Source organism: Bufo bufo, chromosome 1, assembly GCF_905171765.1.
Source record: "Bufo bufo chromosome 1, aBufBuf1.1, whole genome shotgun sequence".
NCBI lineage: Eukaryota > Metazoa > Chordata > Amphibia > Anura > Bufonidae > Bufo > Bufo bufo.
In genome coordinates this window covers 835,187,107-835,331,285 of record NC_053389.1, presented here as the reverse complement: position 1 = coordinate 835,331,285, position 144,179 = coordinate 835,187,107, and the positions used below count along the sequence as shown (strand labels likewise).

At 52.3% G+C, this 144,179-nt stretch overlaps 4 protein-coding genes across 4 annotated transcripts; 2 read left to right on the top strand and 2 right to left on the bottom strand.

The window, feature by feature from the left end:
* The first annotated feature begins 53,631 nt into the window (after positions 1-53,631).
* LOC120986649 (profilin-1-like) lies at positions 53,632-59,768 on the top strand. The gene is made up of 3 exons (XM_040415313.1): positions 53,632-53,862; positions 57,251-57,434; positions 59,480-59,768. The coding sequence occupies exons 1-3, from the start codon at positions 53,740-53,742 to the stop codon at positions 59,575-59,577; spliced, it is 405 nt and encodes a 134-aa protein (XP_040271247.1). The 5' UTR covers positions 53,632-53,739; the 3' UTR covers positions 59,578-59,768.
* A 2,542-nt stretch (positions 59,769-62,310) lies between these two features.
* LOC120990550 (calphotin-like) lies at positions 62,311-78,102 on the top strand. Its single transcript, XM_040419434.1, has 17 exons — positions 62,311-62,425; positions 69,177-69,302; positions 69,601-69,816; positions 69,931-70,026; positions 70,170-70,385; positions 70,440-70,595; positions 71,249-71,434; positions 71,489-71,614; positions 72,419-72,634; positions 72,689-72,814; positions 74,127-74,342; positions 74,457-74,552; positions 74,726-74,941; positions 74,996-75,121; positions 76,285-76,410; positions 77,483-77,784; positions 77,902-78,102. Exons 1-17 carry the CDS (start codon positions 62,311-62,313, stop codon positions 78,100-78,102), a joined length of 2,862 nt encoding a protein of 953 aa, XP_040275368.1.
* Positions 78,103-78,134: 32 nt separating this feature from the next.
* RNF167 (ring finger protein 167) lies at positions 78,135-114,478 on the bottom strand. Its single transcript, XM_040415312.1, has 10 exons — positions 114,248-114,478; positions 111,795-111,890; positions 88,504-88,590; positions 88,260-88,382; positions 84,180-84,267; positions 81,915-82,005; positions 81,733-81,838; positions 81,504-81,597; positions 81,173-81,253; positions 78,135-78,674 (listed from the first exon to the last, which is right to left on the bottom strand). The coding sequence occupies exons 2-10, from the start codon at positions 111,879-111,881 to the stop codon at positions 78,418-78,420; spliced, it is 1,014 nt and encodes a 337-aa protein (XP_040271246.1). The 5' UTR covers positions 111,882-111,890; positions 114,248-114,478; the 3' UTR covers positions 78,135-78,417.
* A 6,271-nt stretch (positions 114,479-120,749) lies between these two features.
* Positions 120,750-141,584, bottom strand: NFAM1 (NFAT activating protein with ITAM motif 1). Its single transcript, XM_040415863.1, has 8 exons — positions 141,509-141,584; positions 140,772-141,062; positions 126,829-126,959; positions 124,792-124,890; positions 123,210-123,287; positions 122,137-122,193; positions 122,032-122,058; positions 120,750-121,139 (listed from the first exon to the last, which is right to left on the bottom strand). Exons 1-8 carry the CDS (start codon positions 141,561-141,563, stop codon positions 121,086-121,088), a joined length of 792 nt encoding a protein of 263 aa, XP_040271797.1. The 5' UTR covers positions 141,564-141,584; the 3' UTR covers positions 120,750-121,085.
* Between the last annotated feature and the right edge of the window lie 2,595 nt (positions 141,585-144,179).

The window sequence follows — 144,179 nt, the reverse complement described above, 5'->3', positions numbered from 1 at the left end:
CACTGAGGGGTATATACAGTATACAGAGATTACTACACCGAGGGGTATATACAGTATACAGAGAGGACTACACCGAGGGGTATATACAGTATACAGAGAGGACTACACCGAGGGTATATACAGTATACAGAGAGGACTACACCGAGGGGTATATACAGTATACAGAGAGGACTACACCGAGGGGTATATACAGTATACAGAGAGGACTACACTGAGGGGTATATACAGTATACAGAGAGGAGTACACCGAGGGGAATATACAGTATACAGAGAGGACTACACCGAGGGGTATATACAGTATACAGAGAGGACTACACTGAGGGGTATATACAGTATACAGAGAGGACTACACCGAGGGTTATATACAGTATACAGAGAGGACTACACCGAGGGTTATATACAGTATACACAGAGGACTACACCGAGGGGTATATACAGTATACAGAGAGGACTACACCGAGGGTTATATACAGTATACAGAGAGGACTACACCGAGGGTTATATACAGTATACAGAGAGGACTACACCGAGGGGTATATACAGTATACAGAGAGGTGTACACCGAGGGGTATATACAGTATACAGAGAGGACTACACCGAGGGGTATATACAGTATACAGAGAGGACTACACCGAGGGGTATATACAGTATACAGAGAGGACTACACCGAGGGGTATATACAGTATACAGAGAGGACTACACCGAGGGGTATATAGAGTATACAGAGAGGACTACACCGAGGGGTATATACAGTATACAGAGAGGACTACACCGAGGGGTATATACAGTATACAGAGAGGACTACACCGAGGGGTATATACAGTATACAGAGAGGACTACACCGAGGGGTATATACAGTATACAGAGAGGATTACACCGAGGGGTATATACAGTATACAGAGATTACTACACCGAGGGGTATATACAGTATACAGAGATTACTACACCGAGGGGTATATACAGTATACAGAGAGGACTACACCGAGGGGTATATACAGTATACAGAGAGGACTACATCGAGGGGTATATACAGTATACAGAGAGGACTACACCGAGGGGTATATACAGTATACAGAGATTACTACACCGAGGGGTATATACAGTATACAGAGAGGACTACACCGAGGTGTTATATACAGTATACAGAGAGGACTACACCGAGGGGTATATACAGTATACAGAGAGGACTACACCGAGGGGTATATACAGTATACAGAGAGGACTACACCGAGGGGTATATACAGTATACAGAGAGGACTACACCGAGGGGTATATACAGTATACAGAGATTACTACACCGAGGGGTATATACAGTATACAAAGAGGACTACACCGAGGGGTATATACAGTATACAGAGAGGACTACACAGAGGGGTATATACAGTATACAGAGAGGACTACACCGAGGGGTATATACAGTATACAAAGAGGACTACATCGAGGGTTATATACAGTATACACAGAGGACTACACCGAGGGTATATACAGTATACAGAGAGGACTACACCGAGGGTTATATACAGTATACACAGAGGACTACACCGAGGGTATATACAGTATACAGAGAGGTGTACACCGAGGGGTATATACAGTATACAGAGATTACTACACCGAGGGGTATATACAGTATACAGAGAGGACTACACAGAGGGGTATATACAGTATATAAAGAGGACTACACCGAGGGGTATATACAGTATACAGAGAGGACTACACCGAGGGTTATATACAGTATACACAGAGGACTACACCGAGGGGTATATACAGTATACAGAGAGGACTACACCGAGGGGTATATACAGTATACAGAGAGGACTACACCGAGGGTATATACAGTATACAGAGAGGACTACACCGAGGGGTATATACAGTATACAGAGAGGACTACACCGAGGGGTATATACAGTATACAGAGAGGACTACACCGAGGGGTATATACAGTATACAGAGAGGACTACACCGAGGGTTATATACAGTATACAGAGAGGACTACACCGAGGGGTATATACAGTATACAGAGAGGACTACACCGAGGGGTATATACAGTATACAGAGAGGACTACACCGAGGGGTATATACAGTATACAGAGAGGACTACACCGAGGGGTATATACAGTATACAGAGAGGACTACACCGAGGGTTATATACAGTATACAGAGAGGACTACACCGAGGGGTATATACAGTATACAGAGAGGACTACACCGAGGGGTATATACAGTATACAGAGAGGACTACACCGAGGGGTATATACAGTATACAGAGAGGACTACACCGAGGAGTATATACAGTATACAGAGAGGACTACCCCGAGGGTATATACAGTATACAGAGAGGACTACACCGAGGGGTATATACAGTATACAGAGAGGACTACACCGAGGGGTATATACAGTATACAGAGAGGACTACACAAAGGGGTATATACAGTATACAGAGAGGACTACACCGAGGGGTATATACAGTATACAGAGAGGACTACACCGAGGGGTATATACAGTATACAGAGAGGACTACACCGAGGGGTATATACAGTATACAGAGAGGACTACACCGAGGGGTATATACAGTATACAGAGAGGACTACACCGAGGGGTATATACAGTATACAGAGAGGACTACACCGAGGGGTATATACAGTATACAGAGAGGACTACACCGAGGGTTATATACAGTATACAGAGAGGACTACACCGAGGGTTATATACAGTATACAGAGAGGACTACACCGAGGGGTATATACAGTATACAGAGAGGACTACACCGAGGGGTATATACAGTATACAGAGATGACTACACCGAGGGTATATACAGTATACAGAGAGGACTACACCGAGGGATATATACAGTATACAGAGAGGTGTACACCGAGGGGTATATACAGTATACAGAGAGGACTACACCGAGGGGTATATACAGTATACAGAGAGGACTACACCGAGGGGTATATACAGTATACAGAGAGGAGTACACCGAGGGGTATATACAGTATACAGAGAGGACTACACCGAGGGGTATATACAGTATACAGAGAGGACTACACCGAGGGGTATATAGAGTATACAGAGAGGACTACACCGAGGGGTATATACAGTATACAGAGAGGACTACACCGAGGGGTATATACAGTATACAGAGAGGACTACACCGAGGGGTATATACAGTATACAGAGAGGACTACACCGAGGGGTATATACAGTATACAGAGATTACTACACCGAGGGGTATATACAGTATACAGAGAGGACTACACCGAGGGGTATATACAGTATACAGAGAGGTGTACACCGAGGTGTTATATACAGTATACAGAGAGGACTACACCGAGGGGTATATACAGTATACAGAGAGGACTACACCGAGGGGTATATACAGTATACAGAGAGGGCTACACAAAGGGGTATATACAGTATACAGAGATTACTACACCGAGGGGTATATACAGTATACAGAGAGGACTACACCGAGGGGTATATACAGTATACAGAGAGGACTACACCGAGGGGTATATACAGTATACAGAGAGGACTACACCGAGGGGTATATACAGTATACAGAGATTACTACACCGAGGGGTATATACAGTATACAGAGAGGACTACACCGAGGGTTATATACAGTATACAGAGAGGACTACACCGAGGGGTATATACAGTATACAGAGAGGACTACACCGAGGGGTATATACAGTATACAGAGAGGACTACACCGAGGGGTATATACAGTATACAGAGAGGACTACACCGAGGGGTATATACAGTATACAGAGAGGACTACACCGAGGGGTATATACAGTATACAGAGAGGACTACACCGAGGGTTATATACAGTATACAGAGAGGACTACACCGAGGGGTATATACAGTATACAGAGAGGACTACACCGAGGGGTATATACAGTATACAGAGAGGACTACACCGAGGGTTACATACAGTATACAGAGAGGACTACACCGAGGGTTATATACAGTATACACAGAGGACTACACCGAGGGTATATACAGTATACAGAGAGGACTACACCGAGGGGTATATACAGTATACAGAGAGGACTACACCGAGGGGTATATACAGTATACAGAGATGACTACACCGAGGGGTATATACAGTATACAGAGAGGACTACACCGAGGGGTATATACAGTATACAGAGAGGACTACACCGAGGGGTATATACAGTATACAGAGAGGACTACACCGAGGGGTATATACAGTATACAGAGAGGTGTACACCGAGGGGTATATACAGTATACAGAGAGGACTACACCGAGGGGTATATACAGTATACAGAGAGGACTACACCGAAGGTTATATACAGTATACAGAGAGGACTACACCGAGGGGTATATACAGTATACAGAGAGGACTACACCGAGGGGTATATACAGTATACAGAGAGGACTACACCGAGGGGTATATACAGTATACAGAGAGGACTACACCGAGGGGTATATACAGTATACAGAGAGGACTACACCGAGGGTTAAATACAGTATACAGAGAGGACTACACCGAGGGGTATATACAGTATACAGAGAGGACTACACCGAGGGTTATATACAGTATACAGAGAGGACTACACCGAGGGGTATATACAGTATACAGAGAGGACTACACCGAGGGGTATATACAGTATACAGAGAGGACTACACCGAGGGGTATATACAGTATACAGAGAGGACTACACCGAGGGTTATATACAGTATACAGAGAGGACTACACCGAGGGTTATATACAGTATACAGAGAGGACTACACCGAGGGGTATATACAGTATACAGAGAGGACTACACCGAGGGGTATATACAGTATACAGAGAGGACTACACCGAGGGGTATATACAGTATACAGAGAGGACTACACCGAGGGGTATATACAGTATACAGAGAGGACTACACCGAGGGGTATATACAGTATACAGAGAGGACTACACCGAGGGGTATATACAGTATACAGAGAGGATTACACCGAGGGTTATATACAGTATACAGAGAGGACTACACCGAGGGGTATATACAGTATACAGAGAGGACTACACCGAGGGGTATATACAGTATACAGAGAGGACTACACCGAGGGGTATATACAGTATACAGAGAGGACTACACCGAGGGTTATATACAGTATACAGAGAGGACTACACCGAGGGGTATATACAGTATACAGAGAGGAGTACACCGAGGGGTATATACAGTATACAGAGAGGATTACACCGAGGGTTATATACAGTATACAGAGAGGACTACACCGAGGGGTATATACAGTATACAGAGAGGACTACACCGAGGGGTATATACAGTATACAGAGAGGACTACACCGAGGGGTATATACAGTATACAGAGAGGACTACACCGAGGGGTATATACAGTATACAGAGAGGACTACACCGAGGGATATATACAGTATACAGAGAGGACTACACCGAGGGTATATACAGTATACAGAGAGGTGTACACCGAGGGGTATATACAGTATACAGAGAGGACTACACCGAGGGTTATATACAGTATACAGAGAGGACTACACCGAGGGTTATATACAGTATACAGAGAGGACTACACCGAGGGGTATATACAGTATACAGAGAGGACTACACCGAGGGGTATATACAGTATACAGAGAGGACTACACCGAGGGTTATATACAGTATACAGAGAGGACTACACCGAGGGGTATATACAGTATACAGAGAGGACTACACCGAGGGGTATATACAGTATACAGAGATTACTACACCGAGGGGTATATACAGTATACAGAGAGGACTACACCGAGGGGTATATACAGTATACAGAGAGGACTACACCGAGGGGTATATACAGTATACAGAGAGGACTACATCGAGGGGTATATACAGTATACAGAGAGGACTACACCGAGGGGTATATACAGTATACAGAGATTACTACACCGAGGGGTATATACAGTATACAGAGAGGACTACACCGAGGTGTTATATACAGTATACAGAGAGGACTACACCGAGGGGTATATACAGTATACAGAGAGGACTACACCGAGGGGTATATACAGTATACAGAGAGGACTACACCGAGGGGTATATACAGTATACAGAGAGGACTACACCGAGGGGTATATACAGTATACAGAGATTACTACACCGAGGGGTATATACAGTATACAAAGAGGACTACACCGAGGGGTATATACAGTATACAGAGAGGACTACACAGAGGGGTATATACAGTATACAGAGAGGACTACACCGAGGGGTATATACAGTATACAAAGAGGACTACATCGAGGGGTATATACAGTATACAGAGAGGACTACACCGAGGGTTATATACAGTATACACAGAGGACTACACCGAGGGTATATACAGTATACAGAGAGGTGTACACCGAGGGGTATATACAGTATACAGAGATTACTACACCGAGGGGTATATACAGTATACAGAGAGGACTACACAGAGGGGTATATACAGTATATAAAGAGGACTACACCGAGGGGTATATACAGTATACAGAGAGGACTACACCGAGGGTTATATACAGTATACACAGAGGACTACACCGAGGGGTATATACAGTATACAGAGAGGACTACACCGAGGGGTATATACAGTATACAGAGAGGACTACACCGAGGGTATATACAGTATACAGAGAGGACTACACCGAGGGGTATATACAGTATACAGAGAGGACTACACCGAGGGGTATATACAGTATACAGAGAGGACTACACCGAGGGGTATATACAGTATACAGAGAGGACTACACCGAGGGTTATATACAGTATACAGAGAGGACTACACCGAGGGGTATATACAGTATACAGAGAGGACTACACCGAGGGGTATATACAGTATACAGAGAGGACTACACCGAGGGGTATATACAGTATACAGAGAGGACTACACCGAGGGGTATATACAGTATACAGAGAGGACTACACCGAGGGTTATATACAGTATACAGAGAGGACTACACCGAGGGGTATATACAGTATACAGAGAGGACTACACCGAGGGGTATATACAGTATACAGAGAGGACTACACCGAGGGGTATATACAGTATACAGAGAGGACTACACCGAGGAGTATATACAGTATACAGAGAGGACTACCCCGAGGGTATATACAGTATACAGAGAGGACTACACCGAGGGGTATATACAGTATACAGAGAGGACTACACCGAGGGGTATATACAGTATACAGAGAGGACTACACAAAGGGGTATATACAGTATACAGAGAGGACTACACCGAGGGGTATATACAGTATACAGAGAGGACTACACCGAGGGGTATATACAGTATACAGAGAGGACTACACCGAGGGGTATATACAGTATACAGAGAGGACTACACCGAGGGGTATATACAGTATACAGAGAGGACTACACCGAGGGGTATATACAGTATACAGAGAGGACTACACCGAGGGGTATATACAGTATACAGAGAGGACTACACCGAGGGTTATATACAGTATACAGAGAGGACTACACCGAGGGTTATATACAGTATACAGAGAGGACTACACCGAGGGGTATATACAGTATACAGAGAGGACTACACCGAGGGGTATATACAGTATACAGAGATGACTACACCGAGGGTATATACAGTATACAGAGAGGACTACACCGAGGGATATATACAGTATACAGAGAGGTGTACACCGAGGGGTATATACAGTATACAGAGAGGACTACACCGAGGGGTATATACAGTATACAGAGAGGACTACACCGAGGGGTATATACAGTATACAGAGAGGAGTACACCGAGGGGTATATACAGTATACAGAGAGGACTACACCGAGGGGTATATACAGTATACAGAGAGGACTACACCGAGGGGTATATAGAGTATACAGAGAGGACTACACCGAGGGGTATATACAGTATACAGAGAGGACTACACCGAGGGGTATATACAGTATACAGAGAGGACTACACCGAGGGGTATATACAGTATACAGAGAGGACTACACCGAGGGGTATATACAGTATACAGAGATTACTACACCGAGGGGTATATACAGTATACAGAGAGGACTACACCGAGGGGTATATACAGTATACAGAGAGGTGTACACCGAGGTGTTATATACAGTATACAGAGAGGACTACACCGAGGGGTATATACAGTATACAGAGAGGACTACACCGAGGGGTATATACAGTATACAGAGAGGGCTACACAAAGGGGTATATACAGTATACAGAGATTACTACACCGAGGGGTATATACAGTATACAGAGAGGACTACACCGAGGGGTATATACAGTATACAGAGAGGACTACACCGAGGGGTATATACAGTATACAGAGAGGACTACACCGAGGGGTATATACAGTATACAGAGATTACTACACCGAGGGGTATATACAGTATACAGAGAGGACTACACCGAGGGTTATATACAGTATACAGAGAGGACTACACCGAGGGGTATATACAGTATACAGAGAGGACTACACCGAGGGGTATATACAGTATACAGAGAGGACTACACCGAGGGGTATATACAGTATACAGAGAGGACTACACCGAGGGGTATATACAGTATACAGAGAGGACTACACCGAGGGGTATATACAGTATACAGAGAGGACTACACCGAGGGTTATATACAGTATACAGAGAGGACTACACCGAGGGGTATATACAGTATACAGAGAGGACTACACCGAGGGGTATATACAGTATACAGAGAGGACTACACCGAGGGTTACATACAGTATACAGAGAGGACTACACCGAGGGTTATATACAGTATACACAGAGGACTACACCGAGGGTATATACAGTATACAGAGAGGACTACACCGAGGGGTATATACAGTATACAGAGAGGACTACACCGAGGGGTATATACAGTATACAGAGATGACTACACCGAGGGGTATATACAGTATACAGAGAGGACTACACCGAGGGGTATATACAGTATACAGAGAGGACTACACCGAGGGGTATATACAGTATACAGAGAGGACTACACCGAGGGGTATATACAGTATACAGAGAGGTGTACACCGAGGGGTATATACAGTATACAGAGAGGACTACACCGAGGGGTATATACAGTATACAGAGAGGACTACACCGAAGGTTATATACAGTATACAGAGAGGACTACACCGAGGGGTATATACAGTATACAGAGAGGACTACACCGAGGGGTATATACAGTATACAGAGAGGACTACACCGAGGGGTATATACAGTATACAGAGAGGACTACACCGAGGGGTATATACAGTATACAGAGAGGACTACACCGAGGGTTAAATACAGTATACAGAGAGGACTACACCGAGGGGTATATACAGTATACAGAGAGGACTACACCGAGGGTTATATACAGTATACAGAGAGGACTACACCGAGGGGTATATACAGTATACAGAGAGGACTACACCGAGGGGTATATACAGTATACAGAGAGGACTACACCGAGGGGTATATACAGTATACAGAGAGGACTACACCGAGGGTTATATACAGTATACAGAGAGGACTACACCGAGGGTTATATACAGTATACAGAGAGGACTACACCGAGGGGTATATACAGTATACAGAGAGGACTACACCGAGGGGTATATACAGTATACAGAGAGGACTACACCGAGGGGTATATACAGTATACAGAGAGGACTACACCGAGGGGTATATACAGTATACAGAGAGGACTACACCGAGGGGTATATACAGTATACAGAGAGGACTACACCGAGGGGTATATACAGTATACAGAGAGGATTACACCGAGGGTTATATACAGTATACAGAGAGGACTACACCGAGGGGTATATACAGTATACAGAGAGGACTACACCGAGGGGTATATACAGTATACAGAGAGGACTACACCGAGGGGTATATACAGTATACAGAGAGGACTACACCGAGGGTTATATACAGTATACAGAGAGGACTACACCGAGGGGTATATACAGTATACAGAGAGGAGTACACCGAGGGGTATATACAGTATACAGAGAGGATTACACCGAGGGTTATATACAGTATACAGAGAGGACTACACCGAGGGGTATATACAGTATACAGAGAGGACTACACCGAGGGGTATATACAGTATACAGAGAGGACTACACCGAGGGGTATATACAGTATACAGAGAGGACTACACCGAGGGGTATATACAGTATACAGAGAGGACTACACCGAGGGATATATACAGTATACAGAGAGGACTACACCGAGGGTATATACAGTATACAGAGAGGTGTACACCGAGGGGTATATACAGTATACAGAGAGGACTACACCGAGGGTTATATACAGTATACAGAGAGGACTACACCGAGGGTTATATACAGTATACAGAGAGGACTACACCGAGGGGTATATACAGTATACAGAGAGGACTACACCGAGGGGTATATACAGTATACAGAGAGGACTACACCGAGGGTTATATACAGTATACAGAGAGGACTACACCGAGGGGTATATACAGTATACAGAGAGGACTACACCGAGGGGTATATACAGTATACAGAGAGGACTACACCGAGGGGTATATACAGTATACAGAGAGGACTACACCGAGGGGTATATACAGTATACAGAGATTACTACACCGAGGGGTATATACAGTATACAGAGAGGACTACACCGAGGGGTATATACAGTATACAGAGAGGACTACACCGAGGGGTATATACAGTATACAGAGAGGACTACACCGAGGGGTATATACAGTATACAGAGAGGACTACACCGAGGGGTATATAGAGTATACAGAGAGGACTACACCGAGGGGTATATACAGTATACAGAGAGGACTACACCGAGGGGTATATACAGTATACAGAGAGGACTACACCGAGGGGTATATACAGTATACAGAGAGGACTACACCGAGGGGTATATACAGTATACAGAGATTACTACACCGAGGGGTATATACAGTATACAGAGAGGACTACACCGAGGGTTATATACAGTATACACAGAGGACTACACCGAGGGTTATATACAGTATACAGAGAGGACTACACCGAGGGGTATATACAGTATACAGAGAGGTGTACACCGAGGTGTTATATACAGTATACAGAGAGGACTACACCGAGGGGTATATACAGTATACAGAGAGGACTACACCGAGGGGTATATACAGTATACAGAGAGGGCTACACAAAGGGGTATATACACTATACAGAGATTACTACACCGAGGGGTATATACAGTATACAGAGAGGACTACACCGAGGGGTATATACAGTATACAGAGAGGACTACACCGAGGGGTATATACAGTATACAGAGAGGACTACACCGAGGGGTATATACAGTATACAGAGATTACTACACCGAGGGGTATATACAGTATACAGAGAGGACTACACCGAGGGTTATATACAGTATACAGAGAGGACTACACCGAGGGGTATATACAGTATACAGAGAGGACTACACCGAGGGGTATATACAGTATACAGAGAGGACTACACCGAGGGGTATATACAGTATACAGAGAGGACTACACCGAGGGTTACATACAGTATACAGAGAGGACTACACCGAGGGTTATATACAGTATACACAGAGAACTACACCGAGGGTATATACAGTATACAGAGAGGACTACACCGAGGGGTATATACAGTATACAGAGAGGACTACACCGAGGGGTATATACAGTATACAGAGAGGACTACACCGAGGGGTATATACAGTATACAGAGAGGACTACACCGAGCGGTATATACAGTATACAGAGAGGACTACACCGAGGGGTATATACAGTATACAGAGAGGACTACACTGAGGGGTATATACAGTATACAGAGAGGTGTACACCGAGGGGTATATACAGTATACAGAGAGGACTACACCGAGGGGTATATACAGTATACAGAGAGGACTACACCGAAGGTTATATACAGTATACAGAGAGGACTACACCGAGGGGTATATACAGTATACAGAGAGGACTACACCGAGGGGTATATACAGTATACAGAGAGGACTACACCGAGGGTTAAATACAGTATACAGAGAGGACTACACCGAGGGGTATATACAGTATACAGAGAGGACTACACCGAGGGTTATATACAGTATACAGAGAGGACTACACCGAGGGGTATATACAGTATACAGAGAGGACTACACCGAGGGGTATATACAGTATACAGAGAGGACTACACTGAGGGGTATATACAGTATACAGAGAGGTGTACACCGAGGGGTATATACAGTATACAGAGAGGACTACACCGAGGGGTATATACAGTATACAGAGAGGACTACACCGAAGGTTATATACAGTATACAGAGAGGACTACACCGAGGGGTATATACAGTATACAGAGAGGACTACACCGAGGGGTATATACAGTATACAGAGAGGACTACACCGAGGGTTAAATACAGTATACAGAGAGGACTACACCGAGGGGTATATACAGTATACAGAGAGGACTACACCGAGGGTTATATACAGTATACAGAGAGGACTACACCGAGGGTTATATACAGTATACAGAGAGGACTACACCGAGGGGTATATACAGTATACAGAGAGGACTACACCGAGGGGTATATACAGTATACAGAGAGGACTACACCGAGGGGTATATACAGTATACAGAGAGGACTACACCGAGGGGTATATACAGTATACAGAGAGGACTACACCGAGGGGTATATACAGTATACAGAGAGGACTACACCGAGGGGTATATACAGTATACAGAGAGGACTACACCGAGGGGTATATACAGTATACAGAGAGGACTACACCGAGGGGTATATACAGTATACAGAGAGGATTACACCGAGGGTTATATACAGTATACAGAGAGGACTACACCGAGGGTTATATACAGTATACAGAGAGGACTACACCGAGGGGTATATACAGTATACAGAGAGGACTACACCGAGGGGTATATACAGTATACAGAGATGACTACACCGAGGGTATATACAGTATACAGAGAGGACTACACCGAGGGATATATACAGTATACAGAGAGGTGTACACCGAGGGGTATATACAGTATACAGAGAGGACTACACCGAGGGGTATATACAGTATACAGAGAGGACTACACCGAGGGGTATATACAGTATACAGAGAGGAGTACACCGAGGGGTATATACAGTATACAGAGAGGACTACACCGAGGGGTATATACAGTATACAGAGAGGACTACACCGAGGGGTATATAGAGTATACAGAGAGGACTACACCGAGGGGTATATACAGTATACAGAGAGGACTACACCGAGGGGTATATACAGTATACAGAGAGGACTACACCGAGGGGTATATACAGTATACAGAGAGGACTACACCGAGGGGTATATACAGTATACAGAGATTACTACACCGAGGGGTATATACAGTATACAGAGAGGACTACACCGAGGGGTATATACAGTATACAGAGAGGTGTACACCGAGGTGTTATATACAGTATACAGAGAGGACTACACCGAGGGGTATATACAGTATACAGAGAGGACTACACCGAGGGGTATATACAGTATACAGAGAGGGCTACACAAAGGGGTATATACAGTATACAGAGATTACTACACCGAGGGGTATATACAGTATACAGAGAGGACTACACCGAGGGGTATATACAGTATACAGAGAGGACTACACCGAGGGGTATATACAGTATACAGAGAGGACTACACCGAGGGGTATATACAGTATACAGAGATTACTACACCGAGGGGTATATACAGTATACAGAGAGGACTACACCGAGGGTTATATACAGTATACAGAGAGGACTACACCGAGGGGTATATACAGTATACAGAGAGGACTACACCGAGGGGTATATACAGTATACAGAGAGGACTACACCGAGGGGTATATACAGGATACAGAGAGGACTACACCGAGGGGTATATACAGTATACAGAGAGGACTACACCGAGGGGTATATACAGTATACAGAGAGGACTACACCGAGGGTTATATACAGTATACAGAGAGGACTACACCGAGGGGTATATACAGTATACAGAGAGGACTACACCGAGGGGTATATACAGTATACAGAGAGGACTACACCGAGGGTTACATACAGTATACAGAGAGGACTACACCGAGGGTTATATACAGTATACACAGAGGACTACACCGAGGGTATATACAGTATACAGAGAGGACTACACCGAGGGGTATATACAGTATACAGAGAGGACTACACCGAGGGGTATATACAGTATACAGAGATGACTACACCGAGGGGTATATACAGTATACAGAGAGGACTACACCGAGGGGTATATACAGTATACAGAGAGGACTACACCGAGGGGTATATACAGTATACAGAGAGGACTACACCGAGGGGTATATACAGTATACAGAGAGGTGTACACCGAGGGGTATATACAGTATACAGAGAGGACTACACCGAGGGGTATATACAGTATACAGAGAGGACTACACCGAAGGTTATATACAGTATACAGAGAGGACTACACCGAGGGGTATATACAGTATACAGAGAGGACTACACCGAGGGGTATATACAGTATACAGAGAGGACTACACCGAGGGGTATATACAGTATACAGAGAGGACTACACCGAGGGGTATATACAGTATACAGAGAGGACTACACCGAGGGTTAAATACAGTATACAGAGAGGACTACACCGAGGGGTATATACAGTATACAGAGAGGACTACACCGAGGGTTATATACAGTATACAGAGAGGACTACACCGAGGGGTATATACAGTATACAGAGAGGACTACACCGAGGGGTATATACAGTATACAGAGAGGACTACACCGAGGGGTATATACAGTATACAGAGAGGACTACACCGAGGGTTATATACAGTATACAGAGAGGACTACACCGAGGGTTATATACAGTATACAGAGAGGACTACACCGAGGGGTATATACAGTATACAGAGAGGACTACACCGAGGGGTATATACAGTATACAGAGAGGACTACACCGAGGGGTATATACAGTATACAGAGAGGACTACACCGAGGGGTATATACAGTATACAGAGAGGACTACACCGAGGGGTATATACAGTATACAGAGAGGACTACACCGAGGGGTATATACAGTATACAGAGAGGATTACACCGAGGGTTATATACAGTATACAGAGAGGACTACACCGAGGGGTATATACAGTATACAGAGAGGACTACACCGAGGGGTATATACAGTATACAGAGAGGACTACACCGAGGGGTATATACAGTATACAGAGAGGACTACACCGAGGGTTATATACAGTATACAGAGAGGACTACACCGAGGGGTATATACAGTATACAGAGAGGAGTACACCGAGGGGTATATACAGTATACAGAGAGGATTACACCGAGGGTTATATACAGTATACAGAGAGGACTACACCGAGGGGTATATACAGTATACAGAGAGGACTACACCGAGGGGTATATACAGTATACAGAGAGGACTACACCGAGGGGTATATACAGTATACAGAGAGGACTACACCGAGGGGTATATACAGTATACAGAGAGGACTACACCGAGGGATATATACAGTATACAGAGAGGACTACACCGAGGGTATATACAGTATACAGAGAGGTGTACACCGAGGGGTATATACAGTATACAGAGAGGACTACACCGAGGGTTATATACAGTATACAGAGAGGACTACACCGAGGGTTATATACAGTATACAGAGAGGACTACACCGAGGGGTATATACAGTATACAGAGAGGACTACACCGAGGGGTATATACAGTATACAGAGAGGACTACACCGAGGGTTATATACAGTATACAGAGAGGACTACACCGAGGGGTATATACAGTATACAGAGAGGACTACACCGAGGGGTATATACAGTATACAGAGAGGACTACACCGAGGGGTATATACAGTATACAGAGAGGACTACACCGAGGGGTATATACAGTATACAGAGATTACTACACCGAGGGGTATATACAGTATACAGAGAGGACTACACCGAGGGGTATATACAGTATACAGAGAGGACTACACCGAGGGGTATATACAGTATACAGAGAGGACTACACCGAGGGGTATATACAGTATACAGAGAGGACTACACCGAGGGGTATATAGAGTATACAGAGAGGACTACACCGAGGGGTATATACAGTATACAGAGAGGACTACACCGAGGGGTATATACAGTATACAGAGAGGACTACACCGAGGGGTATATACAGTATACAGAGAGGACTACACCGAGGGGTATATACAGTATACAGAGATTACTACACCGAGGGGTATATACAGTATACAGAGAGGACTACACCGAGGGTTATATACAGTATACACAGAGGACTACACCGAGGGTTATATACAGTATACAGAGAGGACTACACCGAGGGGTATATACAGTATACAGAGAGGTGTACACCGAGGTGTTATATACAGTATACAGAGAGGACTACACCGAGGGGTATATACAGTATACAGAGAGGACTACACCGAGGGGTATATACAGTATACAGAGAGGGCTACACAAAGGGGTATATACACTATACAGAGATTACTACACCGAGGGGTATATACAGTATACAGAGAGGACTACACCGAGGGGTATATACAGTATACAGAGAGGACTACACCGAGGGGTATATACAGTATACAGAGAGGACTACACCGAGGGGTATATACAGTATACAGAGATTACTACACCGAGGGGTATATACAGTATACAGAGAGGACTACACCGAGGGTTATATACAGTATACAGAGAGGACTACACCGAGGGGTATATACAGTATACAGAGAGGACTACACCGAGGGGTATATACAGTATACAGAGAGGACTACACCGAGGGGTATATACAGTATACAGAGAGGACTACACCGAGGGTTACATACAGTATACAGAGAGGACTACACCGAGGGGTATATACAGTATACAGAGAGGACTACACCGAGGGTATATACAGTATACAGAGAGGTGTACACCGAGGGGTATATACAGTATACAAAGAGGACTACACCGAGGGGTATATACAGTATACAGAGAGGACTACACCGAGGGGTATATACAGTATACAGAGAGGACTACACCGAGGGGTATATACAGTATACAGAGAGGACTACACCGAGGGGTATATACAGTATACAGAGAGGACTACACCGAGGGTTATATACAGTATACACAGAGGACTACACCGAGGGTATATACAGTATACAGAGAGGACTACACCGAGGGGTATATACAGTATACAGAGAGGACTACACCGAGGGGTATATACAGTATACAGAGAGGACTACACCGAGGGGTATATACAGTATACAGAGAGGACTACACCGAGCGGTATATACAGTATACAGAGAGGACTACACCGAGGGGTATATACAGTATACAGAGAGGACTACACTGAGGGGTATATACAGTATACAGAGAGGTGTACACCGAGGGGTATATACAGTATACAGAGAGGACTACACCGAGGGGTATATACAGTATACAGAGAGGACTACACCGAAGGTTATATACAGTATACAGAGAGGACTACACCGAGGGGTATATACAGTATACAGAGAGGACTACACCGAGGGGTATATACAGTATACAGAGAGGACTACACCGAGGGTTAAATACAGTATACAGAGAGGACTACACCGAGGGGTATATACAGTATACAGAGAGGACTACACCGAGGGTTATATACAGTATACAGAGAGGACTACACCGAGGGGTATATACAGTATACAGAGAGGACTACACCGAGGGGTATATACAGTATACAGAGAGGACTACACTGAGGGGTATATACAGTATACAGAGAGGTGTACACCGAGGGGTATATACAGTATACAGAGAGGACTACACCGAGGGGTATATACAGTATACAGAGAGGACTACACCGAAGGTTATATACAGTATACAGAGAGGACTACACCGAGGGGTATATACAGTATACAGAGAGGACTACACCGAGGGGTATATACAGTATACAGAGAGGACTACACCGAGGGTTAAATACAGTATACAGAGAGGACTACACCGAGGGGTATATACAGTATACAGAGAGGACTACACCGAGGGTTATATACAGTATACAGAGAGGACTACACCGAGGGTTATATACAGTATACAGAGAGGACTACACCGAGGGGTATATACAGTATACAGAGAGGACTACACCGAGGGGTATATACAGTATACAGAGAGGACTACACCGAGGGGTATATACAGTATACAGAGAGGACTACACCGAGGGGTATATACAGTATACAGAGAGGACTACACCGAGGGGTATATACAGTATACAGAGAGGACTACACCGAGGGGTATATACAGTATACAGAGAGGACTACACCGAGGGGTATATACAGTATACAGAGAGGACTACACCGAGGGGTATATACAGTATACAGAGAGGATTACACCGAGGGTTATATACAGTATACAGAGAGGACTACACCGAGGGGTATATACAGTATACAGAGAGGACTACACCGAGGGGTATATACAGTATACAGAGAGGACTACACCGAGAAGTATATACAGTATACAGAGAGGACTACACAGAGGGTTATATACAGTATACAGAGAGGACTACACCGAGGGGTATATACAGTATACAGAGAGGAGTACACCGAGGGGTATATACAGTATACAGAGAGGACTACACCGAGGGGTATATACAGTATACAGAGAGGACTACACCGAGGGTTAAATACAGTATACAGAGAGGACTACACCGAGGGGTATATACAGTATACAGAGAGGACTACACCGAGGGTTATATACAGTATACAGAGAGGACTACACCGAGGGTTATATACAGTATACAGAGAGGACTACACCGAGGGTTATATACAGTATACAGAGAGGACTACACCGAGGGGTATATACAGTATACAGAGAGGACTACACCGAGGGGTATATACAGTATACAGAGAGGACTACACCGAGGGGTATATACAGTATACAGAGAGGATTACACCGAGGGTTATATACAGTATACAGAGAGGACTACACCGAGGGGTATATACAGTATACAGAGAGGACTACACCGAGGGGTATATACAGTATACAGAGAGGACTACACCGAGAAGTATATACAGTATACAGAGAGGACTACACAGAGGGTTATATACAGTATACAGAGAGGACTACACCGAGGGGTATATACAGTATACAGAGAGGAGTACACCGAGGGGTGTAGCGGAGGGGTAGCACGATCCACAAGGTCTCCGCTGGTAGACAGGAAAAGCAGGCAATGATCCAAATAGGCCGGTACAGCATACAATCCTTCCCTCCCAAGAACTGTAACGGAACGCCTAGCACCCCGACCGGGTACCTCCGTCGATAGTTGCTCCAAGTGCTTCCAGAGGACTCCAAGCACTCCACTTGACCCCGTCAGCACTGCAGACCCCACGAACCGCCGAAGCTTGGTGGAGGTCTCGCCGTCTCCTACCCACCCTTTACAATACACATAGACATTTAACACATTCCCAGACAGCTCAAGTCTGAGTGCATATCATTAGGTGGATGCCGCTCAGAATACACAAATACAATACAATTGCATGAATGCTGGCGGTTTTCATGCAGCCAGCATAGGAACGTTACAGCCCACCTGAACCATATTACACAAAACATATATACGCTTGGTTCTTTAAAGTGGCATACACATATGCAATAACATTGTACATACAGGAATGACAATATACAGTGGCTGGGTTTGCCACAAGGGGTATATACAGTATACAGAGAGGACTACACCGAGGGGTATATACAGTATACAGAGAGGACTACACCGAGGGGTATATACAGTATACAGAGAGGACTACACCGAGGGGTATATACAGTATACAGAGAGGACTACACCGAGGGGTATATACAGTATACAGAGAGGACTACACCGAGGGATATATACAGTATACAGAGAGGACTACACCGAGGGTATATATAGTATACAGAGAGGTGTACACCGAGGGGTATATACAGTATACAGAGAGGACTACACCGAGGGTTATATACAGTATACAGAGAGGACTACACCGAGGGTTATATACAGTATACAGAGAGGACTACACCGAGGGGTATATACAGTATACAGAGAGGACTACACCGAGGGGTATATACAGTATACAGAGAGGACTACACCGAGGGTTATATACAGTATACAGAGAGGACTACACCGAGGGGTATATACAGTATACAGAGAGGACTACACCGAGGGGTATATACAGTATACAGAGAGGACTACACCGAGGGGTATATACAGTATACAGAGAGGACTACACCGAGGGGTATATACAGTATACAGAGATTACTACACCGAGGGGTATATACAGTATACAGAGAGGACTACACCGAGGGGTATATACAGTATACAGAGAGGACTACACCGAGGGGTATATACAGTATACAGAGAGGACTACACCGAGGGGTATATACAGTATACAGAGAGGACTACACCGAGGGGTATATACAGTATACAGAGAGGACTACACCGAGGGGTATATACAGTATACAGAGAGACTACACCGAGGGGTATATACAGTATACAGAGAGGGGTACACCGAGGGTTATATACAGTATACAGAGAGGACTACACCGAGGGGTATATACAGTATACAGAGAGGGCTACACCGAGGGGTATATACAGTATACACAGAGGACTACACCGAGGGGTATATACAGTATACAGAGATAACTACACCGAGGGGTATATACAGTATACAGAGAGGACTACACCGAGGGGTATATACAGTATACAGAGAGGACTACACCGAGGGGTATATACAGTATACAGAGAGGAGTACACCGAGGGGTATATACAGTATACAGAGAGGACTACACCGAGGGGTATATACAGTATACAGAGAGGACTACACCGAGGGGTATATACAGTATACAGAGAGGACTACACCGAGGGTATATACAGTATACAGAGAGGAGTACACCGAGGGGTATATACAGTATACAGAGAGGACTACACCGAGGGGTATATACAGTATACAGAGATTACTACACCGAGGGGTATATACAGTATACAGAGAGGACTACACCGAGGGGTATATACAGTATACAGAGAGGGCTACACCGAGGGGTATATACAGTATACAGAGAGGACTACACCGAGGGTTATATACAGTATACAGAGAGGTGTACACCGAGGGGTATATACAGTATACAGAGAGGACTACACCGAGGGGTATATACAGTATACAGAGAGGACTACACCGAGGGGTATATACAGTATACAGAGAGGGCTACACCGAGGGTTATATACAGTATACAGAGAGGACTACACCGAGGGGTATATACAGTATACAGAGAGGACTACACCGAGGGGTATATACAGTATACAGAGAGGACTACACCGAGGGGTATATACAGTATACAGAGATTACTACACCGAGGGGTATATACAGTATACAGAGAGGACTACACCGAGGGGTATATACAGTATACAGAGAGGACTACACCGAGGGGTATATACAGTATACAGAGAGGACTACACCGAGGGGTATATACAGTATACAGAGAGGACTACACCGAGGGGTATATACAGTATACAGAGAGGACTACACCGAGGGGTATATACAGTATACAGAGATGACTACACCGAGGGGTATATACAGTATACAGAGATTACTACACCGAGGGGTATATACAGTATACAGAGAGGTCTACACCGAGGGGTATATACAGTATACAGAGAGGACTACACCGAGGGGTATATACAGTATACAGAGAGGACTACACCGAGGGTTATATACAGTATACAGAGAGGTGTACACCGAGGTGTTATATACAGTATACAGAGAGGACTACACCGAGGGGTATATACAGTATACAGAGAGGACTACACCGAGGGGTATATACAGTATACAGAGAGGGCTACACAAAGGGGTATATACAGTATACAGAGAGGACTACACCGAGGGGTATATACAGTATACAGAGAGGACTACACCGAGGGGTATATACAGTATACAGAGAGGACTACACCGAGGGGTATATACAGTATACAGAGAGGACTACACCGAGGGGTATATACAGTATACAGAGAGGACTACACCGAGGGGTATATACAGTATACAGAGAGGTGTACACCGAGGGTTATATACAGTATACAGAGAGGACTACACCGAGGGTTATATACAGTATACAGAGAGGACTACACCGAGGGGTATATACAGTATACAGAGAGGACTACACCGAGGGTTATATACAGTATACAGAGAGGACTACACCGAGGGGTATATACAGTATACAGAGAGGACTACACCGAGGGTTATATACAGTATACAGAGAGGACTACACCGAGGGGTATATACAGTATACAGAGAGGACTACACCGAGGGGTATATACAGTATACAGAGAGGACTACACCGAGGGGTATATACAGTATACACAGAGGACTACACCGAGGGTATATACAGTATACAGAGAGGGCTACACCGAGGGTTATATACAGTATACAGAGAGGACTACACCGAGGGGTATATACAGTATACAGAGAGGACTACACCGAGGGGTATATACAGTATACAGAGAGGACTACACCGAGGGGTATATACAGTATACAGAGATTACTACACCGAGGGGTATATACAGTATACACAGAGGACTACACCGAGGGTTATATACAGTATACAGAGAGGACTACACCGAGGGGTATATACAGTATACAGAGAGGACTACACCGAGGGGTATATACAGTATACAGAGAGGTGTACACCGAGGGGTATATACAGAATACAGAGAGGACTACACCGAGGGGTATATACAGTATACAGAGAGGACTACACCGAGGGTTATATACAGTATACACAGAGGACTACACCGAGGGTTATATACAGTATACAGAGAGGACTACACCGAGGGGTATATACAGTATACAGAGAGGACTACACCGAGGGGTATATACAGTATACAGAGAGGACTACACCGAGGGGTATATACAGTATACAGAGAGGACTACACCGAGGGGTATATACAGTATACAGAGAGGACTACACCGAGGGGTATATACAGTATACAGAGAGGACTACACCGAGGGGTATATACAGTATACAGAGAGGACTACACCGAGGGGTATATACAGTATACAGAGAGGGCTACACCGAGGGGTATATACAGTATACAGAGAGGACTACACCGAGGGGTATATACAGTATACAGAGAGGACTACACCGAGGGGTATATACAGTATACAGAGAGGACTACACCGAGGGTTATATACAGTATACAGAGAGGACTACACCGAGGGTTATATACAGTATACACAGAGGACTACACCGAGGGTTATATACAGTATACAGAGAGGACTACACCGAGGGGTATATACAGTATACAGAGAGGACTACACCGAGGGGTATATACAGTATACAGAGAGGACTACACCGAGGGGTATATACAGTATACAGAGAGGACTACACAAAGGGGTATATACAGTATACAGAGAGGACTACACCGAGGGGTATATACAGTATACAGAGAGGACTACACCGAGGGGTATATACAGTATACAGAGAGGACTACACCGAGGGGTATATACAGTATACAGAGAGGACTACACCGAGGGGTATATACAGTATACAGAGAGGGCTACACCGAGGGGTATATACAGTATACAGAGAGGACTACACCGAGGGTTATATACAGTATACACAGAGGACTACACCGAGGGTTATATACAGTATACAGAGAGGACTACACCGAGGGGTATATACAGTATACAGAGAGGACTACACCGAGGGGTATATACAGTATACAGAGAGGACTACACCGAGGGGTATATACAGTATACAGAGAGGACTACACAAAGGGGTATATACAGTATACAGAGAGGACTACACCGAGGGGTATATACAGTATACAGAGAGGACTACACCGAGGGGTATATACAGTATACAGAGAGGACTACACCGAGGGTTATATACAGTATACACAGAGGACTACACCGAGGGTATATACAGTATACAGAGAGGTGTACACCGAGGGGTATATACAGTATACAGAGAGGACTACACCGAGGGGTATATACAGTATACAGAGAGGACTACACCGAGGGGTATATACAGTATACAGAGAGGACTACACCGAGGGGTATATACAGTATACAGAGAGGACTACACCGAGGGTTATATACAGTATACAGAGATTACTACACCGAGGGGTATATACAGTATACACAGAGGACTACACCGAGGGGTATATACAGTATACAGAGAGGACTACACCGAGGGGTATATACAGTATACAGAGAGGACTACACCGAGGGTTATATACAGTATACACAGAGGACTACACCGAGGGTATATACAGTATACACAGAGGACTACACCGAGGGTATATACAGTATACAGAGAGGGCTACACCGAGGGGTATATACAGTATACAGAGAGGACTACACCGAGGGTTATATACAGTATACAGAGAGGACTACACCGAGGGGTATATACAGTATACAGAGAGGACTACACCGAGGGGTATATACAGTATACAGAGAGGACTACACAAAGGGGTATATACAGTATACAGAGAGGACTACACCGAGAGGTATATACAGTATACAGAGAGGACTACACCGAGGGGTATATACAGTATACAGAGAGGACTACACCGAGGGTTATATACAGTATACACAGAGGACTACACCGAGGGGTATATACAGTATACAGAGAGGACTACACCGAGGGATATATACAGTATACAGAGAGGACTACACCGAGGGGTATATACAGTATACAGAGAGGTGTACACCGAGGGGTATATACAGTATACAGAGAGGACTACACCGAGGGGTATATACAGTATACAGAGATTACTACACCGAGGGGTATATACAGTATACAGAGAGGACTACACCGAGGGTTATATACAGTATACACAGAGGACTACACCGAGGGGTATATACAGTATACAGAGAGGAGTACACCGAGGGGTATATACAGTATACAGAGAGGACTACACCGAGGGTTATATACAGTATACAGAGAGGACTACACCGAGGGTTATATACAGTATACAGAGAGGACTACACCGAGGGGTATATACAGTATACAGAGAGGACTACACCGAGGGGTATATACAGTATACAGAGAGGACTACACCGAGGGGTATATACAGTATACAGAGATTACTACACCGAGGGGTATATACAGTATACAGAGAGGACTACACCGAGGGGTATATACAGTATACAGAGAGGACTACACCGAGGGGTATATACAGTATACAGAGAGGACTACACCGAGGGGTATATACAGTATACAGAGAGGGCTACACCGAGGGGTATATACAGTATACAGAGAGGACTACACCGAGGGTTATATACAGTATACACAGAGGACTACACCGAGGGTTATATACAGTATACAGAGAGGACTACACCGAGGGGTATATACAGTATACAGAGAGGACTACACCGAGCGGTATATACAGTATACAGAGAGGACTACACCGAGGGGTATATACAGTATACAGAGAGGACTACACCGAGGGTATATACAGTATACACAGAGGACTACACCGAGGGTATATACAGTATACAGAGAGGGCTACACCGAGGGGTATATACAGTATACAGAGAGGACTACACCGAGGGTTATATACAGTATACAGAGAGGACTACACCGAGGGGTATATACAGTATACAGAGAGGACTACACCGAGGGGTATATACAGTATACAGAGAGGACTACACAAAGGGGTATATACAGTATACAGAGAGGACTACACCGAGGGGTATATACAGTATACAGAGAGGACTACACCGAGGGGTATATACAGTATACAGAGAGGACTACACCGAGGGGTATATACAGTATACAGAGAGGACTACACCGAGGGTTATATACAGTATACAGAGAGGACTACACCGAGGGTTATATACAGTATACAGAGAGGACTACACCGAGGGGTATATACAGTATACAGAGAGGACTACACCGAGGGGTATATACAGTATACAGAGAGGACTACACCGAGGGGTATATACAGTATACAGAGAGGACTACACCGAGGGGTATATACAGTATACAGAGAGGACTACACCGAGGGGTATATACAGTATACAGAGAGGACTACACCGAGGGGTATATACAGTATACACAGAGGACTACACCGAGGGGTATATACAGTATACAGAGAGGACTACACCGAGGGGTATATACAGTATACAGAGAGGACTACACCGAGGGGTATATACAGTATACAGAGAGGACTACACCGAGGGGTATATACAGTATACAGAGAGGACTACACCGAGGGTTATATACAGTATACACAGAGGACTACACCGAGGGTATATACAGTATACAGAGAGGAGTACACCGAGGGGTATATACAGTATACAGAGAGGACTACACCGAGGGGTATATACAGTATACAGAGAGGACTACACCGAGGGGTATATACAGTATACAGAGAGGACTACACCGAGGGTTATATACAGTATACACAGAGGACTACACCGAGGGTATATACAGTATACAGAGAGGTGTACACCGAGGGGTATATACAGTATACAGAGAGGACTACACCGAGGGGTATATACAGTATACAGAGATTAATACACCGAGGGGTATATACAGTATACAGAGAGGACTACACCGAGGGTTATATACACTATACACAGAGGACTACACCGAGGGTATATACAGTATACAGAGAGGGCTACACCGAGGGGTATATACAGTATACAGAGAGGACTACACCGAGGGGTATATACAGTATACAGAGAGGACTACACCGAGGGGTATATACAGTATACAGAGAGGGCTACACCGAGGGGTATATACAGTATACAGAGAGGACTACACCGAGGGGTATATACAGTATACAGAGAGGACTACACCGAGGGGTATATACAGTATACAGAGAGGACTACACCGAGGGTTATATACAGTATACAGAGAGGACTACACCGAGGGTTAAATACAGTATACAGAGAGGACTACACCGAGGGGTATATACAGTATACAGAGAGGACTACACCGAGGGTTATATACAGTATACAGAGAGGACTACACCGAGGGGTATATACAGTATACAGAGAGGACTACACCGAGGGGTATATACAGTATACAGAGAGGACTACACCGAGGGTTATATACAGAATACAGAGAGGACTACACCGAGGGGTATATACAGTATACAGAGAGGACTACACCGAGGGTTATATACAGTATACAGAGAGGACTACACCGAGGGGTATATACAGTATACAGAGAGGACTACACCGAGGGTTATATACAGTATACACAGAGGACTACACCGAGGGTATATACAGTATACAGAGAGGACTACACCGAGGGTTATATACAGTATACAGAGAGGACTACACCGAGGGGTATATACAGTATACAGAGAGGACTACACCGAGGGGTATATACAGTATACACAGAGGACTACACCGAGGGTTATATACAGTATACACAGAGGACTACACCGAGGGTATATACAGTATACACAGAGGACTACACCGAGGGTATATACAGTATACAGAGAGGACTACACCGAGGGGTATATACAGTATACACAGAGGACTACACCGAGGGTTAAATACAGTATACAGAGAGGACTACACCGAGGGGTATATACAGTATACAGAGAGGACTACACCGAGGGGTATATACAGTATACAGAGAGGACTACACCGAGGGGTATATACAGTATACAGAGAGGACTACACCGAGGGGTATATACAGTATACAGAGAGGACTACACCGAGGGGTATATACAGTATACAGAGAGGACTACACCGAGGGGTATATACAGTATACAGAGAGGGGTACACCGAGGGGTATATACAGTATACAGAGAGGACTACACCGAGGGGTATATACAGTATACAGAGAGGGGTACACCGAGGGGTATATACAGTATACAGAGAGGACTACACCGAGGGTTATATACAGTATACAGAGAGGAGTACACCGAGGGGTATATACAGTATACACAGAGGACTACACCGAGGGGTATATACAGTATACAGAGAGGACTACACCGAGGGGTATATACAGTATACAGAGAGGACTACACCGAGGGGTATATACAGTATACAGAGAGGACTACACCGAGGGGTATATACAGTATACAGAGAGGGCTACACCGAGGGGTATATACAGTATACAGAGAGGACTACACCGAGGGGTATATACAGTATACAGAGATTACTACACCGAGGGGTATATACAGTATACAGAGAGGACTACACCGAGGGGTATATACAGTATACAGAGAGGACTACACCGAGGGGTATATACAGTATACAGAGAGGACTACACCGAGGGGTATATACAGTATACAGAGAGGACTACACCGAGGGGTATATACAGTATACAGAGAGGGCTACACCGAGGGGTATATACAGTATACAGAGAGGACTACACCGAGGGTTATATACAGTATACACAGAGGACTACACCGAGGGTTATATACAGTATACAGAGAGGACTACACCGAGGGGTATATACAGTATACAGAGAGGACTACACAAAGGGGTATATACAGTATACAGAGAGGACTACACCGAGGGGTATATACAGTATACAGAGAGGACTACATCGAGGGGTATATACAGTATATAGAGAGGACTACACCGAAGGGTATATACAGTATACAGAGAGGACTACACCGAGGGGTATATACAGTATACAGAGAGGACTACACCGAGGGGTATATACAGTATACAGAGAGGACTACACCGAGGGGTATATACAGTATACAGAGAGGACTACACCGAGGGGTATATACAGTATAGAGAGGACTACACCGAGGGTTATATACAGTATACAGAGAGGTGTACACCGAGGGGTATATACAGTATACAGAGAGGACTACACCGAGGGTTATATACAGAATACAGAGAGGACTACACCGAGGGATATATACAGTATACAGAGAGGAGTACACCGAGGGGTATATACAGTATACAGAGAGGACTACACCGAGGGGTATATACAGTATACACAGAGGACTACACCGAGGGGTATATACAGTATACAGAGATTACTACACCGAGGGGTATATACAGTATACAGAGAGGACTACACCGAGGGTTATATACAGTATACACAGAGGACTACACCGAGGGGTATATACAGTATACAGAGAGGACTACACCGAGGGGTATATACAGTATACAGAGATTACTACACCGAGGGGTATATACAGTATACAGAGAGGACTACACCGAGGGTTATATACAGTATACACAGAGGACTACACCGAGGGGTATATACAGTATACAGAGAGGACTACACCGAGGGGTATATACAGTATACAGAGAGGGCTACACCGAGGGTTATATACAGTATACAGAGAGGACTACACCGAGGGTATATACAGTATACAGAGAGGGCTACACCGAGGGGTATATACAGTATACACAGAGGACTACACCGAGGGTATATACAGTATACAGAGAGGACTACACCGAGGGTTATTGTAGCGGAGTGCAATATTAGAATCCACGATCTCCGCTGGTATAACAGGTAAATCCACAGTCCGCGCTGAACAGTAAGGCAATGTTCCCAATCCTCCCAATAACCGGACGACACACAGTCTGGGAGTCAACTGACTTTACTAGGCACAGCACACATGTTTCATACCCCTCAACAGCCTCATTTACATACAATAGGGTGAATAGATTACTATAATACAAGGAAAGGTGGGGGCAGACAATAGCAAGGGCTGATGGGAGGTTGAGGGGGGTGTATGGACAGCCGAACCTAAAATAATATAAAAGAGTCCATCTGTTACAGCCCAATATACATAGCAAAACAGATATAGCATACAGCACAACCTACAGACAACCTTTCTTACATTATAGTCCAGAAGTGGCTGGGTTTGCCACATACACCGAGGGTTATATACAGTATACAGAGAGGACTACACCGAGGGGTATATACAGTATACAGAGAGGACTACACCGAGGGGTATAAACAGTATACAGAGAGGACTACACCGAGGGGTATAGGAAAAATTCTTACCAGGATTTTACTTTCCTTGAGTCCGGAGGCAGCACAGAATGGGTTAACTTCGTCGTCATCTTTTTCCAGGACCGCCCACCTAGAACATATTAGTTTAACAATTAATCAATGAATTTACTCTCCTATAAGATGCCCTCTCCCACAATGCCTCCTTGTGTTTAAAAGAATAGACTCCGACAAATAGTGGATGCCAAAAAAAAAATAAAGGATTTATTAGGGAGGGTATACTTGTGCTGCCTCCGGACTCAAGGAAAGTAAAATCCCGGTAAGAATTTTTCCTTTCCTGTTTTGTCCTCCAGCACAGAATGGGATTTTTATAGATCTCAAAGGGGGGGAGTTTCAGAAAGAGCTGCCGACAATACTCCAGTGCCAAAGGCTGAGCTCCTAGCGTTGATGTCCAGACGGTAGTGTTTCACGAAGGTGAGAGATGAAGACCAAGATGCCGCATTGCAAATCTCTTCTATCGGAACCTGCGCCATCTCTGCCCAGGAAATGGCTGTGGCTCTGGTGGAGTGCGCTCTGATGGGGAAAGGAGGAGGTATGGCCTCAAGAGAATAAGCTTCCAGAATCGTGGACTTTATCCATCTTGCAAGGGTATCTTTGGAAGGAGAGAGTCCTTTCCTTGGGCCAGAGAAAAGAATAAACAGGTTTTCACTGCTTCTGAATTCTCCTGTTCTTTGGAGATAGATCTCGAACGCTCTCTTCACATCCAAGGTATGGCAGAGACTCTGTTGTTCATCAAGAGGCTCCGGACAGAATACAGGAAGGAACGCTTCCCTGTTTTTGTTTACTGAAGACGGGACCTTGGGCATGAAGAATGGCATGGTGCGGAGCAGAATTCCATCCGGAAGGAAACGCAAGTATGGAAACTTGGACGATAAGGCTTGGAGTTCCCCCAGTCTTTTTGCAGAAGTGATGGCTGTGAGAAAGAGTGCTTTGTAAGAGAGCCACTTGAGGTCAGCCTCTTCCAATGGTTCAAATGGAGAAAGAGTCAGTCTTTTCAGAACCAAGGAAAGATCCCAGACCGGAAACGGATCCCTATGCGTAGGATTAGGTCTTCTGACCGCTTCAAAAAATCTCACGATCAACGGATGATGGAGGTATTTATTTTCAGTCATGGAATTAATAGCGGTCATATGTGATCTTAGGGTATTGGGCTTTAGCCCTTTCTGGAACCTATCTTGGAGAAACTGAAGGATGGAGGAAACATTAATATTTTCATGGCCAGTCTCCGACATCCAGGACATAAATCTTCTCCATACTTTAGCATATTTTTTATTCGTAGAATCTTTTCTGGAAGAAAGCAGCTTATTAACAACTGATTGTGAGAGGCCTTTTCCCTCTAATCTACTTCTTTCAGCCTCTAAGCAGTAAGGTGTAGACGGTCCAGACTTTGGTGATGCAGTCCATTCTGAATCAGAAGATCCGGACGTAGGGGAAGTTTCCAGAAGTTGCCTTTGGACAGCTGGAATAGGAGCGGGAACCACGACCTCCTCGGCCAAAAAGGAGCTATTAATATGGCTTGAGGTTTCTCCTCTAATATTTTCCTCAGGACTCTCGGGATAAGGGGAACTAGAGGGAAGATGTAGACCGACAGGTGTCTCCAATTCATAGAGAATGCGTCTACTACAGTGGGGTTGTCGTGACTGTTTAGAGAACAGAATCTGTCCAGCTTCTTGTTTTTTGCTGACGCCATCAGATCCCAGGTTGGCGTCCCCCATCTGGCTATGATCTGTTGAAAGATGATTGGGTTGAGCTCCCAGTCGGCTTGATTGATCGTCTTCCTGCTCAGATGGTCCGCTCGAGTGTTGTAGCAAGCTCTGATATGCATTGCTATTAATTCCAGCAATTGTAATTCTGCCCACTTGAATATCCTCTTGCATAGCCTCAGAAGACGAGAGCTTCTTGTTCCACCTTGCTTGTTCAAATAAAATACGGTCGATAGGTTGTCTGACCGTATCAACACTGGTTTCCCTGATACATCGGTTTTGAACCGATGAAGGGCTAACAGGACTGCTTTCATCTCTTTGTAGTTGGAGGATTGTTTCTTTTCTTTGGAAGACCAGAGACCCTGCACCCATTTGTCCTGGAGGTGAGCCCCCCATCCTTGACCGGAAGCATCTGTGGTGATGATCACTGGGGTAAGAAACCGGAGATTTTTTTCCATAGTCAAATGGCTCGTGCATAGCCATCATCTGAGGCTCTGGATAGTAGAGGGTCTCATCCTCATTCTTGCGTCCAATTTGAATTTGTTCCGACGCCAGGCACGTAGCATATCTTGTTGCAGATCTCGGCTGTGAATATTCGCCCAGGGAACAGCATCTGAGACTGACGTGAGATGGCAGAGTGTCTTCATCACTCTGCGGATTGATGGGGAATGAAGAGACATCAATATTTTTATTTCTTTCTTCAGGGTCCCTACTTTCCCAGGGGGGAGATAGAGCTTCATAGCCCTTGTGACTATTGTGAATCCCAAGAAGGTCTTGGAGGTGGCTGGGACGATATCCGACTTCTCCCAGTTCACTAGGAATCCCACCGATTGTAGGAGTTCTATAGTCTTCTTTAGATGTAAATGTAGTAGGACTTCCGATTCTGCTGCAATTAGCCAGTCGTCCAGGTAGGGGAATATCTGAATCCCTTGGAGGCGCAGTGTTACTGCAATTACAACAGCTATCTTCGTAAAGACTCTTGGGGCTGAGCATAGACCAAATGGCAGGGCCTTGAACTGGTAGTGAAGTGTCACCCCATTCCTCTTGATGGCCACTCTTAAGAATTTTCTCGACTCTTGACTTATTGGGACATGGAGGTATGCGTCCTTTAGGTCTAGAGACGCCATAAACACCTTCCCCCTGAGAACGGCAGTGATGGATCTTATTGTCTCCATTTTGAAGTGAATTTTCTTCATATAACGGTTCAGGTAGCGGAGGTCTATAATCAACCGACTCTTTCCATCTCTTTTTGGAATACAGAAGATCCTGGAATATACGCCCGAATTTTTCTGAGACTTTGGAACTTTCTCCAGAACTCCTTTGCCTAGGAACTCTCCCTCGAGTACAAATCTGTTTCTTGGTATATGATCGAGTTCCAGTACATAACCTCTTCTTATAATCTCTAGGACCCAGATGTCTGAAGTGATGTGACACCAGTTCTCGTAGAAGGGAGACAACCGACCTCCTACTTTCTGTCTTCTGGCGTCAGAACTCAGATTTTGGGGGTCTGATGTCCTCTCCCTTTCTCTTGGACTTTTTCTGAGGAGGTCCAGGCTCTTCGATCAAGATCTTCCTCGTCCAGACCGTCCTCTGAAGCTTGATCTTCTTGAATCTTGTCCCCTATAGGGACGAAAAAACCTGGTCTTGTCCCTGCGTCTGGGTTGCGGAAAGTTCAAGGCCTTATCTTCCTTATTAGCCTCCAGCAGTTTATCTAACTGTGATCCAAACAGCTTCCCAGGTTCAAAGGGGAGGGCAAACAGGTTGTTTTTTGAAGAGGAGTCGCCCGACCAAATCTTCAGCCAGAGAGATCTACGGATCGAGTTGGCTAATGCCATGTTCTTGGCACATAATCGTATCGTATCAACCGGGAAATCACAGAGAAATTCTGCTGCTGATTTGAGTGTAGGTAATTGCTTGAGAAGTTCTTCTCTTGATACCCCATCTTCAATATCCCTACCCAGATGACTGAGCCACACTCTAAGTGCTCGAGCAACAGGAACGGTCGCCATCGCTGCTTTATTAAGAGAAGCGAGATATGTATGTTGTCTTTTGAGGAGACCATCGGCCTTTTTTCCATAGGATCCTTCAACAAGGATGAATCGTCAGAAGGAAAAAATTATCTTTTAGCCAATCTAGCTACAGCCGGGTCCACTTTAGCCGGGGTACCCCAGGAGGATGATTCCACTGGATCCGTCTTGTATACACTTCTGAATCTGGAACCTAGATTTATTCTTCCTACCGGATGTTCCCACTCTTTAGACATTACTGCATCCAAGACTGGGTGCCCAGGGAACACTGACACCTTCTTTTTAGGAAAATAAAAAAGATCCTCTTCATTATGTTTGCTGCATCTTTCTTTATTGGTTTCCATAATATTCTTGACCTCTTTAATCAGCTGATTTGTGTCTGCCTCATCAAATAAAAAATTATCCTCCATAACGGGAGAATCAGAAAATGAGGAGATCTCTCCTTCGGAGCGTGACGATTTCTCGGACGAGGATGGGGAACGCGGTCTCCTCCTGGTACCTTTCTTCTTTGCCTTGAATTTTTTAAGGAAGGATTTAAAGAGGGAAACCATCTTGCTTGTATCGTCATCAGAGGACTCATCAGCGTGAGAACATTGCTCACAGATATTGATGGCGTGGTTATCCGGTAGGGGCTGGAGACAAGAAATACAGATGGGAGAGCTGGCTCTCCGTTTTTTTCTTGGCGGAGAGGGTTCCTGGGTATCCCGATGGCACCTAATGCAGAGGTCCTGAGGGAAGTCATCTGGAAGTGGCTGCTCATATATTCAGCCGAGTAAAGAATTAGGTTACCATATTTAACAAAAGGTTTGCCTGACAATAGGACAGGCCTATACCTTTAAAAACGCTAGAGCTCGGCTGGCAGGCACACAGGCACCGGAGCTCTGCAAAACCGCACTTTTAAATTCAAATTTGGCGCCAGATCGGGAGGGAGGCCGCTTCAGATGACGTCAGACGCTCTGCGCCTGCGTCTGCGTTCCACATGCGTTCCATGAACCAGGAAGTGCGGCCATCGGAGCTCTCACTGCAGGTACTTGCGGCTCCTATTGTGAAACTTCAGACCCCGATCAAATCAGGCGCTAGCGGTCAGCTATGGAGCCAGGAACACATGGCTATCTCCATACTGAGGCTTCTGAACCTTGTCACAACAAGGTATAACGGCCGGACGATAGGTGGGCTTCATCCTCGGATGAGCACAAAAAAAAACACATGGAGGCATTGTGGGAGAGGGCATCTTATAGGAGATTTAATTCATTGATTAATTGTTAAACTAATATGTTCTAGGTGGGCGGTCCTGGAAAGAGATGACGACGAAGTTAACCCATTCTGTGCTGCCGGAGGACGAAACGGGAAACAGGGAGGTCCACGCTCTAGTATACAGGGAGGTCAGCGCTCTAGTATACAGGGAGGTCAGCACTCTAGTATACAGGGAGGACCACCCTCTAGTATACAAGGAGGCCAATGCTCTAGTATACAGGGAGGTCAGCACTCTAGTATACAGGGAGGACCACCCTCTAGTATACAAGGAGGCCAATGCTCTAGTATACAGGGAGGTCAGCACTCTAGTATACAGGCGGGACCACCCTCTAGTATACAAGGAGGCCAATGCTCTAGTATACAGGGAGGTCAGTACTCTAGTATACAGGGAGGTCCGCACTCTAGTATACAGGGAGGTCCACATTCTAGTATACAGGGAGGTCCACGCTCTAGAATACAAAGAGGTTCACGCTCTAATGTACAGGGAGGCCCACGCTCTAGAATACAGGGAGGTCGACGCTCTAGTATACAGGGAGGTCAGCGCTCTAGTATACAGGGAGGTCAGCGCTCTAGTATACAGGGAGGTATACTAGAGTGCTGACCTCCCTGTATACTAGAGCGTGGACCTCCCTGTATTCTAGACCGTGGGCCTCCCTGTACATTAGAGCATGAACCTCTTTGTATTCTAGAGCGCGGACCTCCCTGTATACTAGAATGTGGACCTCCCTGTATACTAGAGTGCGGACCTCTAGTATTCAGGGAGGTCAGCACTCTAGTATACAGGGAGGACCACCCTCTAGTATACAAGGAGGCCAATGCTCTAGTATACAGGGAGGTCAGCACTCTAGTATACAGGGAGGACCACCCTCTAGTATACAAGGAGGCCAATGCTCTAGTATACAGGGAGGTCAGCACTCTAGTATACAGGGAGGTCCGCACTCTAGTATACAGGGAGGTCCACATTCTAGTATACAGGGAGGTCCGCGCTCTAGAATACAAAGAGGTTCACGCTCTAATGTACAGGGAGGCCCACGCTCTAGAATACAGGGAGGTCCATGCTCTAGTATATAGGGAGGTCAACGCTCTAGTATACAGGGAGGTCAGCACTCTAGTATACAGAGAGGTCAGCATACTAGTATACAGAGAGGTCCATGCTCTATTAAACAGGGAAGTCAGCACGCTAGTAAATAAGGAGGTCCACGCTCTAGTATACACGGAGGTCAGCGCTCTAGTATACAGGGAAGACCACTCTCTAGTATACAGGGAGGTCAGCACTCTAGTATACAGGGAGGTCAGCACTCTAGTATACAGGGAGGTCAGCACTCTAGTATACAGGGAGGTCTACGTTCTATTATACAGTGAGGTCTATACTCTATTACACAGGGAGGTCCAAGTTCTAGTATACAGTGAGGTCTACACTCTATTACACAGGGAGGTCCAGGTTCTAGTATACAGGGAGGTAAATGCTGTAGTATACAGGGACTGGCTGCGCGTTAGTATACAGGGAGGTTCATGCTCTAGTATACAGGGAGGTCCACGCTCTAGTATACAGGGAGGTTTATGCTCTAGTATACAGAGAGGTCCGCGCTCTAGTATTCAGGGAGGTCCACGCTCTAGTATACAGAGAGGTCCGCGCTCTAGTATACAGAGAGGTCCGCGCACTACTATACAGGGAATGCTCTAATGCTCTAGTATACAGGGAGGTCAGCACTCTAGTATACAGGGAGGACCACCCTCTAGTATACAAGGAGGCCAATGCTATAGTATACAGGGAGGTCAGCACTCTAGTATACAGGGAGGACCACCCTCTAGTATACAAGGAGGCCAATGCTCTAGTATACAGGGAGGTCAGCACTCTAGTATACAGGGAGGTCCGCACTCTAGTATACAGGGAGGTCCACATTCTAGTATACAGGGAGGTCCGCGCTCTAGAATACAAAGAGGTTCATGCTCTAATGTACAGGGAGGCCCACGGTCTAGAATACAGGGAGGTCCACGCTCTAGTATACAGGGAGGTCAGCACTCTAGTATACAGGGAGGTCAGTGCTCTAGTATACAGGGAGGTCAGCACTCTAGTATACAGGGATGACCACCCTCTAGTATACAAGGAGGTCCACGCTCTAGTATTCAGGGAGGTCAGCACTCTAGTATACAGGGAGGACCACCCTCTAGTATACAAGGAGGCCAATGCTCTAGTATACAGGGAGGTCAGCACTCTAGTATACAGGGAGGACCACCCTCTAGTATACAAGGAGGTCCACGCTCTAGTATACAGGGAGGTCAGCACTCTAGTATACAGGGAGGACCACCCTCTAGCATACAAGGAGGCCAATGCTCTAATATACAGGGAGGTCAGCACTCTAGTATACAGGGAGGTCCGCACTCTAGTATACAGGGAGGTCCACATTCTAGTATACAGGGAGGTCCGCGCTCTAGAATACAAAGAGGTTCATGCTCTAATGTACAGGGAGGCCCACGGTCTAGAATACAGGGAGGTCCACGCTCTAGTATACAGGGAGGTCAGCACTCTAGTATACAGGGAGGTCAGCGCTCTAGTATACAGGGAGGTCAGCACTCTAGTATACAGGGAGGACCACCCTCTAGTATACAAGGAGGTCCACGCTCTAGTATTCAGGGAGGTCAGCACTCTAGTATACAGGGAGGACCACCCTCTAGTATACAAGGAGGCCAATGCTCTAGTATACAGGGAGGTCAGCACTCTAGTATACAGGGAGGACCACCCTCTAGTATACAAGGAGGCCAATGCTCTAGTATACAGGGAGGTCAGCACTCTAGTATACAGGGAGGTCTGCACTCTAGTATACAGGGAGGTCCACATTCTAGTATACAGGGAGGTCCGCGCTCTAGAATACAAAGAGGTTCACGCTCTAATGTACAGGGAGGCCCACGCTCTAGAATACAGGGAGGTCCACGCTCTAGTATACAGGGAGGTCAGCGCTCTAGTATACAGGGAGGTCAGCGCTCTAGTATACAGGGAGGTCAGCACTCTAGTATACAGGGAGGACCACCCTCTAGTATACAAGGAGGTCCACGCTCTAGTATTCAGGGAGGTCAGCACTCTAGTATACAGGGAGGACCACCCTCTAGTATACAAGGAGGCCAATGCTCTAGTATACAGGGAGGTCAGCACTCTAGTATACAGGGAGGACCACCCTCTAGTATACAAGGAGGCCAATGCTCTAGTATACAGGGAGGTCAGCACTCTAGTATACAGGGAGGTCCGCACTCTAGTATACAGGGAGGTCCACATTCTAGTATACAGGGAGGTCCACATTCTAGTATACAGGGAGGTCCACATTCTAGTATACAGGGAGGTCCGCGCTCTAGAATACAAAGAGGTTCACGCTCTAATGTACAGGGAGGCCCACGCTCTAGAATACAGGGAGGTCCATGCTCTAGTATATAGGGAGGTCAACGCTCTAGTATACAGGGAGGTCAGCACTCTAGTATACAGAGAGGTCAGCATACTAGTATACAGAGAGGTCCATGCTCTATTAAACAGGGAAGTCAGCACGCTAGTAAATAAGGAGGTCCACGCTCTAGTATACACGGAGGTCAGCGCTCTAGTATACAGGGAAGGCCACTCTCTAGTATACAGGGAGGTCAGCAATCTAGTATACAGGGAGGTCAGCACTCTAGTATACAGGGAGGTCAGCACTCTAGTATACAGGGAGGTCTACGTTCTATTATACAGTGAGGTCTATACTCTATTACACAGGGAGGTCCAAGTTCTAGTATACAGTGAGGTCTAAACTCTATTACACAGGGAGGTCCAGGTTCTAGTATACAGGGAGGTAAATGCTGTAGTATACAGGGACTGGCTGCGCGTTAGTATACAGGGAGGTTCATGCTCTAGTATACAGGGAGGTCCACGCTCTAGTATACAGGGAGGTTTATGCTCTAGTATACAGAGAGGTCCGCGCTCTAGTATTCAGGGAGGTCCACGCTCTAGTATACAGAGAGGTCCGCGCTCTAGTATACAGAGAGGCCCGCGCACTACTATACAGGGAAGTCTGTGCTCTAGTATACAGGGAGGTCCACGCTCTAGTATACAGGGACTGTCTACACTCTAGTATACAGGGAGGTCAGCGGTCTAGTATACACGGAGGTCCACGCTCTAGTATATACGGAGGTCCACGCTCTAGTATACAGGGAGGTCAGCGCTCTAGTATACAGGGAGGTCTGCGCTCAATTATACAGGGAGGTCTGCGCTCTAGTATACAGGGAGATCGGCGCTCTAGTATACAGGGAGGTCCACATTCTAGTATACAGGGAGGTCCACCCTCTAGTATACAGGGAGGTCCGTGCTCTAGTATACAGGGGGTCCATGCTCTAGTATACAGGGAGGTCCACACTTTAGTATACAGGGAGGTCCATGCTCTAATATACAGGGAGGTCCACGCTGTAGTATACACGGAGGTCCACGCTCTAGTATACAGGGAGGTCCACGCTCTAGTATACAGGGAGGTCCACGCTCTAATATACAGGGAGGTCCACGCTGTAGTATACAGGGAAGTCCGCGCTCTAGTATACAGGGAGGTCAACGCTCTAGTATAGACGGAGGTCCACGCTCTAGTATACAGGGAGGTCCACACTTTAGTATACAGGGAGGTCCACACTCTAGTACACAGGGAGGTCCATGCTCTAATATACAGGGAGGTCCACGCTGTAGTATACACGGAGGTCCACGCTCTAGTATACAGGGAAGTCCGCGCTCTAGAATACAGGGAGGTCAGCACTCTAGTATACAGGGAGGTCAGCACTCTAGTATACAGGGAGGTCAGCACTCTAGTATACAGGGAGGTCTACGTTCTATTATACAGTGAGGTCTATACTCTATTACACAGGGAGGTCCAAGTTCTAGTATACAGTGAGGTCTACACTCTATTACACAGGGAGGTCCAGGTTCTAGTATACAGGGAGGTAAATGCTGTAGTATACAGGGACTGGCTGCGCGTTAGTATACAGGGAGGTTCATGCTCTAGTATACAGGGAGGTCCACGCTCTAGTATACAGAGAGGTTTATGCTCTAGTATACAGAGAGGTCCGCGCTCTAGTATTCAGGGAGGTCCACGCTCTAGTATACAGAGAGGTCCGCGCTCTAGTATACAGAGAGGTCCGCGCACTACTATACAGGGAAGTCTGTGCTCTAGTATACAGGGAGGTCCACGCTCTAGTATACAGGGACTGTCTACACTCTAGTATACAGGGAGGTCAGCGGTCTAGTATACACGGAGGTCCACGCTCTAGTATATACGGAGGTCCACGCTCTAGTATACAGGGAGGTCAGCGCTCTAGTATACAGGGAGGTCTGCGCTCAATTATACAGGGAGGTCTGCGCTCTAGTATACAGGGAGATCGGCGCTCTAGTATACAGGGAGGTCCACATTCTAGTATACAGGGAGGTCCACCCTCTAGTATACAGGGAGGTCCGTGCTCTAGTATACAGGGAGGTCCACACTTTAGTATACAGGGAGGTCCATGCTCTAATATACAGGGAGGTCCACGCTGTAGTATACACGGAGGTCCACGCTCTAGTATACAGGGAGGTCCACGCTCTAGTATACAGGGAGGTCCACGCTCTAATATACAGGGAGGTCCACGCTGTAGTATACAGGGAAGTCCGCGCTCTAGTATACAGGGAGGTCAACGCTCTAGTATAGACGGAGGTCCACGCTCTAGTATACAGGGAGGTCCACACTTTAGTATACAGGGAGGTCCACACTCTAGTACACAGGGAGGTCCATGCTCTAATATACAGGGAGGTCCACGCTGTAGTATACACGGAGGTCCACGCTCTAGTATACAGGGAAGTCCGCGCTCTAGAATACAGGGAGGTCAACGCTCTAGTATAGACGGAGGTCCACGCTCTAGTATACAGGGGGGGTCCACCGTCTAGTATACAGGGAGGTCCACGCTTTAGAATACACGGTTGTCTTTGATCTAGTATACAGGGGGTCCACGCTGTAGTATATGGGGCAGTAAACACGGTATATGTGGTTCGCAGTGTGTTATATCACTCTAGTATACAGGGAGGTCCACGCTGTAGTATACAGGTAGGTCCACGCTGTAGTATACAGGGGGGTACAAGCTCTAGAATACAGGGAGGTCCATGCTCTAATATACAGGGAGGTCAACGCTCTAGTATAGACGGAGGTCCACGCTCTAGTATACAGGGAGGTCCACACTTTAGTATACAGGGAGGTCCACACTCTAGTATACAGGGAGTCCACGCTCTAATATACAGGGAGGTCCACGCTGTAGTATACACGGAGGTCCACGCTCTAGTATACAGGGAAGTCCGCGCTCTAGAATACAGGGAGGTCAGCACTCTAGTATACAGGGAGGTCAGCACTCTAGTATACAGGGAGGTCAGCACTCTAGTATACAGGGAGGTCTACGTTCTATTATACAGTGAGGTCTACACTCTATTACACAGGGAGGTCCAGGTTCTAGTATACAGGGAGGTAAATGCTGTAGTATACAGGGACTGGCTGCGCGTTAGTATACAGGGAGGTTCATGCTCTAGTATACAGGGAGGTCCACGCTCTAGTATACAGAGAGGTTTATGCTCTAGTATACAGAGAGGTCCGCGCTCTAGTATTCAGGGAGGTCCACGCTCTAGTATACAGAGAGGTCCGCGCTCTAGTATACAGAGAGGTCCGCGCACTACTATACAGGGAAGTCTGTGCTCTAGTATACAGGGAGGTCCACGCTCTAGTATACAGGGACTGTCTACACTCTAGTATACAGGGAGGTCAGCGGTCTAGTATACACGGAGGTCCACGCTCTAGTATATACGGAGGTCCACGCTCTAGTATACAGGGAGGTCAGCGCTCTAGTATACAGGGAGGTCTGCGCTCAATTATACAGGGAGGTCTGCGCTCTAGTATACAGGGAGATCGGCGCTCTAGTATACAGGGAGGTCCACATTCTAGTATACAGGGAGGTCCACCCTCTAGTATACAGGGAGGTCCGTGCTCTAGTATACAGGGGGTCCACGCTCTAGTATACAGGGAGGTCCACACTTTAGTATACAGGGAGGTCCATGCTCTAATATACAGGGAGGTCCACGCTGTAGTATACACGGAGGTCCACGCTCTAGTATACAGGGAGGTCCACGCTCTAGTATACAGGGAGGTCCACGCTCTAATATACAGGGAGGTCCACGCTGTAGTATACAGGGAAGTCCGCGCTCTAGTATACAGGGAGGTCAACGCTCTAGTATAGACGGAGGTCCACGCTCTAGTATACAGGGAGGTCCACACTTTAGTATACAGGGAGGTCCACACTCTAGTACACAGGGAGGTCCATGCTCTAATATACAGGGAGGTCAACGCTCTAGTATAGACGGAGGTCCACGCTCTAGTATACAGGGGGGGTCCACCGTCTAGTATACAGGGAGGTCCACGCTTTAGAATACACGGTTGTCTTTGATCTAGTATACAGGGGGTCCACGCTGTAGTATATGGGGCAGTAAACACGGTATATGTGGTTCGCAGTGTGTTATATCACTCTAGTATACAGGGAGGTCCACGCTGTAGTATACAGGTAGGTCCACGCTGTAGTATACAGGGGGGTACAAGCTCTAGAATACAGGGAGGTCCACGCTCTAGTATACAGGGAGGTCCACGCTGTAGTATACAGGGAGGTCCACGCTGTAGTATACACGAAGGTCCACGCTCTAGTATACACGAAGGTCCACGCTCTAGTATACAGGGAGTCCACGCTCTAGTATACAGGGAGGTCCACGCTCTAGTATACAGGGAGGTCCACGCTGTAGTATACATGCAGGTCCACGCTCAAGTATACAGGGAGGTCCACGCTCTAGTATACAGGGAGGTCTACGTTCTAGTATACAGGGAGGTCCATGCTGCAGTATATACGGAGGTCCACGATCTAGTATAAGCGGAGGTCAACGCTCTAGTATACAGGGGGGTCCAGGCTCTAGTATACAGGGGGGTCCATGCTCTAGTATACAGGGAGGTCCACGCTGCAGTATATATGGAGGTCCACGCTCTAGTATACAGGGAGGTCCACGCTCTAGTATACAGGGAGGTCCACGCTCTAGTATACAGGGAGGTCCACGCTCTAGTATACAGGGAGGTCCACGCTCTAGTATACAGGGATGTCCACGCTCTAGTATACAGCGGGGTCCAGGCTCTAGTATACAGGGAGGTCCACGCTCTAGTATATAGGGAGGTCCACGCTCTAGTATACAGGGAGGTCCACGCACTAGTATACAGGGAGGTCCACGCTCTAGTATACAGGGATGTCCACGCTCTAGTATACAGCGGGGTCCAGGCTCTAGTATACAGGAAGGTCCACGCTCTAGTATACAGGGAGGTCCACGCTGCAGTATATACGGAGGTCCACGCTCTAGTATACAGGGAGGTTAACGTTCTAGTATACAGGGGGGTCCACACTCTAGTATACAGGAAGGTCCACGCTCTAGTATACAGGGAGGTCCACGCTCTAGTATACAGGGAGGTCCACGCTCTAGTATACAGGGGGGTCCACGCTCTAGTATACAGGGGGGTCCATGCTCTAGTATACAGGGAGGTCCACGCTCTAGTATACAGGGAGGTCCACGCTCTAGTATACAGGGAGGTCCACGCTCTAGTATACAGGGGGTCCACGCTCTAGTATACAGGGGGGTCCACGCTCTAGTATACAGGGAGGTCCACGCTCTAGTATACAGGGAGGTCCACGCTCTAGTATACAGGGGGGTCCACGCTCTAGTATATGGGGCAGTATACACGGTATATGTGGTTCGCAGTGTGTTATATCACTCTAGTATACAGGGAGGTCCACGCTCTAGTATACAGGGGGGTCCATGCTCTAGTATACAGGGAGGTCCACACTCTAGTATACAGGGAGGTCCACGCTCTAGTATACAGGGAGGTCCACGCTCTAGTATACAGGGGGGTCCACGCTCTACTATACAGGGGGGTCCACGCTCTAGTATACAGGGAGGTCCACGCTCTAGTATACAGGGAGGTCCACGCTCTAGTATACAGGGGGGTCCACGCTCTAGTATACAGGGAGGTCCACGCTCTAGGATACAGGGAGGTCCACGCTCTAGTATACAGGGGGGTCCACGCTCTAGTATATGGGGCAGTATACACGGTATATGTGGTTCGCAGTGTGTTATATCACTCTAGTATGGACGGAGGTCCACGCTCTAGTATACAGGGGGGTCCATGCTCTAGTATACAGGGAGGTCCACGCTTTAGTATACAGGGAGGTCCACGCTCTAGTATACAGGGAGGTCCACGCTCTAGTATACAGGGGGGTCCACGCTCTAGTATACAGGGGGGTCCACGCTCTAGTATACAGGGAGGTCCACGCTCTAGTATACAGGGAGGTCCACGCTCTAGTATACAGGGAGGTCCACGCTCTAGTATACAGGGAGGTCCACGCTCTAGTATACAGGGAGGTCCACGCTCTAGTATACAGGGGGGTCCACGCTCTAGTATACAGGGAGGTCCACGCTCTAGTATACAGGGAGGTCCACGCTCTAGTATACAGGGAGGTTCACGCTCTAGTATACAGGGGGGTCCACGCTCTAGTATACAGGGGGGTCCATGCTCTAGTATACAGGGGGTTCCACGCTCTAGTATATGGGGCAGTATACACGGTGTATGTGGTTCGCAGTGTGTTATATCGCCGTCGGATTTTCAGGGTGAGGGGAAGCAGAAGCCGCGGTTTCCGGGGCCCGGGCTCCGCTCCTTTTATGGCTGATTCTATATGAAGCTGAGAACTCGGTCGGAGGGGAAGGAAGTGTCAAATACAGAAGTCTCTGCAGCCGGACTGTTCTCACCCTTCAACAGACGTTTCACACAGAACAGGCTTAGATACACCCTAAGAACAGGCTTAGATACACCCTAAGAACAGGCTTAGATACACCCTAAGAACAGGCTTAGATACACCCTAAGAACAGGCTTAGATACACCCTAAGAACAGGCTTAGATACACCCTAAGAACAGGCTTAGATACAGTCTAAGAACAGACTTAGATACACCCTAAGAACAGGCTTAGATACAACCGCTGCACACACCTCATCATTGGCAGATATCGGATGTATTCTCCTGCACCCCAAGTGTCAGGCAGGCAGTATTATAGTGATGTATTATATACTACAGGAGGGCAGGCAGTATTATAGTGATGTATTATATACTACAGGAGGGCAGGCAGTATTATAGTGATGTATTATATACTACAGGAGGGCAGGCAGTATTATAGTGATGTATTATATACTACAGGAGGGCAGGCAGTATTATAGTGATGTATTATATACTACAGGAGGGCAGGCAGTATTACAGTGATATATTATATACTACAGGAGGGCAGGCAGTATTATAGTGATGTATTATATACTACAGGAGGGCAGGCAGTATTACAGTGATGTATTATATACTACAGGAGGGCAGGCAGTATTATAGTGATGTATTATATACTACAGGAGGGCAGGCAGTATTATAGTGATGTATTATATACTACAGGAGGGCAGGCAGTATTACAGTGATGTATTATATACTACAGGAGGGCAGGCAGTATTACAGTGATATATTATATACTACAGGAGAGCAGGCAGTATTATAGTGATGTATTATATATACTACAGGAGAGCAGGCAGTATTATAGTGATGTATTATATACTACAGGAGGGCAGGCAGTATTATAGTGATGTATTATATACTACAGGAGGGCAGGCAGTATTATAGTGATGTATTATATACTACAGGAGGGCAGGCAGTATTACAGTGATGTATTATATACTACAGAGGGGCAGGCAGTATTACAGTGATATATTATATACTACAGGAGGGCAGGCAGTATTATAGTGATGTATTATATACTACAGGAGGGCAGGCAGTATTACAGTGATGTATTATATACTACAGGAGGGCAGGCAGTATTATAGTGATGTATTATATACTACAGGAGAGCAGGCAGTATTATAGTGATGTATTATATATACTACAGGAGAGCAGGCAGTATTATAGTGATGTATTATATACTACAGGAGAGCAGGCAGTATTATAGTGATGTATTATATACTACAGGAGGGCAGGCAGTATTACAGTGATGTATTATATACTACAGGAGAGCAGGCAGTATTATAGTGATGTATTATATATACTACAGGAGGTCAGGCAGTATTATAGTGATGTATTATATATACTACAGGAGGGCAGGCAGTATTACAGTGATGTATTATATATACTACAGGAGGGCAGGCAGTATTATAGTGATGTATTATATACTACAGGAGGGCAGGCAGTATTATAGTGATGTATTATATACTACAGGAGGGCAGGCAGTATTATAGTGATGTATTATATACTACAGGAGAGCAGGCAGTATTACAGTGATGTATTATATACTACAGGAGGGCAGGCAGTATTATAGTGATGTATTATATACTACAGGAGAGCAGGCAGTATTACAGTGATGTATTATATACTACAGGAGGGCAGGCAGTATTATAGTGATGTATTATATACTACAGGAGGGCAGGCAGTATTATAGTGATGTATTATATACTACAGGAGAGCAGGCAGTATTTTAGTGATGTATTATATACTACAGGAGGGCAGGCAGTATTATAGTGATGTATTATATACTACAGGAGGGCAGGCAGTATTATAGTGATGTATTATATACTACAGGAGGACAGGCGGTATTATAGTGATGTATTATATACTACAGGAGGACAGGCGGTATTATAGTGATGTATTATATACTACAGGAGGGCAGGCAGTATTACAGTGATGTATTATATACTACAGGAGGGCAGGCAGTATTACAGTGATATATTATATACTACAGGAGGGCAGGCAGTATTATAGTGATGTATTATATACTACAGGAGGGCAGGCAGTATTACAGTGATGTATTATATACTACAGGAGGGCAGGCAGTATTACAGTGATGTATTATATACTACAGGAGGGCAGGCAGTATTACAGTGATGTATTATATACTACAGGAGGGCAGGCAGTATTATAGTGATGTATTATATACTACAGGAGGGCAGGCAGTATTATACTGATGTATTATATACTACAGGAGGGCAGGCAGTATTATAGTGATGTATTATATACTACAGGAGGGCAGGCAGTATTACAGTGATGTATTATATACTACAGGAGGGCAGGCAGTATTATAGTGATGTATTATATACTACAGGAGGGCAGGCAGTATTACAGTGATGTATTATATACTACAGGAGGACAGGCAGTATTACAGTGATGTATTATATACTACAGGAGAGCAGGCAGTATTATAGTGATGTATTATACACTACAGGAGGGCAGGCAGTATTACAGTGATGTATTATATACTACAGGAGGGCAGGCAGTATTATAGTGATGTATTATATACTACAGGAGGGCAGGCAGTATTATAGTGATGTATTATACACTACAGGAGGGCAGGCAGTATTACAGTGATGTATTATATACTACAGGAGGGCAGGCAGTATTACAGTGATGTATTATATACTACAGGAGGGCAGGCAGTATTATAGTGGTGTATTATATACTACAGGAGGGCAGGCAGTATTATAGTGGTGTATTATATACTACAGGAGAGCAGGCAGTATTACAGTGATGTATTATATACTACAGGAGGGCAGGCAGTATTATAGTGATGTATTATATACTACAGGAGGGCAGGCAGTATTACAGTGATGTATTATATACTACAGGAGGGCAGGCAGTATTATAGTGATGTATTATATACTACAGGAGGGCAGGCAGTATTACAGTGATGTATTATATACTACAGGAGGGCAGGCAGTATTATACTGATGTATTATATACTACAGGAGGGCAGGCAGTATTATAGTGATGTATTATATACTACAGGAGGGCAGGCAGTATTATAGTGATGTATTATATACTACAGGAGGGCAGGCAGTATTATAGTGATGTATTATATACTACAGGAGGGCAGGCAGTATTATAGTGATGTATTATATACTACAGGAGGGCAGGCAGTATTACAGTGATGTATTATATACTACAGGAGGGCAGGCAGTATTATAGTGATGTATTATATACTACAGGAGGGCAGGCAGTATTATAGTGATGTATTATATACTACAGGAGGGCAGGCAGTATTATAGTGATGTATTATATACTACAGGAGAGCAGGCAGTATTACAGTGATGTATTATATACTACAGGAGGGCAGGCAGTATTACAGTGATGTATTATATACTACAGGAGGGCAGGCAGTATTATAGTGATGTATTATATACTACAGGAGGGCAGGCAGTATTATAGTGATGTATTATATACTACAGGAGGGCAGGCAGTATTACAGTGATGTATTATATACTACAGGAGAGCAGGCAGTATTATAGTGATGTATTATGTACTACAGGAGGGCAGGCAGTATTATAGTGATGTATTATATACTACAGGAGGGCAGGCAGTATTATAGTGATGTATTATATACTACAGGAGGGCAGGCAGTATTATAGTGATGTATTATATACTACAGGAGGGCAGGCAGTATTACAGTGATGTATTATATACTACAGGAGGGCTGGCAGTATTATAGTGATGTATTATATACTACAGGAGGGCAGGCAGTATTATAGTGATGTATTATATACTACAGGAGAGCAGGCAGTATTACAGTGATGTATTATATACTACAGGAGGGCAGGCAGTATTACAGTGATGTATTATATACTACAGGAGGACAGGCAGTATTATAGTGATGTATTATATACTACAGGAGAGCAGGCAGTATTATAGTGATGTATTATATACTACAGGAGGGCAGGCAGTATTACAGTGATGTATTATATACTACAGGAGGGCAGGCAGTATTATAGTGATGTATTATATACTACAGGAGGGCAGGCAGTATTACAGTGATGTATTATATACTACAGGAGGGCAGGCAGTATTATACTGATGTATTATATACTAGAGGAGGGCAGGCAGTATTATAGTGATGTATTATATACTACAGGAGGGCAGGCAGTATTACAGTGATGTATTATATACTACAGGAGAGCAGGCAGTATTACAGTGATGTATTATATACTACAGGAGGGCAGGCAGTATTACAGTGATGTATTATATACTACAGGAGGGCAGGCAGTATTATAGTGATGTATTATATACTACAGGAGGGCAGGCAGTATTATAGTGATGTATTATATACTACAGGAGAGCAGGCAGTATTACAGTGATGTATTATATATACTACAGGAGAGCAGGCAGTATTACAGTGATGTATTATATACTACAGGAGGGCAGGCAGTATTATAGTGATGTATTATATACTACAGGAGGGCAGGCAGTATTATAGTGATGTATTATATATACTACAGGAGAGCAGGCAGTATTACAGTGATGTATTATATACTACAGGAGGGCAGGCAGTATTATAGTGATGTATTATATACTACAGGAGGGCAGGCAGTATTACAGTGATGTATTATATACTACAGGAGGGCAGGCAGTATTACAGAGATGTATTATATATACTACAGGAGGGCAGGCAGTATTATAGTGATGTATTATATACTACAGGAGGGCAGGCAGTATTACAGTGATGTATTATATACTACAGGAGGGCAGGCAGTATTATAGTGATGTATTATATACTACAGGAGAGCAGGCAGTATTATAGTGATGTATTATATACTACAGGAGGGCAGGCAGTATTACAGAGATGTATTATATATACTACAGGAGGGCAGGCAGTATTATAGTGATGTATTATATACTACAGGAGGGCAGGCAGTATTATAGTGATGTATTATATACTACAGGAGAGCAGGCAGTATTACAGTGATGTATTATATACTACAGGAGAGCAGGCAGTATTACAGTGATGTATTATATACTACAGGAGAGCAGGCAGTATTACAGTGATGTATTATATACTACAGGAGGGCAGGCAGTATTACAGTGATGTATTATATACTACAGGAGGGCAGGCAGTATTACAGTGATGTATTATATACTACAGGAGAGCAGGCAGTATTATAGTGATGTATTATATACTACAGGAGGGCAGGCAGTATTATAGTGATGTATTATATACTACAGGAGGGCAGGCAGTATTACAGTGATGTATTATATACTACAGGAGGGCAGGCAGTATTATAGTGATGTATTATATACTACAGGAGGACAGGCAGTATTACAGTGATGTATTATATACTACAGGAGGGCAGGCAGTATTATAGTGATGTATTATATATACTACAGGAGAGCAGGCAGTATTACAGTGATGTATTATATACTACAGGAGGGCAGGCAGTATTATAGTGATGTATTATATACTACAGGAGGGCAGGCAGTATTACAGTGATGTATTATATACTACAGGAGGGCAGGCGGTATTACAGTGATGTATTATATATACTACAGGAGGGCAGGCAGTATTACAGTGATGTATTATATACTACAGGAGGGCAGGCAGTATTATAGTGATGTATTATATATACTACAGGAGAGCAGGCAGTATTATAGTGATGTATTATATACTACAGGAGGGCAGGCAGTATTATAGTGATGTATTATATACTACAGGAGAGCAGGCAGTATTATAGTGATGTATTATATACTACAGGAGGGCAGGCAGTATTATAGTGATGTATTATATACTACAGGAGGGCAGGCAGTATTATAGTGATGTATTATATACTACAGGAGGGCAGGCAGTATTATAGTGATGTATTATATACTACAGGAGAGCAGGCAGTATTATAGTGATGTATTATATACTACAGGAGGGCAGGCAGTATTATAGTGATGTATTATATACTACAGGAGAGCAGGCAGTATTACAGTGATGTATTATATACTACAGGAGAGCAGGCAGTATTATAGTGATGTATTATATACTACAGGAGGGCAGGCAGTATTATAGTGATGTATTATATACTACAGGAGAGCAGGCAGTATTATAGTGATGTATTATATACTACAGGAGGGCAGGCAGTATTATAGTGATGTATTATATACTACAGGAGAGCAGGCAGTATTATAGTGATGTATTATATACTACAGGAGAGCAGGCAGTATTATACTGATGTATTATATACTACAGGAGGGCAGGCAGTATTATAGTGATGTATTATATACTACAGGAGGGCAGGCAGTATTACAGTGATGTATTATATACTACAGGAGAGCAGGCAGTATTATAGTGATGTATTATATACTACAGGAGGGCAGGCAGTATTATACTGATGTATTATATACTACAGGAGGGCAGGCAGTATTATAGTGATGTATTATATACTACAGGAGAGCAGGCAGTATTATAGTGATGTATTATATACTACAGGAGAGCAGGCAGTATTATAGTGATGTATTATATACTACAGGAGGGCAGGCAGTATTATACTGATGTATTATATACTACAGGAGGGCAGGCAGTATTATAGTGATGTATTATATACTACAGGAGGGCAGGCAGTATTATAGTGATGTATTATATACTACAGGAGGGCAGGCAGTATTACAGTGATGTATTATATACTACAGGAGGGCAGGCAGTATTACAGTGATATATTATATACTACAGGAGGGCAGGCAGTATTATAGTGATGTATTATATACTACAGGAGAGCAGGCAGTATTACAGTGATGTATTATATACTACAGGAGAGCAGGCAGTATTATAGTGATGTATTATATACTACAGGAGGGCAGGCAGTATTATAGTGATGTATTATATACTACAGGAGGGCAGGCAGTATTATAGTGATGTATTATATACTACAGGAGAGCAGGCAGTATTACAGTGATGTATTATATACTACAGGAGGGCAGGCAGTATTATAGTGATGTATTATATACTACAGGAGAGCAGGCAGTATTATAGTGATGTATTATATACTACAGGAGGGCAGGCAGTATTACAGTGATGTATTATATACTACAGGAGAGCAGGCAGTATTATAGTGATGTATTATATACTACAGGAGGGCAGGCAGTATTATAGTGATGTATTATATACTACAGGAGGGCAGGCAGTATTACAGTGATGTATTATATACTACAGGAGAGCAGGCAGTATTACAGTGATGTATTATATACTACAGGAGGGCAGGCAGTATTATAGTGATGTATTATATACTACAGGAGGGCAGGCAGTATTACAGAGATGTATTATATACTACAGGAGGGCAGGCAGTATTATAGTGATGTATTATATACTACAGGAGGGCAGGCAGTATTATAGTGATGTATTATATACTACAGGAGGGCAGGCAGTATTATAGTGATGTATTATATACTACAGGAGAGCAGGCAGTATTACAGTGATGTATTATATACTACAGGAGAGCAGGCAGTATTATAGTGATGTATTATATACTACAGGAGAGCAGGCAGTATTATAGTGATGTATTATATACTACAGGAGGGCAGGCAGTATTATAGTGGTGTATTATATACTACAGGAGAGCAGGCAGTATTATAGTGATGTATTATATACTACAGGAGGGCAGGCAGTATTATAGTGGTGTATTATATACTACAGGAGGGCAGGCAGTATTACAGTGATGTATTATATACTATAGGAGGGCAGGCAGTATTACAGTGATGTATTATATACTACAGGAGGGCAGGCAGTATTATAGTGATGTATTATATATACTACAGGAGGGCAGGCAGTATTACAGTGATGTATTATATACTACAGGAGGGCAGGCAGTATTATACTGATGTATTATATATACTACAGGAGAGCAGGCAGTATCATAGTGATGTATTATATACTACAGGAGGGCAGGCAGTATTACAGAGATGTATTATATACTACAGGAGGGCAGGCAGTATTACAGTGATGTATTATATACTACAGGAGGACAGGCAGTATTACAGTGATGTATTATATACTACAGGAGAGCAGGCAGTATTATAGTGATGTATTATATATACTACAGGAGGGCAGGCAGTATTACAGTGATGTATTATATATACTACAGGAGAGCAGGCAGTATTATAGTGATGTATTATATATACTACAGGAGGACAGGCAGTATTATACTGATGTATTATATACTACAGGAGGGCAGGCAGTATTATAGTGATGTATTATATACTACAGGAGGGCAGGCAGTATTATAGTGATGTATTATATACTACAGGAGGGCAGGCAGTATTACAGTGATGTATTATATACTACAGGAGGGCAGGCAGTATTACAGTGATGTATTACGTACTAGAAGGCGGTATTATAGGCCATGTACAGCACAATGGCGGTATAGTCAGTGTAATATGCGGTCACACAGGACTCGCTGTCCGGTAGGGGGCAGTCTTCCGCGGACCGTGTTCTGGATTTCGGCCAGTCACGTGGCAGGTCCTTCTCAGAGGCCAACTCACCTCCTTAGCGCATGCGCGCTATGACGCCCTAAATTTTTTTTCTGTCATCCGCCCCCTCGTCTTTGCGCGTGCGCACTATACTTTTGCACATCCGCCCAACGTCATCGCTCTGCCAGCGCCTGCGCATTAGTCAGCCGGCCGCGCCCTGCCCCGCAGCCCGCGCATGAGGTCTCTGACCTCAGCCCCGCCTTCTGCCCCTATCTGCGATTGCGCGGTTCCCGCCTCCGTCGTGACGTCTTCCTAGCCCGGCATCGCGTCTTATATAAAGGGGCGGGGCTGGCGGGAGAGGACTCTGCGCGCGCACCAGGCGAAGCCGCACGAGGCAGATTGCAGCCGCCAACACCCGAGATCCCCGAAGCCGCCCGCCAGCTCACCCGCCGCCATGTCTTGGGACGATTACATCAAGAATCTGTTGTGCCCAGAAGTGCAGGACGCCTGCATCTGCGGCATCAGCCCGCCCTCCGTGTGGGCCGCGAAGCCCGGCGGCAACCTGGGCAAGATCACGGTGAGTGGCGGGCGAGGTCCAGCCCGGGGTGGGGCACACGGGGCGCCTGCTCCTTGGGTTGGGGGCTCGGTATTTCCCGGTGCAGTAGCTTTCAGGGCTGTGGGGGTCCCTGGGAGGCCTCTGGTACCTGGAGGGGCTTGGCCATCGCTGGGGAGTCGGTGGCGCCCAGTTGGTCCTTCTCTGGGGTTTGCGTTTAGGTCGTCTACAGGTTGGGCCCTTCCCTGTAGTTGTTGGGGTCCTAGTATCACCTTCTTGGGTCTCGCCCTGTCTAGTGTTTGGGGTCACGGTATCGCCCGGTTGGTATACTACTCTGCCCTATGGTGACATGGTATCGCCCTGTCTAGTGTTTGGGGTCACGGTATCGCCCAGTTGGGTCTCGCCCTGTCTAGTGTTTGGGGTCATGGTATTGCCTGGTTCTATACTTTACTATTTGGGGGGTCACGGTATCGCCCAGTTGGGTCTCGCCCTGTCTAGTGTTGGTGTCATGGTATTGCCTGGTTCTATACTTTACTATTTAGGGGGGTCCCGGTATCGCCCAGTTGGGTCTCGCCCTGTCTAGTGTTTGGGGTCATGGTATTGCCTGGTTCTATACTTTACTATTTAGGGGGTCCCGGTATCGCCCAGTTGGGTCTCGCCCTGTCTAGTGTTGGGGTCATGGTATTGCCTGGTTCTATACTTTACTATTTGGGGGGTCACGGTATCGCCCAGTTGGGTCTCGCCCTGTCTAGTGTTGGGGTCATGGTATTGCCTGGTTCTATACTTTACTATTTGGGGGGTCCCGGTATCGCCCAGTTGGGTCTCGCCCTGTCTAGTGTTGGGGTCATGGTATTGCCTGGTTCTATACTTTACTATTTGGGGGGGTCACGGTATCGCCCAGTTGGGTCTCGCCCTGTCTAGTGTTGGGGTCATGGTATTGCCTGGTTCTATACTTTACTATTTGGGGGGTCACGGTATCGCCCAGTTGGGTCTCGCCCTGTCTAGTGTTGGGGTCATGGTATTGCCTGGTTCTGTACTTTACTATTTGGGGGGTCACGGTATCGCCCAGTTGGGTCTCGCCCTGTCTAGTGTTGGGGTCATGGTATTGCCTGGTTCTATACTTTACTATTTGGGGGGTCACGGTATCGCCCAGTTGGGTGTCGTTCTCTGGTGTCCTGCTGTCGCCCTGGGGCAGGGCTCGGGGTGCTGGTAAACTTGTGGTTTGTGGTCTGGATGTAGCTGAGCTGTATTTGCGCAGGGTGCTGAGTCGGCCCCATGTGGTTGGAGGTGGTGGTATCTGCTGGGTTTTCTACTTCCTGTGGCTGAAGCTCTTTACCTTCCTGCAGCCTCAGCTGCTGCACTTCCTCTTTCCACTGGTGGTTGTAGTCTTGGTGGCAGTGGGCTTTGTGTTGGTTGGAGGGTCTTTCATGGTTTGGTTAGACCGCTCCCATCTGGTTCTGGTCCCTTGGCATGTACCTGAAGGGTTAACGGTGGGCACATGTGGCCCCTGGTGATGTTACTCTGGGGCTCTTGTTCATGGGGAGACTGACAGAGCTTTTAGGTGCTGAGGTCCTGATAAGGGTAGTAGTTAAAGAATACCTGCCTCATAGGGGTGGTTGTGGAGGGGCACACTCTGCGTGGGGCGCCAGGAGTGGAGGGACATGCCAAGGGTGGGTGCAGTAGTTCTGGGATGCTGGGGGTTTGTTTTGAAGGTGCTGTGAGATTGCAGCCAGGGGGTGGTGGCAGAGGGACATGCCTGCCAGGTGGTAGTGGAGTGGTGGCTGTAGGGTGCTGTGAGACTGTTGTGGTGGAGGGGCATGCCCTGGGTGGGTTGGCTATGGGTTGCTGTGAGGGTGGCAGTGGTGGAGGGGCATGCCCTCTGGTGCTGTCAGACTGATGTGCAGCTGGTGGGGCATGTCCTCTGTGGTGCTGTGAGACTGATGTGCCGGGGGCATGTCCTCTGTGGTGCTGTGGGATTGATGTGCCGGGGGCATGTCCTCTGTGGTGCTGTGAGACTGATGTGCCGGGGGCATGTCCTCTGTGGTGCTGTGAGACTGATGTGCCGGGGGCATGTCCTCTGTGGTGCTGTGAGACTGATGTGCCGGGGGCATGTCCTCTGTGGTGCTGTGAGACTGATGTGCCGGGGGCATGTCCTCTGTGGTGCTGTGAGACTGATGTGCCGGGGGCATGTCCTCTGTGGTGCTGTGAGACTGATGTGCCGGGGGCATGTCCTCTGTGGTGCTGTGGGATTGATGTGCCGGGGGCATGTCCTCTGTGGTGCTGTGAGACTGATGTGCCGGGGGCATGTCCTCTGTGGTGCTGTGAGACTGATGTGTCGGGGGCATGTCCTCTGTGGTGCTGTGAGACTGATGTGCCGGGGGCATGTCCTCTGTGGTGCTGTGAGACTGATGTGCCGGGGGCATGTCCTCTGAGGTGCTGTGAGACTGATGTGCCGGGCGCTGTGCGCAGCTGGAGTTGTCCTCGGTGCAGCAGCTGCTTTGCCTATAAAAGGATAAGAGTAATAGGAAGCCGTGAAGGGGAAGTGCGGGCGGCTCGCCTTACAGGAAGTGACGGGGGCCTCTTCCTCTGGTTTGGCCTCACCTAGTAGGCACACGATGGGTTAATGGCAGTATATTGGGGGTGCGCTGTCACATCTAGTGATGTCATCGACATTCCTGTGCAGGGCACTGGTGGATGGCTTCTTAAAGGGCCGGGAGACCTGCTGTCACCACTTCCATCGGCTGATACCAGTGAGCAGTGGTCCCTGGTGCACTGGTTGCGGGTGGTCCGGCTCTGGTGGCTTCATCCCGATGCCAGGGTGACCTTGATGTCATGTGGAAAGCTTGTGAGCGTCTCCTGGGCATTATGTGCCATGCTGAGCCTGGCATCCAACTGCTGCATAGTGGAGACTGAGTCAGTGTCTGTAAGAGCTGCGGTGACTCACCCCTCAGACAGGTGTGCCCGTCAGTCCTGGTGCCCGTCTGGGGGAGGGGCTGAGCCTCTGTAGGGGTGTCATATACTACTGGGGAGGAGCGGGGATATGTACTGGGGGTGTCCATATACTACGGGGAGGATCTGGGGATGTCCACATACCCTGCCCATATACTACGGGGGAGGACTCTGCTGGGAGCGCTGTGCTGGGGCCCCTCTGCTGGGAGCGCTGTGCTGGGGCCCCTCTGCTGGGAGCGCGGTGCTGGGGCCCCTCTGCTGGGAGCGCTGTGGCGGTTCAGCAGTTTTGGGGTCTGCAGATCTTAAAGCATCCTGGTAAATGGGGATGTGACACTGCTGCTCCTCACCACTTCTGGTGGACTACAACTCCCAGCATGCCCAGACATCCCGATGCAGGCTCTACAGTCTTGCTGGGAGATGTAAAGCCTTGTCCAGTCCTCATGTGTCCCCGCTCTCTCCTCAGGCAGCGGAGATCACCGCTTTGGCTGCTGACGATCGCTCTTGTTTCTTCCTAAACGGTCTGACGCTCGGGGGCATAAGGTGCAGCGTGATCCGAGACAACCTCCTCGACTCCCACACGTTGGATGTAAGGACGAAGGTGGCAGAAGGGCCGACACACACCATAACTGTTGCCAAAACGAGTAAAGGTAGGTGCTCCTCCCTCCTGTGGCCCGCTCTTCACCCCCCCCCCCCCCCCCCCCGGTGTAGCTGTGGCCTGCTCCTGGGCCCCCCCCAATGTAGCTGTGGCCTGCTCCTGGGCCCCCCCCAATGTAGCTGTGGCCTGCTCCTGGGCCCCCCTCCCATGTAGCTGTGGCCTGCTCCTGGCCCCCCCTCCCATGTAGCTGTGGCCTGCTCCTGGCCCCCCCTCCCATGTAGCTGTGGCCTGCTCCTGGCCCCCCCTCCCATGTAGCTGTGGCCTGCTCCTGGCCCCCCCTCCCATGTAGCTGTGGCCTGCTCCTGGCCCCCCCTCCCATGTAGCTGTGGCCTGCTCCTGGCCCCCCCTCCCATGTAGCTGTGGCCTGCTCCTGGCCCCCCCTCCCATGTAGCTGTGGCCTGCTCCTGGCCCCCCCTCCCATGTAGCTGTGGCCTGCTCCTGGCCCCCCCTCCCATGTAGCTGTGGCCTGCTCCTGGCCCCCCCTCCCATGTAGCTGTGGCCTGCTCCTGGCCCCCCCTCCCATGTAGCTGTGGCCTGCTCCTGGCCCCCCCTCCCATGTAGCTGTGGCCTGCTCCTGGCCCCCCCTCCCATGTAGCTGTGGCCTGCTCCTGGCCCCCCCTCCCATGTAGCTGTGGCCTGCTCCTGGCCCCCCCTCCCATGTAGCTGTGGCCTGCTCCTGGCCCCCCCTCCCATGTAGCTGTGGCCTGCTCCTGGCCCCCCCTCCCATGTAGCTGTGGCCTGCTCCTGGCCCCCCCCTCCCATGTAGCTGTGGCCTGCTCCTGGCCCCCCCTCCCATGTAGCTGTGGCCTGCTCCTCGCCCCCCCCCCCCCATGTAGTACTGTACACTGCCGCTGTATATGTGTGTGGTACTGTACACTGCCGCTGTATATGTGTGTGCGGTACTGTACACTGCCGCTGTATATGTGTGTGCGGTACTGTACACTGCCGCTGTATGTGTGTGCGGTACTGTACACTGCCGCTGTATATATGTGTGCGGTACTGTACACTGCCGCTGTATATATGTGTGCGGTACTGTACACTGCCGCTGTATATGTGTGTGCGGTACTGTACACTGCCGCTGTATATGTGTGTGCGGTACTGTACACTGCCGCTGTATATGTGTGTGCGGTACTGTACACTGCCGCTGTATATGTGTGTGCGGTACTGTACACTGCCGCTGTATATGTGTGTGCGGTACTGTACACTGCCGCTGTATATGTGTGCGGTACTGTACACTGCCACTGTATATGTGTGCGCGGTACTGTACACTGCCACTGTATATGTGTGTGCGGTACTGTACACTGCCACTGTATATGTGTGTGCGGTACTGTACACTGCCACTGTATATGTGTGTGCGGTACTGTACACTGCCACTGTATATGTGTGTGCGGTACTGTACACTGCCGCTGTATATGTGTGTGCGGTACTGTACACTGCCGCTGTATATGTGTGTGCGGTACTGTACACTGCCGCTGTATATGTGTGTGCGGTACTGTACACTGCCGCTGTATATGTGTGTGCGGTACTGTACACTGTACACCCTCCCATGTAGCTGTGGCCTGCTCCTGGCCCCCCCCTCCCATGTAGCTGTGGCCTGCTCCTGGCCCCCCCTCCCATGTAGCTGTGGCCTGCTCCTGGCCCCCCCCCCCCCCATGTAGCTGTGGCCTGCTCCTGGCCCCCCCCCCCCCCCCATGTAGCTGTGGCCTGCTCCTCGCCCCCCCCCATGTAGCTGTGGCCTGCTCCTCGCCCCCCCCCCCATGTAGCTGTGGCCTGCTCCTCGCCCCCCCCCCCCCCATGTAGCTGTGGCCTGCTCCTCGCCCCCCCCCCCCCCCATGTAGCTGTGGCCTGCTCTGGCCCCCCCCCCCATGTAGCTGTGGCCTGCTCTGGCCCCCCCTCCCATGTAGCTGTGGCCTGCTCCTCGCCCCCCCCCCCCCCCATGTAGCTGTGGCCTGCTCCTCGCCCCCCCCCGCCCCCCATGTAGCTGTGGCCCTGTGTGTGGCTGTGGCCCTGTGTGTGACCCACTTCTCTCTCCTGCAGCTTTTGTGATTGTGATGGGAGGAGACAACATCCACGGCGGGGTGGTCAATGCTAAAGCGCACACCATGGCGAAGTACCTGCGAGAACAGAACATGTGAAGCCTCCATTACTACTGATCAGCTGCCAACATCGGACCAACCAATGATGTCTCCGCCCCTTGTCCCGCCCCTTTTTGTTTTTTTAGCACTCGGTTTTGCCCTCAGTCATCACAATGAATTGTTTTTTGTTTTTTTTTCCAGGAAAGAAAGTAAAATTTATATCTGATTTAAGAATAAAAAAAAGAAAATGCCATAAATGTGGTGTGGGTGTATTGTCGGCAGGGGCCCCTCTAGTCAGGGGCCACGCTTAACCTGAATGCTACCTAAGCTCCGTGGTCCTCATGACAACACTTCCGGTCACTGTATCAGATGGGCCAAGGGCTTAGCGAGGACAGGCAGTGTTGTCACAGGGCGGTGCGACATCAGCACACGTGTTTGGTATGTGACGGGGCCCAATGCCCCCCATTACTGAGATGATGAGGCGCATTGCCCCCTGCTGGATGCCACCTGTCACTGCGGTCTCCTCCGTCCAGAGCTGGACTGGTGTGCGATGCCCTCTGGTGGTGGCCTGGCAGTTGCCGTCTATTGTGCAGTTATCGGCCATGTTTACTTTCTGGGCGGCTGCCCCATTATACACAGGACTCCGCTGGGAACACCAGTAATGTTAACACTTCGTTCCCTGGCACGCCCTGCCCGCTAAGTGATGGTAAACACACCCTGTTACCAGGCAGCGGCTTTGTGGTTTGAGAGGTTAGGACTGAATAAAGCTTTGAATTTCAGGATGTTAAATGTTGCCCATAGCAACCAGAGCTCTTACATAACAAAAGCTATGATTGGTTGGTATGAGGGACATGGCAGCGCCCCCTAGAGTACGGGCAGAGAAGATGGAGGGGATGTGGTCAAAGCTTGCAGAACTGCTGGCTTAGCTGTGAATGAAGTAGTCCAGGGCTCGACAAATCCCCAGGTCGCCATGGTGATCAGCAATTTTGTCCTGGTGCCTGGGTGTTTGCCCTCACATGGCTGCCCCCCAGTAATCCGGGGCACTCCGGCCCCTACGTGGACTTCTTGGACAGTCTGGCAGGGAAGGAGTTACTAGGATCAGCCCCGCCTACTCGGAGCAATGGGGAGGAGACAGCAGCTTCTCTAGTGGGCGTCTCCTTCTCCCTGGCTGTAGCGCTGTCCAATCACAGCCCAGGGAGAAGGAACGCCCACTAGAGAAGCTGCAGTCTCCTCCCCATTGCTCTGATAGTAATTAGCATATAGAGCAGGAGACGGTAATGGGGCACGGCGGGCGAAGTCTCTGGTCGCTGCTCTGTGCAGCCTGCGGCTTAAAGTCCGGACCCATAGAACACAATACAAGTGGCGGCAGCAGAATCGCATAGCCGGCAACCTGCCTCTGACGGGGAGCTGTGATCAGCGGCAGTTAACCCCTCAGGTGCAGCACCTGCCTCCTGTATTAAGGGTTAATTATCATTGGTGGCGCAGTGTGCCAGCCCCTCAACCCCCAGTATTAAAATCATTGGTGGCAGTGGCCACAGGGTCCCCTCCCCTTCTCATTGGTGGGGCAGTGTAATCCTGGGGCCTCTCTTGGTTACCATGGCAGCCAGGATGCTACTGAAGCCCCGGCTGCCATGGTAATCTCCCTGCTGCTGTGTGTACAGGGCAGCATGGAGTGTGAGGTCCTATTTACCCTGATAAAGCTCTATCAGGAGGAATAGGACAAGGTAATAAAAGATCCCAGGTTCTGGCCCCTAAGAGGGGAAATGGTTATTAAATAAGTGTGAAAAAACCCACCAATATTATAAATCACCCAATTTCACATAAAATATATAAACAAAAAATATCACATCGCCACATCAGAAAAGTCCAAACTATTTAAAATATAAAAAAATCTATGCGGTGAACGCTGGAACAGAAAAAAATAAAACTGCGCGATTCGCCTTTTTTTAAGAATTCGGAATGCACGCGGCTTTGTTTTTTGCGTGGTATCGAATGGTAGAGTATTGCAGTACTAATTTTTTATGGTATCTAAATTGAATCACAAATTTGGTATCGTAACAACTACTCTGTACGCAGCTGCCGTGTGGGTGGGGTACTGTACGCCGCCGCCGTGTGGTACTGTACACTGCCATCAGAGGTCGCACTACATTTTTTCCAAAAGAGTAAAAATACTCCTCTTAACTGTTTTTGAAGAGTATTTTCAGCTGAAGAGGAGTACGAGTACTATTTATGCAGGAAGCCGTCACCCGGCTCCTCTAGAATTGTCTTCTATACATAAATAGCAAATTTAGACCATTTAAAATTTCTGACTTTTGTGCAATTTAAAAACTCATGTTTTCTCCATCATATTTAAAATACGACAAAGGCGAATTCTCAGCGCTCTGCATCACCAGCATCACGTTGGCCCATCGGCGCCATGATTGGCCCCACCATGTCCTGCTGCGTGGATCCAGCGCCCACATAGAAGACGTCTGAGCAGCGCAGAAATCTATGTTGGGATGATGGGGCAAAAAAAATACAGGATACACAGAGCACTGCACCAGCAGGCCCTGCCTGAGCAACTGAGCCAGAGCTTGCACTCAGCCAGAACGTGCTGGTGCAGTGATCAGTTAATCCACAGGCTCTTGCTGAGCTGGAGCGATCAGTGAGTCCTCTGACTCAGATGCTCAGTCTCACTGATTACTGCACCAGCAGGCTCTGACTGAGCTCCGAACACAAGAGAGTTTAGCGTCGTACTCTACATTCCGGGTGTCAAGATCCCTAGAGGTATGATGACGTCTTCAGTCACCTCTGATGTCGGCAGCCGCGCTCTACGTGATCCCATTACCCCGGTGCAGCGCTCCAGACATCAGCCGGCCTCCTCACGGGTCTGTCCTCGGCCTGCACCGTCAGGGACTGGAGAAGCAGCGTGCCGACATTGGCCAATGAGCAGCCTCCCTCCTAATAACCAGCTCCTTACTTGCTGCCGTCCCTCCACCTGCCAGTAAGGAGCTCAGCCATTGGATGTTTAGGGTAACGGCTGCGCTGCCCATGAGATACACAGCCGGCAGTGCGCTGGTTAACTACAGGAAAAGCCGTAATGTGGATTCAGACTCGTCAGCCTTTTATCAAAGCGTAAAATTGCCTGAACAGGCGTACACTGCCACTGTATATGTGTGTGCGGTACTGTACACTGCCAATGTATATGTGTGTGCGGTACTGTACACTGCCACTGTATGTGTGTGCGGTACTGTACACTGCCAATGTATATGTGTGTGCGGTACTGTACACTGCCACTGTATATGTGTGTGCGGTACTGTACACTGCCACTGTATATGTGTGTGCGGTACTGTACACTGCCACTGTATATGTGTGTGCGGTACTGTACACTGCCGCTGTATATGTGTGTGCGGTACTGTACACTGCCACTGTATATGTGTGCGGTACTGTACACTGCCACTGTATATGTGTGTGCGGTACTGTACACTGCCACTGTATATGTGTGTGCGGTACTGTACACTGCCACTGTATATGTGTGTGCAGTACTGTACACTGCCACTGTATATGTGTGCGGTACTGTACACTGCCACTGTATATGTGTGTGCGGTACTGTACACTGCCGCTGTATATGTGTGTGCGGTACTGTACACTGCCGCTGTATATGTGTGTGCGCAATACTGTACACTGCCACTGTATATGTGTGTGCGGTACTGTACACTGCCGCTGTATATGTGTGTGCGGTACTGTACACTGCCACTGTATATGTGTGCGGTACTGTACACTGCCGCTGTATATGTGTGCGGTACTGTACACTGCCAATGTATATGTGTGTGCGGTACTGTACACTGCCACTGTATATGTGTGTGCGGTACTGTACACTGCCAATGTATATGTGTGTGCGGTACTGTACACTGCCGCTGTATATGTGTGTGCGGTACTGTACACTGCCGCTGTATATGTGTGTGCGGTACTGTACACTGCCGCTGTATATGTGTGCGGTACTGTACACTGCCACTGTATATGTGTGTGCGGTACTGTACACTGCCACTGTATATGTGTGTGCGGTACTGTACACTGCCACTGTATATGTGTGTGCGGTACTGTACACTGCCACTGTATATGTGTGCGGTACTGTACACTGCCGCTGTATATGTGTGCGGTACTGTACACTGCCGCTGTATGTGTGTGCGGTACTGTACACTGCCACTGTATATGTGTGTGCGGTACTGTACACTGCCACTGTATATGTGTGTGCGGTACTGTACACTGCCACTGTATATGTGTGTGCGGTACTGTACACTGCCACTGTATATGTGTGTGCGGTACTGTACACTGCCACTGTATATGTGTGTGCGGTACTGTACACTGCCACTGTATATGTGTGCGGTACTGTACACTGCCACTGTATATGTGTGTGCGGTACTGTACACTGCCGCTGTATATGTGTGTGCGGTACTGTACACTGCCACTGTATATGTGTGCGGTACTGTACACTGCCGCTGTATATGTGTGTGCGGTACTGTACACTGCCGCTGTATATGTGTGTGCGGTACTGTACACTGCCGCTGTATATGTGTGTGCGGTACTGTACACTGCCACTGTATATGTGTGCGGTACTGTACACTGCCGCTGTATATGTGTGCGGTACTGTACACTGCCGCTGTATATGTGTGTGCGGTACTGTACACTGCCGCTGTATATGTGTGTGCGGTACTGTACACTGCCGCTGTATATGTGTGTGCGGTACTGTACACTGCCACTGTATATGTGTGTGCGGTACTGTACACTGCCACTGTATATGTGTGTGCGGTACTGTACACTGCCGCTGTATATGTGTGTGCGGTACTGTACACTGCCACTGTATATGTGTGTGGTACTGTACACTGCCGCTGTATATGTGTGTGCGGTACTGTACACTGCCGCTGTATATGTGTGTGCGGTACTGTACACTGCCGCTGTATGTGTGTGCGGTACTGTACACTGCCACTGTATATATGTGTGCGGTACTGTACACTGCCGCTGTATATGTGTGTGCGGTTCTGTACACTGCCACTGTATATGTGTGTGCGGTACTGTACACTGCCAATGTATATGTGTGTGCGGTACTGTACACTGCCACTGTATATGTGTGTGCGGTACTGTACACTGCCACTGTATATGTGTGCGGTACTGTACACTGCCGCTGTATATGTGTGCGGTACTGTACACTGCCACTGTATATGTGTGTGCAGTACTGTACACTGCCACTGTATATGTGTGCGGTACTGTACACTGCCACTGTATATGTGTGTGCGGTACTGTACACTGCCGCTGTATATGTGTGTGCGGTTCTGTACACTGCCACTGTATATGTGTGTGGTACTGTACACTGCCGCTGTATATGTGTGTGCGGTACTGTACACTGCCGCTGTATATGTGTGTGCGGTACTGTACACTGCCACTGTATATGTGTGTGGTACTGTACACTGCCGCTGTATATGTGTGTGCGGTACTGTACACTGCCGCTGTATATGTGTGTGGTACTGTACACTGCCGCTGTATATGTGTGTGCGGTACTGTACACTGCCGCTGTATATGTGTGTGCGGTACTGTACACTGCCACTGTATATGTGTGCGGTACTGTACACTGCCGCTGTATATGTGTGCGGTACTGTACACTGCCGCTGTATATGTGTGTGCGGTACTGTACACTGCCACTGTATATGTGTGTGCGGTACTGTACACTGCCACTGTATATGTGTGTGCGGTACTGTACACTGCCACTGTATATGTGTGTGCGGTACTGTACACTGCCACTGTATATGTGTGTGCGGTACTGTACACTGCCGCTGTATATGTGTGTGGTACTGTACACTGCCGCTGTATATGTGTGTGCGGTACTGTACACTGCCGCTGTATATGTGTGTGCGGTACTGTACACTGCCGCTGTATGTGTGTGCGGTACTGTACACTGCCACTGTATATATGTGTGCGGTACTGTACACTGCCGCTGTATATGTGTGTGCGGTTCTGTACACTGCCGCTGTATATGTGTGTGCGGTTCTGTACACTGCCGCTGTATATGTGTGTGCGGTACTGTACACTGCCACTGTATATGTCTGTGCGGTACTGTACACTGCCACTGTATATGTGTGTGCGGTACTGTACACTGCCACTGTATATGTGTGTGCGGTACTGTACACTGCCGCTGTATATGTGTGTGCGGTACTGTACACTGCCACTGTATATGTGTGTGCGGTACTGTACACTGCCGCTGTATATGTGTGCGGTACTGTACACTGCCACTGTATATGTGTGCGCGGTACTGTACACTGCCACTGTATATGTGTGTGCGGTACTGTACACTGCCGCTGTATATGTGTGCGGTACTGTACACTGCCACTGTATATGTGTGCGCGGTACTGTACACTGCCACTGTATATGTGTGTGCGGTACTGTACACTGCCACTGTATATGTGTGTGCGGTACTGTACACTGCCACTGTATATGTGTGTGCGGTACTGTACACTGCCACTGTATATGTGTGTGCGGTACTGTACACTGCCACTGTATATGTGTGTGTGGTACTGTACACTGCCGCTGTATATGTGTGTGCGGTACTGTACACTGCCACTGTATATGTGTGTGCGGTACTGTACACTGCCACTGTATATGTGTGTGCGGTACTGTACACTGCCGCTGTATATGTGTGTGCGGTACTGTACACTGCCACTGTATGTGTGTGCGGTACTGTACACTGCCGCTGTATATGTGTGTGCAGTACTGTACACTGCCACTGTATGTGTGTGCGGTACTGTACACTGCCGCTGTATATGTGTGTGGTACTGTACACTGCCGCTGTATATGTGTGTGGTACTGTACACTGCCACTGTATATGTGTGTGCGGTACTGTACACTGCCGCTGTATATGTGTGTGGTACTGTACACTGCCGCTGTATATGTGTGTGGTACTGTACACTGCCACTGTATATGTGTGTGGTACTGTACACTGCCGCTGTATATGTGTGTGTGGTACTGTACACTGCCGCTGTATATGTGTGTGCGGTACTGTACACTGCCGCTGTATATGTGTGTGCGGTACTGTACACTGCCACTGTATGTGTGTGCGGTACTGTACACTGCCACTGTATATGTGTGCGGTACTGTACACTGCCACTGTATATGTGTGTGCGGTACTGTACACTGCCGCTGTATGTGTGTGCAGTACTGTACACTGCCACTGTATATGTGTGCGGTACTGTACACTGCCACTGTATATGTGTGCGGTACTGTACACTGCCACTGTATATGTGTGTGTGGTACTGTACACTGCCACTGTATATGTGTGTGTGGTACTGTACACTGCCACTGTATATGTGTGTGTGGTACTGTACACTGCCACTGTATATGTGTGTGCGGTACTGTACACTGCCACTGTATATGTGTGCGGTACTGTACACTGCCACTGTATATGTGTGTGCGGTACTGTACACTGCCACTGTATATGTGTGTGCGGTACTGTACACTGCCACTGTATATGTGTGCGGTACTGTACACTGCCACTGTATATGTGTGCGGTACTGTACACTGCCACTGTATATGTGTGTGCGGTACTGTACACTGCCACTGTATATGTGTGCGGTACTGTACACTGCCACTGTATATGTGTGTGCGGTACTGTACACTGCCGCTGTATATGTGTGTGCGGTACTGTACACTGCCGCTGTATATGTGTGTGCGGTACTGTACACTGCCGCTGTATATGTGTGTGCGGTACTGTACACTGCCGCTGTATATGTGTGCGGTACTGTACACTGCCGCTGTATATGTGTGCGGTACTGTACACTGCCGCTGTATATGTGTGCGGTACTGTACACTGCCGCTGTATATGTGTGCGGTACTGTACACTGCCGCTGTATGTGTGTGCGGTACTGTACACTGCCGCTGTATATGTGTGTGCGGTACTGTACACTGCCGCTGTATATGTGTGTGCGGTACTGTACACTGCCACTGTATATGTGTGCGGTACTGTACACTGCCGCTGTATATGTGTGCGGTACTGTACACTGCCGCTGTATATGTGTGCGGTACTGTACACTGCCGCTGTATATGTGTGCGGTACTGTACACTGCCGCTGTATGTGTGTGCGGTACTGTACACTGCCACTGTATATGTGTGTGGTACTGTACACTGCCGCTGTATATGTGTGTGCGGTACTGTACACTGCCACTGTATATGTGTGCGGTACTGTACACTGCCGCTGTATGTGTGTGCGGTACTGTACACTGCCGCTGTATGTGTGTGCAGTACTGTACACTGCCACTGTATATGTGTGTGGTACTGTACACTGCCACTGTATATGTGTGTGCGGTACTGTACACTGCCACTGTATATCTTGTTAATGCCCATGTTGTTTGGTTCTAGACTTCTTTATATGTTAATTTAAGAAGTGTTATTTTTGTCGCTGAAAATAAGGCTTTATAAGGTAAAAAAAACAAAAAATCTGCTCCTAGATTCCAAGGAAATTTGTCAAGCCCTGAAGTGGTCGCCCCTCCTGTAGCTGTGAGTGAAGTGGTCGCCCCTCCTGTAGCTGTGGCTGAAGCGGTTGCCCCTCCTGTAGCTGTGAGTGAAGTAGTCGCCCCTCCTGTAGCTGTGAGTGAAGTAGTCGCCCCTCCTGTAGCTGTGAGTGAAGTAGTCGCCCCTCCTGTAGCTGTGAGTGAAGTAGTCGCCCCTCCTGTAGCTGTGATTGAAGTGGTCGCCCCTTCTGTAGCTGTGAGTGAAGCAGTCGCCCCTCCTGTAGCTGTGAGTGAAGCAGTCGCCCCTCCTGTAGCTGTGAGTGAAGCGGTCGCCCCTCCCGTAGCTGTGGCTGAAGTGGTCGCCCCTCCTGTAGCTGTGAGTGAAGCAGTCGCCCCTCCTGTAGCTGTGAGTGAAGCAGTCGCCCCTCCTGTAGCTGTGATTGAAACAGTCGCCCCTCCTGTAGCTGTAATTGAAGTAGTCGCCCCTCCTGTAGCTGTGAGTGAAGTAGTCGCCCCTCCTGTAGCTGTGAGTGAAGTAGTCGCCCCTCCTGTAGCTGTGAGTGAAGTAGTCGCCCCTCCTGTAGCTGTGAGTGAAGTAGTCGCCCCTCCTGTAGCTGTGAGTGAAGTAGTCGCCCCTCCTGTAGCTGTGAGTGAAGTAGTCGCCCCTCCTGTAGCTGTGGCTGAAGCGGTCGCCCCTCCTGTAGCTGTGAGTGAAGTGGTCGCCCCTCCTGTAGCTGTGAGTGAAGTAGTCGCCCCTCCTGTAGCTGTGAGTGAAGTGGTCGCCCCTCCTGTAGCTGTGAGTGAAGTGGTCGCCCCTCCTGTAGCTGCGGCTGAAGTAGTCGCCCCTCCTGTAGCTGTGAGTGAAGTGGTCGCCCCTCCTGTAGCTGCGGCTGAAGTGGTCGCCCCCCCCGTAGCTGTGATTGAAGTAGTCGCCCCTCCTGTAGCTGTGAGTGAAGTAGTCGCCCCTCCTGTAGCTGCGGCTGAAGTGGTTGCCCCCCCCCGTAGCTGTGATTGAAGTAGTCGCCCCTCCTGTAGCTGTGAGTGAAGTAGTCGCCCCTCCTGTAGCTGCGGCTGAAGTAGTCGCCCCTCCTGTAGCTGTGAGTGAAGTAGTCGCCCCTCCTGTAGCTGTGAGTGAAGTAGTCGCCCCTCCTGTAGCTGTGAGTGAAGTGGTCGCCCCTCCTGTAGCTGCGGCTGAAGTGGTCTCCCCTCCTGTAGCTGTGAGTGAAGTGGTCGCCCCTCCTGTAGCTGCGGCTGAAGTGGTCGCCCCTCCTGTAGCTGCGGCTGAAGTAGTCGCCCCTCCTGTAGCTGTGAGTGAAGTAGTCGCCCCTCCTGTAGCTGCGGCTGAAGTGGTCGCCCCTCCTGTAGCTGCGGCTGAAGTGGTTGCCCCCCCCCCCCGTAGCTGTGATTGAAGTAGTCGCCCCTCCTGTAGCTGTGAGTGAAGTAGTCGCCCCTCCTGTAGCTGCGGCTGAAGTAGTCGCCCCTCCTGAAGCTGTGAGTGAAGTGGTCGCCCCTCCTGTAGCTGTGGCTGAAGTGGTTGCCCCCCCCGTAGCTGTGATTTAAGTAGTCGCCCCTCCTGTAGCTGTGAGTGAAGTGGTCGCCCCTCCTGTAGCTGCGGCTGAAGTGGTCGCCCCTCCTGTAGCTGCGGCTGAAGTGGTCGCCCCTCCTGTAGCTGTGAGTGAAGCAGTCACCCCTCCTGTAGCTGTGAGTGAAGCAGTCGCCCCTCCTGTAGCTGCGGCTGAAGCGGTCGCCCCTCCTGTAGCTGTGGCTGAAGCGGTCGCCCCTCCCGTAGCTGTGAGTGAAGCGGTCGCCCCTCCTGTAGCTGTGAGTGAAGCAGTCGCCCCTCCTGTAGCTGTGAGTGAAGTGGTCGCCCCTCCTGTAGCTGTGGCTGAAGTGGTCGCCCCTCCTGTAGCTGTGAGTGAAGTAGTCGCCCCTCCTGTAGCTGCGGCTGAAGCAGTCGCCCCTCCTGTAGCTGTGGCTGAAGTGGTCGCCCCTCCTGTAGCTGTGGCTGAAGCAGTCGCCCCTCCTGTAGCTGTGAGTGAAGTAGTCGCCCCTCCATAGCTGTGGCTGAAGTGGTCGCCCCTCCTGTAGCTGTGAGTGAAGCGGTCGCCCCTCCTGTAGCTGTGGCTGAAGTGGTCGCCCCTCCTGTAGCTGTGAGTGAAGTAGTCGCCCCTCCTGTAGCTGCGGCTGAAGCAGTCGCCCCTCCTGTAGCTGCGGCTGAAGCAGTCGCCCCTCCTGTAGCTGTGGCTGAAGCAGTCGCCCCTCCTGTAGCTGCGGCTGAAGCGGTTGCCCCTCCTGTAGCTGCGGCTGAAGCGGTCGCCCCTCCTGTAGCTGTGGCTGAAGCGGTCGCCCCTCCCGTAGCTGTGAGTGAAGCGGTCGCCCCTCCTGTAGCTGTGAGTGAAGCGGTCGCCCCTCCTGTAGCTGTGAGTGAAGTAGTCGCCCCTCCTGTAGCTGTGGCTGAAGTGGTCGCCCCTCCTGTAGCTGTGGCTGAAGTGGTCGCCCCTCCTGTAGCTGTGGCTGAAGCGGTCGCCCCTCCTGTAGCTGTGGCTGAAGCAGTCGCCCCTCCTGTAGTTGTGAGTGAAGTAGTCGCCCCTCCTGTAGCTGTGAGTGAAGTAGTCGCCCCTCCTGTAGCTGCGGCTGAAGCGGTCGCCCCTCCTGTAGCTGTGAGTGAAGTGGTCGCCCCTCCTGTAGCTGTGGCTGAAGTGGTCGCCCCTCCTGTAGCTGTGAGTGAAGTAGTCGCCCCTCCTGTAGCTGCGGCTGAAGCGGTCGCCCCTCCTGTAGCTGCGGCTGAAGCGGTCGCCCCTCCTGTAGCTGTGGCTGAAGCAGTCGCCCCTCCTGTAGCTGTGAGTGAAGTAGTCGCCCCTCCATAGCTGTGGCTGAAGTGGTCGCCCCTCCTGTAGCTGTGAGTGAAGCAGTCGCCCCTCCTGTAGCTGTGGCTGAAGCGGTCGCCCCTCCTGTAGCTGTGAGTGAAGTAGTCGCCCCTCCTGTAGCTGCGGCTGAAGCAGTCGCCCCTCCTGTAGCTGTGAGTGAAGTGGTCGCCCCTCCTGTAGCTGTGGCTGAAGCAGTCGCCCCTCCTGTAGCTGCGGCTGAAGCGGTTGCCCCTCCTGTAGCTGTGAGTGAAGTAGTCGCCCCTCCTGTAGCTGTGAGTGAAGTAGTCGCCCCTCCTGTAGCTGTGGCTGAAGCGGTTGCCCCTCCTGTAGCTGTGAGTGAAGTAGTCGCCCCTCCTGTAGCTGTGAGTGAAGTGGTCGCTCCTCCTGTAGCTGTGAGTGAAGTGGTCGCTCCTCCTGTAGCTGTGGCTGAAGCAGTCGCCCCTCCTGTAGCTGCGGCTGAAGCGGTTGCCCCTCCTGTAGCTGCGGCTGAAGCGGTCGCCCCTCCTGTAGCTGTGGCTGAAGTGGTCGCCCCTCCCGTAGCTGTGAGTGAAGCGGTCGCCCCTCCTGTAGCTGTGAGTGAAGCAGTCGCCCCTCCTGTAGCTGTGAGTGAAGTAGTCGCCCCTCCTGTAGCTGCGGCTGAAGTGGTCGCCCCTCCTGTAGCTGTGGCTGAAGTGGTCGCCCCTCCTGTAGCTGTGGCTGAAGCGGTCGCCCCTCCTGTAGCTGTGGCTGAAGCAGTCGCCCCTCCTGTAGCTGTGAGTGAAGTAGTCGCCCCTCCTGTAGCTGTGAGTGAAGTAGTCGCCCCTCCTGTAGCTGTGAGTGAAGTAGTCGCCCCTCCTGTAGCTGCGGCTGAAGCGGTCGCCCCTCCTGTAGCTGTGAGTGAAGTGGTCGCCCCTCCTGTAGCTGTGGCTGAAGTGGTCGCCCCTCCTGTAGCTGTGAGTGAAGTAGTCGCCCCTCCTGTAGCTGCGGCTGAAGCGGTCGCCCCTCCTGTAGCTGCGGCTGAAGCGGTCGCCCCTCCTGTAGCTGTGGCTGAAGCAGTCGCCCCTCCTGTAGCTGTGAGTGAAGTGGTCGCCCCTCCTGTAGCTGTGAGTGAAGTAGTCGCCCCTCCATAGCTGTGGCTGAAGTGGTTGCCCCCCCCCGTAGCTGTGATTGAAGTAGTCGCCCCTCCTGTAGCTGTGAGTGAAGTGGTCGCCCCTCCTGTAGCTGTGGCTGAAGCGGTCGCCCCTCCTGTAGCTGTGGCTGAAGTGGTCGCCCCTCCTGTAGCTGTGAGTGAAGTAGTCGCCCCTCCTGTAGCTGCGGCTGAAGCAGTCGCCCCTCCTGTAGCTGTGAGTGAAGTGGTCGCCCCTCCTGTAGCTGTGGCTGAAGCAGTCGCCCCTCCTGTAGCTGCGGCTGAAGCGGTTGCCCCTCCTGTAGCTGTGAGTGAAGTAGTCGCCCCTCCTGTAGCTGTGAGTGAAGTAGTCGCCCCTCCTGTAGCTGTGAGTGAAGCGGTTGCCCCTCCTGTAGCTGTGAGTGAAGTAGTCGCCCCTCCTGTAGCTGTGAGTGAAGTGGTCGCTCCTCCTGTAGCTGTGAGTGAAGTGGTCGCTCCTCCTGTAGCTGTGGCTGAAGCAGTCGCCCCTCCTGTAGCTGCGGCTGAAGCGGTTGCCCCTCCTGTAGCTGCGGCTGAAGCGGTCGCCCCTCCTGTAGCTGCGGCTGAAGCGGTCGCCCCTCCTGTAGCTGTGGCTGAAGTGGTCGCCCCTCCCGTAGCTGTGAGTGAAGCGGTCGCCCCTCCTGTAGCTGTGAGTGAAGCAGTCGCCCCTCCTGTAGCTGTGAGTGAAGTAGTCGCCCCTCCTGTAGCTGTGGCTGAAGTGGTCGCCCCTCCTGTAGCTGTGGCTGAAGTGGTCGCCCCTCCTGTAGCTGTGGCTGAAGCGGTCGCCCCTCCTGTAGCTGTGGCTGAAGCAGTCGCCCCTCCTGTAGCTGTGAGTGAAGTAGTCGCCCCTCCTGTAGCTGTGAGTGAAGTAGTCGCCCCTCCTGTAGCTGTGAGTGAAGTAGTCGCCCCTCCTGTAGCTGCGGCTGAAGCGGTCGCCCCTCCTGTAGCTGTGAGTGAAGTGGTCGCCCCTCCTGTAGCTGTGGCTGAAGTGGTCGCCCCTCCTGTAGCTGTGAGTGAAGTAGTCGCCCCTCCTGTAGCTGCGGCTGAAGCGGTCGCCCCTCCTGTAGCTGCGGCTGAAGCGGTCGCCCCTCCTGTAGCTGTGGCTGAAGCGGTCGCCCCTCCTGTAGCTGTGAGTGAAGTAGTCGCCCCTCCTGTAGCTGTGAGTGAAGTAGTCGCCCCTCCATAGCTGTGGCTGAAGTGGTCGCCCCTCCTGTAGCTGTGAGTGAAGCAGTCGCCCCTCCTGTAGCTGTGAGTGAAGCAGTCGCCCCTCCTGTAGCTGCGGCTGAAGCGGTCGCCCCTCCTGTAGCTGCGGCTGAAGCGGTCGCCCCTCCTGTAGCTGCGGCTGAAGCGGTCGCCCCTCCTGTAGCTGTGAGTGAAGCGGTCGCCCCTCCTGTAGCTGCGGCTGAAGCGGTTGCCCCTCCTGTAGCTGTGAGTGAAGTAGTCGCCCCTCCTGTAGCTGTGAGTGAAGTAGTCGCCCCTCCTGTAGCTGTGGCTGAAGCGGTTGCCCCTCCTGTAGCTGTGAGTGAAGTAGTCGCCCCTCCTGTAGCTGTGAGTGAAGTGGTCGCCCCTCCTGTAGCTGTGGCTGAAGCGGTTGCCCCTCCTGTAGCTGTGAGTGAAGTAGTCGCCCCTCCTGTAGCTGTGAGTGAAGTAGTCGCCCCTCCTGTAGCTGAAGTGGTCGCCCCTCCTGTAGCTGCGGCTGAAGTGGTCGCCCCTCCTGTAGCTGTGGCTGAAGTAGTCGCCCCTCCTGTAGCTGTGAGTGAAGTGGTCGCCCCTCCTGTAGCTGTGAGTGAAGTGGTCGCCCCTCCTGTAGCTGCGGCTGAAGTAGTCGCCCCTCCTGTAGCTGTGAGTGAAGTAGTCGCCCCTCCTGTAGCTGCGGCTGAAGTGGTCGCCCCTCCTGTAGCTGCGGCTGAAGTGGTTGCCCCCCCCCCCCGTAGCTGTGATTGAAGTAGTCGCCCCTCCTGTAGCTGTGAGTGAAGTAGTCGCCCCTCCTGTAGCTGCGGCTGAAGTAGTCGCCCCTCCTGAAGCTGTGAGTGAAGTGGTCGCCCCTCCTGTAGCTGTGGCTGAAGTGGTTGCCCCCCCCCGTAGCTGTGATTTAAGTAGTCGCCCCTCCTGTAGCTGTGAGTGAAGTGGTCGCCCCTCCTGTAGCTGCGGCTGAAGTGGTCGCCCCTCCTGTAGCTGCGGCTGAAGTGGTCGCCCCTCCTGTAGCTGTGAGTGAAGCAGTCACCCCTCCTGTAGCTGTGAGTAAAGCAGTCGCCCCTCCTGTAGCTGCGGCTGAAGCGGTCGCCCCTCCTGTAGCTGTGGCTGAAGCGGTCGCCCCTCCCGTAGCTGTGAGTGAAGCGGTCGCCCCTCCTGTAGCTGTGAGTGAAGCAGTCGCCCCTCCTGTAGCTGTGAGTGAAGTGGTCGCCCCTCCTGTAGCTGTGGCTGAAGTGGTCGCCCCTCCTGTAGCTGTGAGTGAAGTAGTCGCCCCTCCTGTAGCTGCGGCTGAAGCAGTCGCCCCTCCTGTAGCTGTGGCTGAAGTGGTCGCCCCTCCTGTAGCTGTGGCTGAAGCAGTCGCCCCTCCTGTAGCTGTGAGTGAAGTAGTCGCCCCTCCATAGCTGTGGCTGAAGTGGTCGCCCCTCCTGTAGCTGTGAGTGAAGCGGTCGCCCCTCCTGTAGCTGTGGCTGAAGTGGTCGCCCCTCCTGTAGCTGCGGCTGAAGCGGTCGCCCCTCCTGTAGCTGTGAGTGAAGTGGTCGCCCCTCCTGTAGCTGTGAGTGAAGTGGTCGCTCCTCCTGTAGCTGTGAGTGAAGTGGTCGCTCCTCCTGTAGCTGTGGCTGAAGCAGTCGCCCCTCCTGTAGCTGCGGCTGAAGCGGTTGCCCCTCCTGTAGCTGCGGCTGAAGCGGTCGCCCCTCCTGTAGCTGTGGCTGAAGTGGTCGCCCCTCCCGTAGCTGTGAGTGAAGCGGTCGCCCCTCCTGTAGCTGTGAGTGAAGCAGTCGCCCCTCCTGTAGCTGTGAGTGAAGTAGTCGCCCCTCCTGTAGCTGCGGCTGAAGTGGTCGCCCCTCCTGTAGCTGTGGCTGAAGTGGTCGCCCCTCCTGTAGCTGTGGCTGAAGCGGTCGCCCCTCCTGTAGCTGTGGCTGAAGCAGTCGCCCCTCCTGTAGCTGTGAGTGAAGTAGTCGCCCCTCCTGTAGCTGTGAGTGAAGTAGTCGCCCCTCCTGTAGCTGTGAGTGAAGTAGTCGCCCCTCCTGTAGCTGCGGCTGAAGCGGTCGCCCCTCCTGTAGCTGTGAGTGAAGTGGTCGCCCCTCCTGTAGCTGTGGCTGAAGTGGTCGCCCCTCCTGTAGCTGTGAGTGAAGTAGTCGCCCCTCCTGTAGCTGCGGCTGAAGCGGTCGCCCCTCCTGTAGCTGCGGCTGAAGCGGTCGCCCCTCCTGTAGCTGTGGCTGAAGCTGTCGCCCCTCCTGTAGCTGTGAGTGAAGTGGTCGCCCCTCCTGTAGCTGTGAGTGAAGTAGTCGCCCCTCCATAGCTGTGGCTGAAGTGGTTGCCCCCCCCCGTAGCTGTGATTGAAGTAGTCGCCCCTCCTGTAGCTGTGAGTGAAGTGGTCGCCCCTCCTGTAGCTGTGGCTGAAGCGGTCGCCCCTCCTGTAGCTGTGGCTGAAGTGGTCGCCCCTCCTGTAGCTGTGAGTGAAGTAGTCGCCCCTCCTGTAGCTGCGGCTGAAGCAGTCGCCCCTCCTGTAGCTGTGAGTGAAGTAGTCGCCCCTCCTGTAGCTGCGGCTGAAGCGGTCGCCCCTCCTGTAGCTGTGAGTGAAGTGGTCGCCCCTCCTGTAGCTGTGGCTGAAGTGGTCGCCCCTCCTGTAGCTGTGAGTGAAGTAGTCGCCCCTCCTGTAGCTGCGGCTGAAGCGGTCGCCCCTCCTGTAGCTGCGGCTGAAGCGGTCGCCCCTCCTGTAGCTGTGGCTGAAGCAGTCGCCCCTCCTGTAGCTGTGAGTGAAGTAGTCGCCCCTCCATAGCTGTGGCTGAAGTGGTCGCCCCTCCTGTAGCTGTGAGTGAAGCAGTCGCCCCTCCTGTAGCTGTGGCTGAAGTGGTCGCCCCTCCTGTAGCTGCGGCTGAAGCAGTCGCCCCTCCTGTAGCTGTGAGTGAAGTGGTCGCCCCTCCTGTAGCTGTGGCTGAAGCAGTCGCCCCTCCTGTAGCTGCGGCTGAAGCGGTTGCCCCTCCTGTAGCTGCGGCTGAAGTAGTCGCCCCTCCTGTAGCTGTGAGTGAAGTAGTCGCCCCTCCTGTAGCTGTGAGTGAAGTAGTCGCCCCTCCTGTAGCTGTGAGTGAAGTGGTCGCCCCTCCTGTAGCTGCGGCTGAAGTGGTCTCCCCTCCTGTAGCTGTGAGTGAAGTGGTCGCCCCTCCTGTAGCTGCGGCTGAAGTGGTCGCCCCTCCTGTAGCTGCGGCTGAAGTAGTCGCCCCTCCTGTAGCTGTGAGTGAAGTAGTCGCCCCTCCTGTAGCTGCGGCTGAAGTGGTCGCCCCTCCTGTAGCTGCGGCTGAAGTGGTTGCCCCCCCCCCCCCGTAGCTGTGATTGAAGTAGTCGCCCCTCCTGTAGCTGTGAGTGAAGTAGTCGCCCCTCCTGTAGCTGCGGCTGAAGTAGTCGCCCCTCCTGAAGCTGTGAGTGAAGTGGTCGCCCCTCCTGTAGCTGTGGCTGAAGTGGTTGCCCCCCCCGTAGCTGTGATTTAAGTAGTCGCCCCTCCTGTAGCTGTGAGTGAAGTGGTCGCCCCTCCTGTAGCTGTGAGTGAAGTGGTCGCCCCTCCTGTAGCTGTGGCTGAAGTGGTCGCCCCTCCTGTAGCTGTGAGTGAAGTAGTCGCCCCTCCTGTAGCTGCGGCTGAAGCGGTCGCCCCTCCTGTAGCTGCGGCTGAAGCGGTCGCCCCTCCTGTAGCTGTGGCTGAAGCAGTCGCCCCTCCTGTAGCTGTGAGTGAAGTAGTCGCCCCTCCATAGCTGTGGCTGAAGTGGTCGCCCCTCCTGTAGCTGTGAGTGAAGCAGTCGCCCCTCCTGTAGCTGTGGCTGAAGCGGTCGCCCCTCCTGTAGCTGTGGCTGAAGTGGTCGCCCCTCCTGTAGCTGTGAGTGAAGTAGTCGCCCCTCCTGTAGCTGCGGCTGAAGCAGTCGCCCCTCCTGTAGCTGTGAGTGAAGTGGTCGCCCCTCCTGTAGCTGTGGCTGAAGCAGTCGCCCCTCCTGTAGCTGCGGCTGAAGTGGTCGCCCCTCCTGTAGCTGTGAGTGAAGTAGTCGCCCCTCCTGTAGCTGTGAGTGAAGTAGTCGCCCCTCCTGTAGCTGTGGCTGAAGCGGTTGCCCCTCCTGTAGCTGTGAGTGAAGTAGTCGCCCCTCCTGTAGCTGTGAGTGAAGTAGTCGCCCCTCCTGTAGCTGTGAGTGAAGTGGTCGCCCCTCCTGTAGCTGTGGCTGAAGCGGTTGCCCCTCCTGTAGCTGTGAGTGAAGTAGTCGCCCCTCCTGTAGCTGTGAGTGAAGTAGTCGCCCCTCCTGTAGCTGAAGTGGTCGCCCCTCCTGTAGCTGCGGCTGAAGCAGTCGCCCCTCCTGTAGCTGCGGCTGAAGCAGTCGCCCCTCCTGTAGCTGCGGCTGAAGCAGTCGCCCCTCCTGTAGCTGCGGCTGAAGTGGTCGCCCCTCCTGTAGCTGCGGCTGAAGCAGTCGCCCCTCCCGTAGCTGCGGCTGAAGCAGTCGCCCCTCCCGTAGCTGCGGCTGAAGCAGTCGCCCCTCCTGTAGCTGTGAGTGAAGCAGTCGCCCCTCCCGTAGCTGCGGCTGAAGCAGTCGCCCCTCCCGTAGCTGCGGCTGAAGCAGTCGCCCCTCCTGTAGCTGTGAGTGAAGTACTCGCCCCTCCTGTAGCTGCGGCCCGCTGTGTAACCCGTTTCTCTCTTCAGCTTTTGTGATGGTCGAGAAGTGATGAGCAGGGTATCTACTGAGTCTCATAACAGAACTGTGACTGCAGCTTCGGCTGTGAATGGAGGAAGAGACGTGCAGCTCGGGAGGATCACTCCGTTATTACGACCTCGGGTGGAGCCGAGACACCAATCATTATGGCGGTGACTCAGCCATGGCTCTACCCCGGTTATTACACGTGCCGCGCCCGAGCCGCCATCATGTGCCTCTCCGGGGGCAACCATACTGAAATGTGAGCGGCGGGACAGAGGAGGCGCAGAGACAGCACTCGTTAGGAAATGTCATTTATATAAAACCTGTACAGGAAATTAGACAAAGATTAATTACAGTGCGGGGAGCACCACCACCCCCATCATCCCCACCACCGCCTCATTAATTCCACAGATGGCGGAAAGCAAAGGCTGCTGGGAAGAAACCAAATCACGTGGGAAGAAGGGAGACAACCACCATCATCATCAGGCGGTGCTACAGCAGGGGGAGGGGAATGTGTCAGTCACAGAGCAGAGGATTATGGGTACTGGGCATCATGTGACAGGGAGGTGGGCGGAGCCTCACACAACAATCGCGGTGGTGGTGGTGGTCCCTTGTGTCACCGGGGGAGGGGATTCATCCATGCTCCCAAAAGTGGGAGAAGGTCGCAGCAGAGGCGTCCGCTCGTTTTCGCTTTCATCCGCGGCGCGCTCGCTGTCAGCCGCTCCGCCATCATCAGAGTCTGAGTCGTCATCGGAGCGCAGGACACGGCACTTACAGATGGGACAGCTCCGCTTGGTTTTTGTCAGCCATGGGTCAATACAGCTGCTGTGATAGGCTGCGAGGAGAGGGGACAACATGAGCGCACGCCCCGAATCACAGCCCCCCCCCCCGAATAACAGCCCACAGGCCCCCCCCCCGAATAACAGCCCACAGGCCCCCCCCCCCCGAATAACAGCCCCCCCCGAATAACAGCCCACAGGCCCCCCCGAATAACAGCCCACAGGCCCCCCCGAATAACAGCCCACAGGGCCCCCCCCCCCCGAATAACAGCCCACAGGCCCCCCCCCCCCGAATAACAGCCCACAGGCCCCCCCCCCCCCGAATAACAGCCCACAGGCCCCCCCCCGAATAACAGCCCACAGGCCCCCCCCCGAATAACAGCCCACAGGGCCCCCCCCCGAATAACAGCCCACAGGGCCCCCCCCCCGAATAACAGCCCACAGGGCCCCCCGAATAACAGCCCACAGGCCCCCCCCGAATAACAGCCCACAGGGCCCCCCGAATAACAGCCCCCCCCCCGAATAACAGCCCACAGGCCCCCCCGAATAACAGCCCACAGGCCCCCCCGAATAACAGCCCACAGGCCCCCCCGAATAACAGCCCACAGGCCCCCCCGAATAACAGCCCACAGGCCCCCCCGAATAACAGCCCAAAGCCCCCCCCCGAATAACAGCCCACAGGCCCCCCCCTGAATAACAGCCCACAGGGCCCCCCCCCCGAATAACAGCCCACAGGGCCCCCCCCCGAATAACAGCCCACAGGGCCCCCCCCCGAATAACAGCCCACAGGCCCCCCCGAATAACAGCCCACAGGCCCACCCCCGAATAACAGCCCACAGGCCCACCCCCGAATAACAGCCCACAGGCCCACCCCCGAATAACAGCCCACAGGCCCACCCCCGAATAACAGCCCACAGGGCCCCCCCCCCCGAATAACAGCCCACAGGCCCCCCCCCCCCCCCCCCGAATAACAGCCCACAGGCCCCCCCCCCCCCCCCCCCCCGAACAACAGCCCCCCGGCCCCCCCCCCCCCCCCGAATAACAGCCCACAGGCCCCCCCCCCCCCCCGAATAACAGCCCACAGGCCCCCCCCCCCCCCGAATAACAGCCCACAGGCCCCCCCCCCCGAATAACAGCCCACAGGCCCCCCCCCATAAATAACAGGCCCACCCCCCCACATCATTGCGCAGTCTGGAAGATGTTTTGTCTACATTAACCCTCCATCTCCCTGACTGCAGCAGAACAAGCTCAGGCGTTAACCCTCCATCTCCCTGACTGCAGCAGAACAAGCTCAGGCGTTAACCCTCCGTCTCCCCGACTGCTGCGCAGTAGAACAAGCTCAGGCGTTAACCCTCCGTCTCCCTGACTTCAGCGCAGCAGAACAAGCTCAGGCGTTAACCCTCCATCTCCCTGACTGCAGCAGAACAAGCTCAGGCGTTAAACCTCCCTCCCCCCGACTGCAGCGCAGCAGAACAAGCTCAGGTGTTAACCCTCCGTCTCCCCGACTGCAGCGCAGCAGAACAAGCTCAGGCGTTAACCCTCCGTCTCCCCGACTGCAGCGCAGCAGAACAAGCTCAGGCGTTAAACCTCCCTCCCCCCGACTGCAGCGCAGCAGAACAAGCTCAGGTGTTAACCCTCCGTCTCCCCGACTGCAGCGCAGCAGAACAAGCTCAGGCGTTAACCCTCCGTCTCCCCGACTGCAGCGCAGCAGAACAAGCTCAGGCGTTAACCCTCCGTCTCCCCGACTGCAGCGCAGCAGAACAAGCTCAGGCGTTAACCCTCCGTCTCCCCGACTGCAGCGCAGCAGAACAAGCTCAGGCGTTAACCCTCCGTCTCCCTGACTGCAGCAGAACAAGCTCAGGCGTTAACCCTCCGTCTCCCTGACTGCAGCAGAACAAGCTCAGGCGTTAACCCTCCGTCTCCCTGACTGCAGCAGAACAAGCTCAGGCGTTAACCCTCCGTCTCCCCGACTGCAGCGCAGCAGAACAAGCTCAGGCGTTAACCCTCCGTCTCCCCGACTGCAGCGCAGCAGAACAAGCTCAGGCGTTAACCCTCCGTCTCCCCGACTGCTGCGCAGCAGAACAAGCTCAGGCGTTAACCCTCCGTCTCCCCGACTGCAGCGCAGCAGAACAAGCTCAGGCGTTAACCCTCCATCTCCCTGACTGCAGCAGAACAAGCTCAGGCGTTAACCCTCCGTCTCCCCGACTGCAGCGCAGCAGAACAAGCTCAGGCGTTAACCCTCCGTCTCCCTGACTGCTGCAGAACAAGCTCAGGCGTTAACCCTCCGTCTCCCTGACTGCAGCAGAACAAGCTCAGGCGTTAACCCTCCGTCTCCCCGACTGCAGCGCAGCAGAACAAGCTCAGGCGTTAACCCTCCGTCTCCCCGACTGCTGCGCAGCAGAACAAGCTCAGGTGTTAACCCTCCGTCTCCCTGACTGCAGCAGAACAAGCTCAGGTGTTAACCCTCCGTCTCCCCGACTGCAGCGCAGCAGAACAAGCTCAGGCGTTAACCCTCCGTCTCCCCGACTGCAGCGTGTTCATCTAGAATACTCACCATGTGAACACGGAAGAACGCGCAGCTTGTCGCCCTCCTCGTATTCCTCCAGGCAGATGGCGCACACGTCGTACTCGTCACCTGCCGACAAGTAAAACATTTACTGCCATAGAATGTCTGTATAATAAATTGCCTGGTCACATGACTCTCCATAGACCACACACCCGGATGAGTGTTAGATTCCAGGATGTGCAGCGCCCTCTGGTGGTCAGCGCAGTAACTGCACCTCCATAGAACGTGTAAACATGGAGGCCACAGGGCAAAGAGCAGTAAACGGCTGAGATAAGGAGGATTCCGCCCTGCAAGGCGCGACGGCCCTTCCCGCACTCACCCTTCTTGAACTTGTGGATGGGGATCTTCTTCAGTTGATCCTTAGTCAGACGATTCTTCCGCAGCTTCTTCCTGTGCTGCACGCAGCGCACAATCTACAAGGAAAGGGGAGGAGAAAATCACAGGAATCTGCGGCAGGACCACAAGTCCCAGCAAACCCACACCAGACAGTAGACAGGCGGGCAGTGCCAGGGTCTGAGATCCACACAGGGTGGTTCACACGGACTCACCATGATGGTGCACATGACGATGATGATGATCACCACGACGATGATGAAGGGGATGAAGTAATAGCCGAGGTTAAAGGGATACTCCGGGAACAGAAAGACGTGAGCGCTGCGGAGAGAGAGAGGAGCGTTAGACCGGGGCAGGGCGAGGACGCTGCCATCTCACCCTGGGTGCCAATACTTACTTCATGTGGTAAGTGAACTTCTCCGAGAGATTCTTCCCAGCGCTCGCTCCCGTAAACACTGCGGGGATGGTGATCTGACCGCGGATGTGCTCTGCGGGGGAGGAGCCAGAAGAGCGGGAGTGAGGAGCTGCGGGAAACGGGGAGACAGAGAAGAGGAGCCGCGGGAAACGGGGAGACAGAGAAGAGGAGCCGCGGGAGACAGAGAAGAGGAGCCGCGGGAGACAGAGAAGAGGAGCCGCGGGAGACAGAGAAGAGGAGCCGCGGGAGACAGAGAAGAGGAGCCGCGGGAGACAGAGAAGAGGAGCCGCGGGAAACGGGGAGACAGAGAAGAGGAGCCGCGGGAAACGGGGAGACAGAGAAGAGGAGCCGCGGGAAACGGGGAGACAGAAGAGGAGCCGCGGGAGACAGAGAAGAGGAGCCGTGGGAAACGGGGAGACAGAAGAGGAGCCGCAAGAAACGGGGAGACAGAGAAGAGGAGCCGCGGGAAACGGGGAGACAGAAGAGGAGCCGCGGGAGACAGAGAAGAGGAGCCGTGGGAAACGGGGAGACAGAAGAGGAGCCGCAAGAAACGGGGAGACAGAGAAGAGGAGCCGCAAGAAACGGGGAGACAGAGAAGAGGAGCCGCAAGAAACGGGGAGACAGAAGAGGATCCGCAAGAAACGGGGAGACAGAGAAGAGGAGCAGCGGGAAACGGGGAGACAGAGAAGAGGAGCTGCGGGAAACGGGGAGACAGAGAAGAGGAGCCGCGGGAAACGGGGAGACAGAGAAGAGGAGCCGTGGGAAACGGGGAGACAGAAGAGGAGCCGCGGGAAACAGGGAGACAGAAGAGGAGCCGCAAGAAACGGGGAGACAGAGAAGAGGAGCCGCAAGAAACGGGGAGACAGAGAAGAGGAGCCGCAAGAAACGGGGAGACAGAGAAGAGGAGCCGCAGGAAACGGAGAGACAGAGAAGAGGAGCCGCGGGAGACAGAGAAGAGGAGCCGCGGGAAACGAGGAGACAGAAGAGGAGCCGCGGGAAACAGGGAGACAGAAGAGGAGCCGCAAGAAACGGGGAGACAGAGAAGAGGAGCCGCGGGAAACGGAGAGACAGAGAAGAGGAGCCGCGGGAGACAGAGAAGAGGAGCCGCGGGAAACGGGGAGACAGAGAAGAGGAGCCGCGGGAAACGGGGAGACAGAAGAGGAGCCGCGGGAAACGGGGAGACAGAGAAGAGGAGCCGCAAGAAACGGGGAGACAGAGAAGAGGAGCCGCAAGAAACGGGGAGACAGAGAAGAGGAGCCGCAAGAAACGGGGAGACAGAGAAGAGGAGCCGCTGGAAACGGGGAGACAGAGAAGAGGAGCCGCTGGAAACGGGGAGACAGAGAAGAGGAGCCGCAAGAAACGGGGAGACAGAGAAGAGGAGCCGCGGGAAACGGGGAGACAGAAGAGGAGCCGCGGGAAACGGGGAGACAGAAGAGGAGCCGCGGGAAACGGGGAGACAGAGAAGAGGAGCCGCGGGAAACGGGGAGACAGAGAAGAGGAGCCGCGGGAAACGGGGAGACAGAGAAGAGGAGCCGCGGGAAACGGGGAGACAGAGAAGAGGAGCCGCGGGAAACGGGGAGACAGAGAAGAGGAGCCGCGGGAAACGGGGAGACAGAGAAGAGGAGCCGCGGGAAACGGGGAGACAGAAGAGGAGCCGCGGGAAACGGGGAGACAGAGAAGAGGAGCCGCGGGAAACGGGGAGACAGAGAAGAGGAGCCGCGGGAAACGGGGAGACAGAGAAGAGGAGCCGCGGGAAACGGGGAGACAGAGAAGAGGAGCCGCGGGAAACGGGGAGACAGAGAAGAGGAGCCGCGGGAAACGGGGAGACAGAGAAGAGGAGCCGCGGGAGACAGAGAAGAGGAGCCGCGGGAGACAAAGAAGAGGAGCCGCGGGAGACAGAGAAGAGGAGCCGCGGGAGACAGAGAAGAGGAGCCGCGGGAGACAGAGAAGAGGAGCCGCGGGAGACAGAGAAGAGGAGCCGCGGGAGACAGAGAAGAGGAGCCGCGGGAGACAGAGAAGAGGAGCCGCGGGAGACAGAGAAGAGGAGCCGCGGGAGACAGAGAAGAGGAGCCGCGGGAAACGGGGAGACAGAGAAGAGGAGCCGCGGGAGACAGAGAAGAGGAGCCGCGGGAGACAGAGAAGAGGAGCCGCGGGAGACAGAGAAGAGGAGCCGCGGGAGACAAAGAAGAGGAGCCGCGGGAAAAAAGGAAGAGACACATGCACAATGAATAGAGTTGCTTCACTCACCGTCACTCCACGCCATACTCAACAACGCATCCGAATCTACATTATAAACTATGGCGGCATCATAACCGGACTGCTGAGCATGGAGGACCTGGGCGAGAAAATACAACATTACTACCCCACAGGGGGAGGGGCAGGCTCAGAGCTCTCTTCTATATCACCCTGCAGGGGGAGGGGCAGGCTCAGAGCTCTCTTCTATATCACCCTGCAGGAGGAGGGGCAGGCTCATAGCTCTCTTCTGTCTGTATCACCCTGCAGGAGGAGGGGCAGGCTCATAGCTCTCTTCTGTCTGTATCACCCTGCAGGAGGAGGGGCAGGCTCATAGCTCTCTACTGTCTGTATCACCCTGCAGGAGGAGGGGCAGGCTCATAGCTCTCTTCTGTCTGTATCACCCTGCAGGAGGAGGGGCAGGCTCATAGCTCTCTTCTGTCTGTATCACCCTGCAGGAGGAGGGGCAGGCTCATAGCTCTCTTCTGTCTGTATCACCCTGCAGGAGGAAGGGCAGGCTCATAGCTCTCCTCTGTCTGTATCACCCTGCAGGGGGCGGGGCAGGCTCATAGCTCTCTTCTGTCTGTATCACCCTGCAGGAGGAGGGGCAGGCTCATAGCTCTCTTCTGTCTGTATCTCCCTGCAGGGGGAGGGGCAGGCTCATAGCTCTCTTCTGTCTGTATCACCCTGCAGGGGGAGGGGCAGGCTCATAGCTCTCTTCTGTCTGTATCACCCTGCAGGAGGAGGGGCAGGCTCATAGCTCTCTTCTGTCTGTATCACCCTGCAGGAGGAGGGGCAGGCTCATAGCTCTCTTCTATATCACCCTGCAGGAGGAGGGGCAGGCTCATAGATCTCTTCTGTCTGTATCACCCTGCAGGAGGAGGGGCAGGCTCATAGCTCTCTTCTGTCTGTATCACCCTGCAGGGGGAGGGGCAGGCTCATAGCTCTCTTCTGTCTGTATCACCCTGCAGGAGGAGGGGCAGGCTCATAGCTCTCCTCTGTCTGTATCACCCTGCAGGAGGAGAGGCAGGCTCATAGCTCTCTTCTGTCTGTATCACCCTGCAGGAGGAGGGGCAGGCTCATAGCTCTCTTCTGTCTGTATCACCCTGCAGGAGGAGGGGCAGGCTCATAGCTCTCTTCTGTCTGTATCACCCTGCAGGAGGAGAGGCAGGCTCATAGCTCTCTTCTGTCTGTATCACCCTGCAGGGGGCGGGGCAGGCTCATAGCTCTCTTCTGTCTATCACCCTGCAGGAGGAGGGGCAGGCTCATAGCTCTCTTCTGTCTGTATCACCCTGCAGGGGGAGGGGCAGGCTCATAGCTCTCTTCTGTCTGTATCACCCTGCAGGAGGAGGGGCAGGCTCATAGCACTCTTCTGTCTGTATCACCCTGCAGGAGGAGGGGCAGGCTCATAGCTCTCCTCTGTCTGTATCACCCTGCAGGAGGAGGGGCAGGCTCATAGCTCTCTTCTGTCTGTATCACCCTGCAGGAGGAGGGGCAGGCTCATAGCTCTCCTCTGTCTGTATCACCCTGCAGGGGGAGGGGCAGGCTCATAGCTCTCTTCTGTCTGTATCACCCTGCAGGAGGAGGGGCAGGCTCATAGCTCTCTTCTGTCTGTATCACCCTGCAGGAGGAGGGGCAGGCTCATAGCTCTCTTCTGTCTGTATCACCCTGCAGGGGGCGGGGCAGGCTCATAGCTCTCTTCTGTCTGTATCACCCTGCAGGAGGAGGGGCAGGCTCATAGCTCTCTTCTGTCTGTATCACCCTGCAGGAGGAGGGGCAGGCTCATAGCTCTCTTCTGTCTGTATAACCCTGCAGGGGGAGGGGCAGGCTCATAGCTCTCTTCTGTCTGTATCACCCTGCAGGGGGAGGGGCAGGCTCAGAGCTCTCTTCTGTCTGTATCACCCTGCAGGAGGAGGGGCAGGCTCATAGCTCTCTTCTGTCTGTATCACCCTGCAGGGGGAGGGGCAGGCTCATAGCTCTCTTCTGTCTGTATCACCCTGCAGGGGGAGGGGCAGGCTCATAGCTTCCTTCTGTCTGTATCACCCTGCAGGAGGAGGGGCAGGCTCATAGCTCTCTTCTGTCTGTATCACCCTGCAGGGGGCGGGGCGGGCTCATAGCTCTCTTCTGTCTGTATCACCCTGCAGGAGGAGGGGCAGGCTCATAGCTCTCTTCTGTCTGTATCACCCTGCAGGGGGAGGGGCAGGCTCATAGCTCTCTTCTGTCTGTATCACCCTGCAGGGGGAGGGGCAGGCTCAAAGCTCTCTTCTGTCTGTATCACCCTGCAGGAGGAGGGGCAGGCTCATAGCTCTCTTCTGTCTGTATCACCCTGCAGGGGGAGGGGCAGGCTCATAGCTCTCTTCTGTCTGTATAACCCTGCAGGGGGAGGGGCAGGCTCATAGCTCTCTTCTATATCACCCTGCAGGAGGAGGGGCAGGCTCATAGCTCTCTTCTGTCTGTATCACCCTGCAGGAGGAGGGGCAGGCTCATAGCTCTCTTCTGTCTGTATCACCCTGCAGGAGGAGGGGCAGGCTCATATCTCTCTTCTGTCTGTATCACCCTGCAGGAGGAGGGGCAGGCTCATAGCTCTCTTCTGTCTGTATCACCCTGCAGGAGGAGGGGCAGGCTCATAGCTCTCCTCTGTCTGTATCACCCTGCAGGAGGAGGGGCAGGCTCATAGCTCTCTTCTGTCTGTATCACCCTGCAGGAGGAGGGGCAGGCTCATAGCTCTCTTCTGTCTGTATCACCCTGCAGGAGGAGGGGCAGGCTCATAGCTCTCTTCTGTCTGTATCACCCTGCAGGAGGAGGGGCAGGCTCATAGCTCTCTTCTGTCTGTATCACCCTGCAGGGGGAAGGGCAAGCTCATAGCTCTCTTCTGTCTGTATCACCCTGCAGGGGGAGGGGCAGGCTCATAGCTCTCTTCTGTCTGTATCACCCTGCAGGGGGAGGGGCAGGCTCAGAGCTCTCTTCTATATCACCCTGCAGGAGGAGGGGCAGGCTCATAGCTCTCTTCTGTCTGTATCACCCTGCAGGAGGAGGGGCAGGCTCATAGCTCTCTTCTGTCTGTATCACCCTGCAGGGGGCGGGGCAGGCTCATAGCTCTCTTCTGTCTGTATCACCCTGCAGGAGGAGGGGCAGGCTCATAGCTCTCCTCTATATCACCCTGCAGGAGGAGGGGCAGGCTCATAGCTCTCTTCTGTCTGTATCACCCTGCAGGAGGAGGGGCAGGCTAATAGCTCTCTTCTGTCTGTATCACCCTGCAGGAGGAGGGGCAGGCTCATAGCTCTCTTCTATCTGTATCACCCTGTAGGAGGAGGGGCAGGCTCATAGCTCTCTTCTGTCTGTATCACCCTGCAGGGGGAGGGGCAGGCTCATAGCTCTCCTCTGTCTGTATCACCCTGCAGGAGGAGGGGCAGGCTCATAGCTCTCTTCTGTCTGTATCACCCTGCAGGGGGAGGGGCAGGCTCATAGCTCTCCTCTGTCTGTATCACCCTGCAGGAGGAGGGGCAGGCTCATAGCTCTCTTCTGTCTGTATCACCCTGCAGGGGGAGGGGCAGGCTCATAGCTCTCTTCTGTCTGTATCACCCTGCAGGAGGAGGGGCAGGCTCATAGCTCTCTTCTGTCTGTATCACCCTGCAGGAGGAGGGGCAGGCTCATAGCTCTCTTCTGTCTGTATCACCCTGCAGGGGGAGGGGCAGGCTCATAGCTCTCTTCTGTCTGTATCACCCTGCAGGGGGAGGGGCAGGCTCATAGCTCTCCTCTGTCTATATCACCCTGCAGGAGGAGGGGCAGGCTCATAGCTCTCTTCTGTCTGTATCACCCTGCAGGAGGAGGGGCAGGCTCATAGCTCTCTTCTGTCTGTATCACCCTGCAGGAGGAGGGGCAGGCTCATAGCTCTCTTCTGTCTGTATCACCCTGCAGGGGGAGGGGCAGGCTCATAGCTCTCTTCTGTCTGTATCACCCTGCAGGAGGAGGGGCAGGCTCATAGCTCTCTTCTGTCTGTATCACCCTGCAGGAGGAGGGGCAGGCTCATAGCACTCTTCTGTCTGTATCACCCTGCAGGGGGAGGGGCAGGCTCATAGCTCTCTTTTAACTCACCTTAATATCAAAGTTGCATTCAAATCTGCGTATCAGAGCGATGAAGACGGTCATGTTGTCCCTCAGCGGTGGCGGGCTGATTTGCGTGCAGGCGTTGTCCGGTGCAGCGCGGATGATATAACCCTGACAAGAGAATAATACATTCAGTCATTTCTATTTGTACCTGGGAAATCTGGGCGAGACAAGAACCAGTGGTGACAATCTTCCCCCGCTATAGACCCCGTGTGTACAGCGCTGCACATACCCTCAGTCCATCTAGGGGCAGCAGAGAACCAAACTGCGCAGGGAGATCCCCGAACTCCTCCAGCTCCGTCCTGTTCTTATCCGAGTACTGCAAGAAGAAGCAGAGCTGTAATAACATGATAATGTACACCGCCACGTGTACACCGCCATACTGCCCGGGGATACAGAGCTGTAATAACATGATAATGTACACCGCCCGGGGATACAAAGCTATAACCGCCCCCTGTACACCGCCCGGGGATACAAAGCTATAACCGCCTCCTGTACACCGCCCGGGGATACAAAGCTATAACCGCCTCCTGTACACCGCCCGGGGATACAAAGCTATAACCGCCTCCTGTACACCGCCCGAGGATACAAAGCTATAACCGCCTCCTGTACACCGCCCGGGGATACAAAGCTATAACCGCCCCCTGTACACCGCCCGGGGATACAAAGCTATAACCGCCTCCTGTACACCGCCCGGGGATACAAAGCTATAACCGCCTCCTGTACACCGCCCGGGGATACAAAGCTATAACCGCCTCCTGTACACCGCCCGGGGATACAAAGCTATAACCGCCTCCTGTACACCGCCCGAGGATACAAAGCTATAACCGCCTCCTGTACACCGCCCGGGGATACAAAGCTATAACCGCCCCCTGTACACCGCCCGGGGATACAAAGCTATAACCGCCTCCTGTACACCGCCCGGGGATACAAAGCTATAACCGCCTCCTGTACACCGCCCGAGGATACAAAACTATAACCGCCTCCTGTACACCGCCCGGGGATACAAAGCTATAACCGCCTCCTGTACACCGCCCGGGGATACAAAGCTATAACCGCCTCCTGTACACCGCCCGGGGATACAAAGCTATAACCGCCTCCTGTACACCGCCCGGGGATACAAAGCTATAACCGCCTCCTGTACACCGCCCGGGGATACAAAGCTATAACCGCCTCCTGTACACCGCCCGGGGATACAAAGCTATAACCGCCTCCTGTACACCGCCCGGGGATACAAAGCTATAACCGCCTCCTGTACTCCGCCCGGGGATACAAAGCTATAACCGCCTCCTGTACACCGCCCGGGGATACAAAGCTATAACCGCCTCCTGTACACCGCCCGGGGATACAAAGCTATAACCGCCTCCTGTACACCGCCCGGGGATACAAAGCTATAACCGCCTCCTGTACACCGCCCGGGGATACAAAGCTATAACCGCCTCCTGTACACCGCCCGGGGATACAAAGCTATAACCGCCCCCTGTACACCGCCCGGGGATACAAAGCTATAACCGCCCCCTGTACACCGCCCGAGGATACAAAGCTATAACCGCCCCCTGTACACCGCCCGGGGATACAAAGCTATAACCGCCTCCTGTACACCGCCCGGGGATACAAAGCTATAACCGCCTCCTGTACACCGCCCGGGGATACAAAGCTATAACCGCCTCCTGTACACCGCCCGAGGATACAAAGCTATAACCGCCTCCTGTACACCGCCCGAGGATACAAAGCTATAACCGCCCCCTGTACACCGCCCGGGGATACAAAGCTATAACCGCCCCCTGTACACCGCCCGGGGATACAAAGCTATAACCGCCCCCTGTACACCGCCCGAGGATACAAAGCTATAACCGCCTCCTGTACACCGCCCGGGGATACAAAACTATAACCGCCTCCTGTACACCGCCCGGGGATACAAAGCTATAACCGCCTCCTGTACACCGCCAGGGGATACAAAGTTATAACCGCCTCCTGTACACCGCCATACTGTCCGGGCGCACAGAGCTGTAACCGCCTCCTGTACACCGCCATACTGTGCGGGCGCACAGAGCTGTAACCGCCTCCTGTACACCGCCATACTGTGCGGGCGCACAGAGCTGTAACCGCCTCCTGTACACCGCCATACTGTGCGGGCGCACAGAGCTGTAACCGCCTCCTGTACACCGCCATACTGTGCGGGCGCACAGAGCTGTAACCGCCTCCTGTACACCGCCATACTGTGCGGGCGCACAGAGCTGTAACCGCCTCCTGTACACCGCCATACTGTCCGGGCGCACAGAGCTGTAACCGCCTCCTGTACACCGCCATACTGTCCGGGCGCACAGAGCTGTAACCGCCTCCTGTACACCGCCATACTGTCCGGGCGCACAGAGCTGTAACCGCCTCCTGTACACCGCCATACTGTCCGGGCGCACAGAGCTGTAACCGTCTCCTGTACACCGCCATACTGTCCGGGCACACAGAGCTGTAACCGCCTCCTGTACACCGCCATACTGTCCGGGCACACAGAGCTGTAACCGCCTCCTGTACACCGCCATACTGTCCGGGCACACAGAGCTGTAACCGCCTCCTGTACACCGCCATACTGTCCGGGCACACAGAGCTGTAACCGCCTCCTGTACACCGCCATACTGTCCGGGCACACAGAGCTGTAACCGCCTCCTGTACACCGCCATACTGTCCGGGCACACAGAGCTGTAACCGCCTCCTGTACACCGCCATACTGTCCGGGCACACAGAGCTGTAACCGCCTCCTGTACACCGCCATACTGTCCGGGCACACAGAGCTGTAACCGCCTCCTGTACACCGCCATACTGTCCGGGCACACAGAGCTGTAACCGTCTCCTGTACACCGCCATACTGTCCGGGCACACAGAGCTGTAACCGCCTCCTGTACACCGCCATACTGTCCGGGCACACAGAGCTGTAACCGCCTCCTGTACACCGCCATACTGTCCGGGCGCACAGAGCTGTAACCGCCTCCTGTACACCGCCATACTGTCCGGGCACACAGAGCTGTAACCGCCTCCTGTACACCGCCATACTGTCCGGGCACACAGAGCTGTAACCGCCTCCTGTACACCGCCATACTGTCCGGGCACACAGAGCTGTAACCGCCTCCTGTACACCGCCATACTGTCCGGGCGCACAGAGCTGTAACCGCCTCCTGTACACCGCCATACTGTCCGGGCGCACAGAGCTGTAACCGCCTCCTGTACACCGCCATACTGTGCGGGCACACAGAGCTGTAACCGCCTCCTGTACACCGCCATACTGTGCGGGCACACAGAGCTGTAACCGCCTCCTGTACACCGCCATACTGTCCGGGCACACAGAGCTGTAACCGCCTCCTGTACACCGCCATACTGTGCGGGCGCACAGAGCTGTAACCGCCTCCTGTACACCGCCATACTGTCCGGGCACACAGAGCTGTAACCGCCTCCTGTACACCGCCATACTGTCCGGGCACACAGAGCTGTAACCGCCTCCTGTACACCGCCATACTGTCCGGGCACACAGAGCTGTAACCGCCTCCTGTACACCGCCATACTGTCCGGGCACACAGAGCTGTAACCGCCTCCTGTACACCGCCATACTGTGCGGGCGCACAGAGCTGTAACCGCCTCCTGTACACCGCCATACTGTCCGGGCACACAGAGCTGTAACCGCCTCCTGTACACCGCCATACTGTGCGGGCACACAGAGCTGTAACCGCCTCCTGTACACCGCCATACTGTCCGGGCACACAGAGCTGTAACCGCCTCCTGTACACCGCCATACTGTCCGGGCACACAGAGCTGTAACCGCCTCCTGTACACCGCCATACTGTCCGGGCACACAGAGCTGTAACCGCCTCCTGTACACCGCCATACTGTCCGGGCACACAGAGCTGTAACCGCCTCCTGTACACCGCCATACTGTCCGGGCACACAGAGCTGTAACCGCCTCCTGTACACCGCCATACTGTGCGGGCGCACAGAGCTGTAACCGCCTCCTGTACACCGCCATACTGTCCGGGCACACAGAGCTGTAACCGCCTCCTGTACACCGCCATACTGTCCGGGCACACAGAGCTGTAACCGCCTCCTGTACACCGCCATACTGTCCGGGCACACAGAGCTGTAACCGCCTCCTGTACACCGCCATACTGTCCGGGCGCACAGAGCTGTAACCGCCTCCTGTACACCGCCATACTGTCCGGGCACACAGAGCTGTAACCGCCTCCTGTACACCGCCATACTGTCCGGGCACACAGAGCTGTAACCGCCTCCTGTACACCGCCATACATTCCGGGCGCACAGAGCTGTAACCGCCTCCTGTACACCGCCATACTGTGCGGGCGCACAGAGCTGTAACCGCCTCCTGTACACCGCCATACTGTGCGGGCACACAGAGCTGTAACCGCCTCCTGTACACCGCCATACTGTCCGGGCACACAGAGCTGTAACCGCCTCCTGTACACCGCCATACTGTCCGGGCGCACAGAGCTGTAACCGCCTCCTGTACACCGCCATACTGTCCGGGCGCACAGAGCTGTAACCGCCTCCTGTACACCGCCATACTGTGCGGGCGCACAGAGCTGTAACCGCCTCCTGTACACCGCCATACTGTCCGGGCGCACAGAGCTGTAACCGCCTCCTGTACACCGCCATACTGTCCGGGCACACAGAGCTGTAACCGCCTCCTGTACACCGCCATACTGTCCGGGCACACAGAGCTGTAACCGCCTCCTGTACACCGCCATACTGTCCGGGCACACAGAGCTGTAACCGCCTCCTGTACACCGCCATACTGTCCGGGCACACAGAGCTGTAACCGCCTCCTGTACACCGCCATACTGTCCGGGCACACAGAGCTGTAACCGCCTCCTGTACACCGCCATACTGTCCGGGCACACAGAGCTGTAACCGCCTCCTGTACACCGCCATACTGTCCGGGCACACAGAGCTGTAACCGCCTCCTGTACACCGCCATACTGTCCGGGCACACAGAGCTGTAACCGTCTCCTGTACACCGCCATACTGTCCGGGCACACAGAGCTGTAACCGCCTCCTGTACACCGCCATACTGTCCGGGCACACAGAGCTGTAACCGCCTCCTGTACACCGCCATACTGTCCGGGCGCACAGAGCTGTAACCGCCTCCTGTACACCGCCATACTGTCCGGGCACACAGAGCTGTAACCGCCTCCTGTACACCGCCATACTGTCCGGGCACACAGAGCTGTAACCGCCTCCTGTACACCGCCATACTGTCCGGGCACACAGAGCTGTAACCGCCTCCTGTACACCGCCATACTGTCCGGGCGCACAGAGCTGTAACCGCCTCCTGTACACCGCCATACTGTCCGGGCGCACAGAGCTGTAACCGCCTCCTGTACACCGCCATACTGTGCGGGCACACAGAGCTGTAACCGCCTCCTGTACACCGCCATACTGTGCGGGCACACAGAGCTGTAACCGCCTCCTGTACACCGCCATACTGTCCGGGCACACAGAGCTGTAACCGCCTCCTGTACACCGCCATACTGTGCGGGCGCACAGAGCTGTAACCGCCTCCTGTACACCGCCATACTGTCCGGGCACACAGAGCTGTAACCGCCTCCTGTACACCGCCATACTGTCCGGGCACACAGAGCTGTAACCGCCTCCTGTACACCGCCATACTGTCCGGGCACACAGAGCTGTAACCGCCTCCTGTACACCGCCATACTGTCCGGGCACACAGAGCTGTAACCGCCTCCTGTACACCGCCATACTGTGCGGGCGCACAGAGCTGTAACCGCCTCCTGTACACCGCCATACTGTCCGGGCACACAGAGCTGTAACCGCCTCCTGTACACCGCCATACTGTGCGGGCACACAGAGCTGTAACCGCCTCCTGTACACCGCCATACTGTCCGGGCACACAGAGCTGTAACCGCCTCCTGTACACCGCCATACTGTCCGGGCACACAGAGCTGTAACCGCCTCCTGTACACCGCCATACTGTCCGGGCACACAGAGCTGTAACCGCCTCCTGTACACCGCCATACTGTCCGGGCACACAGAGCTGTAACCGCCTCCTGTACACCGCCATACTGTCCGGGCACACAGAGCTGTAACCGCCTCCTGTACACCGCCATACTGTGCGGGCGCACAGAGCTGTAACCGCCTCCTGTACACCGCCATACTGTCCGGGCACACAGAGCTGTAACCGCCTCCTGTACACCGCCATACTGTCCGGGCACACAGAGCTGTAACCGCCTCCTGTACACCGCCATACTGTCCGGGCACACAGAGCTGTAACCGCCTCCTGTACACCGCCATACTGTCCGGGCGCACAGAGCTGTAACCGCCTCCTGTACACCGCCATACTGTCCGGGCACACAGAGCTGTAACCGCCTCCTGTACACCGCCATACTGTCCGGGCACACAGAGCTGTAACCGCCTCCTGTACACCGCCATACATTCCGGGCGCACAGAGCTGTAACCGCCTCCTGTACACCGCCATACTGTGCGGGCGCACAGAGCTGTAACCGCCTCCTGTACACCGCCATACTGTGCGGGCGCACAGAGCTGTAACCGCCTCCTGTACACCGCCATACTGTGCGGGCGCACAGAGCTGTAACCGCCTCCTGTACACCGCCATACTGTGCGGGCGCACAGAGCTGTAACCGCCTCCTGTACACCGTGTGAAGGACTTTTATGCAATTGCCTATATGCTTCAGTTTGATTCTCTCCCTGCTATTTTGAGGACTATATTGTTCGGTTCCAAGTGTCAAGAATGAATGTATTCGTGTACCGGACAATGATGTTGAGATTATGTTTGTATGTGGGATAGAAAGTACTTGTGTGAAATTGTTAAGAATTGTAAATGTTCTGGCCAGCAGATAATTGAGCTGTGTGTATTGGTAAAACTCAATTGTCTAGCCTGGCCCAGAGGAGGAGTTTTAGGATAATTGAGCTGTGTGTATTCTTAAAACTCAATTATCTAGTCTGGCCCAGAGGAGGAGTTTTTGCTGCATAAATTGTGAGTTCTGTGTACCAGTAAATCAGTCTTGTTCCAGCATTAAGTTTTGACTCATGTGTGGATTATTCGGCGATTCCAGGGATATTCCTACTCGTGGAATATTGGGTGATTTTCTTTTATGGGAAGAAGGGAATGCTTGACGAGGATATTTTCTACTACCGTCACAATTGGTTGGCAGCAGCGGGATTTTCCCTTCTACTTTCCTTTACACCAGGATTCCAAGCAGACACTGGGAACAGTGAATGGAAGGCTGGTACACCTTGCTTAAAAGAAATACACTTAAAGAACTACTGGAAGTCCGTGGAAGGATTGCTAGCAACAAAACCAAGCGGGTCATTATAGCAGAAATTAATGGAGCTAGACCAGGAGAACTTGGTTGCAGCAACGCCAGCAGTACAAGAGATGGGGACACCAGTGATTCAGGAGGAGGAATCACCAGCCAACAAGTCAATGAGAGAGAAGCTAGCATGGTTCGGTCCGAACCCAACGGCGGATGTGGTGCTGAAAGTGATGAACCTGTTAGCGGAGGAGGCTAAACAAATAAGAGACGCAGAGCTACAGTTAAAATTGGCAGCAGTCCAACGAGCAGCCGCACATTCTCCAAACAGTGAGTACAGCACAGCAGACACAAGGAAGATTCCGTTTAGCGCTTTTAAAGCTTTTGATGAAAAAGACTGTGACATTGATAATTACCTGGCAGATTTTGAGCGACAATGTAACCTGCACCGAATAGATAGAGGAGAGTGGGTCGCAATATTGTCAGGCAAACTGTCAGGCAAAGCTTCTGATGCTTTCCGGACCGTGCCAGAGCAGGAGATCCATAGCTACGCCAGGGTTAAAGAAGTGCTCCTGGCTCGTTATGCAGTAACCCCAGAGTCCTACCGACAAAAGTTCAGGGACTCACGCAAAACCACGAAAGACTCTTACGTGGAATGGGCATGCCAGTTATCCCTGTCGGCCTCTAACTGGGTCAACAGCAGCCAGGCCACCTCCGCAGAGGACATTTTACAACTAATGCTCCTGGAACAATTTTACAATCACATCCAGACGGATGTCAAAGACTGGGTGAGAGATCGCAGGCCCATGACTCTACCAGAGGCCGCTAAGTTGGCGGATGAATATGCGGATACTCGCCAGACGAACCCGGTCACACCACGGGTACAACCTCCACGACCAACGGTGCCCTCACACCCACCAGCCGCTAGATACCAACCTCCTAACAGACCGGTGACATCTAGCCCTCGCTATCCACGCCAGGAGGACAATGAACAACGCTGCTTCCGGTGCAAACAGCTGGGTCACTACAAGCAGAATTGCCCCATGGATAACAACACCAGGTCAAATTGGTCTCGACCTGGGTACCGCCCACCAGCAGCAGCCCATTGTGTAGACTCGGCTTGGGATCCCCAGGAACTGGGTCAGGAAGAACCATTGGGCACCCTTTACGAAGCCCTCATGGTACAATCTGTTATTACGGACAACAGGAAACACCATTGTCAGCTGGTCATGGTTAACGGAAAAACCGCCCGGGGATTAAGAGACAGTGGGGCAACCATCACGTTGGTACAAAGACACCTTATTAAGGCATCAGAGAAACCGGGGAAATCAATTGCTGTGAGAGTGGCAGGGGGGGCAGTATACCGTATTCCTACTGCACAGGTACACCTAGACTGGGGTGCGGGAGCTGGCAATGTTCATGTGGGCGTCATGAAAGACTTACCTTCTGAAGTCATCCTGGGCAACGACATTGGCCCCCTGACTTCGGCGTTCGCCTCTACCCCCGCTCAGGAGGCCCACGCAGTAACCACCAGAGCACAAAGTCGCGCTGCCGAGAGCCATCCGCTTCCTACTGAGACCCAGGTAAGCCAACCCAACCTATCCTTGACTGTAGAACCCCTACCCTGGGACACCCCAGAGGATTTTGGGCGGGAGGTGACCGGAGACCCTTCCCTCAGAAAGTATCGAGAGAAAGCCAGGAGGGGCCAAGGGGGGTTAGAGAAGGAGCAATTTATCTGGGAGGAAGGCCGCTTGTACAGGCTCACCGAGACCCGGGGTAATACACCAGGGCCTAAGCAAAAACGCCAGCTGGTAGTTCCCCGGAAATACCGCCAGGAGTTATTGAGGATTGGGCACGACGTACCCTTGGCAGGCCATTTGGGAATACGCAAGACAGGGTATCGGATAACCCAGAACTTCTTCTGGCCTGGGGTGTCCGACGACGTCAGGGCGTATTGTCAAACGTGCGAGGTATGCCAACGTATAGGTAAAAAGGGAGACCACCCAAAGGCTAAACTAGTTTCCATGCCCATTATTGAAGAACCGTTCACAAGGGTAGCCGTGGACATTATAGGGCCCCTGGCCCAACCTAGCCGTTCCGGCAAGCGGTATATACTCACCATAGTAGACTACGCCACCCGTTACCCCGAAGCGGTAGCTCTCTCTAACATACAGGCTGAGACCGTAGCAGAGGCCCTAGTTAAAGTATTTTCCCGAGTAGGCTTTCCCAAGGAGGTTCTGTCCGACCAAGGTACCCAATTTACGGCCGAGGTAACCCAGCAGATATGGAAAACCTGTGGAGTTAAATCCCTGACTAGCTCCCCATACCATCCCCAGACTAACGGCCTGTGCGAGCGCTTCAACGGAACGCTAAAGCAAATGTTGAAGTCGTTCACGGGGGCATACAAGGATTGGGAGCGATTCCTGCCACACCTTCTCTTTGCCTACCGAGAGGTACCGCAGGAATCGACCGGATTCTCACCCTTCGAACTTCTCTATGGGAGGCGGGTGAGGGGGCCCTTAGATCTCATCAAGGATCACTGGGAGGGGCAGACAGAGATTGAGGGGACCCCGGTTGTACCTTATGTCCTGGAGCTGAGGGACCGCATGGAGGAATTAGCCCAGACAGTGCGAGAGAACCTCCGGGCGGCCCAACAGCGCCAGAGGGTATAGTATGACCGACGGGCTAGGCACCGGAGCTTTCAGATAGGCCAAAAGGTCATGGTATTAAGGCCGGTCCGAACAGACAAGCTCCAGGCCGCCTGGCAGGGCCCCTATAAAGTTATAGGACAGATATGCGACACTACCTACACGATAGCCAGCTGCGAGGATGAAGATGTGAAACGAACCTTTCACATCAACATGCTCAAGGCCTATCAGGAACGGGCAGAGGAGGTAGCCGCTATCTGTGCACCAGCAGGAGAAGACACAGAGACCCTACCCCTTCCCGACCTATTGGGCAGTAACGAAGGGATGACCCAGATAAAGAAAGTCCAGCTAGGTGAACAGCTGGAGCCGCAAGAGCGGGATCAAGCTGTCCGCTTACTAGAAACAAAACAGGCCACATTCTCTCAGGAGCCTGGATACACACTCCTAGCCATACACAAGGTAGAGACTCCAGGACAGGCACCCCTGAGACAGCCTCCCTACCGTATCCCCGAAGCAGTCCGGGAAGGGATGCGGAAGGAGATAGATGAGATGCTTCGGCTAGGCGTAATCGAACCCTCAGAAAGTCCTTGGGCCTCGCCGGTAGTCTTAGTGCCAAAGAAGGATGGGACAACCCGCTTCTGTGTAGATTACCGGCGCCTCAATGACAAGACAGTTACAGACGCCTATCCGATGCCACGGATGGACGAGCTGCTTGACCGTATCTCTGCAGGGAAGTATCTGACCACAATAGACCTATGCAAGGGATATTGGCAGATTCCCCTAGCAGAAGATGCCATACCCAAGTCGGCCTTCATCACCCCGTTCGGCCTATACCAATTCCGGGTTATGCCGTTCGGGATGAAGAACGCCCCGGCCACCTTCCAACGGATGGTGGATCAGTTACTTAGGGGTCTCCAGAGCTTTGCATGCGCTTACCTGGATGACATCGCCATCCACAGCGATACCTGGGAAGCGCACCTAGAGCACGTAGGGGTAGTATTAGATAGGATCAGGGGGGCCGGGCTGACCCTGAAACCCGACAAATGTCACTTGGGTATGGCGGAGGTACAATATTTGGGCCACCGAGTAGGATGTGGTAAGCAACGGCCGGAGCCGGCTAAGATCGAGGCCGTTGCCAATTGGCCCACTCCCCACACCAAGACACAAGTCATGGCTTTCTTAGGCACAGCCGGCTATTACAGACGCTTTGTACCCGACTATAGTGCCCTGGCCAAACCCCTGACCGACTTGACCAAAAAGAAGCTACCCCGACAAGTCCTGTGGTCCCCGGAATGCGAGGTGGCTTTCCAAGCACTAAAGACTGCTCTGGTTAATGCTCCGGTGTTGGTTACCCCAGATCCTAACAAAAGATTTATTGTCCATACAGACGCTTCAATGTTTGGACTGGGGGCAGTACTAAGCCAGATCGGGGAGGATGGAGGAGAGCACCCGGTGGCATACCTGAGTCGGAAGCTGTTGCCAAGGGAGGTCAGTTATGCCACCATTGAAAAAGAGTGTTTGGCCTTGGTATGGGCACTCAAAAAGCTCACACCTTACCTTTATGGCCGGGCGTTCACTCTCATCACCGATCACAACCCCTTGGTGTGGCTTAACCGGGTTTCAGGGGACAACGCCCGTTTGCTACGCTGGAGCTTGGCCTTACAGCCCTATGACTTTACGATTCATTATCGCCCAGGCAAGCAAAACGGGAATGCCGATGGATTGTCACGCCAAACGGATTTAACCTCGGACTAAAAGCTCTGAACCCGTCAACCCTACTGGACCAGGAAAGGTCCAACCGAGTTGCCGGAGCAGGGAGAAAAAAGGGGGGCCATTGTGAAGGACTTTTATGCAATTGCCTATATGCTTCAGTTTGATTCTCTCCCTGCTATTTTGAGGACTATATTGTTCGGTTCCAAGTGTCAAGAATGAATGTATTCGTGTACCGGACAATGATGTTGAGATTATGTTTGTATGTGGGATAGAAAGTACTTGTGTGAAATTGTTAAGAATTGTAAATGTTCTGGCCAGCAGATAATTGAGCTGTGTGTATTGGTAAAACTCAATTGTCTAGCCTGGCCCAGAGGAGGAGTTTTAGGATAATTGAGCTGTGTGTATTCTTAAAACTCAATTATCTAGCCTGGCCCAGAGGAGGAGTTTTTGCTGCATAAATTGTGAGTTCTGTGTACCAGTAAATCAGTCTTGTTCCAGCATTAAGTTGACTCATGTGTGGATTATTCGGCGATTCCAGGGATATTCCTACTCGTGGAATAGTGGGTGATTTTCTTTTATGGGAAGAAGGGAATGCTTGACGAGGATATTTTCTACTACCGTCACAATTGGTTGGCAGCAGCGGGATTTTCCCTTCTACTTTCCTTTACACCAGGATTCCAAGCAGACACTGGGAACAGTGAATGGAAGGCTGGTACACCCTGCTTAAAAGAAATACACTGAAAGAACTACTGGAAGTCCGTGGAAGGATTGCTAGCAACAAAACCAAGCGGGTCATTATAGCAGAAATTAATGGAGCTAGACCAGGAGAACTTGGTTGCAGCAACGCCAGCAGTACAAGAGATGGGGACACCAGTGATTCAGGAGGAGGAATCACCAGCCAACAAGGCAATGAGAGAGAAGCTAGCATGGTTCGGTCCGAACCCAACGGCGGATGTGGTGCTGAAAGTGATGAACCTGTTAGCGGAGGAGGCTAAACAAATAAGAGACGCAGAGCTACAGTTAAAACTGGCAGCAGTCCAACGAGCAGCCGCACATTCTCCAAACAGTGAGTACAGTACAGCAGACACAAGGAAGATTCCGTTTAGCGCTTTTAAAGCTTTTGATGAAAAAGACTGTGACATTGATAATTACCTGGCAGATTTTGAGCGACAATGTAACCTGCACCGAATAGATAGAGGAGAGTGGGTCGCAATATTGTCAGGCAAACTGTCAGGCAAAGCTTCTGATGCTTTCCGGACCGTGCCAGAGCAGGAGATCCATAGCTACGCCAGGGTTAAAGAAGTGCTCCTGGCTCGTTATGCAGTAACCCCAGAGTCCTACCGACAAAAGTTCAGGGACTCACGCAAAACCACGAAAGACTCTTACGTGGAATGGGCATGCCAGTTATCCCTGTCGGCCTCTAACTGGGTCAACAGCAGCCAGGCCACCTCCGCAGAGGACATTTTACAACTAATGCTCCTGGAACAATTTTACAATCACATCCAGACGGATGTCAAAGACTGGGTGAGAGATCGCAGGCCCATGACTCTACCAGAGGCCGCTAAGTTGGCGGATGAATATGCGGATACTCGCCAGACGAACCCGGTCACACCACGGGTACAACCTCCACGACCAACGGTGCCCTCACACCCACCAGCCGCTAGATACCAACCTCCTAACAGACCGGTGACATCTAGCCCTCGCTATCCACGCCAGGAGGACAATGAACAACGCTGCTTCCGGTGCAAACAGCTGGGTCACTACAAGCAGAATTGCCCCATGGATAACAACACCAGGTCAAATTGGTCTCGACCTGGGTACCGCCCACCAGCAGCAGCCCATTGTGTAGACTCGGCTTGGGATCCCCAGGAACTGGGTCAGGAAGAACCATTGGGCACCCTTTACGAAGCCCTCATGGTACAATCTGTTATTACGGACAACAGGAAACACCATTGTCAGCTGGTCATGGTTAACGGAAAAACCGCCCGGGGATTAAGAGACAGTGGGGCAACCATCACGTTGGTACAAAGACACCTTATTAAGGCATCAGAGAAACCGGGGAAATCAATTGCTGTGAGAGTGGCAGGGGGGGCAGTATACCGTATTCCTACTGCACAGGTACACCTAGACTGGGGTGCGGGAGCTGGCAATGTTCATGTGGGCGTCATGAAAGACTTACCTTCTGAAGTCATCCTGGGCAACGACATTGGCCCCCTGACTTCGGCGTTCGCCTCTACCCCCGCTCAGGAGGCCCACGCAGTAACCACCAGAGCACAAAGTCGCGCTGCCGAGAGCCATCCGCTTCCTACTGAGACCCAGGTAAGCCAACCCAACCTATCCTTGACTGTAGAACCCCTACCCTGGGACACCCCAGAGGATTTTGGGCGGGAGGTGACCGGAGACCCTTCCCTCAGAAAGTATCGAGAGAAAGCCAGGAGGGGCCAAGGGGGGTTAGAGAAGGAGCAATTTATCTGGGAGGAAGGCCGCTTGTACAGGCTCACCGAGACCCGGGGTAATACACCAGGGCCTAAGCAAAAACGCCAGCTGGTAGTTCCCCGGAAATACCGCCAGGAGTTATTGAGGATTGGGCACGACGTACCCTTGGCAGGCCATTTGGGAATACGCAAGACAGGGTATCGGATAACCCAGAACTTCTTCTGGCCTGGGGTGTCCGACGACGTCAGGGCGTATTGTCAAACGTGCGAGGTATGCCAACGTATAGGTAAAAAGGGAGACCACCCAAAGGCTAAACTAGTTTCCATGCCCATTATTGAAGAACCGTTCACAAGGGTAGCCGTGGACATTATAGGGCCCCTGGCCCAACCTAGCCGTTCCGGCAAGCGGTATATACTCACCATAGTAGACTACGCCACCCGTTACCCCGAAGCGGTAGCTCTCTCTAACATACAGGCTGAGACCGTAGCAGAGGCCCTAGTTAAAGTATTTTCCCGAGTAGGCTTTCCCAAGGAGGTTCTGTCCGACCAAGGTACCCAATTTACGGCCGAGGTAACCCAGCAGATATGGAAAACCTGTGGAGTTAAATCCCTGACTAGCTCCCCATACCATCCCCAGACTAACGGCCTGTGCGAGCGCTTCAACGGAACGCTAAAGCAAATGTTGAAGTCGTTCACGGGGGCATACAAGGATTGGGAGCGATTCCTGCCACACCTTCTCTTTGCCTACCGAGAGGTACCGCAGGAATCGACCGGATTCTCACCCTTCGAACTTCTCTATGGGAGGCGGGTGAGGGGGCCCTTAGATCTCATCAAGGATCACTGGGAGGGGCAGACAGAGATTGAGGGGACCCCGGTTGTACCTTATGTCCTGGAGCTGAGGGACCGCATGGAGGAATTAGCCCAGACAGTGCGAGAGAACCTCCGGGCGGCCCAACAGCGCCAGAGGGTATAGTATGACCGACGGGCTAGGCACCGGAGCTTTCAGATAGGCCAAAAGGTCATGGTATTAAGGCCGGTCCGAACAGACAAGCTCCAGGCCGCCTGGCAGGGCCCCTATAAAGTTATAGGACAGATATGCGACACTACCTACACGATAGCCAGCTGCGAGGATGAAGATGTGAAACGAACCTTTCACATCAACATGCTCAAGGCCTATCAGGAACGGGCAGAGGAGGTAGCCGCTATCTGTGCACCAGCAGGAGAAGACACAGAGACCCTACCCCTTCCCGACCTATTGGGCAGTAACGAAGGGATGACCCAGATAAAGAAAGTCCAGCTAGGTGAACAGCTGGAGCCGCAAGAGCGGGATCAAGCTGTCCGCTTACTAGAAACAAAACAGGCCACATTCTCTCAGGAGCCTGGATACACACTCCTAGCCATACACAAGGTAGAGACTCCAGGACAGGCACCCCTGAGACAGCCTCCCTACCGTATCCCCGAAGCAGTCCGGGAAGGGATGCGGAAGGAGATAGATGAGATGCTTCGGCTAGGCGTAATCGAACCCTCAGAAAGTCCTTGGGCCTCGCCGGTAGTCTTAGTGCCAAAGAAGGATGGGACAACCCGCTTCTGTGTAGATTACCGGCGCCTCAATGACAAGACAGTTACAGACGCCTATCCGATGCCACGGATGGACGAGCTGCTTGACCGTATCTCTGCAGGGAAGTATCTGACCACAATAGACCTATGCAAGGGATATTGGCAGATTCCCCTAGCAGAAGATGCCATACCCAAGTCGGCCTTCATCACCCCGTTCGGCCTATACCAATTCCGGGTTATGCCGTTCGGGATGAAGAACGCCCCGGCCACCTTCCAACGGATGGTGGATCAGTTACTTAGGGGTCTCCAGAGCTTTGCATGCGCTTACCTGGATGACATCGCCATCCACAGCGATACCTGGGAAGCGCACCTAGAGCACGTAGGGGTAGTATTAGATAGGATCAGGGGGGCCGGGCTGACCCTGAAACCCGACAAATGTCACTTGGGTATGGCGGAGGTACAATATTTGGGCCACCGAGTAGGATGTGGTAAGCAACGGCCGGAGCCGGCTAAGATCGAGGCCGTTGCCAATTGGCCCACTCCCCACACCAAGACACAAGTCATGGCTTTCTTAGGCACAGCCGGCTATTACAGACGCTTTGTACCCGACTATAGTGCCCTGGCCAAACCCCTGACCGACTTGACCAAAAAGAAGCTACCCCGACAAGTCCTGTGGTCCCCGGAATGCGAGGTGGCTTTCCAAGCACTAAAGACTGCTCTGGTTAATGCTCCGGTGTTGGTTACCCCAGATCCTAACAAAAGATTTATTGTCCATACAGACGCTTCAATGTTTGGACTGGGGGCAGTACTAAGCCAGATCGGGGAGGATGGAGGAGAGCACCCGGTGGCATACCTGAGTCGGAAGCTGTTGCCAAGGGAGGTCAGTTATGCCACCATTGAAAAAGAGTGTTTGGCCTTGGTATGGGCACTCAAAAAGCTCACACCTTACCTTTATGGCCGGGCGTTCACTCTCATCACCGATCACAACCCCTTGGTGTGGCTTAACCGGGTTTCAGGGGACAACGCCCGTTTGCTACGCTGGAGCTTGGCCTTACAGCCCTATGACTTTACGATTCATTATCGCCCAGGCAAGCAAAACGGGAATGCCGATGGATTGTCACGCCAAACGGATTTAACCTCGGACTAAAAGCTCTGAACCCGTCAACCCTACTGGACCAGGAAAGGTCCAACCGAGTTGCCGGAGCAGGGAGAAAAAAGGGGGGCCATTGTGAAGGACTTTTATGCAATTGCCTATATGCTTCAGTTTGATTCTCTCCCTGCTATTTTGAGGACTATATTGTTCGGTTCCAAGTGTCAAGAATGAATGTATTCGTGTACCGGACAATGATGTTGAGATTATGTTTGTATGTGGGATAGAAAGTACTTGTGTGAAATTGTTAAGAATTGTAAATGTTCTGGCCAGCAGATAATTGAGCTGTGTGTATTGGTAAAACTCAATTGTCTAGCCTGGCCCAGAGGAGGAGTTTTAGGATAATTGAGCTGTGTGTATTCTTAAAACTCAATTATCTAGCCTGGCCCAGAGGAGGAGTTTTTGCTGCATAAATTGTGAGTTCTGTGTACCAGTAAATCAGTCTTGTTCCAGCATTAAGTTGACTCATGTGTGGATTATTCGGCGATTCCAGGGATATTCCTACTCGTGGAATATTGGGTGATTTTCTTTTATGGGAAGAAGGGAATGCTTGACGAGGATATTTTCTACTACCGTCACACACCGCCATACTGTCCGGGCGCACAGAGCTGTAACCGCCTCCTGTACACCGCCATACTGTCCGGGCGCACAGAGCTGTAACCGCCTCCTGTACACCGCCATACTGTCCGGGCGCACAGAGCTGTAACCGTCTCCTGTACACCGCCATACTGTCCGGGCACACAGAGCTGTAACCGCCTCCTGTACACCGCCATACTGTCCGGGCACACAGAGCTGTAACCGCCTCCTGTACACCGCCATACTGTCCGGGCACACAGAGCTGTAACCGCCTCCTGTACACCGCCATACTGTCCGGGCACACAGAGCTGTAACCGCCTCCTGTACACCGCCATACTGTCCGGGCACACAGAGCTGTAACCGCCTCCTGTACACCGCCATACTGTCCGGGCACACAGAGCTGTAACCGCCTCCTGTACACCGCCATACTGTCCGGGCACACAGAGCTGTAACCGCCTCCTGTACACCGCCATACTGTCCGGGCACACAGAGCTGTAACCGCCTCCTGTACACCGCCATACTGTCCGGGCACACAGAGCTGTAACCGCCTCCTGTACACCGCCATACTGTCCGGGCGCACAGAGCTGTAACCGCCTCCTGTACACCGCCATACTGTCCGGGCGCACAGAGCTGTAACCGCCTCCTGTACACCGCCATACTGTGCGGGCGCACAGAGCTGTAACCGCCTCCTGTACACCGCCATACTGTCCGGGCGCACAGAGCTGTAACCGCCTCCTGTACACCGCCATACTGTCCGGGCACACAGAGCTGTAACCGCCTCCTGTACACCGCCATACTGTCCGGGCACACAGAGCTGTAACCGCCTCCTGTACACCGCCATACTGTGCGGGCACACAGAGCTGTAACCGCCTCCTGTACACCGCCATACTGTGCGGGCGCACAGAGCTGTAACCGCCTCCTGTACACCGCCATACTGTCCGGGCGCACAGAGCTGTAACCGCCTCCTGTACACCGCCATACTGTCCGGGCGCACAGAGCTGTAACCGTCTCCTGTACACCGCCATACTGTCCGGGCACACAGAGCTGTAACCGCCTCCTGTACACCGCCATACTGTCCGGGCACACAGAGCTGTAACCGCCTCCTGTACACCGCCATACTGTCCGGGCACACAGAGCTGTAACCGCCTCCTGTACACCGCCATACTGTCCGGGCACACAGAGCTGTAACCGCCTCCTGTACACCGCCATACTGTCCGGGCACACAGAGCTGTAACCGCCTCCTGTACACCGCCATACTGTCCGGGCACACAGAGCTGTAACCGCCTCCTGTACACCGCCATACTGTCCGGGCACACAGAGCTGTAACCGCCTCCTGTACACCGCCATACTGTGCGGGCACACAGAGCTGTAACCGCCTCCTGTACACCGCCATACTGTGCGGGCGCACAGAGCTGTAACCGCCTCCTGTACACCGCCATACTGTCCGGGCGCACAGAGCTGTAACCGCCTCCTGTACACCGCCATACTGTGCGGGCGCACAGAGCTGTAACCGCCTCCTGTACACCGCCATACTGTGCGGGCACACAGAGCTGTAACCGCCTCCTGTACACCGCCATACTGTGCGGGCACACAGAGCTGTAACCGCCTCCTGTACACCGCCATACTGTGCGGGCACACAGAGCTGTAACCGCCTCCTGTACACCGCCATACTGTGCGGGCGCACAGAGCTGTAACCGCCTCCTGTACACCGCCATACTGTCCGGGCGCACAGAGCTGTAACCGCCTCCTGTACACCGCCATACTGTCCGGGCGCACAGAGCTGTAACCGTCTCCTGTACACCGCCATACTGTCCGGGCACACAGAGCTGTAACCGCCTCCTGTACACCGCCATACTGTCCGGGCACACAGAGCTGTAACCGCCTCCTGTACACCGCCATACTGTGCGGGCGCACAGAGCTGTAACCGCCTCCTGTACACCGCCATACTGTGCGGGCGCACAGAGCTGTAACCGCCTCCTGTACACCGCCATACTGCGCGGGCACACAGAGCTGTAACCGCCTCCTGTACACCGCCATACTGTGCGGGCACACAGAGCTGTAACCGCCTCCTGTACACCGCCATACTGTCCGGGCACACAGAGCTGTAACCGCCTCCTGTACACCGCCATACTGTCCGGGCGCACAGAGCTGTAACCGCCCCCTGTACACCGCCATACTGTCCGGGCACACAGAGCTGTAACCGCCTCCTGTACACCGCCATACTGTCCGGGCACACAGAGCTGTAACCGCCTCCTGTACACCGCCATACTGTCCGGGCACACAGAGCTGTAACCGCCTCCTGTACACCGCCATACTGTGCGGGCGCACAGAGCTGTAACCGCCTCCTGTACACCGCCATACTGTCCGGGCACACAGAGCTGTAACCGCCTCCTGTACACCGCCATACTGTGCGGGCACACAGAGCTGTAACCGCCTCCTGTACACCGCCATACTGTCCGGGCACACAGAGCTGTAACCGCCTCCTGTACACCGCCATACTGTCCGGGCACACAGAGCTGTAACCGCCTCCTGTACACCGCCATACTGTCCGGGCACACAGAGCTGTAACCGCCTCCTGTACACCGCCATACTGTCCGGGCACACAGAGCTGTAACCGCCTCCTGTACACCGCCATACTGTCCGGGCACACAGAGCTGTAACCGCCTCCTGTACACCGCCATACTGTCCGGGCACACAGAGCTGTAACCGCCTCCTGTACACCGCCATACTGTCCGGGCACACAGAGCTGTAACCGCCTCCTGTACACCGCCATACTGTGCGGGCGCACAGAGCTGTAACCGCCTCCTGTACACCGCCATACTGTCCGGGCACACAGAGCTGTAACCGCCTCCTGTACACCGCCATACTGTGCGGGCACACAGAGCTGTAACCGCCTCCTGTACACCGCCATACTGTCCGGGCACACAGAGCTGTAACCGCCTCCTGTACACCGCCATACTGTGCGGGCACACAGAGCTGTAACCGCCTCCTGTACACCGCCATACTGTCCGGGCGCACAGAGCTGTAACCGCCTCCTGTACACCGCCATACTGTCCGGGCGCACAGAGCTGTAACCGCCTCCTGTACACCGCCATACTGTCCGGGCACACAGAGCTGTAACCGCCTCCTGTACACCGCCATACTGTCCGGGCACACAGAGCTATAACCGCCTCCTGTACACCGCCATACTGTCCGGGCACACAGAGCTGTAACCGCCTCCTGTACACCGCCATACTGTCCGGGCGCACAGAGCTGTAACCGCCTCCTGTACACCGCCATACTGTCCGGGCGCACAGAGCTGTAACCGCCTCCTGTACACCGCCATACTGTCCGGGCACACAGAGCTGTAACCGCCTCCTGTACACCGCCATACTGTCCGGGCACACAGAGCTATAACCGCCTCCTGTACACCGCCATACTGTCCGGGCACACAGAGCTGTAACCGCCTCCTGTACACCGCCATACTGTCCGGGCACACAGAGCTGTAACCGCCTCCTGTACACCGCCATACTGTCCGGGCACACAGAGCTGTAACCGCCTCCTGTACACCGCCATACTGTCCGGGCACACAGAGCTGTAACCGCCTCCTGTACACCGCCATACTGTCCGGGCACACAGAGCTGTAACCGCCTCCTGTACACCGCCATACTGTCCGGGCACACAGAGCTGTAACCGCCTCCTGTACACCGCCATACTGTCCGGGCACACAGAGCTGTAACCGCCTCCTGTACACCGCCATACTGTCCGGGCACACAGAGCTGTAACCGCCTCCTGTACACCGCCATACTGTCCGGGCACACAGAGCTGTAACCGCCTCCTGTACACCGCCATACTGTCCGGGCACACAGAGCTGTAACCGCCTCCTGTACACCGCCATACTGTCCGGGCACACAGAGCTGTAACCGCCTCCTGTACACCGCCATACTGTCCGGGCGCACAGAGCTGTAACCGCCTCCTGTACACCGCCATACTGTCCGGGCGCACAGAGCTGTAACCGCCTCCTGTACACCGCCATACTGTCCGGGCACACAGAGCTGTAACCGCCTCCTGTACACCGCCATACTGTCCGGGCACACAGAGCTATAACCGCCTCCTGTACACCGCCATACTGTCCGGGCACACAGAGCTGTAACCGCCTCCTGTACACCGCCATACTGTCCGGGCACACAGAGCTGTAACCGCCTCCTGTACACCGCCATACTGTCCGGGCACACAGAGCTGTAACCGCCTCCTGTACACCGCCATACTGTCCGGGCACACAGAGCTGTAACCGCCTCCTGTACACCGCCATACTGTCCGGGCACACAAAGCTGTAACCGCCTCCTGTACACCGCCATACTGTGCGGGCACACAGAGCTGTAACCGCCTCCTGTACACCGCCATACTGTCCGGGCACACAGAGCTGTAACCGCCTCCTGTACACCGCCATACTGTCCGGGCACACAGAGCTGTAACCGCCTCCTGTACACCGCCATACTGTCCGGGCACACAGAGCTGTAACCGCCTCCTGTACACCGCCATACTGTCCGGGCACACAGAGCTGTAACCGCCTCCTGTACACCGCCATACTGTCCGGGCACACAGAGCTTTAACCGCCTCCTGTACACCGCCATACTGTCCGGGCACACAGAGCTGTAACCGCCTCCTGTACACCGCCATACTGTCCGGGCACACAGAGCTATAACCGCCTCCTGTACACCGCCATACTGTCCGGGCACACAGAGCTGTAACCGCCTCCTGTACACCGCCATACTGTCCGGGCACACAGAGCTGTAACCGCCTCCTGTACACCGCCATACTGTCCGGGCACACAGAGCTGTAACCGCCTCCTGTACACCGCCATACTGTCCGGGCACACAGAGCTGTAACCGCCTCCTGTACACCGCCATACTGTGCGGGCACACAGAGCTGTAACCGCCTCCTGTACACCGCCATACTGTCCGGGCACACAGAGCTGTAACCGCCTCCTGTACACCGCCATACTGTCCGGGCACACAGAGCTGTAACCGCCTCCTGTACACCGCCATACTGTCCGGGCACACAGAGCTGTAACCGCCTCCTGTACACCGCCATACTGTCCGGGCACACAGAGCTGTAACCGCCTCCTGTACACCGCCATACTGTCCGGGCGCACAGAGCTGTAACCGCCTCCTGTACACCGCCATACTGTCCGGGCGCACAGAGCTGTAACCGCCTCCTGTACACCGCCATACTGTCCGGGCACACAGAGCTGTAACCGCCTCCTGTACACCGCCATACTGTCCGGGCACACAGAGCTGTAACCGCCTCCTGTACACCGCCATACTGTCCGGGCGCACAGAGCTGTAACCGCCACGTTTTCTGACTCCAAGCAGAGATCTTGAAAATGGAGAGGGATTGAAAGAAAGTGTATTATGAAGTCAGAGGAGGCTTCACCATGAGGAGGAATCTTCATCTCGGAAGGCTGGATAATAAGTCCTCATCGAGGGGCACGCAGGTCCATAAAACCGTGGTGGAAGAGGAGCCAATCACAGCGCAGCTCTCCTTTTTCAAGCGCTGAATAAGAAATGAAAGCTGCGCTGTGATTGGTTGCTATGGGAAACAAAGGCGGTTTCTCTTTCCCTCAGGTCCGCAGTGCTGCGCCATGTACTGCGATGTCTCAATGGCTCCCGGGCACAGTCTACCGACAGTTCACCCTCGAGAGAGAGAGACGCCGAAAACAGAAGCCGACTACGACCTGGACAACCTCGAGAGACCGCAAAACAGGAGGAGACGAGCGTCAGCCATTGTGGGCCACAGCCGCTCGTCAGATGAGGAGGTTCTTCTCACAGACAAAGCACGATCCCTGCTGTCACTCAGCATGGAGGAGGCTCATCCGAGGTCTGGGGTGGGGTGGGTGGTGACCACAGCCTCCTGGCACACCACGGAACCCGTCCTACAGGTTGTGGTGTCACACCGCGACAGCATAACGCCCCAAACCTTACTGTACCCCCTGTCCGCGCAGAACGACGACAGCGGGCGAGGAAGGTGGCGCGGCCTCTGATCGGGCGCTCGAGATCTGCGAGATCACCTTCTGGAAGCTGCTATAAGAGAAGCGGGCATCGGTGCAGAAACTGGCAGAATGACCCTCCACTGCCCGGAGGGGGCACATCAGGGCTGTAATATAATCTTACCGCATAAATGGTGGACTCCGAGACCGCCACCCAGCAGAGGAGTAACAGCAAGGACCCCTGGAGCTGACGCTGGGGCCACGACTCCATCTTGTCTTCCTGTAATAAGGAAAAGCTTTAAATCTTGTGTATAGAAGCGGAGTCTACAGGCAGGATCTAATACAAGGAGGGGGTAACAAGAGGGGATCTAATACAAGGAGGGGGTAACAAGAGGGGATCTAATACAAGGAGGGGGTAACAAGAGGGGATCTAATACAAGGAGGGGGTAACAAGAGGGGATCTAATACAAGGAGGGGGTAACAAGAGGGGATCTAATACAAGGAGGGGGTAACAAGAGGGGATCTAATACAAGGAGGGGGTAACAAGAGGGGATCTAATACAAGGAGGGGGTAACAAGAGGGGATCTAATACAAGGAGGGGGTAACAAGAGGGGATCTAATACAAGGAGGGGGTAACAAGAGGGGATCTAATACAAGGAGGGGGTAACAAGAGGGGATCTAATACAAGGAGGGGGTAACAAGAGGGGATCTAATACAAGGAGGGGGTAACAAGAGGGGATCTAATACAAGGAGGGGGGTAACAAGAGGGGATCTAATACAAGGAGGGGGGTAACAAGAGGGGATCTAATACAAGGAGGGGGTAACAAGAGGGGATCTAATACAAGGAGGGGGTAACAAGAGGGGATCTAATACAAGGAGGGGGTAACAAGAGGGGATCTAATACAAGGAGGGGGTAACAAGAGGGGATCTAATACAAGGAGGGGGTAACAAGAGGGGATCTAATACAAGGAGGGGGTAACAAGAGGGGATCTAATACAAGGAGGGGGTAACAAGAGGGGATCTAATACAAGGAGGGGGGTAACAAGAGGGGATCTAATACAAGGAGGGGGGTAACAAGAGGGGATCTAATACAAGGAGGGGGTAACAAGAGGGGATCTAATACAAGGAGGGGGTAACAAGAGGGGATCTAATACAAGGAGGGGGCAACAAGAGGGGATCTAATACAAGGAGGGGGTAACAAGAGGGGATCTAATACAAGGAGGGGGGTAACAAGAGGGGATCTAATACAAGGAGGGGGTAACAAGAGGGGATCTAATACAAGGAGGGGGTAACAAGAGGGGATCTAATACAAGGAGGGGGTAACAAGAGGGGATCTAATACAAGGAGGGGGTAACAAGAGGGGATCTAATACAAGGAGGGGGTAACAAGAGGGGATCTAATACAAGGAGGGGGTAACAAGAGGGGATTTAATACAAGGAGGGGGTAACAAGAGGGGATCTAATACAAGGAGGGGGTAACAAGCGGGGATCTAATACAAGGAGAGGGTAACAAGAGGGGATCTAATACAAGGAGGGGGTAACAAGAGGGGATCTAATACAAGGAGGGGGTAACAAGAGGGGATCTAATACAAGGAGGGGGTAACAAGAGGGGATTTAATACAAGGAGGGGGTAACAAGAGGGGATCTAATACAAGGAGGGGGTAACAAGCGGGGATCTAATACAAGGAGAGGGTAACAAGAGGGGATCTAATACAAGGAGGGGGTAACAAGCGGGGATCTAATACAAGGAGAGGGTAACAAGAGGGGATCTAATACAAGGAGGGGGTAACAAGAGGGGATCTAATACAAGGAGGGGGTAACAAGAGGGGATCTAATACAAGGAGGGGGTAACAAGAGGGGATCTAATACAAGGAGGGGGTAACAAGAGGGGATCTAATACAAGGAGGGGGTAACAAGAGGGGATTTAATACAAGGAGGGGGTAACAAGAGGGGATCTAATACAAGGAGGGGGTAACAAGCGGGGATCTAATACAAGGAGAGGGTAACAAGAGGGGATCTAATACAAGGAGGGGGTAACAAGAGGGGATCTAATACAAGGAGGGGGTAACAAGAGGGGATCTAATACAAGGAGGGGGTAACAAGAGGGGATTTAATACAAGGAGGGGGTAACAAGAGGGGATCTAATACAAGGAGGGGGTAACAAGCGGGGATCTAATACAAGGAGAGGGTAACAAGAGGGGATCTAATACAAGGAGGGGGTAACAAGCGGGGATCTAATACAAGGAGAGGGTAACAAGAGGGGATCTAATACAAGGAGGGGGTAACAAGAGGGGATCTAATACAAGGAGGGGGTAACAAGAGGGGATCTAATACAAGGAGGGGGTAACAAGAGGGGATCTAATACAAGGAGGGGGTAACAAGAGGGGATCTAATACAAGGAGGGGGTAACAAGAGGGGATCTAATACAAGGAGGGGGTAACAAGAGGGGATCTAATACAAGGAGGGGGTAACAAGAGGGGATCTAATACAAGGAGGGGGTAACAAGAGGGGATCTAATACAAGGAGGGGGTAACAAGAGGGGATAAATATGATATAAGGAGGGGTAATAATACTGCAGGGTATGATACAGATAACCCTGCTCTCAGGGTTAGATACAGTTGGATACGCCGTATCTCACCGTTATGTGTTGCAGGCTCCCAGTGTCACATTCTGAGCTCCGGGAGGCCGCGGGTGAGGACAGTGTGGCGGGTGTATATACCGGGAACCGGGTGAGAATATACCGAGTAGATCGGGTACGGATCTCAGTCTCCTCCTCAGTGTTTTCCTGTCCTGTCTCCTCCTCCTTCCTCCACTTCACATCCGGAAACCTCTGCTCCCAGAACAGCGACGCCTGTGCACCCGAGAACGTGCCCCCCCCTGCCCTGTGCACCCGAGAACGTGCCCCCCTGCCCTGTGCACCCGAGAACGTGCCCCCCCCCCTGCCCTGTGCACCCGAGAACGTGCCCCCCTGCCCTGTGCACCCGAGAACGTGCCCCCCCCCTGCCCTGTGCACCCGAGAACGTGCCCCCCCTGCCCTGTGCCCCCGAGAACGTGCCCCCCTGCCCTGTGCACCCGAGAACGTGCCCCCCCCTGCCCTGTGCACCCGAGAACGTGCCCCCCTGCCCTGTGCACCCGAGAACGTGCCCCCCCCTGCCCTGTGCACCCGAGAACGTGCCCCCCCCTGCCCTGTGCACCCGAGAACGTGCCCCCCCTGCCCTGTGCACCCGAGAACGTGCCCCCCCTGCCCTGTGCACCCGAGAACGTGCCCCCCCCTGCCCTGTGCACCCGAGAACGTGCCCCCCCTGCCCTGTGCACCCGAGAACGTGCCCCCCCCCTGCCCTGTGCACCTGAGAACGTGCCCCCCTGCCCTGTGCACCCGAGAACGTGCCCCCCCTGCCCTGTGCACCCGAGAACGTGCCCCCCCCCTGCCCTGTGCACCTGAGAACGTGCCCCCCCTGCCCTGTGCACCCGAGAACGTGCCCCCCCTGCCCTGTGCACCCGAGTACGTGCCCCCCCCTGCCCTGTGCACCCGAGAACGTGCCCCCCCTGCCCTGTGCACCCGAGTACGTGCCCCCCCCTGCCCTGTGCACCCGAGTATACACCCCTGTACACCGAATATATAGACCCTCTGCTCTGTACGCCCAAGTTTATAAAGCCCCTGCCCTGTACACCCGAGTATATATAGTGTTGCTGGGTGGTATTTGGTGCAGCTGGTTACATGGGGCCTATAGACACTATGTTCAGGGAGGTGTGAACAGAGACTTATATCTGAAGTGACTGGTACGGGGGGTCACCAATATAATTGCCCCTATTCTCGCTCCTCAGTGATGGAAAGTCACCATCAGGGTGTGCTGCAGGTCACAGCAGATACGGCTTCAGCAGAGGTGACAGGGTCGTCCTATCCCCTGGACAGACATGACTTCAGCAGAGGTGACGGGGTCGTCCTATACCCTGGACAGACATGACTTCAGCAGAGGTGATGGGGTCGTCCTATACTCTGGACAGACATGGCTTCAGCAGAGGTGACGGGGTCGTCCTATTCCCTGGACAGACATGACTTCAGCAGAGGTGACGGGGTCGTCCTATTCCCTGGACAGACATGACTTCAGCAGAGGTGACGGGGTCGTCCTATACCCTGGACAGACATGGCTTCAGCAGAGGTGACAGGGTCGTCCTATTCCCTGGACAGACATGGCTTCAGCAGAGGTGACAGGGTCGTTCTATTCCCTGGACAGACATGGCTTCAGCAGAGGTGACAGGGTCGTCCTATACCCTGGACAGACATGGCTTCAGCAGAGGTGACAGGGTCGTCCTATTCCCTGGACAGACATGGCTTCAGCAGAGGTGACAGGGTCGTCCTATCCCCTGGACAGACATGGCTTCAGCAGAGGTGACGGGGTCGTCCTATACCCTGGACAGACATGGCTTCAGCAGAGGTGACAGGGTCGTCCTATCCCCTGGACAGACATGGCTTCAGCAGAGGTGACAGGGTCGTCCTATTCCCTGGACAGACATGGCTTCAGCAGAGGTGACAGGGTCGTCCTATTCCCTGGACAGACATGGCTTCAGCAAAGGTGACGGGGTCGTCCTATACCCTGGACAGACATGGCTTCAGCAAAGGTGACGGGGTCGTCCTATTCCCTGGACAGACATGACTTCAGCAGAGGTGACGGGGTCGTCCTATACCCTGGACAGACATGGCTTCAGCAGAGGTGACAGGGTCGTCCTATCCCCTGGACAGACATGGCTTCAGCAGAGGTGACAGGGTCGTCCTATTCCCTGGACAGACATGGCTTCAGCAGAGGTGACAGGGTCGTCCTATTCCCTGGACAGACATGGCTTCAGCAGAGGTGACGGGGTCGTCCTATACCCTGGACAGACATGGCTTCAGCAGAGGTGACAGGGTCGTCCAGGTGATAGATATGGCTTCAGCAGAGGTGACGGGGTCGTCCTATACCCTGGACAGACATGGCTTCAGCAGAGGTGACGGGGTCGTCCTATACCCTGGACAGACATGGCTTCAGCAGAGGTGACAGGGTCGTCCTATTCCCTGGACAGACATGGCTTCAGCAGAGGTGACAGGGTCGTCCTATTCCCTGGACAGACATTACTTCAGCAGAGGTGACGGGGTCGTCCTATACCCTGGACAGACATGGCTTCAGCAGAGGTGACAGGGTCGTCCTATACCCTGGACAGACATGACTTCAGCAGAGGTGACGGGGTCGTCCTATACCCTGGACAGACATGGCTTCAGCAGAGGTGACAGGGTCGTCCTATCCCCTGGACAGACATGGCTTCAGCAGAGGTGACAGGGTCGTCCTATTCCCTGGACAGACATGGCTTCAGCAGAGGTGACAGGGTCGTCCTATTCCCTGGACAGACATGGCTTCAGCAGAGGTGACGGGGTCGTCCTATACCCTGGACAGACATGGCTTCAGCAGAGGTGACAGGGTCGTCCAGGTGATAGATATGGCTTCAGCAGAGGTGACGGGGTCGTCCTATACCCTGGACAGACATGACTTCAGCAGAGGTGACAGGGTCGTCTTATTCCCTGGACAGACATGGCTTCAGCAGAGGTGACGGGGTCGTCCTATACCCTGGACAGACATGGCTTCAGCAGAGGTGACAGGGTCGTCCTATACCCTGGACAGACATGGCTTCAGCAGAGGTGACGGGGTCGTCCTATTCCCTGGACAGACATGGCTTCAGCAGAGGTGACGGGGTCGTCCTATTCCCTGGACAGACATGGCTTCAGCAGAGGTGACGGGGTCGTCCTATACCCTGGACAGACATGGCTTCAGCAGAGGTGACGGGGTCGTCCTATTCCCTGGACAGACATGGCTTCAGCAGAGGTGACGGGGTCGTCCTATTCCCTGGACAGACATGGCTTCAGCAGAGGTGACAGGGTCGTCCTATTCCCTGGACAGACATGGCTTCAGCAGAGGTGACAGGGTCGTCCTATTCCCTGGACAGACATGACTTCAGCAGAGGTGACAGGGTCGTCCTATACCCTGGACAGACATGTCTTCAGCAGAGGTGACGGGGTCGTCCTATTCCCTGGACAGACATGGCTTCAGCAGAGGTGACGGGGTCGTCCTATTCCCTGGACAGACATGGCTTCAGCAGAGGTGACAGGGTCGTCCTATTCCCTGGACAGACATGACTTCAGCAGAGGTGACAGGGTCGTCCTATACCCTGGACAGACATGTCTTCAGCAGAGGTGACGGGGTCGTCCTATTCCCTGGACAGACATGACTTCAGCAGAGGTGACGGGGTCGTCCTATTCCCTGGACAGACATGGCTTCAGCAGAGGTGACAGGGTCGTCCTATCCCCTGTACAGACATGGCTTCAGCAGAGGTGACGGGGTCGTCCTATACCCTGGACAGACATGTCTTCAGCAGAGGTGACAGGGTCGTCCTATTCCCTGGACAGACATGGCTTCAGCAGAGGTGACAGGGTCGTCCTATCCCCTGGACAGACATGACTTCAGCAGAGTTGACAGGGTCGTCCTATTCCCTGGACAGACATGGCTTCAGCAGAGGTGACAGGGTCGTCCTATACCCTGGACAGACATGGCTTCAGCAGAGGTGACAGGGTCGTCCTATTCCCTGGACAGACATGGCTTCAGCAGAGGTGACAGGGTCGTCCTATACCCTGGACAGACATGGCTTCAGCAGAGGTGACAGGGTCGTCCTATTCCCTGGACAGACATGGCTTCAGCAGAGGTGACAGGGTCGTCCTATACCCTGGACAGACATGGCTTCAGCAGAGGTGACGGGGTCGTCCTATTCCCTGGACAGACATGGCTTCAGCAGAGGTGACGGGGTCGTCCTATTCCCTGGACAGACATGGCTTCAGCAGAGGTGACGGGGTCGTCCTATTCCCTGGACAGACATGGCTTCAGCAGAGGTGACAGGGTCGTCCTATACCCTGGACAGACATGACTTCAGCAGAGGTGACAGGGTCGTCCTATACCCTGGACAGACATGGCTTCAGCAGAGGTGACGGGGTCGTCCTATACCCTGGACAGACATGGCTTCAGCAGAGGTGACAGGGTCGTCCTATTCCCTGGACAGACATGGCTTCAGCAGAGGTGACAGGGTCGTCCTATACCCTGGACAGACATGGCTTCAGCAGAGGTGACAGGGTTGTCCTATTCCCTGGACAGACATGGCTTCAGCAGAGGTGACAGGGTCGTCCTATCCCCTGGACAGACATGGCTTCAGCAGAGGTGACAGGGTCGTCCTATACCCTGGACAGACATTACTTCAGCAGAGGTGACAGGGTCGTCCTATACCCTGGACAGACATGACTTCAGCAGAGGTGACGGGGTCGTCCTATACCCTGGACAGACATGGCTTCAGCAGAGGTGACGGGGTCGTCCTATTCCCTGGACAGACATGGCTTCAGCAGAGGTGACAGGGTCGTCCTATTCCCTGGACAGACATGGCTTCAGCAGAGGTGACAGGGTCGTCCTATACCCTGGACAGACATGGCTTCAGCAGAGGTGACAGGGTCGTCCTATACCCTGGACAGACATGGCTTCAGCAGAGGTGACGGGGTCGTCCTATACCCTGGACAGACATGGCTTCAGCAGAGGTGACAGGGTCGTCCTATCCCCTGGACAGACATGGCTTCAGCAGAGGTGACGGGGTCGTCCTATACCCTGGACAGACATGGCTTCAGCAGAGGTGACAGGGTCGTCCTATACCCTGGACAGACATGACTTCAGCAGAGGTGACGGGGTCGTCCTATACCCTGGACAGACATGGCTTCAGCAGAGGTGACGGGGTCGTCCTATTCCTGGACAGACATGGCTTCAGCAGAGGTGACAGGGTCGTCCTATTCCCTGGACAGACATGGCTTCAGCAGAGGTGACGGGGTCGTCCTATCCCCTGGACAGACATGGCTTCAGCAGAGGTGACAGGGTCGTCCTATACCCTGGACAGACATGGCTTCAGCAGAGGTGACGGGGTCGTCCTATTCCCTGGACAGACATGGCTTCAGCAGAGGTGACGGGGTCGTCCTATTCCCTGGACAGACATGGCTTCAGCAGAGGTGATGGGGTCGTCCTATTCCCTGGACAGACATGGCTTCAGCAGAGGTGACGGGGTCGTCCTATTCCCTGGACAGACATGGCCGCCGTAATAACAACACCAGCAGACATGAAGAACACATTTACTTTGAGGAATTTTCCATTGTGGACAACATTGCCATCTAGTGCACAGATGTAGTACTACATGCCTTGTCTAGGCAGCATGCTGAGTGGTTCTCTGTCCTGCTCAGAAGCCCTCGCCTCCCTTAAATATAAGCACCGTAGACAGTTCTGCAATTTTTCAGTTTTCAAGATCTCTGCTAGCTGTCATGGAAGGAGCACTGTTCATTACAAGGCAGAGCTCTGATAAGTGTGTGGAGCCCTGTTGGGTGCAGGGGCATAGCCGGGTGCTGCAGGGATGATATGTACTGATATTTTGTACTGCCTCGAGCAGTAATTGCCGGTAACAGGAAAATCCTCCATTGTGGCGCCGCTGCCTCTGACGTCTGGATGTGGGCGGCACACTTCACAAATGGAGAGAAGCCAGCCGGCAGAGGGCAGAGGCGGGGGGCGGGCATGGTGGCTGGCACTGGGAGATACAGTGCCGTGAAAAAGTATTCATACCCCTTTAACTTTAAATTTTTTCATGTCACACCCACAAATTTAAGTGTATTTTACTGGGATATTTCACTCAGAGGTTTGTTAGAGACCATTAGTGATCAAACAGCATCATGAAAACCACGGAACACAGCAGACAGGTCAGGGATAAAGTTGTGGAGAAGTGTAAAGCAGGGTTAGGTTATAAAAAATATCCCAATCTCACGGAGCACTGATCAATCCATCATCCGAAAATAAACAGAGCCTGGCACAACTGCGAACCTCCCAAGACAATGGAAGGGTTTAGATGAAAGCCTCTTCATGTGTTTGAGCGGCCCAGTCACAGTCCAGACCTAAATCCCATTGAGAATCTGGGACTAGACCTGAGAACTGCTGCTCGCAGACGCTCTCCGTCCGATCTGACCGAGCGCGAGCTCTTCTGCAATACAGAATGGGCAAAAGTGTCAGCTTCTAGATGTGCTGGTGGAGACCGACCCCAGAAGACTGGAGCCGTAACTGCAGTGAAAGGTGGTCCTACAAAGTCCTGACTCCGGGGGGCTGAACACTAATGCACGCCGCACTTTCCGGGTTTTTATTTCTTAAAAATGATGAAAACCTTGTACCGTCTTCTGCTCTCCTCACACAGACTTGGACTTTGTGTCGGCCGATCACATAAAAGACATTCAAGTTTGTGGGTGCAACGTGAAAAGTTCAAGGGGTGTGAATACTTTTTCAAGGCACTGTAACTGGTGGAAAATCAAGTTGCCTTGGGCCGCAATGCTAACACCCCGTTCACTGACAGCAAACAGAGATTTTGGCCTTGCGAGGAGCGTAGCCTTCATTTCACCGCTTCATGTTCTCGTACACGCTGTTCTCAGAGGCGTTTTCCTTCAGTTTCTGGAGAAAAAGGAAAACAATTGTTTATTGAATGAAATGTGGCAGCCGCCCGGTCAGCCAGGGCCCCTCTGTATCCAAACCTCAGGATTTCAGAGGTCCGCCACAGCAGGCAGTTAAAGCATGCTGGGAGTTGTCGTTTTCCAATAGCTGGAGAAGAACCACTGAACGAGAGTATATGGTCCATGGCCCTTAAACCTCCTCCACCATGGTCCTTACACAGCCCCCACCCTTGTCCCTACACGTCCCCTGCCATGGTCCTTACACAGCCCCCACCCTTGTCCCTACACCTCCCCTGCCATGGTTTTTACACTGCCCCCACCCCCGGTCCTTACACAATCTTCACCATGGTCTTGACACAACCTCCAACATGGTCCTCACACAACCTCCAACATGGTCCTCACACATCTCCCCAACCAGATGATCATTACATATGGTCTCCACGACCAGGAGATCATGGTCTCAGCATCAGATCCTGACCTTTCCAGTATACAACAACAACCCCCAACATCCTCTGCTTTGTCTTTTCATAGTTTCTCCTGGCTGATCAGCCCATGGGTGAGTAGGGGTGTAGATGATTACCGGCCCCAAAGCACCCTTCTGCTCATACATGAGGAAGAGGTGAAGAAGTCCATGATGTCCTCCCTCTTCTAGCACGTTTCTGTCTCTGGACCTTCTGCAGGATGTTCCCTCAGTGAAGGCCCCAATAAGGCTCCACCGTTTTACATCCCCTCCCCACAAATATGTGTAAGGTTAATGAGAGAACAGAATCCAGAGTCACAATGAAGAAGGAGGGTCAGACATCACGGAGAATCCAGGACAGAGAGAAGGCCACCAACATGACGGCACGTTATACACCGGACATGAGCCCCAGTCACAACTACAGGTCACTTACCTTCTCCTGGAAGGGCGGGACATTCACCTGAAATACAAACATCTGGGAGTTATTATATGGGTGGGGGTCCAGAGAACAGTCAGTGCTGCTATCAGACCATCATACCTGGTGCCTCCTCATTGGGCTCCTGGGGGCCACATCATGAACTTCCACTTGGTGCTTCTATGGATGTAGTGAGAATATCAAGACAGGAATCATGAAAAAAATACACCCCTCAGCTGCTGCAGAACCTCAAAATACACCCCTCAGCTGCTGCAGAACCTCATAACACAACCGTAAGGTGCTGCAGAACCTCAAAATACACCCCTCAGCTGCTGCAGAACCTCAAAATACACCCCTCAGCTGCTGCAGAACCTCAAAATACACCCCTCAGCTGCTGCAGAACCTCATAACACAACCGTCAGGTGCTGCAGAACCTCAAAATACACCTCTCAGCTGCTGCAGAGCCTCAAAATACACACATCAGCTGCTGCAGAACCTCAAAACACACCCCTCAGCTGCTGCAGAGCCTCAAAATACACACATCAGCTGCTGCAGAACCTCATAATACACCCCTCAGCTGCTGCAGAACCTCAAAATACACCCCTCAGTTGCTGCAGAGCCTCAAAATACACAAATCAGCTGCTGCAGAACCTCAAAATACACACCTCAGCTGCTGCAGAACCTCATAATACACCCCTCAGCTGCTGCAGAACCTCAAAATGCACCTCTCAGGTGCTGCAGAGCCTCATATTGCACCCCTCGCCTGCTGCAGAACCTCAAAATACACCCCTCAGCTGCTGCAGAACCTCAAAATACACCCCTCAGCTGCTGCAGAACCTCAAAATACACCCCTCAACTGCTGCAGAACCTCAAAATGCACCTCTCAGCTGTTGCAGAGCCTCATATTACACCCCTCGGCTGCTGCAGAACCTTAAAATGACACCACTTAGCTGCTGCAGAACCTCAAAATACACCTCTAAGCTGCGGCAGAGCCTCAAAATACACACATCAGCTGCTGCAGAACCTCATAATACACACCTCAGCTGCTGCATAACATCATAACACAGACCTCAGCTGCTGCAGAACCTCCTAACACACACCTCGGCTGCAGAAGAACAGTATAATACACGCCTCAGCTGCTTTCAATCCCATCATCATCCTCCCAGCATCTCCTGGACTGAAGGTCTGGGCCTCACCTTGGTTCCTCTCGGTTCTTTGGTTCTGGTCTCATCTTCCAGGATGTCGTAGACTTCTTCTCTCCTTGGTTCCAGGCTCTGGAAGGTAAGAATTAAAGGGTCAGAGCAGAAAGTAGTAGGTCACAACAGGTAGACCCCCATACTTGGTCACAGCCGTCCACTTCCGACTGCCTTTTGCATAACATGACCTATGATTGTCTACAATTATAACTCCAATGACCACTATAAGGGAACTCTGCTGGAGTTCCCCTTTAAGTCCAGCCACACACATGAGGTGAAGGTCGTTCCCCAGATGACAACTGACACAAGACATGACGCAGCAACTCATTTATGGTGATGTTAAAGGAGCACCCAGCACTAACCAGGGTATATATACTAAGGGGGAAATCCATTAGGACCCCAATATTACCAAAGGTCATGGGGGAGATTTATCAAACTGGTGTAAAGTAGAACTGGCTATATTGCCCATAGTGCAACGGGCCTACTGTGAAGGGCGTCCGGGGAATCCCTTGCCCTTTAGGAGGTTTCTACGAAATATGTCCCTCTTATAGTGCAAGTAGTCGTGACGCCAGTTGCAGTTAAGCAACGAGGACATGGAGTCCCCTTTGTAGATGGTAGTGTTGGTACCCAGGGTAGGATTACCAGAGTGCGGTAGAGTGGCCTACAATGTCTCTGTAGATGTTGTATACACGTGTCACGGTGTTCCTACCTGGATATCCTTGGATCAAACACGTGGTGTAGTCCAAAGCAGTGCAAAAAGGGAAGCTGAACTTGGATGATGAATAAGTAGAATAAATGGAGTCCAGACTTGTAGTAAAGTTGAACACAGCTTTGCTTGGCATAAACGGTAAGCCAAACAGTTTCTTGGTCATCAGCAGGTATTAACATAATCTGGCAGGCAAACACTTCTCTGCAACAATCTCAGCTCTGCTATGCGGTAGCTCTCTTAGCTCTGCTATGTTAGTTAAATAGGAACTTTTCATTTTCTGCTGGAACTTAGGTTAGCTGTAGTCTGTCTCTTACTTTAATCCTAGGAACTTCTTCCTGGCATCAAGCTCTGTTAGCTTGGGAGGCAATGCAAGCCCAGGAGGGGACAAGCAACCATGTAGACATTGCAGGCAGGGCCTACAGGCCTAGCAGAGCAGGCATCGCTCTGCTAGCCGACACACAACCTCTCCCTGAGGAGGGTGGACTAGACTGACCACTAACTAACTCACCCTCTCTAAAGAGGGCTGGAAGAGAACTAGAAGGTTCCTCTCCAGAGAAACTATCTCTGCACAGATTTGCTGCCACCTGCTGGCGAACCAGGCACATAACATTTCAACATTACATTTGCAAGGAAATGAATACACACATTGCAGGAAATGGCAATAAATATGAGAGATGACACAGGATGCACCAACCAAGATAGTGGGGATTTCATTTTTCAGAGCTCCTTTAGAAAATGAAATCTGATAGGTTTCTATGGGCAACACAGCCAGGTCTACTTTACACCAGTTTGATAAATCTCCCTCATAGTGTCACAGTGAGGGGCCCCATATGCTGCAGGCAGAGGACCTACCATCCTCTAGATTCACCTCACCGTGTACAGGGAGCCGCCCGCATCCTCCACCGCTGGCCTGGACGTCGAGGACTCGGTGACACCCGAGCTCTGTGCCTTGGTCTGTGATGCAGAAGTAACCTGCAAGATTAACAGTGAGATAAGAGGTGCTGTGCAGAGTCCATATCTACAGAGGAAGGGAAGAGGTACTGTGCAGAGTCCATATCTAGAGAGGAAGGGAAGGGGTACTGTGCAGAGTCCATATCTACAGAGGAAGGGAAGAGGTACTGTGCAGAGTCCATATCTACAGAGAAAAGGGAAGAGGTGCTGTGCAGAGTCCATATCTACAGAGGAAGGGAAGAGGTACTGTGCAGAGTCCATATCTACAGAGGAAGGGAAGAGGTACTGTGCAGAGTCCATATCTAGAGAGGAAGGGAAGGGGTACTGTGCAGAGTCCATATCTAGAGAGGAAGGGAAGAGGTACTGTGCAGAGTCCATATCTACAGAGGAAGGGAAGAGGTACTGTGCAGAGTCTATATCTACAGAGGAAGGGAAGAGGTACTGTGCAGAGTCCATATCTACAGAGGAAGGGAAGAGGTACTGTGCAGAGTCCATATCTAGAGAGGAAGGGAAGGGGTACTGTGCAGAGTCCATATCTACAGAGGAAGGGAAGAGGTACTGTGCAGAGTCTATATCTACAGAGGAAGGGAAGAGGTACTGTGCAGAGTCCATATCTACAGAGGAAGGGAAGAGGTACTGTGCAGAGTCCATATCTAGAGAGGAAGGGAAGAGGTACTGTGCAGAGTCCATATCTACAGAGGAAGGGAAGAGGTACTGTGCAGAGTCTATATCTACAGAGGAAGGGAAGAGGTACTGTGCAGAGTCCATATCTACAGAGGAAGGGAACAGGTACTGTGCAGAGTCCATATCTACAGAGGAAGGGAACAGGTACTGTGCAGAGTCCATATCTACAGAGGAAGGGAAGAGGTACTGTGCAGAGTCCATATCTACAGAGGAAGGGAAGAGGTACTGTGCAGAGTCCATATCTACAGAGGAAGGGAAGAGGTACTGTACAGAGTCCATATCTACAGAGGAAGGGAAGAGGTACTGTACAGAGTCCATATCTACAGAGGAAGGGAACAGGTACTGTACAGAGTCCATATCTACAGAGGAAGGGAAGAGGTACTGTGCAGAGTCCATATCTACAGAGGAAGGGAACAGGTACTGTACAGAGTCCATATCTACAGAGGAAGGGAACAGGTACTGTGCAGAGTCCATATCTACAGAGGAAGGGAACAGGTACTGTACAGAGTCCATATCTACAGGGGAAGGGAAGAGGTACTGTGCAGAGTCCATATCTACAGAGGAAGGGAAGAGGTACTGTGCAGAGTCCATATCTACAGAGGAAGGGAAGAGGTACTGTGCAGAGTCCATATCTACAGAGGAAGGGAAGAGGTACTGTGCAGAGTCCATATCTACAGAGGAAGGGAACAGGTACTGTGCAGAGTCCATATCTACAGAGAAAAGGGAAGAGGTACTGTGCAGAGTCCATATCTACAGGGGAAGGGAAGAGGTACTGTGCAGAGTCCATATCTACAGAGGAAGGGAACAGGTACTGTGCAGAGTCCATATCTACAGAGGAAGGGAAGAGGTACTGTGCAGAGTCCATATCTACAGAGGAAGGGAAGAGGTACTGTGCAGAGTCCATATCTACAGAGGAAGGGAACAGGTACTGTGCAGAGTCCATATCTACAGAGGAAGGGAAGAGGTACTGTGCAGAGTCCATATCTACAGAGGAAGGGAAGAGGTACTGTGCAGAGTCCATATCTACAGAGGAAGGGAATAGGTACTGTACAGAGTCCATATCTACAGAGGAAGGGAACAGGTACTGTACAGAGTCCATATCTACAGAGGAAGGGAACAGGTACTGTACAGAGTCCATATCTACAGAGGAAGGGAAGAGGTACTGTACAGAGTCCATATCTACAGGGGAAGGGAAGAGGTACTGTGCAGAGTCCATATCTACAGAGGAAGGGAAGAGGTACTGTGCAGAGTCCATCCTGATTGTATTACTTTTACCTCTCTTTTCCAGATGAATGGCAGAACCAGGTAAGTCCAAGATGCGGCCAGGATGAGGAGGAGAATGGACAGAGCGATCAGCGCACAGCAAAGCTTGTAAGAAGAGCTGGATGGTGCAACATACCCCGAATCTACAGGGAGAGGAGATAAATCAGAAGAGAGCTGTGAGCCTGCCCCTCCCCATGCAGGGTGATACAGACAGAAGAGAGCTATGAGCCTGCCCCTCCTCCTGCAGGGTGATACAGACAGAGGAGAGCTATGAGCCTGCCCCTCCCCCTGCAGGGTGATACAGACAGAGGAGAGCTGTGAGCCTGCCCCGCCCCCTGCAGGGTGATACAGACAGAAGAGAGCTATGAGCCCGCCCCTCCCCCTGCAGGGTGATACAGACAGAAGAGAGCTATGAGCCTGCCCCGCCCCCTGCAGGGTGATACAGACAGAAGAGAGCTATGAGCCTGCCCCTCCTCCTGCAGGGTGATACAGACAGAAGAGAGCTATGAGCCTGCCCCTCCCCCTGCAGGGTGATACAGACAGAAGAGAGCTATGAGCCTGCCCCTCCTCCTGCAGGGTGATACAGACAGAAGAGAGCTATGAGCCTGCCCCTCCTCCTGCAGGGTGATACAGACAGAAGAGAGCTATGAACCTGCCCCTCCCCCTGCAGGGTGATACAGACAGAAGAGAGCTATGAGCCTGCCCCTCCTCCTGCAGGGTGATACAGACAGAAGAGAGCTATGAGCCTGCCCCTCCTCCTGCAGGGTGATACAGACAGAGGAGAGCTATGAGCCTGCCCCTCCTCCTGCAGGGTGATACAGACAGAGGAGAGCTATGAGCCTGCCCCTCCCCCTGCAGGGTGATACAGACAGAGGAGAGCTGTGAGCCTGCCCCGCCCCCTGCAGGGTGATACAGACAGAAGAGAGCTATGAGCCCGCCCCTCCCCCTGCAGGGTGATACAGACAGAAGAGAGCTATGAGCCTGCCCCGCCCCCTGCAGGGTGATACAGACAGAAGAGAGCTATGAGCCTGCCCCTCCTCCTGCAGGGTGATACAGACAGAAGAGAGCTATGAGCCTGCCCCTCCTCCTGCAGGGTGATACAGACAGAAGAGAGCTATGAACCTGCCCCTCCCCCTGCAGGGTGATACAGACAGAAGAGAGCTATGAGCCTGCCCCTCCTCCTGCAGGGTGATACAGACAGAAGAGAGCTATGAGCCTGCCCCTCCTCCTGCAGGGTGATACAGACAGAGGAGAGCTATGAGCCTGCCCCTCCTCCTGCAGGGTGATACAGACAGAGGAGAGCTATGAGCCTGCCCCTCCCCCTGCAGGGTGATACAGACAGAAGAGAGCTATGAGCCTGCCCCTCCTCCTGCAGGGTGATACAGACAGAAGAGAGCTCTGAGCCTGCCCCTCCCCCTGCAGGGTGATACAGACAGAAGAGAGCTATGAGCCTGCCCCTCCCCCTGCAGGGTGATACAGACAGAGGATAGCTATGAGCCTGCCCCGCCCCCTGCAGGGTGATACAGACAGAGGAGAGCTATGAGCCTGCCCCTCCTCCTGCAGGGTGATACAGACAGAAGAGAGCTATGAGCCTGCCCCTCCCCCTGCAGGGTGATACAGACAGAAGAGAGCTATGAGCCTGCCCCGCCTCCTGCAGGGTGATACAGACAGAAGAGAGCTATGAGCCCGCCCCTCCTCCTGCAGGGTGATACAGACAGAAGAGAGCTATGAGCCTGCCCCTCCTCCTGCAGGGTGATACAGACAGAAGAGAGCTATGAGCCTGCCCCTCCTCCTGCAGGGTGATACAGACAGAAGAGAGCTATGAGCCTGCCCCTCCTCCTGCAGGGTGATACAGACAGAGGAGAGCTATGAGCCCGCCCCTCCTCCTGCAGGGTGATACAGACAGAAGAGAGCTATGAGCCCGCCCCTCCTCCTGCAGGGTGATACAGACAGAAGAGAGCTATGAGCCTGCCCCTCCTCCTGCAGGGTGATACAGACAGAAGAGAGCTATGAGCCTGCCCCTCCCCCTGCAGGGTGATACAGACAGAAGAGAGCTATGAGCCTGCCCCTCCCCCTGCAGGGTGATACAGACAAAAGAGAGCTATGAGCCTGCCCCTCCTCCTGCAGGGTGATACAGACAGAAGAGAGCTATGAGCCTGCCCCTCCTCCTGCAGGGTGATACAGACAGAGGAGAGCTATGAGCCTGCCCCTCCTCCTGCAGGGTGATACAGACAGAAGAGAGCTATGAGCCTGCCCCTCCTCCTGCAGGGTGATACAGACAGAAGAGAGCTATGAGCCCGCCCCTCCTCCTGCAGGGTGATACAGACAGAAGAGAGCTATGAGCATGCCCCTCCCCCTGCAGGGTGATACAGACAGAAGAGAGCTATGAGCCTGCCCCTCCCCCTGCAGGGTGATACAGACAAAAGAGAGCTATGAGCCTGCCCCTCCTCCTGCAGGGTGATACAGACAGAAGAGAGCTATGAGCCTGCCCCTCCTCCTGCAGGGTGATACAGACAGAAGAGAGCTATGAGCCTGCCCCTCCTCCTGCAGGGCGACACAGACAGAAGAGAGCTATGAGCATGCCCCGCCCCCTGCAGGGTAATACAGACAGAAGAGAGCTATGAGCCTGCCCCTCCTCCTGCAGGGTGATACAGACAGAAGAGAGCTATGAGCCTGCCCCTCCTCCTGCAGGGTGATACAGACAGAGGAGAGCTATGAGCCTGCCACTCCCACTGCAGGGTGATACAGACAGAGGAGAGCTATGAGCCTGCCCCGCCCCCTGCAGGGTGATACAGACAGAAGAGAGCTATGAGCCTGCCCCTCCACCTGCAGGGTGATACAGACAGAAGAGAGCCCTCCTCCTGCAGGGTGATACAGACAGAAGAGAGCTATGAGCCTGCCCCTCCTCCTGCAGGGTGATACAGACAGAAGAGAGCTATGAGCCTGCCCCTCCTCCTGCAGGGTGATACAGACAGAAGAGAGCTATGAGCCTGCCCCTCCTCCTGCAGGGTGATACAGACAGAAGAGAGCTATGAGCCTGCCCCTCCACCTGTGGGGTGATACAGACAGAAGAGAGCTATGAGCCTGCCCCTCCTCCTGCAGGGTGATACAGACAGAAGAGAGCTATGAGCCTGCCCCTCCTCCTGCAGGGTGATACAGACAGAAGAGAGCTATGAGCCTGCCCCTCCTCCTGCAGGGTGATACAGACAGAAGAGAGCTATGAGCCTGCCCCGCCCCCTGCAGGGTGATACAGACAGAAGAGAGCTATGAGCCTGCCCCTCCTCCTGCAGGGTGATACACACAGAAGAGAGCTATGAGCCTGCCCCTCCCCCTGCAGGGTGATACAGACAGAAGAGAGCTATGAGCCTGCCCCTCCTCCTGCAGGGTGATACAGACAAAAGAGAGCTATGAGCCTGACCCTCCTCCTGCAGGGTGATACAGACAGAAGAGAGCTATGAGCCTGCCCCTCCTCCTGCAGGGTGATACAGACAGAATAGGGCTATGAGCCTGCCCCTCCCCCTGCAGGGTGATACAGACAGAAGAGAGCTATGAGCCTGCCCCTCCTCCTGCAGGGTGATACAGACAGAAGAGAGCTATGAGCCTGCCCCTCCTCCTGCAGGGTGATACAGACAGAGGAGAGCTATGAGCCTGCCCCTCCTCCTGCAGGGTGATACAGACAGAAGAGAGCTATGAGCCTGCCCCTCCCCCTGCAGGGTGATACAGACAGAAGAGAGCTATGAGCCTGCCCCTCCCCCTGCAGGGTGATACAGACAGAAGAGAGCTATGAGCCTGCCCCTCCCCCTGCAGGGTGATACAGACAGAAGAGAGCTATGGGCCTGCCCCTCCCCCTGCAGGGTGATACAGACAGAGGAGAGCTATGAGCCTGCCCCTCCTCCTGCAGGGTGATACAGACAAAAGAGAGCTATGAGCCTGCCCCTCCTCCTGCAGGGTGATACAGACAGAAGAGAGCTATAAGCCTGCCCCGCCCCCTGCAGGGTGATACAGACAGAAGAGAGCTATGAGCCTGCCCCTCCTCCTGCAGGGTGATACAGACAGAAGAGAGCTATGAGCCTGCCCCTCCCCCTGCAAGGTGATACAGACAGAAGAGAGCTATGAGCCTGCCCCTCCCCCTGCAAGGTGATACAGACAGAGGAGAGCTATGAGCCTGCCCCTCCCCCTGCAGGGTGATACAGACAGAAGAGAGCTATGAGCCTGCCCCTCCTCCTGCAGGGTGACACAGACAGAGGAGAGCTATGAGCCTGCCCCTCCCCCTGCAGGGTGATACAGACAGAAGAGAGCTATGAGCCTGCCCCTCCCCCTGCAGGGTGATACAGACAGAAGAGAGCTATGAGCCTGCCCCTCCCCCTGCAGGGTGATACAGACAGAGGAGAGCTATGAGCCTGCCCCTCCTCCTGCAGGGTGATACAGACAGAAGAGAGCTATGAGCCTGCCCCTCCTCCTACAGGGTGATAGGACAGAAGAGAGCTCTGAGCCTGCCCCTCCTCCTGCAGGGTGATACAGACAGAAGAGAGCTATGAGCCTGCCCCTCCTCCTACAGGGTGATACAGACAGAAGAGAGCTATGAGCTTGCCCCTCCTCCTGCAGGGTGATACAGACAGAAGAGAGCTATGAGCCTGCCCCTCCTCCTGCAGGGTGATACAGACAGAAGAGAGCTATGAGCCTGCCCCTCCCCCTGCAGGGTGATACAGACAAAAGAGAGCTATGAGCCTGCCCCTCCTCCTGCAGGGTGATACAGACAGAAGAGAGCTATGAGCCTGCCCCTCCTCCTGCAGGGTGATACAGACAGAGGAGAGCTATGAGCCTGCCCCTCTTCCTGCAGGGTGATACAGACAGAAGAGAGCTATGAGCCTGCCCCTCCTCCTGCAGGGTGATACAGACAGAGGAGAGCTATGAGCCTGCCCCTCCCCCTGCAGGGTGATACAGACAGAAGAGAGCTCTGAGCCTGCCCCTCCCCCTGCAGGGTGATACAGACAGAAGAGAGCTATGAGCCTGCCCCGCCCCCTGCAGGGTGATACAGACAGAAGAGAGCTATGAGCCTGCCCCTCCTCCTGCAGGGTGATACAGACAGAAGAGAGCTATGAGCCTGCCCCTCCCCCTGCAGGGTGATACAGACAGAAGAGAGCTATGAGCCTGCCCCTCCTCCTGCAGGGTGATACAGACAGAAGAGAGCTATGAGCCTGCCCCTCCTCCTGCAGGGTGATACAGACAGAAGAGAGCTATGAGCCTGCCCCTCCCCCTGCAGGGTGATACAGACAGAAGAGAGCTATGAGCCTGCCCCGCCCCCTGCAGGGTGATACAGACAGAAGAGAGCTATGAGCCTGCCCCTCCTCCTGCAGGGTGATACAGACAGAAGAGAGCTATGAGCCTGCCCCTCCCCCTGCAGGGTGATACAGACAGAAGAGAGCTATGAGCCTGCCCCTCCTCCTGCAGGGTGATACAGACAGAAGAGAGCTATGAGCCTGCCCCTCCTCCTGCAGGGTGATACAGACAGAAGAGAGCTATGAGCCTGCCCCTCCCCCTGCAGGGTGATACAGACAGAAGAGAGCTATGAGCCTGCCCCTCCCCCTGCAGGGTGATACAGACAGAAGAGAGCTATGAGCCTGCCCCTCCTCCTGCAGGGTGATACAGACAGAAGAGAGCTATGAGCCTGCCCCTCCTCCTGCAGGGTGATACAGACAGAGGAGAGCTATGAGCCTGCCCCTCTTCCTGCAGGGTGATACAGACAGAAGAGAGCTATGAGCCTGCCCCTCCTCCTGCAGGGTGATACAGACAGAGGAGAGCTATGAGCCTGCCCCTCCCCCTGCAGGGTGATACAGACAGAAGAGAGCTCTGAGCCTGCCCCTCCCCCTGCAGGGTGATACAGACAGAAGAGAGCTATGAGCCTGCCCCTCCTCCTGCAGGGTGATACAGACAGAGGAGAGCTATGAGCCTGCCCCTCCTCCTGCAGGGTGATACAGACAGAAGAGAGCTGTGAGCCTGCCCCGCCCCCTGCAGGGTGATACAGACAGAAGAGAGCTATGAGCCTGCCCCGCCTCCTGCAGGGTGATACAGACAGAGGAGAGCTATGAGCCTACCCCTCCTCCTGCAGGGTGATACAGACAGAAGAGAGCTATGAGCCCGCCCCTCCTCCTGCAGGGTGATACAGACAGAAGAGAGCTATGAGCCTGCCCCTCCTCCTGCAGGGTGATACAGACAGAAGAGAGCTATGAGCCTGCCCCTCCTCCTGCAGGGTGATACAGACAGAAGAGAGCTATGAGCCTGCCCCTCCTCCTGCAGGGTGATACAGACAGAGGAGAGCTATGAGCCCGCCCCTCCTCCTGCAGGGTGATACAGACAGAAGAGAGCTATGAGCCTGCCCCTCCTCCTGCAGGGTGATACAGACAGAAGAGAGCTATGAGCCTGCCCCTCCCCCTGCAGGGTGATACAGACAGAAGAGAGCTATGAGCCTGCCCCTCCCCCTGCAGGGTGATACAGACAAAAGAGAGCTATGAGCCTGCCCCTCCTCCTGCAGGGTGATACAGACAGAAGAGAGCTATGAGCCCGCCCCTCCTCCTGCAGGGTGATACAGACAGAAGAGAGCTATGAGCATGCCCCTCCCCCTGCAGGGTGATACAGACAGAAGAGAGCTATGAGCCTGCCCCTCCCCCTGCAGGGTGATACAGACAAAAGAGAGCTATGAGCCTGCCCCTCCTCCTGCAGGGTGATACAGACAGAAGAGAGCTATGAGCCTGCCCCTCCTCCTGCAGGGTGATACAGACAGAAGAGAGCTATGAGCCTGCCCCTCCTCCTGCAGGGCGACACAGACAGAAGAGAGCTATGAGCATGCCCCGCCCCCTGCAGGGTAATACAGACAGAAGAGAGCTATGAGCCTGCCCCTCCTCCTGCAGGGTGATACAGACAGAGGAGAGCTATGAGCCTGCCACTCCCACTGCAGGGTGATACAGACAGAGGAGAGCTATGAGCCTGCCCCGCCCCCTGCAGGGTGATACAGACAGAAGAGAGCTATCAGCCTGCCCCTCCTCCTGCAGGGTGATACAGACAGAAGAGAGCTATGAGCCTGCCCCTCCCCCTGCAGGGTGATACAGACAGAGGAGAGCTATGAGCCTGCCCCTCCTCCTGCAGGGTGATACAGACAGAAGAGAGCTATGCGCCTGCCCCTCCTCCTGCAGGGTGATACAGACAGAGGAGAGCTATGAGCCTGCCCCTCCTCCTGCAGGGTGATACAGACAGAAGAGAGCTATGAGCCTGCCCCTCCTCCTGCAGGTTGATACAGAAGAGAGCTATGAGTCTGCCCCTCCCCCTGCAGGGTGATACAGACAGAGGAGAGCTATGAGCCTGCCCCTCCCCCTGCAGGGTGATACAGACAGAAGAGAGCTATGAGCCTGCCCCTCCCCCTGCAGGGTGATACAGACAGAGGAGAGCTATGAGCCTGCCCCTCCCCCTGCAGGGTGATACAGACAGAAGAGAGCTATGAGCCTGCCCCTCCCCCTGCAGGGTGATACAGACAGAAGAGAGCTGTGATCCTGCCCCTCCTCCTGCAGGGTGATACAGACAGAAGAGAGCTATGAGCCTGCCCCTCCCCCTGCAGGGTGATACAGACAGAAGAGAGCTATGAGCCTGCCCCTCCCCCTGCAGGGTGATACAGACAGAAGAGAGCTGTGATCCTGCCCCTCCTCCTGCAGGGTGATACAGACAGAAGAGAGCTATGAGCCTGCCCCTCCCCCTGCAGGGTGATACAGACAGAAGAGAGCTATGAGCCTGCCCCTCCTCCTGCAGGGTGATACAGACAGAAGAGAGCTATGAGCCTGCCCCTCCTCCTGCAGGGTGATACAGACAGAAGAGAGCTATGAGCCTGCCCCTCCTCCTGCAGGGTGATACATACAGAGGAGAGCTATGAGCCTGCCCCTCCCCCTGCAGGGTGATACAGACAGAAGAGAGCTATGAGCCTGCCCCTCCCCCTGCAGGGTGATACAGACAGAAGAGAGCTATGAGCCTGCCCCTCCCCCTGCAAGGTGATACAGACAGAAGAGAGCTATGAGCCTGCCCCTCCCCCTGCAGGGTGATACAGACAAAAGAGAGCTATGAGCCTGCCCCTCCTCCTGCAGGGTGATACAGACAGAAGAGAGCTATGAGCCTGCCCCTCCTCCTGCAGGGTGATACAGACAGAAGAGAGCTATGAGCCTGCCCCTCCTCCTGCAGGGTGATACAGACAGAAGAGAGCTATGAGCCTGCCCCTCCCCCTGCAAGGTGATACAGACAGAAGAGAGCTATGAGCCTGCCCCTCCCCCTGCAGGGTGATACAGACAAAAGAGAGCTATGAGCCTGCCCCTCCTCCTGCAGGGTGATACAGACAGAAGAGAGCTATGAGCCTGCCCCTCCCTCTGCAGGGTGATACAGACAGAGGAGAGCTATGAGCCTGCCCCTCCTCCTGCAGGGTGATACAGACAGAAGAGAGCTATGAGCCTGCCCCTCCTACTGCAGGGTGATACAGACAGAAGAGAGCTATGAGCCCGCCCCTCCTCCTGCAGGGTGATACAGACAGAATAGAGCTATGAGCCTGCCCCTCCCCCTGCAGGGTGATACAGACAGAAGAGAGCTATGAGCCTGCCCCTCCCCCTGCAGGGTGATACAGACAGAAGAGAGCTATGAGCCTGCCCCTCCCCCTGCAGGGTGATACAGACAGAAGAGAGCTATGAGCCTGCCCCTCCCCCTGCAGGGTGATACAGACAGAAGAGAGCTATGGGCCTGCCCCTCCCCCTGCAGGGTGATACAGACAGAGGAGAGCTATGAGCCTGCCCCTCCTCCTGCAGGGTGATACAGACAGAAGAGAGCTATGAGCCTGCCCCTCCTCCTGCAGGGTGATACAGACAAAAGAGAGCTATGAGCCTGCCCCTCCTCCTACAGGGTGATACAGACAGAAGAGAGCTATGAGCCTGCCCCTCCCCCTGCAGGGTGATACAGACAGAAGAGAGCTATGAGCCTGCCCCTCCCCCTGCAAGGTGATACAGACAGAAGAGAGCTATGAGCCTGCCCCTCCCCCTGCAGGGTGATACAGACAAAAGAGAGCTATGAGCCTGCCCCTCCTCCTGCAGGGTGATACAGACAGAAGAGAGCTATGAGCCTGCCCCTCCTCCTGCAGGGTGATACAGACAGAGGAGAGCTATGAGCCTGCCCCTCCCCCTGCAGGGTGATACAGACAGAAGAGAGCTATGAGCCTGCCCCTCCTCCTGCAGGGTGACACAGACAGAGGAGAGCTATGAGCCTGCCCCTCCCCCTGCAGGGTGATACAGACAGAAGAGAGCTATGAGCCTGCCCCTCCCCCTGCAGGGTGATACAGACAGAAGAGAGCTATGAGCCTGCCCCTCCCCCTGCAGGGTGATACAGACAGAAGAGAGCTATGAGCCTGCCCCTCCCCCTGCAGGGTGATACAGACAGAAGAGAGCTATGAGCCTGCCCCTCCCCCTGCAGGGTGATACAGACAGAAGAGAGCTATGAGCCTGCCCCTCCTCCTACAGGGTGATACAGACAGAAGAGAGCTATGAACCTGCCCCTCCCCCTGCAGGGTGATACAGACAGAAGAGAGCTATGAGCTTGCCCCTCCTCCTGCAGGGTGATACAGACAGAAGAGAGCTATGAGCCTGCCCCTCCTCCTGCAGGGTGATACAGACAGAAGAGAGCTATGAGCCTGCCCCTCCCCCTGCAGGGTGATACAGACAGAAGAGAGCTATGAGCCTGCCCCTCCCCCTGCAGGGTGATACAGACAGAAGAGAGCTATGAGCCTGCCCCTCCTCCTGCAGGGTGATACAGATAGAAGAGAGCTATGAGCCTGCCCCTCCTCCTGCAGGGTGATATAGACAGAAGAGAGCTATGAGCCTGCCCCTCCCCCTGCAGGGTGTTACAGACAGAAGAGAGCTATGAGCCTGCCCCTCCTCCTGCAGGGTGATACAGACAGAAGAGAGCTATGAGCCTGCCCCTCCTACTGCAGGGTGATACAGACAGAGGAGAGCTATGAGCCTGCCCCTCCCCCTGCAGGGTGATACAGACAGAAGAGAGCTATGAGCCTGCCCCTCCCCCTGCAGGGTGATACAGACAGAAGAGAGCTATGAGCCTGCCCCTCCTCCTGCAGAGTGATACAGACAGAAGAGAGCTATGAGCCTGCCCCTCCTCCTGCAGGGTGATACAGACAGAAGAGAGCTATGAGCCTGCCCCTCCCCCTGCAGGGTGATACAGACAGAAGAGAGCTATGAGCCTGCCCCTCCTCCTGCAGGGTGATACAGACAGAAGAGAGCTATGAGCCTGCCCCTCCCCCTGCAGGGTGATACAGACAGAAGAGAGCTATGAGCCTGCCCCTCCTCCTGCAGAGTGATACAGACAGAAGAGAGCTATGAGCCTGCCCCTCCTCCTGCAGGGTGATACAGACAGAAGAGAGCTATGAGCCTGCCCCTCCCCCTGCAGGGTGATACAGACAGAAGAGAGCTATGAGCCTGCCCCTCCTCCTGCAGGGTGATACAGACAGAAGAGAGCTATGAGCCTGCCCCTCCCCCTGCAGGGTGATACAGACAGAAGAGAGCTATGAGCCTGCCCCTCCTCCTACAGGGTGATACAGACAGAAGAGAGCTATGAGCCTGCCCCTCCTCCTGCAGGGTGATACAGACAGAAGAGAGCTATGAGCCTGCCCCTCCTCCTGCAGGGTGATACAGACAGAAGAGAGCTATGAGCCTGCCCCTCCTCCTGCAGGGTGATACAGACAGAAGAGAGCTATGAGCCTGCCCCTCCCCCTGCAGGGTGATACAGACAGAAGAGAGCTATGAGCCTGCCCCTCCTCCTGCAGGGTGATACAGACATAGGAGAGCTATGAGCCTGCCCCTCCCCCTGCAGGGTGATACAGACAGAAGAGAGCTATGAGCCTGCCCCTCCTCCTGCAGGGTGATACAGACAGAAGAGAGCTATGAGCCTGCCCCGCCCCCTGCAGGGTGATACAGACAGAGGAGAGCTATGAGCCTGCCCCGCCCCCTGCAGGGTGATACAGACAGAAGAGAGCTATGAGCCTGCCCCTCCTCCTGCAGGGTGATACAGACAGAAGAGAGCTATGAGCCTGCCCCGCCCCCTGCAGGGTGATACAGACAGAGGAGAGCTATGAGCCTGCCCCTCCTCCTGCAGGGTGATACAGACAGAAGAGAGCTATGAGCCTGCCCCTCCTCCTGCAGGGTGATACAGACATAGGAGAGCTATGAGCCTGCCCCTCCCCCTGCAGGGTGATACAGACAGAAGAGAGCTATGAGCCTGCCCCTCCTCCTGCAGGGTGATACAGACAGAAGAGAGCTATGAGCCTGCCCCGCCCCCTGCAGGGTGATACAGACAGAGGAGAGCTATGAGCCTGCCCCGCCCCCTGCAGGGTGATACAGACAGAAGAGAGCTATGAGCCTGCCCCTCCTCCTGCAGGGTGATACAGACAGAAGAGAGCTATGAGCCTGCCCCGCCCCCTGCAGGGTGATACAGACAGAGGAGAGCTATGAGCCTGCCCCTCCTCCTGCAGGGTGATACAGACAGAAGAGAGCTATGAGCCTGCCCCTCCTCCTGCAGGGTGATACAGACAGAAGAGAGCTATGAGCCTGCCCCTCCTCCTGCAGGGTGATACAGACAGAAGAGAGCTATGAGCCTGCCCCTCCTCCTGCAGGGTGATACAGACAGAAGAGAGCTATGAGCCTGCCCCTCCCCCTGCAGGGTGATACAGACAGAAGAGAGCTATGGGCCTGCCCCTCCTCCTGCAGGGTGATACAGAGAGGAGAGCTATGAGCCTGCCCCTCCCCCTGCAGGGTGATACAGACAGAAGAGAGCTATGAGCCTGCCCCTCCCCCTGCAGGGTGATACAGACAGAAGAGAGCTATGAGCCTGCCCCTCCTCCTGCAGGGTGATACAGACAGAAGAGAGCTATGAGCCTGCCCCTCCCCCTGCAGGGTGATACAGACAGAAGAGAGCTATGAGCCTGCCCCTCCTGCAGGGTGATACAGACAGAAGAGAGCTATGAGCCTGCCCCTCCCCCTGCAGGGTGATACAGACAGAAGAGAGCTATGAACCTGCCCCTCCTCCTGCAGGGTGATACAGACAGAAGAGAGCTATGAGCCTGCCCCTCCTCCTGCAGGGTGATACAGACAGAAGAGAGCTATGAGCCTGCCCCTCCCCCTGCAGGGTGATACAGACAGAAGAGAACTATGAGCCTGCCCCTCCTCCTGCAGGGTGATACAGACAGAAGAGAGCTATGAGCCTGCCCCTCCCCCTGCAGGGTGATACAGACAGAAGAGAGCTATGAGCCTGCCCCTCCCCCTGCAGGGTGATACAGACAGAAGAGAGCTATGAGCCTGCCCCTCCCCCTGCAGGGTGATACAGACAGAAGAGAGCTATGAACCTGCCCCTCCTCCTGCAGGGTGATACAGACAGAAGAGAGCTATGAGCCTGCCCCTCCTCCTGCAGGGTGATACAGACAGAAGAGAGCTATGAGCCTGCCCCTCCTCCTGCAGGGTGATACAGACAGAAGAGAGCTATGAGCCTGCCCCTCCCCCTGCAGGGTGATACAGACAGAAGAGAGCTATGAGCCTGCCCCTCCTCCTGCAGGGTGATACAGACATAGGAGAGCTATGAGCCTGCCCCTCCCCCTGCAGGGTGATACAGACAGAAGAGAGCTATGAGCCTGCCCCTCCTCCTGCAGGGTGATACAGACAGAAGAGAGCTATGAGCCTGCCCCGCCCCCTGCAGGGTGATACAGACAGAGGAGAGCTATGAGCCTGCCCCTCCTCCTGCAGGGTGATACAGACAGAAGAGAGCTATGAGCCTGCCCCTCCTCCTGCAGGGTGATACAGACAGAAGAGAGCTATGAGCCTGCCCCTCCTCCTGCAGGGTGATACAGACAGAAGAGAGCTATGAGCCTGCCCCGCCCCCTGCAGGGTGATACAGACAGAGGAGAGCTATGAGCCTGCCCCTCCTCCTGCAGGGTGATACAGACAGAAGAGAGCTATGAGCCTGCCCCTCCTCCTGCAGGGTGATACAGACAGAAGAGAGCTATGAGCCTGCCCCTCCTCCTGCAGGGTGATACAGACAGAAGAGAGCTATGAGCCTGCCCCTCCTCCTGCAGGGTGATACAGAGAGGAGAGCTATGAGCCTGCCCCTCCCCCTGCAGGGTGATACAGACAGAAGAGAGCTATGAGCCTGCCCCTCCCCCTGCAGGGTGATACAGACAGAAGAGAGCTATGAGCCTGCCCCTCCTCCTGCAGGGTGATACAGACAGAAGAGAGCTATGAGCCTGCCCCTCCCCCTGCAGGGTGATACAGACAGAAGAGAGCTATGAGCCTGCCCCTCCTGCAGGGTGATACAGACAGAAGAGAGCTATGAGCCTGCCCCTCCCCCTGCAGGGTGATACAGACAGAAGAGAGCTATGAACCTGCCCCTCCTCCTGCAGGGTGATACAGACAGAAGAGAGCTATGAGCCTGCCCCTCCTCCTGCAGGGTGATACAGACAGAAGAGAGCTATGAGCCTGCCCCTCCTCCTGCAGGGTGATACAGACAGAAGAGAGCTATGAGCCTGCCCCTCCCCCTGCAGGGTGATACATACAGAGGAGAGCTATGAGCCTGCCCCTCCCCCTGCAGGGTGATACAGACAGAAGAGAACTATGAGCCTGCCCCTCCCCCTGCAGGGTGATACATACAGAGGAGAGCTATGAGCCTGCCCCTCCCCCTGCAGGGTGATACAGACAGAAGAGAACTATGAGCCTGCCCCTCCTCCTGCAGGGTGATACAGACAGAAGAGAGCTATGAGCCTGCCCCTCCCCCTGCAGGGTGATACAGACAGAAGAGAGCTATGAGCCTGCCCCTCCCTCTGCAGGGTGATATAGGTAGATGGGTGTCATATCTTAGCTCCTCCCCTTGGTGGGCCCTCTTACCTCTGACATACACATAGGTCCCGTGTCCGGTCATGCTGCTCACCCCACAGGTGACCCCGCAGTAGTATACGCCCGGCTCTGTGGCTGTCAGGCTGTAGGAGATTGTCATGTTCTCGGCAGGATACCTCTCGCCCGGCCGCCATGCTCCGGTTCTTCCATCGCGGTACAGAACGCTGGTGATCACTGCTGGGGCGTTACCCTTCAGCTTCACTTCACACCTAATCTCCACCTCTTTGCCATTCAATGTAGCAATAATTGGAGGATTCTGGGTAACAGACAGTAATATGCAGGCTGAAAGAGACGGGCGAGACGGGTCACCAGAGTCAGTCCTCATACATACAGTCATCTGCCCTGCTACACCAGTCCTGGCACTGCTACATCACACACCGTCCACACTGCTATACACATCTCTGATGGGCCCTGGTCTCTGCTGGCCCCTGGCTCTGGTTTCTAGTGGCCCCTGGCTCTGGTTTCTAGTGGCCCCTGGATTTGCTCTCTGCTGGCCCCTGGCTCTGGTCTCTGCTGGCTCTGGTCTCTGCTGGCCCCTGGCTATGGTTTCTAGTGGCCCCTGGCTCTGGTTTCAAGTGGCCCCTGGATTTTCTCTCTGCTGGCTCTGGTCTCTGCTGGCCCTTGGCTCTGGTTTCTAGTGGCTCCTGGCTATGGTCTCTTGTGGCCCCTTGCTTTCATCTCTAGTGGCACCTGCCTATGACGCTGTGCTGTTGCTGAGTGGTCGTTACCGTGTGTCAGGCAGGGCCCCAGGATGAGTATGAGCGTGAGCGCAGCGTCCGCCATCGTCCTCCTAACTTCTCCTTTCTCATCAGGAAATGTCACAATCATCTTATAACAGAGGAGACGTCTTCTGACTCCCTGCTGGGGGGGGCACATCACAACCGGGGGGCACATCACCCGGGGGGCACATCACCTGGGGGGCTCGGAGGGTAGAAAGTCCATGCAGCATGCACTGTGCACATGTGAACCCCAGCTGACCCCCATAAATCAGAGGCTGCCCTGCCCTCGGCTATCTTCTGGGCAGCCATTGCCCATCTCCAGCCAATCCCCTACTGGCAGGAAACGGTGACGTAAGGCCTGTGGTTGGCTCACCAGGGTCCACTCATGCCCCGTCCACCCCTGTACCCCATATTCTTGTGGGCCCCATGTCAACTTCCTGTGATGTGCCAGCGTGTGGTAAATACTGACCTCACAACCCTCCCGCGAGGTATGTCCCGATCTTTACTGTATCTGCCTCCTAAGGTGAATACAATGGTGATGTGGGGGGCACTTAGGGGGCAACGCTACTGTAAGAGGGCACTAAGGGGGCAGCACTACTGTATGGGGACACAAAGGGGCAGCACTACATTAAGGGGGCACCAATACTATAAGGAGGCACTAAGAGGGCAGCGCTACTGTAAGAGGAGACTAAGGGGGCAGCACTACTGTAAGGGGGCAGCACTACAGTATGGGGACACGAAGGGGCAGCACTACGTTAAGGGGGCACCAATACTATATGGAGGCACTAAGAGGGCAGCGCTACTGTAAGAGGGCACTAAGGGGGCAGCACTACTATAAGGGGGCACTAAGGGGCAGTATTGTAAGGGGGCACTAAGGGCAGCACTACTGTAAGAGGGCAGTACTACAGTAAGGGGGCCGCACTACTGCAAATGGGCACCAAGGGGTCAGCACTACTGTAAGGGGACACTATGAGGTCAGCACTACTGTAAGGGGACACTATGAGGGCAGCACTACTGTAAGGGGACACTATGAGGGCAGCACTACTGTAAGGGGACACTATGAGGGCAGCACTACTGTAAGGGGACACTATGAGGGCAGCACTACTGTAAGGGGACACTATGAGGGCAGCACTACTGTAAGGGGACACTATGAGGTCAGCACTACTGTAAGGGGACACTATGAGGGCAGCACTACTGTAAGGGGACACTATGAGGGCAGCACTACTGTAAGGGGACACTATGAGGGCAGCACTACTGTAAGGGGACACTATGAGGGCAGCACTACTGTAAGGGGACACTATGAGGGCAGCACTACTGTAAGGGGACACTATGAGGGCAGCACTACTGTAAGGGGACACTATGAGGGCAGCACTACTGTAAGGGGACACTATGAGGTCAGCACTACTGTAAGGGGACACTATGAGGGCAGCACTACTGTAAGGGGACACTATGAGGGCAGCACTACTGTAAGGGGACACTATGAGGGCAGCACTACTGTAAGGGGACACTATGAGGGCAGCACTACTGTAAGGGGACACTATAAGGGCAGCACTACTGTAAGGGGACACTATAAGGGCAGCACTACTGTAAGGGGACACTATGAGGGCAGCACTACTGTAAGGGGACACTATGAGGGCAGCACTACTGTAAGGGGACACTATGAGGGCAGCACTACTGTAAGGGGACACTATGAGGGCAGCACTACTGTAAGGGGACACTATGAGGGCAGCACTACTGTAAGGGGACACTATGAGGGCAGCACTACTGTAAGGGGACACTATGAGGGCAGCACTACTGTAAGGGGACACTATAAGGGCAGCACTACTGTAAGGGGACACTATGAGGGCAGCACTACTGTAAGGGGACACTATAAGGGCAGCACTACTGTAAGGGGACACTATGAGGTCAGCACTACTGTAAGGGAACACTATGAGGTCAGCACTACTGTAAGGGGACACTATGAGGGCAGCACTACTGTAAGGGGACACTATGAGGTCAGCACTACTGTAAGGGGACACTATGAGGTCAGCACTACTGTAAGGGGACACTATGAGGGCAGCGCTACTGTAAGGGGACACTATGAGGGCAGCACTACTGTAAGGGGACACTATGAGGGCAGCACTACTGTAAGGGGACACTATGAGGGCAGCACTACTGTAAGGGGACACTATGAGGGCAGCACTACTGTAAGGGGACACTATGAGGGCAGCACGCACTACTGTAAGGGGACACTATGAGGGCAGCACTACTGTAAGGGGACACTATGAGGGCAGCGCTACTGTAAGGGGACACTATGAGGGCAGCACTACTGTAAGGGGACACTATGAGGGCAGCACTACTGTAAGGGGACACTATGAGGGCAGCACTACTGTAAGGGGACACTATGAGGGCAGCACTACTGTAAGGGGACACTATGAGGGCAGCACTACTGTAAGGGGACACTATGAGGGCAGCACTACTGTAAGGGGACACTATGAGGGCAGCACTACTGTAAGGGGACACTATGAGGGCAGCACTACTGTAAGGGGACACTATGAGGGCAGCAGTACTGTAAGGGGACACTATGAGGGCAGCACTACTGTAAGGGGACACTATGAGGGCAGCACTACTGTGCTGAGTCATTCCCATTGGTGTGTATTGAGGCTCAATACAAGTCTATGGCAGACTGAAATTGTAACAT

Coding starts and splice junctions, on each gene's coding strand:
- LOC120986649 (XM_040415313.1), top strand. CDS start 53,740: ATGTCTTGGGACGATTACATCAAGAATCTGTTGTGCCCAGAAGTGCAG. Junction 53,863..57,250: donor GCAACCTGGGCAAGATCACG/GTGAGTGGCGGG, acceptor CTCTCTCCTCAG/GCAGCGGAGATCACCGCTTT. Junction 57,435..59,479: donor TGTTGCCAAAACGAGTAAAG/GTAGGTGCTCCT, acceptor TCTCTCCTGCAG/CTTTTGTGATTGTGATGGGA.
- NFAM1 (XM_040415863.1), bottom strand. CDS start 141,563: ATGGCGGACGCTGCGCTCACGCTCATACTCATCCTGGGGCCCTGCCTG. Junction 122,194..123,209: donor AAGAACCGAGAGGAACCAAG/GTGAGGCCCAGA, acceptor CTACATCCATAG/AAGCACCAAGTGGAAGTTCA. Junction 121,140..122,031: donor TCCCGCCCTTCCAGGAGAAG/GTAAGTGACCTG, acceptor CTTTTTCTCCAG/AAACTGAAGGAAAACGCCTC.
- RNF167 (XM_040415312.1), bottom strand. CDS start 111,881: ATGGAGTCGTGGCCCCAGCGTCAGCTCCAGGGGTCCTTGCTGTTACTC. Junction 84,268..88,259: donor AATGCAACTTTGATATTAAG/GTGAGTTAAAAG, acceptor TTTCTCGCCCAG/GTCCTCCATGCTCAGCAGTC. Junction 78,675..81,172: donor CGTTCTTCCGTGTTCACATG/GTGAGTATTCTA, acceptor CTCTCCTCGCAG/CCTATCACAGCAGCTGTATT.
- LOC120990550 (XM_040419434.1), top strand. CDS start 62,311: ATGTCGGCAGCCGCGCTCTACGTGATCCCATTACCCCGGTGCAGCGCT. Junction 62,426..69,176: donor TCAGGGACTGGAGAAGCAGC/GTGCCGACATTG, acceptor CCCCTCCTGTAG/CTGCGGCTGAAGTGGTCTCC. Junction 74,553..74,725: donor CGCCCCTCCTGTAGCTGTGA/GTGAAGTAGTCG, acceptor CCCCTCCTGTAG/CTGTGAGTGAAGTGGTCGCT.